Source organism: Lagenorhynchus albirostris, chromosome 2 (genome assembly GCF_949774975.1).
Source record: "Lagenorhynchus albirostris chromosome 2, mLagAlb1.1, whole genome shotgun sequence".
Taxonomy (NCBI): domain Eukaryota; kingdom Metazoa; phylum Chordata; class Mammalia; order Artiodactyla; family Delphinidae; genus Lagenorhynchus; species Lagenorhynchus albirostris.
In genome coordinates, this window is record NC_083096.1 from 72027715 (window position 1) to 72170866 (window position 143152).

General features: G+C 50.0%; 1 protein-coding gene across 2 annotated transcripts; it reads right to left on the reverse strand.

The window, feature by feature from the left end:
• Positions 1 to 6927: 6927 nt before the first annotated feature.
• Positions 6928 to 108305, reverse strand: KIRREL1 (kirre like nephrin family adhesion molecule 1). 2 transcript variants are annotated; one of them, XM_060135683.1, is made up of 15 exons: positions 108170 to 108305; positions 28926 to 29075; positions 26961 to 27110; positions 21903 to 22060; positions 19836 to 19986; positions 18688 to 18793; positions 18391 to 18539; positions 18073 to 18200; positions 17205 to 17331; positions 17014 to 17114; positions 15182 to 15380; positions 13782 to 13889; positions 13477 to 13616; positions 12814 to 12891; positions 6928 to 12562 (listed from the first exon to the last, which is right to left on the reverse strand). In XM_060135683.1, the coding sequence occupies exons 1-15, from the start codon at positions 108219 to 108221 to the stop codon at positions 12086 to 12088; spliced, it is 2274 nt and encodes a 757-aa protein (XP_059991666.1). In that variant the 5' UTR covers positions 108222 to 108305; the 3' UTR covers positions 6928 to 12085. The 2 variants fall into 2 exon arrangements, with proteins under 2 accessions (XP_059991666.1, XP_059991656.1); XM_060135673.1 differs by having other exon boundaries at positions 17205 to 17379.
• Positions 108306 to 143152: the final 34847 nt, after the last annotated feature.

A 143152-nucleotide genomic window follows, 5' to 3' on the forward strand; every position in this document is an offset into this window, starting at 1 on the left:
CGGACTAGTGGGGTGCAGTGGGGAAGGTTGTTTCCTACCAGTTGTTCAGAACTCACTCAGAAGGCAAGATGTGGAAGAGACAGGAAACCATATCATAAGAGAAAGGGTCTGAAGAATCATAAGTATTTAACTCAGAAAAGAGGCATCTCAGAAGAGACATGACATCATGATAACTATGTTTCAGTATCAAAAGGGTCGTTTGGGCAAAGGGGGTGGCGACTACAGACAGCATTGCCCTGAGGCAGAATTATAGCCATTGGGAGAAAATTGCAAGGAGACAGATTCATGCTCAGTAGAAGGAAGAAATGTCTTCCAATTAATCCTGCCAAAATAATAGAAAAGCCTGTTTTGGTTTTTTTTAAGTAGTAATAATAAATTAACAATACTGCATGTTTCCATCTATTAGGTTGAACCATATAACATTGCTAATGTTCGACCATTTCTGATCTACAAAAACAGCAATTTCATATGGCTTGACTTACTACATTTTCCCATCTCAGAATAATTTCCGAAGTCCTTTTAATGGCCTACAAGCCCTCACAGGATCTGTTCGAACCCACCTTTCTTTCTAATAGGATTTCCTACCACCTCTCTCTACTCTCCCTGGACAGACCCCTTGCTGGGCCTTGAACCCTCTAAACTCATTTCTTGCCTCAGGGCTTTGCAGCTGCTGTTCCCTTTGCCTAGAATATTCTTTTTCCAAGTTTACCTTTCCTTTTATCTTAGAGGCTTTCTCTGACCACCCAACCTAAAGTCCGTCCCCCACTGTCCCCTGTATTCCACTCTGAGTCTCTTCAGAGTACTTACCGTTATCTGACATACACCTATTTGTTTATTGTCTATCTCCCATCATTATAATATAAATGCTACAAGAGCAGGGACCTTGCATTGTTCTCTGCTGTACCCCCAGGGTTTGGAACAGTGCCAGACATATGGTGAATGTTCAATAAATATTTTTTGCATGAATGAAGGAATGATTTTTATCAAGGAGGAAACTGAGTCCCGAAGAGGTCAAATGATTTTCCCAAAGGCATAGAGCTGGTGCCTGGAAAAGCTGGAGGGAAGCCCAAACATTCAGATTCCAAAGCCCAGACTCCATAAAAAGCCACCCTGCTTTTCAGTCCCCTGATGGCCTTGACGCAGAACCCACTTGTCTCTGAGGCCGAATAGTGGCTCCTCCTTTGGGTCCATAGTTGCAGCAGATGGCCCCAGAGATGCCTTCAATTTCTGAGATTCTCTTCACCACAGGTAAGCATCTATTTTAGTGAGGGCTCTGAGAAGAGCAAGATTTTGGTCACCCCTCAGGCTATAGCATCACTGAGGATCCAGACTAGGAGGGTTGACACGACACTGTTTGCAAAGAAATCCTAACCTGTGTCTCTATTGGGGAGTTGGAACATTTATCTGAGCCTCAAAATATGAAATATTCCCCAGTTTGCAAATGAATGCAGGATGTGTTTGCATAGCGACCACCAAGAGAGCAGTATTATGTGGAGAGGAACAGAAAGACAAAGCCCCCTGGTTCAGTTCTGGAAACTGACAGGCTCTGCTCTCCCCGGGAGGTTGTCTCTGTGTAGCTAATTACAATGAGTAAAGAAGTGGGAGAGTAAGTGCCGATGAAGTGATCTTTCTCCTCCCCCAGGTTCCTGCTTTGCAAAGAGCTGGTCTTTTGGTTTTAGAACCCTGGGGACCATAAAGATGTTCTCTATTGTCCCAGCTGGATGGGCACATTCTTCCAATAGCAGGTCACTGTTAAAGCTGCCACTATCTTGTGTGCACGTGTAGGGGTGGGGGGTACGGTTGTAGGAGCAATGTGTGTGGCGTGGGATGCTGCAGAGTGGCGATGGTGTGGGGTGGGGGTGGGATGCTAGCGTGTTAATAGATCCAAGTAATCAACTCACATTTGAATAGCATTTAGCAATTTACAAAGGGCTTTTGTGTACCTCATCTCATTGTGTGTTCACAACATTTTACAGATAAAGAAAAGGCAGCTCAGAAAGATGTGCCTACCTGCCCTGAATCCGAGTTCCAGGAGGCACTGCTGGGATTTTTTTTTACAATTTATTTATTTATGGCTGCCTTGGGTCTTTGTCGCTGCGCCCGGGCCCTCGAGCGGGGGCCACTCCTCGTTGCAGTCCGCAGGCTTCTCATTGCGGTGGCTTCTCTTGTTGAGGAGCTCGTGCTCTAGGAGCACAGGCTCAGTAGTTGTGGTGCACGGGCCCAGTTGCTCCGCAGCATGTGGGATCCTCCTGGACCAGGGCTCAAACCCGTGTCCCCTGCATTGGCAGGTGGATTCCTAACCACTGCGCCACCGGGGGAGTCCCAAGCACTGCTGGGATTTTAACCTAAATCTTCTCATTCCAGATTCCATGCTCTTTTCATACCCCCTGGGCAATTGTTGACATCTTTAGCGATGTCTCTAAGGAGAGGGGCAAAGGGGAGGGAGGCAGATGCCCACTGTTCTTTCTCCAGGCTAACACAAGCTAACATTTACTGAGTACCCAGGTGCTGGGAACTTCGCTAAGCACGTTATATGGGATAGGAAGTCTTAGTCTCTTTCACAGGGAGACAGGTGCGACACAGAGAGATAAAGGAACTTACTGTAGGGGAACAGAATTTGCCACCCTAAAATATGTTTTTAGCCTATTGCTATTTTCTGTGAAACAGTAGACTTGGGAAGGGCTCTGAAAACCGAGTAGGCGTTGCCCTATTGTAAGAAATACATCTGTAAGGGAAATCTCCATTTGTCAGGATGTCTCCCTCCCTGTACCAGGAAGAGGAGGATGACCAAATCTCTAGAAGTTCTTACCAAAGAAGAAGGCAAAGACTTACATCTGCATCATAATCACCCTTGTTTGCTGGGTGATTATAACCTCCCATAACTGACTCTCCCCACCTTCAACCTCGGTTTGTCTTTAGCTGAGGATGGTATTTAAGGGAAGGGCTTTGGTCAATTTGGTGAGTTACTCAGTTTTCCTGGGTCTCTCTCCTGTGTACATGTTACTAAACTTTTGTTTGATTTTCTCCTGTTAATCTGTTGTTAATCTCCTGTTAATCATGTCAATTTAATTCTTAGACCAGACAGAAGAACCTAGAAGAAAATGTCTTCATCCCCAACATTATCCAAGGTCAAGCAGGAGCAAGAGGTGAAGCCGTGTATTAATCAGGATAGGACACACTATGTTGCAGTAACAAACAGGCCCCAAAGTTTCAACATCTTAACAAAGATTCAGTTCTCCCTCAAGCCACATGTTTATCATGGGTTGTCAGAGGAGCTCTGCTTCACATCATCACTCAGCGGCCCAGGCCGAGAGCGACTCCACTTTTATGAAGCCGCACCATCTGGAATAAATGAGCTCCTGTAGCTACGGCAGGTGAAGAAAGAGCTGGAGGGTCTCACACTAGCAATTAAATGCTTTGGTCTGGAAGTGACATGTCATTTTTGTTTATAGAACACTGGCCAAAACTAGGCAGGCTGGCCTTGTCCAATAGCCAGGGGACTCGGATAGAGGACTCAGTATTAGTGAGTACTGGTAACGTCTATCAGCTTGGCAGACTGACTTGAGAGCCCATGTTTTAATCACCATGCCATCCCACTTCATCAAGGATGGACTCCTCCAGGGTAAATTCCCTTTATGCGTTATGTTTGTGGGTTTGGTTCCCTTCCCTCCATCCCTGCATTCCTTTAGCACATATTGAGCAACTATATGCCAGGGACTCTGTTAGATGATGAGCCTTCCAGTGCCCTTATTTTAAGAGGAAAGTACTAATGTGTTATACACAAAACCCTGTGATCAAAGCAAACAGTTACAAATGAGATCGGTGAGAGGCAGCTCACCTGTCCTGAGACTTGCTAGGAGGGAGAGGAGGTAAGTACATAATGAACCAGGCAAGGCTTCCTGGAAGAGATGGCCTTTGAGCTGGGCCCTAAAGATATGCAAAATTTGGAAATAGGAAAGTAAAGGGACATGGGCATTCCAGGCAGAGAAAAGAGCTTAGACAAAAATCACAGAGGCAGCAAAGTGCAGGAGTATGCCAAATAAGGCATGATTCTGTCAGACTGTCTTGAGATGTTGGGTAAGTGAAAGGGAAGGCTGAACGGTCTGATCCTTTGGAAAGGTGATCTTGGGGTAGGTCTCGGAGGACTTTGAAGTTCACCCCTTTGGTGTGAAGGTACAGAGGAGCACATTTGGGCCAAGGGCAAGAGCTCCTGCTGCGAGGCAGGAGACCTCCCAAGGAGGGAGTAGTTTGTTAAACTCTGCAAAGAGTGGTGATAAAGGGCCTGTTGGTGTCATTACTGTTAGGGGAACAACTGACTGAAACCGCCCGCCCTGGCCAGGCACCGTAGTAACCACTTGCGTGAATTATCTTAAACAGGAGGTCCTGGTAAGGAATTCGGAACTAACAAACTACCACCAGCCAGAAGAATTCAGGAAAGGTCAAAAGGAGAGAGGAGACACCAGTCCTACCAACCTCCCAGAATCCTCCTCGCTGGAATCCATCTTGGCTGAGTGATGTGCACGCCACCAGGAAGGACCCTGAGTCACAACGATTGGCCAGAGACAGCCCAGAAACTAAGCCCATCACCATAAAACCCGAGACTGTAAGCCACGTGGCAGAGCAGTCCTCCTGGGTCCCCTTACCCTCCTGCTCTCCACCCAAGTGCCCCTTCCCAATAAAGTCTCCTGCTTTGTCAGCACGTGTGTCTCCTCCGATAATTCATTACAAGAGCCCACTCTAGGGACCTGGAAGGGATCCCCCTTCCCGCAACATTACTACTTGTCTTCAGGCTGGGGGTGACTTAAGGGAAGGGCTTGAGACCCTGTCACAGGAAGAGGCCTAATACATGAGACAGGCTCCTGCGGCCTATCTAGTGCCTAGATATGAGAGTGGGTTCCCCCTAAAACCAAGTCCCCATCGAGCTTATGACTAACCTCTCCATCTAAAACTTTATTCCGTTTCTTGTCCCACCCCTGTTCCCCTCAGGATTGGGGAATATCAAAGAAAAGTGGGAATTGAAACTGAGCAAGACCCTGCAGGACGCTCCTGGGTGCAGAAGCATTTCTGTGTCCCTCATTTCTTATGTGTGGAAAAAAGCTTTAGTCTCCTAGGTCTTCCCTGAGTTCCAAAGAGCAGACTCAAGCAGTTACCAATTAGGGAAGTGAGAGGATGCAGAAACAAAGGAAAAGCAGTTAAGAAACAATAGTTCAGTGATAGACAGAGTCCTAGTTCCTCCTCGAGGGGCACACCTAACAATTTGACACACATCTTTGAGTTGTTCTGTGGGAACGAAGATGCCCACCCAGGTGGAGGATGGTGACTACATGCTGACCACAAGTCCATAGACCCCAGACTGGTTGGAACCGGAAGGCTGATGATTAAGATTCCCAAAACACGACTCTGTTATCTCACCACCAACCAAAAAGAAAAAAAAGTCACGTTCCCTGCAACAGTCATCCGAAAATGCTGCCTTTCAAAACCTTACACCTTGGCCAGTCAGTAAGATGAATCCGAGAAACGTCTCCCATCTTCTTGGTCAGTGTCCTCTTAATCCATAAACCTTTCTCTGCCCCAAACTCCAATGTTTCAGTTTGTTTGGGCTCACTGTATGTAGGGCACATGAACTTGGGTTTGACAACAAGTATCGTGTGGTGCCCTGTACAGCTCACAGACTTGTCCCAAAGTACCTGCTGGCCTTGGGCTGGGCTCTGTGGATGCAGAGAGGAATACAATTCATCCCAAGCAGATACAAAGCACAGGAAACACCCCATCTAACACTACTTGGCCTAACAGAATTCACTTGGCCTCCATGTTTGCACTAACTTGCTTCTTCTCCTTTCTCTCTCTCTCTCTCTCTCTCTCTCTCTCTCTCTCTCTCTTTCTATCTCTCTCTCTTTAACTCTGTTTGCTTCTGGAGTCCAACTATCATGCCATATCTTACCTATGCCAGTTCAACTTACCTGGCTGTAGCCTTGAGATTCACCTTGCACGGAGGCCTCTTATTCTCATCCAGGTTGGACGCCCCTTGAGCTACCTACAGGCTCTGGTCTAGGACACACTCCACGAACAGCAGCCCCCACTGTGTCCTGCCCCCCCCCCCCGTAGTAGCTCTGGGTTGTGCCCTACAACATTCTTGGAAATGGGTTGCATTATTTCTAAAGTATTTTCTTTTCAGCTCTCTTACATCCCCAGCTCTGACTGTGTTCTGTGTCCCTTGTGTACAAAAAGGCTACTGTGGACCATCTTTAGTTTGCTGGGTTGTTAACTGGATGAGGGAAACAATAAACCCTTGTATTTCTTTAGTGATTTATAGCTTTCTAAAACATTATCTGAAAACAATTTTTTTCCCCCGGTTATCCTCAAACACTCCTGTGAAAAGAGTAAAGTAAAATCTTTGCAAATTCTACTAAACTCTGAGAATTTAGAATTTCTCAGCAGGATGGCCTCTGTGTGTGTGTACCGCTGCACCATCTGTTTTTTCATTCTGTTTCACTTCAAGTTCAAAGGGTAGGCGACCTGGTAACTTTGCTTTTTACCCAAAGCACTGCATTTTAAATGAGTGAACTCAGTCCTGTTCATCCCCACACTCCCAAATCCTTCGGGATTTGGATCCCCGATTCATTCTCCCCCCCATTTCCTATCCCCGTAATCAGATTTGGCACAGAGCATTTGGATGTTGTGTTCCCAAAGCAGAGCCTCTGGCTGTTTATCCCTGAACTGCCATAATTGGCCTCAGGCTTCTGCAACAGACACAAACTGGTGAATAAAATGTGTTTGCCCCACAGCCTGGAGGTGACACAAATATATCGTCTCTGCCATCTCAATCCAAAAATCTATCTTTTCCTCCAACTTAGATCATTTCACCCCGAATCAGGCAAGCTTTTAAGTAAGTAGAGTTGCTCGTGCATTAAACAACACAAAACATGGTACTTTTTAAAACATTTATATTTATATATATAAAAAAATTAAATATATATAATATATAGTGTGCTTGAGACTAAAAATATAGTACATAATATTTAAAAAAAAAGGAAAATGAAAAAAGGCAGAATAGGAAAAAGTGTGAGGGACACACAGATACACATTGCTAAAAATCTACGATGGTTTGTCCTAACAAAAATAATATTTTTTTTTCCTCTTCTCTTAATTATCATCATGGATCCGTTTATTATCAGGGTTTGGGTGGAGAAAATTGTACTGGAGCCAGAAGCGGTGGTTGTAATCCCAAGAAGAGTGGGGTAGAAAAGGGGACCACAGGGAGCCCTGGGCCTCATTCTGGTGTAATTGGAGGCAGCAGCTGGATCTCCTGGGTCACTATTGCTAGCAAGATTGCGTCGAGAATTTGATTGTATTGGCAACTTAGCTGCTCTCTCCCCAGAATTAGGGGTACTCCCAGGGGGAAGCATCTGATGATCCCCAGAAGTGAACAGAAGAACCCATGGCCCACCAACACTTGCAAAGGCCAGTGGTTGGGGACAGCAGAAAGCCAGGATCAGGGGACAGGAGATTGGTAGGAATGAGTGATAGCTCTAGGCAAACAGAGTTATTATTATCATTCTTGTTATTATTTTTAAGGGCAGGCTTGTACCAGAACCACCCAGTATGGCCTGTGACTTCTGCGCAGCAATTATTCCTCCAGGGACAGGGCCTGGAGCTCCCTCACAGTGATGCAAGAAAATGGGATTCTGCCCCGCCCCCCCCACCTCCCAAATTGAGGAGAGCCACTCATCTTTCCATCCTCTTCCAGCAGCACAGAAGTGGAAGGTCAGGACCCAGTTGATGAGTGAGGCCAGTGACTTACAGAAAGAGGCTGGCCTCCAGGAAAGGAGAGGTATCATGGGGGGATAAGGGGAGGCAGGGAGAAGGGGATGGGTTATTTAAATGCTAATTTTATAGCCTCTTCACAAAAATAAATGCCTTTCCAATTACATCCCTTGGTCTGTGCACGTCAATGTTCTATTAGCACCTCCTTACTGGTCCCACCGGGGTCAGAAGCTTCACTAGCGCCTTCCAGGGGATTCCCTCGACATGCAGAAGGGCCCGTAGGGGCACAGAGTGGTGACCTGACTCAGGACACACAGCACTAAGTCGGCAGAGAAGCCAGGTTTCCGAGGCTGGGCTGCTTGGGCGTGCAGCAGTGCGGAGAGAACCACCCTCACGGCAGAGTGAGGCAGTGACGGAGCCAGTTCAGTGCAACTGGGCTCTTGGATTTAACATGGTCTTCTCCAAACCCGAATGGCCCAACACTGCTATGTACATGGGTCAAGTACACTGAGAGACCATCTGATTCCATTTGAAGGAGTCCAGGACTTGTGGCTCCTGACAGAACACCACCCGTTTAACGGGAGGGCACCAGGGCGAAAGAGACTCCAGGGCTCCATCCTGTAAATCAGAAAAGGCTGCCCTCAAAGTTATAAGGGAAGCAGCACCTGCTGAGACAAGGAGAAGGTGCAGCGCCTGGAGACGGGGTGGGGATGGGGTGGAAATCAAACTAACCTCTTTCATCCCGTGCAGGACATCTGTGAGAGTATAGCGCCGCTCCCATCCCTGGCTGCTTTCCTTTCTGACTTATGGTGGGTTTTGCTTCATGCATACTTTCAGGCTAGACTTGGAGGGATCTGGGACTTAGGATGCAAGCGGGGCCCTCCACAAGGAGACTGTGGGTCATCCAGAATCACAAGAACCTCTTCAAGATCCAGAACTTAAGTCAAAAGCTGCCGGACTCCCTCTTCACTCTACCAGCTGCCCTTCCGAACTGCTCCTGCAGAGAGGCCAGCTGTTCTCACGCCTTGCCCTCTGGCTCAAGGCACCTTAGCCTGCAGGCTTCCCCTTGCTCAGATAAGTGAGGCTGGCTGTCCCCAGGCCGCGGGAGTGTTCCCGAGGACCGGGGTGGAGGGTGGCTGCTTTCATTTCTCCCTGCGGAGAAGGCTGCCTGAAACCTGGGTGCACAGCGAAGGATACTCACCATGCCCTGACCTAGCCAGAGACACCTTTGCAAAACCGTCAGGATTCTGAGTGGGGAGCAGCACAATGGCCAAAGGATAACCCCACATCAGTTTCACTGAGGTTTAGGATATGTTTTTTGTTGCTGTTTGGGATCAAGGGGTTTCTAGTGGAAATTCATTCACAACACTTCTGACAAGGTGATGAAGCCCATAGTGAAAGCTTCTTTCAAGATAGGAGAGACTTTCAATTCTCCCGTCCCTCCACTGCTCAGTCACCGTTCCCAAATCCTTGCTAGGGATGGCAGGCCCTTCCACCTCACCAAATGAATGCAGCAAGAGCAGGATAATTTGAGGTTCGTGCAACTCTCCCCGCCTCATCTTAAAGACCAGAAAATAGGGGACAATGAACCTAAAGAGGTTAGGCCAAGGTCACTCAGTAAATGGCAGCTTCAGAACTGGGTCCCACGTCTCCTGGCCCCTTGCTCTTCCCACCGAAACTAAAATGGCAAAGGCAGTCAGGATCACCAAAGTGACCACATCAAGTCCTGAGGCACCATGCTGGGGGACTCCAGCCTCAGATGGCAACCCTCCATGCTCAAGGGCACCTGCCACTCCCCAGAAAAGCAATTCTACTGGCTTAACAGGTCGGTCCCGATTCAGATTCTGGTCAGACCAGAGCGCAACTTGCAGAGGGCAGAGATGGCCTTGGTCGCTGACGTCTCCCTGTGCCTCGCGTGGTGCTTGCTTGATACCCAGGTACTGTAACGTGTTAAGGAACAGAGAACAGGGAAGTGGCTCTGTATCTGGCTTCCAAAACCCATGGTTCCTGCAGTGTCAGCTGAGTTACCGAGTGACCTCAGGGCCTCCTCCTCTCCATCAACGGAATGGACCCAGCACTAAAACCAAGAAGGAGTAAACAAGCGAATGTGGCCAAACCCCTAACAAAAGTAAATGTCTTTTGGAATATTCCTGTTTAAAAAGCCACCATCTTTAGATTTTAACTGTTTAGATTACCCATGGCTTCTGTGAAAATCATCAAAACATGCATGAATTTGCACAGGAACCTGCACCCTTAACAGACCTTGTCACTGAGCTCACAGAAAAGGAATCCGCAGGAAGGAGTCAGCTTCCAGGGATGAGGGTGGAATAGCGCTGGGAGCCTGTGTGATGCCTCTGGAAGGGCCTGTCCTGGGGACTTGCCCCCGGTGAAGTGGAGGAGGATGCAGAGGCAGTTTGAGAGGCTGGAACTGGAACTACTTTCTTCCTGGGTATGAGCGGGTCCTTACCAGCCAAGGGATGGCGAGGAATGTCACCCCACAGAGCCATCGGCAAAGGTGGCGATGGCCCGTGACTGATGGGCATGTAACTCATTAAAGCGAACATGACTAATGAACAGCGACCAAGAGAAAGGGCAAAGCGCATTCTGGGGATTGCAACAGAGGACCCGCCCGCTCAGGGCCCAGCAAGGGGAAGAGCAGACCCTGCTTCTTGGGAAGGGGAGGCCGGGGCAGGGGAGTGAGTTCTCTTTGGAGCGCCGGTTCTCTTTGGTCAGGAGGTGGCGGCTGAGAATGTGGAATGCATGTGCAGGCGTGCGTGCATGCACGTGTGTAGATGGAGGTGAGGGTGGGCGTGGGGGGCCACCTGGGCCGTGGCTGCCTGCAGCGCCCTTCCGCGTGACCTTACCAGGTCCGCCCTTCCTCTTACCAGGCCCCCTCACCTGTCTGTCCCCTAAACTCTGCAACACTTGGCAGTGAGTTTGCACTCACAATACCGGCTCCCTGCGCAGCCACCCACCCAGGGCCGGTCAACCAAAGCTGGACACTCAAGGCACTGAAACTGGAAGAAGGAATCTGATTGGTCCAAGAAAAAAACAGACGCTTAACAAACCAAAACCCGTCTAAAGAGAACATCTCCCATGGCCCCGGGAAGGTGGCCTCTCTAACCAGCTGGTTGGCCCTAGGGTAGGACAGCAGAGCATGACAGCCAGGCCCCCTCCCTGTCCTATCAGGGCCCATCGGATGACAGGTCTCACCGCCTGAATGTTTAAAAATGGATTCAAAGTGCTTCGAGATTGAAAGAGTAATGGAAGGTGTTGGGAATCTGGTGAAGAACAGATGCCCCCTTTCCTTTCCACTGGGACTTGTATTTGGGCGGGGAACTCCCTACAGCTTTTTTGCTTTTTTTCTCCAAATGAGGTGTTTATTGTTTTTTGTTGTCTTTGAAAAATAGCCTATAGCACTCCCACCCTCACCCCACCACTCCCCAGGCATGCTAGAGAGTTAAAGCCAGGAAGTGGGGCAGACTGGGGAGGGGAGGGGGCTTGGAGGGGGGCTCACTCTAGCGTGGGTTCTGGAAACTGCTATATAGCACCCTGCTGTCTGGCTAGTGACTCAGGACATGGTTCCTGACCTTTCCTTCTTCATCACGACCCCCTGGCTTATCTGGCCGGCCCAGCACAGAAGAGAAGCAGAAGGGGGCAGCACTACGGGACATACCTGGATCCCTCTGCAGGCAGACAGACAGGTGTCCCCATGGGCGGCCAGGACGACTGGCACTTTACTGCCAGCTGAAGGAGGGCTGGATCTGAACTCGGCGCCAGGACTAAAATAAATCCAAGGTCCTCTCTGCAGTCCCAAGGTGGGAGAGATGCATCCAAGGTATGAACGCAGACGACAGATGGACTGGCCAGGCTATCCCACTTCCACCTATCTGTACCACAGCCACCCACCCCTACACTTCATGCCCCCTGGGCCAAAGCCTGTTCATCTCCACATGACCCCCTGTCTACTCACGGGAGATCAGAGGGGTGGGATAGAAAGGGAATGCTAAAAAGTGCCCCCTCTGCTCTCCGCAACCTTCACTTTCCCCGTCCCCAGGCTGGGGCCAGGCGAGAGTGCAGGTCAGAAGAGACACATCCTCCCGAAGAAGAGGGAAGGGCAGGCCCAGGAGGCTGGGGCATGCACAGAGCACCATCCTTGGGACGGGGTGTTTCCGGGAGACCTGCTCCCCGCCTGCCACGGTGGGAGGAGGAAGGCTGGTCCAGGACGGGAGCAACAACGAGCAATGCCCCTGAATATCAGGGAACAGCTGTGAGAGCCTTCTCCTCTGCCCCGCAGAGATGCCCCGGCCAGGCTCTAGCCCTACACGTGCGTCTGCATGCGCTGCTGGAATCTCTGGCCGTAGTCCGAGTGCTGGGAGGTGTAGGAGAATCGCGTGGCAGTGGCGTACTTGCCAATGGGGTCATATGCCTCATACGGGGTCCGCTCCAGGCCGGACGGAGGGCCCTGGGGGTAGCCCAGTCGGTAGGTGGGGTACCCTGCTGCCCCGGGGAAGGGATGGGAATTGAACTTCTCATAGTTCTCGTAGGACAGCTGGCTGGTGGTGTCGGTGCCAGCTGGGGCAGCAGGACCTGGGGGTGTGGGCTCAGGGCCGTAGTCAGAGGCCGGGGCCCGGCTGTAGGTGTTGAGCTGGGCATAGCCGCTGGAGTGGGAGAGGCGGGAAGAGGGGCGGCCGTCGAAGCGGGCAGGGCCGGGGGCACGGTAGTCAGCATAGAGCACTGCCCTGGAAGACGGGCGGTCTTCATGGGCACGCACATTGTAGTAGCCATTGGTGGGATCCTGGGGGGCAATGAGAGAAGAGGATGGAGAAGGGGAGTCTCTCTTGCGGGAAGGGTGTCGTCTCGTCATGGCCCTCTGGGACTCCTTCTCTGGCTCTGCCCTGGGTTCTCAGCCAATAGCTCCCCACCTCCTGTTTCCTCAATAACCTCCTGACCGCTCCTCCCCAAACCTGCCCTCACCTCCACCCTGCAGGCCCTCAGAGCCCCCGTTCCCAGCAGCCCCCGTGCGCGGGCCCCTCCCCGCTTTCCCACCTTCATCTCATACTCCTCCCGGGTGTCGATGGTGTCACAGCGCAGGTCCTGCTTCAGGTCCACGTCATCCTTGAAGGACTGCAGAGCAGCAAGAGTGGGGCATCAGGAGACGGACACCTGCTCTTGTCCTCCCTTGCCTACCCTATCCCCACACCCAGAGGTCACCTATTAAGGAGAAGGGTCTGGGGTCATGGGCAGCCTTGAACTCTGTGTCCTCTCCCAGCAGAGGCTCTGGGAGGTGGCGGGAAGAGGCCAGAGACCTGGCTTCCAGCACCAATTTTGTCGCTAACATGCAATGCTTGGGTATGTCCCTGCCCCTTTCTGGGGCTCTTTCCTCATCTGAGCAATGAGGCAGTTGGGCCGGAAAACTTCTAGGGGTTTCCAATTCTGACACTCTGTAGGCGGAGACTGGGGTGAAGGAAGCCTGTGCAGGCCCCACCTGCCTGTCCTGTAATGGAGGGAAATTAGCCTGGGGAGCGTGGGCACGTGAATGTGGTCATGAATGTGCATGTGCACATATATGTATGTGTGTGAGCATATGGGGGAGGGAGCAGGGTCAAGGTAGGATGACTGAGGGAGGAGAGAGCGACAGTATTGGTGAGCTGGGCAGGAGCCGGTCCCAAGAGTGTGGGGAGAGCTGGGCCAGGGAGGAGGGACCCTTACGGAGTAGATGGCCTTCATGACACGGGTTGCCGTGGAGACGCTGGCAGCATCGTCCTCCCGGTCCGAATGCATGGTGAGTGGCTCCCGGTTCACTGTCTCCACCTTGATGTCCAGCTTTCTCAGGGTCACGTCTTTGCGACCTGGGACAGGAGGAGCAGCCTGGACGCTTTCTGCCAGCCTCTGCAGAGGCTGTTTCCGGACCCACCTGGCCTGGGGAGCGCCGCTGTCAACCCCCTCACCTCTCCCAGGCCCTGCCTGTTGGGGACCCCCAGGAGGGCCGCGGCCTGAGCAGGGCCCATACTCACTGCCTTTGCGGCGCCGGTAGAGGAAGAACACCAAGGCGATGAAGAAGAAGGTGAGCAGGGTGCCTGCGCCGATGGTGGCCCCGGCGATGATGCCCACAGGTAACACCTCTTCAGAGGAGGGAAGGAAGAGGGGGAGGGTGAGGATGGGGGCACACGGAGGAGCTGAGCTCAGTGCTGGCTGAAGGTGAGGACAGCCGAGCTCCGTGCGCCCCTGGATCGTGCCCAGGTTTTATGTTTCAGCTGAGCTGTGTTCAGTTAAAGTCAAGGTGGGATTTGAGAAGAAGTCGGCACTGTTTGGGTTTAGACCCGTGCTACAGCTTCATCAGAACTGGGATCAGCTTGACCCTGGCCTTGGTGGTCCATCTGGCCCTCTCTTGCAGCCCACCTGTCTGCGAGGCTGGTCTCTCCTTCCTGGGTTGGGCTCTTGTCTGAGATCAGCTGTCCCCACATTCTCCCATCTGCCATGTGTTCTGACCTCTTTCACTGCCTTCCCCACACACACCATTGTGACCGCTCCACCTGTACCTACCCTCCCAGGGCTCAAACGGTTCTGGTTGGTTCCCCCTGCTCCCCAGAGATGAGAAGGACCCAGGAATCCTGCCTCCAGCTTCTTCTCCCTTCCTGGCTGTCCTGGATGGATCAGATCCATGTAAGTCTCTTCTCCTCCAGAAAGCCTTCCCTGCAGAGTCCCGCCTCACTCTATTACTCTGTTCTTCTCCACCAACCCCTTGCTCTTGCTGGTGTCCTCAGCTAAGAAAGACTCGAGGGGACCTCCAGTTATTTTCCCCCATCTCCCATGTCAAATGGCTAGTTCTCATTAAAAAACAAAAGAGGAGCGGGGGAGCTCTTTCCTCATCAGAGTTGGGAGCTTCCAAAAACGTCAAAGGCGTGATGCCTCTTTCATCACGCTAGAAGTGCCTTAAGGGAGGGAATATGTGTCTCCTACCAGACTAAGGATTCGTGAAGGGGTAGGGGAACCGAAGCTTCCTGGGCACCTATTCTATGCCAGGTACTTCATGAATATCTTCTCATTTAATCCTCACACCAACCCAGTGAGGTAGGGAGTGTGACTCCCTTTCACAGATCATTTCATTTTTCTCCATCTGAAGTCATTTGCTACCACTCTGTAAGTTCTCCACTGCACTGAAAGTTCCCGGAGGGCAAGGACTGTGTTCGTTCACATCTGTCCCTGCAGTTCCTAGAGGGGGTGGCTGGCACATAGCAGATGCTCAATAAATGTTTAAAAATGCGAGTGGGTTTTCCAACTGAGCACCAAGGCCAGGCTCTGGTGGGCAGGCCCAGGAGGGAGCTGTCTCTCTGAGCCGTGCCCCCAGAGGGAAGAGGGAGCAGAGTCCCCAGGCTGCCCTGCGCCCTGGCTACACAGCCAGCACTGCTGTCACCTCGCTCTTCCAGCTGGATGATGGCTGTGCCTGGGCCGAAGCTGTTCCAGGCTGTGCAGTTGTAGTGGGTCTGAAAGTCGGCCTCCATGACGTTGTTGATGGTGAGCGTGGACAGGACCCCGCTGCCTGAGTTGGTCCTCTCCACCGTGTAGCGTTCCAGGGTCCCCACCTCCAGGAAGTTCTCCTTCCATGCCCATGCCTGGGGTGGGGAGGGCAGCACAGGATGAGGAAGAGGGAGGCAGGTGGCAGAAACACCTGACCCACCCTCCAGGCATCCTCACATCCTCACCCCATGTGCTCTTAAGTCCAGCCCCACGCTTGCCCTAAAACAAGCCCACGTCGCACCTGCTGCCTCAAACCCTGGCATCAAACCTCCAGTCTAGGAGAAGCAGCGGCTCCCAAACATGCCTGCGACATGTGCTGGGACCATTCAAATATGCTCAGAGACACTCTTTAACATGCAGATTCCCGGGGCTTATCTCCTTCATTTGACTCTCCGGGGGAGAGGCCCAGGAATCTCTATTTTGTTGCTGCTGTCTTTGGTGGGGCAAAGGAGAGCAATTTTATTCGGAAAGCCAGCAGGCCAAGAAGACGGTCGACTACTGTCCCAGAGACCCACCTTCTCCAAGTTGGAATTCAGGCTTCTTTCATTGGGAATCTCTATTTTTGTACCAACCCCAGCGGATCCAATGAAGCAACATGTGGGACCCCGGATGTGGTAAAACAAATCCTGGGTGGAGAGCCAGGAACCCTGGGCTCTAGGCCTGACTCTCCCCTCGAGCCCTGTGTAGCCCCCCCTTCCCTCTCTGGGTCTCAGTTTCCTAGAAAAGGAGAGGACCAGGCTAGAGGCAGACAGTGCTCCAGCTCTCCTCCAGCTCCGATAGTCTGAGCTTCTAACTAAACATAACTTAACCTTCAACCTCACCTTTAACCACTCCACAGCTGGCCCTACACAGCCCCCTGGCTCTGGAGACTCATCCACAGACCCTTATAACGAGTGGGAATTGGCACCGGAGAGCTGTCTCTCCCAGGCTCTTCCATCCCCGACCCCCTAGCCGGGGCATCCCCCCCTTTGTGTCCCCCTCCCTCAGAGTGGAACCCGAGGGAGGGAGAGCCACTGAGAACTGGCTCGTTTCCAGGCATCAGTCCTCCTAGCTCTGCAAGGAAAGCCCCCCCGGGAGCCAAGCCGCCCGCTGCCCAGGTGGCCATGGTAATGAAGTGTCTCTGGGCAGCCGTGGAGTTAGCCAAATGGTCATTAAATGTGATGAGGGGTTTGACGGTTAATGGTCACGGGAGGAATTAATGGTTCATGGTGTGGGGGAGAGGGAGGGGGGTGGAGAGCGGCATGGGGGCTGGTAGGAGGAGAAAGGCAGGAGAAGGGAGAGGAGGGGATGACAGAGTGGGACAGAACTGAGGGGGCAGGGCGGAGGGGCAGAAGGCAGAGGAGAGGGCAAGGAAGAGATCGGGAGGCTGAGGAAAGGGAAGGAGACGAGGGAGAGGAAAGAGCAGGCGGAACCAGCAGCATATCCAGGGAGGCTCCACCAGGCCTTTCACACGTGTTGTCACATCGCCTCTCATGGCAACACTGTTTGGTAGGGATCACTGCCCCTATTTTACGGATGAGGAAACTAAGGTTCCCAATAACAAGTAACTGGCTCAGGGTCACACAACAAGTAAGAGAGGAGATGGCATTTGAACAGGAAGACGGACAGAGGGACAGAGTCAGAGGATGAGAAGCACAGGGCGCAGGAAAGGCCTGGGGAAAGTGGGAGGAGGCTGAGACAAGCAGGGAAGCAAACGGCTGCCGGCCCGGGGCCGGGCCCAGCACTCACAATGCGGTCTGGGGGTGGCGTGCTCCCGATGAAACACTCCACCTTGCCACCATCACCCCTGACGGCGTACTGCACGGCCTCGCTGGAGATAATGGGGGGCCCTGCAAGTAAGAAGACATGGTCAGGGCCAGCTGGGACCTCCAGTGCCTGCCTCCCCCTCACAGGCCCCCCGCCCCCCTCAGGCCACTCACCATTCACATAAAGTGGCACCTCCCGCTCAGCCACTCCGATCCGAGGCACGATGGCCCGGCAGGTGTAGGTGCCGGCATCGGCCTGGGTCACCGACTTCAGCAGCAGCTGGTTGCTGTTACTCAGGACCTGGGCAGAGAGAGCAGCCTCGGGTGGGGAGCCAGGAGGCCTGGGCCCCTAGATCCGTGCGGGCCCCCGCATTGGAGGCATTGGAAAGAAAGCAGGAAGGGCCACAAGTGAATTCCCAGAAGGGAAACAGGGTCCCGAGTCTATCTGGTCCATCCCCTGACTCTAAACAGGTTGGCATTTAGACACATCATCTCTATATAAGAGCGGGCAGAAGTGGGTGGAGGCTCAGGAGTGCAGGCGAGGCTGCCATCGATCTGTACAGAGGATGCAGCCGCTTCTGGTCATCTGTTCTAATGCTTCTCTAGTGCCAAATGAGGTAGGAAGTTTCACTCTGAAATCCCTCTTTTTGCAACTGTGGCCCAAATTGTCCAAGGCAGGTCGCTGTAGAGCGGCACAATTCAGCCTTCTTTCCTCTAGTGAGTCATCCCAGCTTCTCCACCCTCCTATGCAGCATTCTTGTACCAGGTCTCTTGCCACTGCAGCAGTTCCACTCAGGGCCCCTGCCCCCCTCCCACCCCACAGGTCATCACGTCCCTCCCACTGCCACTGCAGCGGCCAGCTGTCTGCCGAGGAGGGTGGGGTTGACTGCAAGCACCGTCCTTCTCTTCCAAATCCTGAGAACTTGGAAATAGCCCAGGTTCAAATTGAAAAATAATGCTGCACCTCCTTTGCCCCCTCTCTCCCCAGCCTGTGGCCAGGCTCCTTCCTTCCAGCATCCCGGAGAGGCAGCAAACTTCTTACCATGTTTGAGTCCTTTTTGGTCCAGGTGAGGGTGAGGGGGGGATTCCCAACCCAGACACAGGTGAGGGTCACATCAGAGCCAATGTCTGTGGTCGTGGGTTTGGGGTCCACTACAATCCGGGGAGCAACTGAGGTAGAAAGGAACAGCCCGTGAGGGTCTGAGTCTCCCTGGGGGTCAGCTCCAATCTCTGTCCTCTTCCTTCTCCTGTCCGGCCTCCTCTCCACACCCCCTCAGCCTCATGGAGCCCCCCCAACCCCACCCCAGGCCCTTTAAAGCCCCGGCCCTCTGTCCCCACCCCCGCCCCTGCAGCTACTCACAGTGGACATTGACTAAAGTGCTGACATTGGTGCTTCCCACTTTGTTGTAAACCTCACAGGACACAGGCTCCGTGAAGAAGGAATAATCAACATTCGTCTCATAGCGACTCTCGTGGGCGTCTTCGATCAGAAAGCCCCCCTTGGCCCACCTGGGGGAACAGGCAACACAGAGCGGGGTCAGGCCTTGGGGCCCCCTCACTCACGTCCAGTGGCCTGTCCTCCTCAGCCCCCCACTCCTGGCCTCAAGGGCCGCCCAGTATCCTTCCCCAGAGTGTGCCCAGCCCCTGCCCCTCCCACCTGTAGCCCAGGATCTCAGGGTTGGCTGTGGCCTGGCACGTAAAGACGACGCGCTCGCCCTCCTGCACCGTCTGTGGCTCAATGGACAGGGTCACCGTAGGAGGGTCTGCAAAGCAGAGGACTGGAAGTCAGGGTCTTTTCTGTCCCTCAAATTTCTTTTTCTCTCTCTAGCACACACACTCAGACCTCACCCGCGTGGTGACCCGGGAATTTGACTTTGCAGTGTACCAGCTCCAATAAACAAGGCTTCTTCACCTTTATTCCAGGAGCCTCTAGGGGCCGGCTAGGGTGACCACCAAGGATGATACCAGAGGGACAAATGAGTCAGAAGGTGTATTGACGGATGTGACCACTAGGCGTCAGTGTGGGCTCGTTAGGCTCACTGACCGGGATGGGGGTGGGGCATCTCTCCAATCGCTGCCACTCTCCCACCCTTCCCTGGGGAGTGGGAGTTTATTGAGCACTTACCAAGTGGCATACTCCATGCTAGATGCCCTTACACTATATCTCACTTAATGCTCACAACCCTGAGAAGCAGGTACAGGTCCACAACCCCTTATCTGAACCCCCTGGAACTAGATGTGTTTCAGAATTTGGGATATTTCAAGGGTTAGAAAGGTAACGGTGGGCACAGACCGTTTACTGTGTAAGACCCCCAGCACAGTCTGGGCAATATCCCACAGACACACGCATTAATACATCTGCAGTGAAATGTATAGCTATTCCAATTAAGTGGGTTAAATAAAAGACTACGAAGAGCCTCGGTTCAGGTTTTGCCACCCAAGCGCTTTTGGTTTAGAATTTCCGATAAGGGATTGTAGGCCTGCATTTTATTTTCTGCACGTATACTGAATTAGAAACTGAGGCTCAGAGAGATTATGTCATTGCCCAAAGTCACACGGTTTAAACCCGGGAACTGCCTGGCTCACAGCTGATGCCTCTTCTACCAGCCCTCAGGGTTCAAACCAGGGAATCCAAGACGACGAAGAAATGGAGCATCTGTCCCAGGGCGCCTGGGGGATTCTTCTGTGCTTCTCAAAGGGTGCTGCCCCCACCCCGCCCTTCCCGGGCTCCTTCCCAGGACGCCACTCAAGGTGCACATTCCCCCCACCCCACGATCCCTGCCTCCACCCCAGGACCCTGCTCACGGTGCACGTCGAGCTCGATGGACGTCTCCTTGCCGCTCGGGATGGCCTCGTTCACGCTGCGGCAGGTGAAGACACGCCCAATATCCAGGTCTGTGGGGTTGATGAGCAGCTGGCTGATGGTGGTCTCCCTCTTCCCATCCTTCAGCAGTTCCTGGGGTGGCGGAAACAAGGGTGGGAGACACGGTTAAGCTAAAAGCCCCCTCCTCTGCTCTCAGGGTGACCCGCTCAGAGCTGGCTTGCTGGAGGGGTATTTAACCTGAAGCTCAACCCTCCCCCAGCCCCTACCGCCTCCCCAGGTTTGGGTTGGTTTAGTTTTTAATTAATAGACTTTATGATTTTTTTAAGAGAAGTTTTACGTTTACAGAAAAGTTGAATAGAAAATACAGAGAGTTCCTGTATACCCTCCTCTCTAGCCCCCCAGTTTCCCCTATTATTCATTAACATGATGCACTCGTGTGATACCTGTGTTACAACTGATGAACCAACATTGGTACCAATACTAATGAAAGCCCATAGTTTACATTAGAGTTCACTCTCTGTGTTGTACAGTTTTCCCCACGGTTTTGAGTCCCATTCCCGGAATCCCCTGAGTCCAGCCCAAGTCCTTCCTCTTCTGGAAAGTCTTCCTTTGCTATCCCAGCCCTCAGGATTCTCTCCCCAGCCTGAACTTGTGCCCCTTGCAGGCAGTCTGTCCTCCACACCGCTCTGGTCACATCCGGCCTTGCCTCTTAGGCACCGTGCATGTGTGTTTCAGCGCTGGGTCTCTCCTGCTAGACCGTAAACTCCTTGAGGGCAGGGAAGGGACTCACAGGCTCAAAATCTCATACCAGCTCAGTGATATCCAACCTGAGGTCCCTGGACATGATCATAGGAACACTTGGGCTGTTTTCCATATTGTACACTGCCTAAGGGAAACCATACTGTTAAGCAAAGTAGGGGCCCCACAGTTTGACAGCAATATATAGGCATCCTTGCTGGGCCCGATGTGGTACCGGAACAGCACCAGCCCAGTGCAGTAACACCAGCCCCCTCCTGCTGCTTCAAAGCTCCATCGTGTCTTTAAAGAGTATAAAAAAGGGGGGTGGATGACAAATGGCCGTTAACCAATCAGTCTGTTTGGTTGCCAAAATATTCAAAACATGAAGCTCTAGAGGAAAAAAATAACGGAGTTCTTGGTAGTGAAAAAGTTAAGCACCACTGAAGCCAAACTGCCACTTGTCAAAGGGTGAATCGAAGGCCAGAGACAAGTGACTTGTCCAAGGTCATACACTCACTCCCTGGGGCCACACATTCCGAGGCACACAGGTGAGCATTCTCTCTCCACTCAATGAGAATTGTCTCCTGAAGCATCTAGCAACGGGCTGGGTACATATGTGCTTGTCCCCAGCTGACAGGAGGAGCTCCAAACAGGATATCTGGATTCTAATTCCAGCTCCACCGTCAACTTTGCCGTGTGATCCCGGGCAAGTAACTTGATGTCTTTCTCTGCCACAGGTGCCTCATCTATAACATGTACACGTAATCCCTGCCTCCCCAAGCTCTTAGTTGCGCCGACTGGGAACACATACCAACTAGAGGCTGGGGGAAGAAAGTCGAGGGGCTCAGTAGCGAGAGGTCACGTTCTAACGCAGGCACAAACCCCAGCTCTGCAGCATGTCAGCTTTGTGACCCTGGCAAGTCACTCAGCCTCTCTGACCATCAGTTCACTCTTTGTGAGTTGGAAATATCACCTAATTTATGAAACTCCTGTGAGGTTTAAGAGAGACCGTCCATAAAGATCTTAGCATGCACAGTGCCTGGTACACAGTAGGGGCTTAATCAATGTAGCTATTGTCAGCATTATTCTTAGTCTCTGCTAACTGTTGACTGGCCCTGTGAACCTGGGAATTCACTTCTTTTCTCCGGACCTCAACTTTCTCAACTGTTTAATGGGAGGATTGGACCAGATGGTCTCTGAGGCCCCTGTTCACATCTGTCTCCCCGAGTCTGTGGTCAGATCCATGTGGGAAAGGAAAGGTGAACTGGGATGTGGCCCAGGAGGATCTGGGGGAACAGGTAGGGTCTCACCGTGCTGGCTACGGCGCCCTCCTGCTGCGTCCCATCCCGGAACCAGATGATGGTGGCAGCAGGCTTGGCGTTGAAGGCTCGGCACGTGAGGTTGTGGGGGGCGCCTGCCTGCAGCAGAATCACAGGACCGCCATCGATCCTGGTGTCCTCCGGGGGGACTGTGGAGAAGAGCAGAGCAGAGTCAGTCCAGGATGCAGCCAACGCTGTCCGTATGACCAAAACCCCTGCCCCTGGAGGCATCTCTCCCTCTGCATGTCCACCCCTTGGCAGTGCAGGGCCATCCTTACCCCCTAACTTATAATCACTGTATCTGTTGCTCCTGTGGCCTGGGGGGCCTGGCACAGAAAGGTGGCTACTTCCACGGAGTTCCTTATGTCCATTCCCTCCTGTGTGCGCCTCTGCCCTGGGGCAGCCAGATGAGGGGGTCTATCACGGCAACCTCCGAAATGGACTCCCCGCCTCCAGTCCCTGGTGGCCTTAAGCCATCTGTCATGCTGGCAGGTTATTTTCTCTAGAGAGCAGGTAAGACTGTGCCACTTCCCTGCTCAAACACATTCCATGTCTACCAGCTGCCATGGGCGTGAGTTGCAAGCCTCTCTGCCTGCCGTCCAGGGTTCCTCAGGCCAAGTCCTGCACTTTCGCATCTCCTCGTCTCGTTTTTGGTGTTCTTTCCCTCAGGGCTTCTCTTGAACTGCTGTCCATCCTGTTCACATCCCAGCTGCTGCACAGGGCCCTCCATGCCACATCCCCCACAATCACCACCTTAGTGGTTCCCAGCCTGTCACTTGGAGCTCCAAGCACTATCTACCTTGTGTTTGCGTTACTTAACATGATTATCCATGCCCCCTCCCCAACCCAAACCGTCATCCCTGAAAAAGCAGGAACTCCATCTCACTAATGTTTATACAGTCTCCAGTGCCTAGAACATGACCAAAGCAGGCTCTGGCTAAATGCTTAAGGAACTGAATCCACCAGATGTCTGATACTAGGAAGTAGGGGGGTCTCTCCCTGTCCTATTCCCATAGGCTTCTAAATGCTCAGGTGAACCAGACTGCAAGTTCCCTGGGAGCAGGGGCTGCCTCTTATTTTCTCTTAAAGCCCCAAGATCTAGTGCAGAGGCTGGTTGATAGCACATCCTGGGGGATATTAGCTGAATTAGTGGCTAAGTGATTGATGAAATAAAGGCAGAAGGGTTTGGATTATAATTTTGATTCCCGGTCCACCTCATGTTCATTGGCCAGCAATGTGAAAGGGTTTTGTTTGCTTTTTTGCTGGGAAAAACCAGAAAGACTCAGAGGGGCCTTTCCGAGGGAACCCTTGAGAGGAGACCCTGGGAGGCCCATGAGTCCAGTTGTGGGCAGGACGGTCCTGTAGTTTATGAAATGACAGTCTCCATGCTGGGATTTCTAAGAGAAAGGAAGCACTTGTAGCCCATCCCAGGACTCTGCTCAACTCATGCATGTAGAGTGGGAGGGTGTGAAAAGCATGGGTTGTAGAACCAGGCTGCCCCAGTTTCAAATCCTGGCATGTGTCACGTGATCTTGGGTGAAGCCCTCAAGTCACAGTTTCTTCAACAGAGACATACGGTGCTCATTCCCGGGGCCCTCATGAAGGCCAGATGAGGGCTGTACATGCACTGTCGTGTGCAGGGCACGCGCGCGTGATGTGTGCAGTGTGTTCACTTTACTGCTCGGACAAGAGGCAGCAGTGCCTCCAACTCCTGACTGGTGAATGATTGCTGAATCCCGGGCTCTTCCTCTTTGCTCACCAGCTGTACCTGGCTCCAATGCCAGATGGGCGCAGATTTGCAAACAGGGTGGAAAGGAGAGAAATGGATAAAGAGCCGCCACTCGGGGTCTCCTGGTCTGCGTGGGCCCCTCCAAGGTCACACCTTGCTGCCACACCCCAGGAGGACAGTTCTGGATGGGCAGAGGAGGGGAAGGCTTCTCCTTGCATCGGCTCTCCCTTCCCTTGTAAGGTTGACCCTCGCCCTTTGTTCAGGGAAGGCCGCCCACCTGTCACCTCTGCCACTAGCCCACCTTTCTCTTCGTATCTGGGGCAAAAAGGAAATTAAGGCTGTTGAGGTGTCTGCTTATCCATCACTATCATGCTCAGTTAGGCGTGTGTCCCTGTGTATGTTTACGAACACATTTTTAGGACTTGTGACTTAAATCTGTGTATCAATATGTACATGTGTCTGAGGCCTCAGCTTCCTTGTTTGTAAAATTCAAAAAGCACACTGACATCTGTCCCCCAGAGTCGTTACTGTGAAGGTGAAAGGAGACCAAGGATACGAAGCCGACTGTAAACTGTAACGTGATCGACGGCATCTCCACCATTCACTGGACGCCCACCCCATGTCAGCTCAAGCGCCTCACGTATATACGATTTCATTTCATCCTCACCACAAAGTGTTTTTCATTAATCCTTTCATGGTAAATACCATTAACCTCCATTTACAGACAAGGTACTGAGGCTCAGGGACAGGAGAGTGAGCTGAATGTCAGGGCTGGGTGTGGACCAGGCCCGCCGAAGCCATGCCCATCACCACTGCACTCGAGCGGTTCTTGCTGTGAGTAATGAGGGAGCCATGGGTCTGTAGATAAATATTATGCCTGCGTCCGCATCTGCGAGGGAGTGGGAGGCAGCTTCTCCGAGCCCTGAGGCAGGAAGAATGAAAGGCCATTCTGTGACCTGGGCTGGGCTGGGGTGGGCCACTGAGGGGCATGGCTACAGGGGAGGCGAGGTGACGAGGCTGGCCGTGTGCAGGGAGGCTGATTCCGAGCAGTGAACACAGCCCACTCTCGGCCCTGCCCCGTCTCTGAGCCCCAGGCTGCCATGAACGAAGGCTGTGCGTAAGCAGGTAAGCAGGGAGGATGCACAGACGTCTTGCCTTCTCAGTGCCTCCACGTGGCTGCAGGAGGCAGGGAGTGTGAGAATTCCAGACAGACAAGGAGGGGGAGGGAGGGGAAAGGAGTAGCCGGGTTCATCTTTCATCTCTTTTACTCTTGGGGCTTCCTCCTGTTCCCCTCATCCACCTAAATCACTCAGACACGCTACGAAGGCCCACACCCTGTGCCCTGCGGACAAGCCAGTTAGCTCCTCCCTCGCTGACTCGCAAGCTTTTGTAAACAAGGTACTCCTCCATCTAGGGTTCCCATCGATATTCTCCTCTGCCAGGAAGCCTTCCCTGATTGAACCAAGACACTGGATGCCATTATGAAGTTCCTGGGAAATCGGGGGGCTTGGTTGGCCTCTACTCATCTCTCTCTATTTCTCCGCCTCTGTGCTGGGGTAGGAGAGGGAAGGGAGAGTATCAAGGGCCCCTCATTAGAATGGGAGTTCTCCAGTCTAGGAGTAGCACCTTCCAGGATCCAAGCCAAAGCAGTTAGGGAGGGAAAAAGACAGAAGGTCTCCTAAGAATCTCACGTTCCCTTGGAATGCCTGGTCCGGTGTCGGGGCTCATACACTCTCCAACGAGGCATGGAAGTGGATGTCTTGGCATCCCATGCCTATAGCCCTGGTGGTTAGCTAACTCTTGCTTCCTAACCTCCATCCTGCTTCTTGTTAATTCTTCCCATTTGTCCTCACCGGAGAGGAAAAGCGAGTCATCCACCAGCCCTGAGTCCTAGTCCTTCAGGGTCTTTGCATCCAGAGAAACTGGCTGTCAGGTCCCTCCAGTCCTCACTTCTTCTGACACCTCACATCTGCCCAGACCTTCGGAGTTTACAACTCCCTGCTCAGGGAGAAGCAAAGCGGCAGTTGCTAAGAAAAAGCTGGCAGCCCATGTTACCGATGAGAAACTTGTCCAGAGGTTATGACCTCTTCCGGGTCATGGTGCCAAAATGGACCAGGTCTCCTGACTCCCATTCCAGGCCTCTTCCCACCACACTCAGATGACTTGTCATGTTCTCACCTTTCTCCCCCAGGTAAGAACATTCCTTGTGTCCACACTCACTCATCTCAGCTCCCCCCTCCTCTCCTTCCATCCCTCCTGGGGGCGTCCCCCACTTCAATGATTTCAGGGTTGGGGAGAGAAAATAGAGGGAGCAGGACAGATCAAGTGGAGGCAGGAAAAAAGAAAGGGACAGAGTGGATGACAAAGAGGAAGAAAGAGGGTCACAGGCAGACAGAGCCAGGCCGGAGACAAGCAGAGCAGAGGCAGAGGCCCAGCCCGAGCACCAGAGCTTGAGGGAGACAGAAAGACTGATGGAGCTGGAGGTACCGCCAGGGAGGGGAAGGCACGGAACAGAGGAGGCGAAGGCGTGTCAGAGCTGGCCTCGTTCAGTACTGCGTGCAGGAGAGAATCCCCTCATTATGCAAATGGCCCTGGGTGTTGCCATAGAGGGACATCTGTTCTGTATCCTGTGGGCAGCAGCCGGGGGGCGGGGGGCTCGGCTTCCGAGACAAGCCTTCCTCCAGCAGCTCCTGCAGACTCAGCCAGGACCCCTGCCCGCCCCGTCCCCGCACCCCGCCCTCAGCCCTCAAAGCCCCGTCCTGCTTCCCTGCTCCCTGAGGAGGGCTCTAGGTGAAGCAGAGAAGAAGGGGTGTGTGCTGAGCGGGGAAAGGAGGGAGCGAAGGGGCTGAGTTCAAGGAAAAGGAGCCGAGGGGGTAGTTTCTGGGGCTCCGAGGCAGCTGAGAGGGAGAGGAAGGGAGAAGCTTCCAACAAGCCCATCTGCCAGGAGAGGCCCGGTCCCCATGGTCAACATGCCCCCACTCTGGTGGGGAGAGCTTTGTATCCAGAAGGCTGAGCCCCATCCCTGCGTGGCCTGGGCACAGGCAGGGGCGGGGAGGATGCCAGAGCTCACACAGTCCACGTGTCCAGCAGTGGGTGCCCACATGCCCATTTTTTCCTCTTCTATCTGAACTTGGCTTTGGAAGAAGTTTAAAGGATTTGGGGAGGGAAAGCTAGGGAGACAGTGGGGGCAGACATGAGGCCAGGAATAGAGAGGGAGAAGCTGGGAAATAAAAGAGGAAATTGGAGAAGGGGGGACAGCCAGGATGCCAAGAGACAGAGACAGGAGGCTGGGGGCCCTGCAGGATGTCGGGGGTTATTACTGAGCACGGTGAGTTTCGCTCGCCGGGAGCGCAGGGCGGCCTCCGTGGCCTGGCACTCGTAAGAGGCGTCGTCAGAGAGCTCGGCATCTGTGATCTCCAGGTTGTACTGCCCGGCGTCTGCAGAGCCCACGACCCGGTACCGTGGCCAGGCTGCAGGAACAGAATGGGCGAGCCCAGGTGAGCCCAGCCCTAACCTGGGGATCGACCTGGACCACCCTGCCCCACAAGGGTGCCTCCTCTCCCCACGTCAGGGTCTGCATCCCATTCCAGGGCCAGCACTCCTCCCTCCACCCTCTCCTGGGACCCCCCCCAGGGGCCCTTGACGAGGAAGAGGTCCCCATGCAGACACTGTGACGTCACAACCTCCTACAGTGAGGATGGGAGCCACAAAGCAGAAGGAGTGATGGGGGAGAGCAGAAGGGGGAGATGAGCAGAAGCAGATGAAATCTCCGAAGCTGTTTGCAGACAAATGTCTCTCATAATAATAGGAAAGAGAGAGGGGAAAAAAAAAAAAAAAGGCAGACAGCAGGGAGAAAAGGAGAGAAAGAGGGGAGGGTGTGTGGGCGTTAAGAAATATAGGCCATCGCAGCTCAGACATGAGCTCACCAGGGCCAGAGGGAAGCCCAAGGCAGGCCAAGGTCTCACCATCACTCACCTAGGGAGGGATGCACGAGGCAGGGTCCTGCCAGCTCCCTGAAGGAGCCCCGAAACCAGGAGTCCCGTCCCCTGCAGAAGCCACGCCTCTGGCCTCTGCAATCCAGTCTTCCTCGCCCTCCGTCCTCCAGGCTCTTGCCCACCCCCTCACACTCTGTCCTCCTCTCTCGTGGTCCCCACCATCAGCTCCCTCCCACCATCTCCCTCTGTCCAGAGGCTATCGATTCTTTTCACTCCAGATCTATTGATCTCTCTCTCTCTCCCTGTTTCTTTCTCTTTCTGTCATCAATAGATCCGCCAGCCCCATCTCCTTCCTTCATACAGATGGCTCTATACAGACAAATTTCCCCTACCTGGTCTAATACACGGAACCCACAGCAAATAGTCTCAAGCCCTGGACGACAACAAGAATAAAAATACACCATCCCTCCCTACTTTCACCATTACACCGCTTTACAGTGGGCAATGTGTTTTCACAAAGCATATTCTCTCATTGGGTTCAAAACTCGCAAACGCATTTATAAGGCAGGCAGACCCACGGCTATTATGCCTGTTTGACCCAGTAGTAAACTAAGGCCCAGAGAGGGGAAGTGGCTTTCCTAAGGTCACCCAGCTGGAAGGAGGCAGAGGCAGGTCTTGACTCCCCATCCACTCCGCCAGGCGGCCTTTCCAAAAGTATCTTTACTTGTTTTGGAATATAGGAGGGTTTCCCCACCCCAGCACATTATGTTTGTTTCCGCAGGGGCTCCATAGTGCTTCATAAAGGCTTGATGAATGAATAAATACAGTGCTCAGGCTGATAGTAAAATGAATTTGTGACCACTGAGAGGACACTGCCTGGGCATGGGGCAGGAGAGAGGCTGGAGCAAAGCCAGCCTGGCATGGAACATAGGACATAGAAGTTACTGTGTCCTCCCCCTGCAAGAGCAGGGGGGCTCTGGAGTCTCCCAGCACCTCCTGCCTCACCTGGCTGCCTGCAGCTCCCCTTGTGGTGTCTGTCTGTCTGAAGCTTTCTTATGTAAAGGTCTCTTGGTTTCTCTTGATCTCTCAGGCTTCCCGTTGGCCTTTCACGAGCCAGTCCACAGCCAGGAGGAAAGGCAGAGTTGTGGGTTTTGGAAAGCAGTGGAGACAGAGCTCGAGAGGAGAGGGAGGGAGACTGACTCACACAGAAATGGGAGAGGGGAGGCTAGAGCACAGAGAAGAAATGTGGTGAGGAACGAAGGGATGTTGGGTCCAGGAGTCTCTGTTGGTGGGGGAGGGACGAAAAGATGGGGTAGTCTGGACGCTTGGCTGGCTGCATGGCCCACTCACCTTTGAGGCCCTGGCCCATGCCCAGCGCCAGCCCATCCTTGGTCCATTGCACGATCCCCGAGTAGTTGAGCAGCACGCAGGGGAGCACGGCCCGCTGTCCAGCCACCACAGTCTGGTCGGCTGGCTCCTGGCTGAAGCGGGTCTGGGTCCCTGGCAAGGCCAAAGAGGTACTGGGTGAGGAGATGAGTGAGGACAGAGGGCTCCACTAAGAGGCCGAGCCTCCCAGGCTTCCACTCCCACCCTGCACCGGGCCCGAGAGAGACAGCTGAAGGCTGGGAAGGTGGACCCTCCAGCCCCCGTCCCACTTCAGCCTTAACCCCTTCCCTCCAAGATGCCGTGTGCTCGCCCTGGATTGCTTCCTCCCTCCGTGGCCCATGGGAATGGGTTTCAGGAGCTGAAGTACTCAGCAAGCAGAGAAAGTGGTGCAGTGTTACGGAAAGGCCTTAGAGACCAGGCTAGTCCAACCCTCTCATTTTACAGACGAGGACACTGAGGCCCAGAGAGGACACTCACTTTCCCAAGGACGCCCAGTGAGTTAAGGACAGAGCAGGGATAACTCCTGAGCCTCGCTCCCCTGCCCCCAGCCCCCTGTCAATGGGTGGCACCTTCATAACACATGCTGTGGTGATGCCACGGTCCCCCACGATTCCTGAGACATGAATATACCACCGTACCCCTACTTGGACTTGTGTACCTGGCCAACGTGAGGTCGCGCATGTGTGTACAACTATGCCAGGTACAATTCCCCCTTGAACACATCAGGTACATAAAGGCAGGTTCTACGGGACAGGCACGTCCACATGTACGCGTATAAGCTTCCTGGATGACGGTGAATCCTAAACAAAGTAGCTCTGAACCCACTTCTTGCACACTTTCCCCATTCCGTGTGTTCATCCCTTGCTCCCAAGCTCCGAGGGCATGAGTGCATACACACGGATACACCTGCACACGCCCAGCCTCCCGCCCCGTGGGAGCTGACAGGCCATGTGACTTTGTTCCGCTCTCCCTCTGGCTGCGGGAGCTACACATGGCTGCCCACTGGCAGCTCGGCCGGGAGCATTTGATTAGAGAACTGCAGAGTAATTGCCTTTAATTGTGGAGCCTAAATGGAGCAGGGAATTGGATCGCGGGTTTCTTCTCCCCCCACTGCTCCCACCCACCCACTCCAGCCAACGCTGGTCAGCCCGGTGGTGGGGCAGTCCTGGCACCATGCTGTGACCATCAGCTTCCCGCGCTGGGCCCCAGGAAATGGAGGGGCTGAGGGACAGCACAGGGACAGGTCTGGGGCTTCCCATGCACGTCCCCAATCTGTCACACACTGTAACCCAAATCAGTTTTGCCCGGAACTCTGGGGACTCCTCCCCCTTCTTTCCCTCCCCAGCTCCCAAGTCTTTGTAGAGACCACAGTCCCCAGATCCAACTCTTCCCAAACCCAGCTTTGCAAAATCTGTCTGATCCTCCATCACTCCCGTGTGTAAGCAAACAGAACTGTCCCCCCGCCATGCCAAGACCTCCCTCTAAGACACCAAAATCAGGACCCTCGTCTTCTCATCGCCTCCCTTCTTCTTTTTCCTCCTCCAGCTCCATCTCTCCCCTTCTTTCCAAACCTGCCTCACATTCCCTTCACCCAGGAAGTCCTCCTAGGTTGATCTTTACCTCCAGCTTGTCCCATCTTTCAGCCCTGCTGTCACAGTTCTATCCATGGCATTTCCTGTCTCACGCTATCAGTCTATGCCCACGCTTTTGTTTGCCATGGGGTAGAGGGCAGCTGGTGGGTGACGGTGTTTGCCCTATCTGTTTCACTAGAATGGGAACCTCTCCTCAAGGCCAAGGGCCATGCTGGCTTTTCACTCTGAACCTCCCTGGACATTCGACAACGGGATTCGTAGTTGCACATAAAGAGGACTGAGAGAGGGGGCGCAGATAGGAGTGGACTGATGTCAGCATATGATTTAATACAAAGAGGCAGCCTCTCTTGGTTAAGTGTGCAAATCCAGCTCTTTGGGTTTGCAGGAGGTCAAGAAGTTAGAAACAGCAGCTCCCCAACTCTGCTGACCTGACGGCCCATCCATGTCTTCTAAAGGAAAGGAAAAGGCTCACCCGTATTTCCTGGGATTAGGGTGGCAGGAGCTGAGATCCTGGGGGAGGGGTGGGTCAGGTGAGTAAGCCGGCATTACTAATTCAGGCATTGCCCTCATTATTATTCAAATTTATTCATACCATTGCGCATTTCTCTAGTGCAGCTACAGGCTGCAAACTCTCCACACTCACGTTTCTCCTTCCCACAGCCCCCGGAGCCCAAGTCAAGGGCTTGCGAGTAGAGTGGCCTGTGAGCCCTGGCTCAGAGATGGAATTTATATTCACAGCTTTTCTGCGTGGGGCCTGGTCACCCTGGTGTCCTGTTGAAGTCTCCCGAGGACAGTGAGAAGCTGGTTCCATCCACTGGGAGCGAGGAGGCAGCTCATCCCGCAGCAGGATGGAGTCAGAGTCAGCGATGGGCATCTTGCCGGAGGAGTGGTGTGACCTTGGGCTGTCACTGTCCCATCCCAGCCTCCTCCGTGTGCTCGCCTGTACCTGTGACAAGTCTAGACTAAGTATTGCAAACTCCCTTTTGAGAGCAGAGGTTTAGGAAACAGACTTAGGTTTGCATAGTGCCTCTGCCACTTCCTACCAGTATGACCATGGCCGAGTTACTCTCTAAGCCTCTTTCTCCTTACTGGTAAACTGGGGGATGATGACGCTTACCTGGACTGCTGAAGAGTTAAATGGGATGAGCTGAATGACATGCCTGGTACATTCCCTTGCCTGTGCCCACTGAATGGTAGCTATGACCCTATTTATCCTGGGCAGTTAGATAATCAGAGGGACCGGTGGAAACATGAGCAATGACATGACAAAGAAGGCATCTGTCGTCCTGAGGATTTTGAAATAGGTGCCTCTTGGCATAGGCCTGGTTGAAGCAATTTGGAGAGGGGGAATGGAAGCAATAACCCAGAAGAGAGTCCAGAGAGGAGGGGAAACAAGGGGTCTCAGGAATTGAACTTGATGGAAAGGCCGGGTAGATCCTGAGCCTGCAAAAGTGGCAAGCAATGTTGTTGGCCCCAAAACAGCCCCTGCAGCCAAGACAGTATCCGAGAGAGAGGCCAGATGCCCACGGGTTGTCCTGACCTGGATCAAGATTAAGAGGAAGCCCCAAGCCTGCCATGGCCAAGTCCCACTCTCCCTACTTTGCCCACTCCAGTCTTTTCTCCTTGTCTCCAGGTCCCTACACAGGCCTTTCCTGGACAGAACACTGCTCCCTCCCTTTTCCTTGGGATTCAAATAGTCACCTCCTCTGTGAAGTCCTCCTTGCTTGCCTGCATGCCCTCAGAGCTCTCTGTACTCACTTCCCACCTCTACTATAGTAGGTCCACGCTGCATTGCCCACCCCTGCCCAGCCCAGGGGAAACTCCTTGCGTCTGGACTGTGTCACTCAGAGCACCAGTCCCATCACCCAGCACAGGGCCTGGCTGCCAGGCCCACAGCAGGTGTTGCGAATATGTCTGTGGATTGATGGAGTGAGAGTGAGCAAATGCTTCAGTGAACAGTCCTGCCTGCGCAACCCCATCGAGGGAAGGAGGCAAAACACCCCGTTCCCCCCAGGTCAGGCTCACAGACCGCGGTAAAGGCAGACAGGGCAGGAGAGTGGAGGGGCGGGAAAGGGCTCTCCCTGCTGGCGGGGGAGGAACGGTGCTGGGGGCAGTCCTGGGAGGCTCCCTGAAGGAGGGAGTGTGGAGCAGAGCTGGGACATGTAGGGGGGAAACAGAACTCTGGAAGTTTCTGGTGCAATGATGGGTATGGGTGAAGAGGGGATACGGGGATTGCTGAGAAAAAGAACCTAGAAAGTGAGCCATGAGTGCAGGCATCAGACAGGCACAACAGGAAGGGCAGAGGTGGCGTTACCAATGCAAAGGGTACATGTCAAGAAGGCACCAGGAACCATCATCAGTGATCTCACAAGAACACACACAAATCAGAGAACACACACATGCCCCAGAGGTCCCGGCGGCCTGGGCCTTCCACCGGCCTTGACGTCTGCGACACCTGTGAGACGGAGCAGAGTCTGCATTGGAACTGGGGGGTAGGGGTGGTGGTGAAATATCAGCCCCATCCCTGTGCCCACACCCTACTTCCAGGAAATAAAACCAGGGCAAACCAAAATGCAGGGGACTGGCTGGATGTGGGATGGGACACGGGAAGAGCCTGAACACAAACAGAATGGTGACAAAAGACCAGCCTCCAAAGCAGCAGCGGCAGCACTGAATCAGCAGCCTTGCCTCCCTGGCAGCTCCAGTCTGGGGCGAGTGCAAATCCGCGTGTGTGTTTTTAAGTGAATTCCCGCCTGCTTTCATCCTGCTGCCTCCCTGTCTTCAGACACCATCACAGATGTTAGTGAGCTCTCAAGCAGCCACTGTGAAGGCAGACAGAGAAGAAGTGTGCTGTACACAGCCGCATGGAGACTCACACACTTACAGACTGATGGGGAGGCTGGCAGAGGCGCCAATGACACCGGGAAGCGGAGACAAAGACAGACCACGCAGAGGGAGAGTGAAAGAGAGAAAGGAGACTGGAGGAGAAGCAGGAAGGGAAGAGGAGATCTCAGAAAGAGGCCAGGAAAGAAAAAGACACAGGCCCAGGGCAGAGAAACAGAGAGAAAAGCACTGGGAAAGGCCCGGTGATACAAAGACGCCCAGGCGCCACAGAGACCCAGGCCAAGGCAGGAAGGTGATGGTGAATGTGGCCACAGGGGGCCAGGACCTCATCTCCAGCTCGGTTCCGTCCTTCAGATGTGTTGCCAGAAGGCTGGGGGGTCTCAGACTCCAGATGGGTGCCATGGGGTGGGGCCTCTGGGCTCCTCCCCTATTTCCCACCAGCTTCCCCCCAGCCCTCCTTCCTTCTAGGTTAACCCTGGCCCTCACCATCCCACCCCAAAACACAAAGCTCCTCTGGCCTCCACCTTGGAATGGTTCCCTCCCCTCTTCTTATTCCGCATTGTTTGGGCTTCTGGTTATAGCACTGATCACAGCCTGCCTTGGATTAAAAGTTACTCATGTGTGTGCGTTTCTGTCTTTCCCAGTCTCCTGGGAGCCCCTGGAGAACAGAGTTGCTTGGATTTACCTTTCTTGTCCCTTCAGTCCCAGCAATGTTCCTTAATAATGCTAAGTCCCAATTAGAAGATGCTGACTATGTACTGGGCACCAGTGCAGATGTCTTAGAGACACCGTTTCCATCATTATAATCCAGGGCACAGTGGTGGTTATGGTCTCCATGTTACAGTGAAGGGAAATAAGACTCAGACAGGAAGTGGCAGAGATAGTGCTCTAGGCACTGTGCTGTGCTGTAGGAATATCCAAGAAGTATTTCCTAAATACACTGGACCCATGGCCTCCACCCCAGAGAACTTCTGGTGCCCCCAAGGTCTGCGCCCATCTGCTACTTCTGATCTCCACTCTATACTCAGACTTGCATCTTCACTGTGTTTACCTCCTGGGAGGGCGCTGCTCCCTCCTGAGATCTGGGGCCGGCCTGTACCCTACAGCCACGCAGGACTTGCCCCACACGCTGCAGCCAACCATCGGAGAAGGCTTGATGTAAATATTCCTACATGAAGGGAGAGTGGTTCCAAAGGCTGGCAGGACCATCAGTGGCACCTAAAGAGGTTTTCAGTCAATCGCAAATGTCACCCTTTGAGCCGCCAACGCCCACCAGTAGAAGTGGTAGCAATAATATAGCCTCTGCTTGTGAAGCGCCGGACATTGTGCCAAGTACCTCACGAAGACTAGTTCACTTAATGTACACAACAACATGATGAGGTAGGTACCATTAGTATCCCTAATAAGGACCTAAGGTTCAGAGAGATAAGCAGGTTCCTCCCAGGCACACAGCTGGTAAGTGTCGGGGCCTGTAAGCAAGGCGACGGGCCGGAACACCCGGCTCCCCTGGAATGCCATCTCGCCAGCGTGGCTACTTCTGCCTTCCACCTCTCACCACCCCCTGGGCCTCTTAGCTCAGACTCTGGCCATTGTGCAAACTGGGGCCTCTCTGTCTCCCCTCGACACTGTCCTCTCACTAGGACAGCCTCTCCTCGTCTCTCAGCATCACCCCCCTCTCCTTCCCAACGCTGATCTTCCTGGGGTGACACTGCCTTCCAGCTCTGCTTGCTCTCCTACTCCCTGCTCCATCCTCAGCACAGCACAGGTGAGGCCACCTATCCCCATCTCTGTGTGTGAACACATCTCCTGTTCCTGCTGGGCCTATCCCCGGGGTTGGGGACTAGGTTCCCACAAAGGCCTGATGAGGACAGAGAGGTTGAATCCCATTTTTGACTGAGAACTAGGAATTGACCTCTACATCTATCGTAGAGAGGCTGGGAATGCTTACAGATTCTCAGACACAGCTGTGGAGTTCTTGTGGACACATATGTACCACAGCACATAAGCACACGTTCACTGGTGCGCGTGTACGCGCGCGCACACACACACACACACACACACACACACACACACACACAGTCTTTTGCATCTTTGCATTCAAGTACAAGTTTCTGCACCCATGTCTTGGCACATGTACCTTGATGGTCGTGTTCCCGGAGCCTTGCCTGCTATGCCAGCTGGGAACAAGAGAGGGAGTGGAGGCAAACACAGGAGACGCCAAGGAAGCCAGGCTGCAGGAGACAGGGATGGTGGAGGCCGAGCCCTGTCTCCCCGGATTTATCAAATGAGAAGTAATGAACCCCCTGGGCCGGAGCAGTCCCCATGCTCTCCACTCCAGATCGGTGCGAAGACTTTGATTCGCACCGACAGCTTTCAGATGGAACTAAATCTCTCCACACTCTACTGTTCCTTCTTCCACTCTCCCTCCCTCTCTCTGCCCTCACATCTTCGCTCTCCCACCCTCCCCCAAGAGCTTCTCCCCCACTACCCCAGCCATCCCCTTCCTGCTCTATGAAAAATACAACAGCCAGAGAGGGCCCCTCCTATCCATTGGATTCTCTCACGGAGAAAAGAGGATTGCAATTCTCTGGGCTGGGCCAGCAAAGGGGAAAGGAGAGGAGGAAGGGAGATTTGCACTTTTGATAGAGGAGGCAGGGGAGAAGGGAGGAAGGGAGATTGGGGTGGGGTTGGGGGGGAGGAACGAACTGGCTGGGGCGGGCAGAATGAGGATGAGGACAGGAGAGAAAGGCAGAGACCCCGGCTGCCCACAGCAGAGACATAGAGGCAGAGAGAGAAGCAGGTTCAGAGCCCTTAGACCAGAAGCTGCCAGAAGGGAAGTACCACGCCTGCCCAGCCGACTGGTCATGAGGGGTGTGGGTCTGCTGACTCTGCCTTATACAGAGCCCAGCCCAGAATCCAAAAGTGTCCAAATGCGATGTGACCTAGAGACTATAAGCCCCTCCTCTGAGAGGTCAGGGGTCAGGGGTCAGAAAGCTGCACTGACTTGCTCCCAGCAGATAAGCTCAGGCTTGGCTGTGAGTAGAGGTCTGTGATATGGACATCAGATGAACACCCCAGAGACAAGTTCCTCAACATTCAAGGACTATTACGGCCCCCACTCTGCTGCCCACCAGCATTTACCACACCAAAGTATCTTACAGTGTGAAGTGAAAAAGACACAGTGGGCAGCAGGGGCCTCAGAAGCGGACCCCTCGGCTCCACTGGCCCACCTACCTTCACCCCCTTCCCACTTTTGGTCCTTTCTCATCCCAGGAGACCAAAGCCATAGGCAGGAGAAGCAGTCTCTCCTCCCTCCCCACAAACTGCTTGGCCAAGCCACCCCGATGTCTATCTCCAAGGCTGGGGTATGGTAGGGACAGCTGAAGGGGAACCTTTCCAGGGACCAGATGGGCTTTTACAAGTGGCCACAATCTGGCCTGGTTTCCTCGCATTGAACAGACCAGAGAGGCTGGCTGCAGAGGCTGGCCGTGGGGCTCTGGTATTCATAGTGACGGGGCACAGGAGTTCAGTGGTCTGCGCCAGTGCGTTACTCACCGAAAGAGGCAAGAACAGAACCCTGAAAGAGGCCAGGGGAACTGGCCCAGCACCACCTGGCAGCAGAGACAAGAGCACTCTGGGCCGGAAGTCAGGAGGCGTGGGCTTATCTGGTCCCGGCTCTGGCCCACCCAGCTGCGTGACTGTGGCGGGGCATCACTTCACTTCTCTGGGTCTCAGCTTCCTTAAACCGTAATGAGAGGGGGCTGAAGTACTAGGCACGGAAGGACCTTTCTGGCTCTGATGTTCTCACATTCTACTGCATCTCCTGCTTTCCTGGGGCCTCAGCCAGACCTTGCTGACACTCCCAAGAACTCAGCCCCGTACCGCAGACAGTGCGAGAGCTGGTGTACCTGGGGCCATCCTGGCATTTCCTTCCAGCAGGAGTGTAGAGGGAGGGCTGCAGGTTTATGACACTAAGACAGGAGCTGAGAGAACCCACAGGATGCATCCAGCAGCGGAAAGAAAGGCCATTCTTTGATTTCCTCTGTAAGGAACTCCCCATCAGAGTTCCTTGCATCCCCTTCCACTAGGTTCATGGTGGAAAAAAAGAGGATAGAGGGCAGGCAATCCTGAGTCTCCAAAGTGACCTGCCAGCCCAGACCCACTCACAAGGACGCTGAGCTCCTGGACTAAAAAAGACAGGCAGGTGCAGCTGGAAACGCTCCCTCCACCCTGCCCCATTTGGGCCTCCAGCCCCCTCTGCGCTGCCAGCCGGAGGCACCGGGGCCAGACCTGATCTGACAACTTTATGCAAATGTGCCCTGGCAGGGGACCCTGAGAGTGTTTTATGGGAAGGACGATGGCATTGTGAGACCAAGTGGGGTTGGCTGGAGCAGGTATGACAGGCAGGAGGAGAAAGGGGGGTGGCAGGGATGGTGGACAGTTCTGCTGAAAAACTGAATTTCCATCTGGCTTCAATGGGCAAGGGAAGGGCAGTGCGGGGAGAGGAGGCAGGTGGCCGGCAAGGACTTAGTTCAGATAAGAGACAGAGGATAAGAGGAAAGACAGCAAAAGATGAAGAGACAGAGGGAAGGAGAAGAGAGAGCAGGACAGTCACAAAGACAGAGAAGGCTGAAGGAGACAGAGCAAGGCCCCAGAGGGCTAGGGTCGGGAGGCAGGAAAGGAAGGAGACCAAATGGAGGAGGGGTCCAAATGCCTGGCTCTCCAGCAGTCCTCAAGTCCTAAAAGGCAGGACGCTGAAAGAGATGGCCCAACGTGCAAAGACAAAATGAGAATAGAGAAAAGGGTGGGGAGAGGGAGTCAGACAGAAAAAAAGAGAGCAAAGCAGACGATGAGAAAGCTGGTGGCAGGAAGAGTGACAAAGAGGCTGTCAAAGAGTGCTTTTTTTTTTTTTTTTTGCAATACGCGGGCCTCTCACTGTTGTGGCCTCTCCCGTTGCGGAGCACAGGCTCCGGACGCGCAGGCTCAGCGACCATGGCTCACGGGCCTAGCCGCTCCGCGGCATGTAGGATCTTCCCGGACCGGGGCACGAACCCGTGTCCCCTGCATCGGCAGGCGGACTCTCAACCACTGCGCCACCAGGGAAGCCCGCTGTAAAAGATTGCTTTAAGGGAAGGAGGGAAGGAAGAAAGGAAGGAAGGAAGGAAGGAAGGAAGGAAGGAAGGAAGGGCTGAAGTGACACTGGTATAAAAGGGACAGAGGGGGGGGATGGGGGTGGGGAGGAAGGAACAGCAAGAAAGAAGCTATGGAGAAGGCAGGGACGATGGATACAAATGGGGAGTGAGAGTCAGGAAAAGAAGTACTGGGACCATCTGGGAGCGGAAAGCGAGGATGAAGATAAGGACACAGGAGGAGGAGGAAAGAAATCGGAGAAGGGCAGGGGGCAGCACAGCTTTGGGGGCTGTGCAGGCGGGTGGGCGGGGAGATCTGGGGTGGATCATCTCCCTAGGGCCTCATCGGAAGGTCTTGAGCATTTAGGTCAAAGGAAAGGAGTGAAATCCTTGAGAAATGGAAGGGATTTTTGAAAGGATTAGCCAAGGCTGGGGAGGAGGAGAGGATGAGGTGGGCTGTATCTGAGGTAATTCCTAAGGCAGCCGAGGGCAAGGCCCTGGTGTCTCCCCACAAATGAAGTGGGGCCCAGGTAGCTGCTGCCCCTCGTCTCCTTCCCACAGGCGCCCCCGGGCGGCTAGTGCATCCTCGGCCCAGGCAGCAGTGTGCCCACCAGGAAGGTGACCAATGTGCCACTCCTCAGCCCCCCGCCACCCTGCCTTTCCCCAGGCAAACAAAAAGTTCATCCTGGGGTCTGACCACATTCCCCCTTCCTACAGTGCACCCCTCCCCTCTGGCTCCTCCTCAGGCAGATGGGCGCAGGCACCCTGCAAGTTCTGCTCTGAAAGCTCCCTCAGCTGGCTTTAACATTCTTAGTTACCATGCTATGAATATGGCTTCAGAGTACAATCTGAGAGTAGCGAGAACTGTACCCCTGAGAGCCCCCAGCAGGCCCAAAGCCCAGGAAGAAATGCAGGCTGGTCTCCAGACCCTGTCCATAGAGGTCTCCTGGCACTTTTAGGAACAGTCCGCAGAATAAAGAGCCTTAACTCTGAGAAATCCAGAAAGGTGTGGGCTGGGGCAGCAGAAAGGAGGGCATTCTCTCCTTTCCGCTGAAACCAAAAGAGCCGGCAGGAAATCCGGGTCTTCTGAGGCCTGACAGGAGCTCTGAGGAACACTCCTCCGTTTCAAAGTTTAATCAGCTTTGTTATATGTCTGCATCACCTCAGACCCCTGTTCACCTCAAAATTAAAGGGGAAAGAAAGGAAGGAAGGAAGCGAGGGAGGGAGGGAGGGAGGGAGGAAGGAAGGAAAGAAAGAAAGAGAAAAGGAAAGAAAAGAAAAGAAAAGAAGAGAAAGAAAGGAAGGAAGGAAGGAAGGAAGAAAGAAAGAAAGAAAGAAAGAAATAGCAGCAGATCAGATCCAGGTGTTAGATCTTAATCTCCTTCCAGAGTCAGGAACCCTTCATCACAGATGACTTTGCAGATTTCTCCAGGACTTCCAGATGGACCATCTGACTCTATGAGCCAGGTGAGCAACTAATTTGGGAAGGCACGGGGCTCTGATGAGTGCTCTCAACGTTGGCCCTGGCTCTGCACTAGTGCCTCTGAGAAAGTCTGCCTTGGCAGACATGCTCCACGACCCCAGGCCTCATCACTGAGCCCTCCTTACAAACCCCCAGAACAGACATTAATGGCTGTGACCCCTAGGGGAGCAGATTTTTTAATTCACATAAGAACTATCTCATAGCACCTGGCAGTGAGCTCCTGTCACTAAAAGTGTTGAAGATAAGGGTGGATGACCACCAGACAGCAATGTTCCAGAAGGCCCTGGGTGATACTGAAGATCCCTTTCAATTCTGGTGCTTTATGATTCTATTCACACACCTCATATATGTTCTTCTTACTTTGGACACACACCTAACAAATAATCAATTTATAACAGTTTGATCAAGGTGGACTGAAATGGTTTGCAGAACTAAAGTTTAAAGGAAGGAATTCTGAACAGAGCCATCTACAGGGAAAAGAACAGTTCAAAAAACTGTCTAGGCTGGCAGTCAAGGATATAAATAAGACTTTGGTCCCATGGCAATTAATCAGGAAACTTCAACGTTTCGTGTGGTTTGAGACCTGGAGTTTCCTCTGTGGCTATATACTGTATTTTATTCTGGCTTGTAAACTCCTTGAGGCAATAGATGTGATCTTAGCTGTGTGTCTCCCAAAGTGACTAGTACAGAAGTGCTTTGCACACAACAGGTGCTCAATAAATGTTTGTCATTTGATTCTCTGAATTAATGGATAAGGCACCTGCACTCAGAGAAAGTCAAGTCAATTCAACATTCATTCATTCATGTAACAAATATTTTTTGAGTGTCTACTACAAACCAGGCACTGTCCTGGGCTCTGGGATGTAAAGTGAATAAGACAGACCTGGTCCTGCCACCACCCAGCTTACAGTCTGGTGGACACACTCACATATCCGGGCAGTATGGCAGGATGAGAGTCCTGATGGAGTGATGTGGAGGAAAGGGCATTACATCAGTGGATAGACTGCATTTTTTTCACATGTCTGACTTCCACCCTGGTCTTCCCTTGGGCCGAGACCCCTATCTTGTTGGACTTTGTTAGCTCTCGGTCCTTTCTACATCATACAAGTTAAACACTGGACACCTTGCTTGGCACACAGTAGGTATCCGATAAATACACATTTACTGATTAGAACTGCCTTAAGCCTTGAAGACAAGAAGGATTTCAACAGCCAGAGAGCTGGGGGACAGGGCATTGGAGACAAAGGGAACTGCATGAACCAAGACACGGAGACATAAAAGACCAGCAAGCAGTTGGAAGTGGCTGGAATTCAGGCACATAAAGAAGTTAGAACCGAGGTCATACCTCTTTAAAAATTAAACACTTTCTCCTTCTGGGCATTCCTCAGTCTCTGCCCTCCAGAAACTTCTAGGCTGCTGACAAAGACTGGATATAGACATAGAAAGAGGTCCAGATTCAGAAGGACAAAAGTGGAAGTTGGGGCTGATCCAAGCTCCACAGAGCCACCACGTGTCCACCTGGTAAGGTTCGGGGATGGGCTTAGAAGAATCAGAAGGACTAAGGCGGCCATTTGGTGGTGTGAGGGTGTGTGTGTCCTTGTGTGCATTCCTGTGTCTAGTGAACTTGTGCGTGTGACTGCACATCTACATACAAGTGTTGGTACGTAGCCACCAAAAGCGAGAATGGGGCACTTTCTGCCTGTAACTAGGACATTCGAGGCTTTTCCAATTAATCTCCATTAAAAAGATTTCCCGCAAAGGCGCTTCTAGAGGCCCCAAGTTGGGGTCACCTGGATCAATCCTGCATAAAGTAGAAGCAGCTCCAACCGGTAGCTCCATCGATCCGTCTAACTCGGTTCATTCTACATGTGCAAGGGGCACGGAATGTTAATTTGCTGCACGGGGCTGAGGGAGCCTGGCAGTGGAGGCTCTGTAATTAACAGCCGGAGGGGCGAGGTCTCAGTATGGCAGCATTCAATCGGCAGCGGCCGGCATAGGGCAGGAAGCACCCAGAGGTAGGTCTTCAGGGCTAATGAACGCTGGTTTCACAGTTTGCTCCTCAACTTTCCTGTTCCACCTGACTCAGTTTGCTTGTCAGCCGAAACACAAATGCCCCAAGAACAGGGGAAGCACAGGGACACCAAAACCATTCATCTAACCACTGTTGGAAGTTTACAGGATATTGATGGCGGACATGGTGCTGATGACCAATTGGGAGTCCAGGGCAAGGGTCCATGGAGAGACCTTCTCTTCAAGGCCATGCAAACTGATGTCTGTTCCTAGGACCCCAAAGCATGTGAAAGCCAGGGCAGCTCTATGGTCTTATTTCCATGAATGAGGCAGGAATTTAGCAGAAAGGGGAGAGCACCCTACATGTATACATGCCAACCACCCAGTCATCTCCTAGCAGGTCTACACCTACAGCCATCCAGTGTCTGCTACACACCTACACCCATCCAGTGTCTGCTACGCAGGCTTCAAATCCCTCTCCTCCAGGCAGTCTTCCCAGAGGGGTTGTAAAGAAGGTATTGATTTTCTTCTCCCATCTCTTCCAAACCAGCCACTCTGGCCTGTGCCCGCATCAGCTTCTCCCACGTGCCCTTTTCAACTTTTCTACTACAAAATTTCTACAAAAATTTCACTGACCTGGGGACACCCAACCCTGCGCACTTGTCTCTTTGTACTGTGTTCTGTGTCAGCCTCAGGACGGCCCAGACACCAGAGGAGATGCCAGGAGCACATCACTGATGGAGGTATGGACATTCAGATATAGGAGAAACCTTGGAGAAAGCAGCCTGCCTCTCTGTATCTCTGATTCTTCCCTTCCCTTTCTGATCTCCCTGTGTTGCCCCCCAGGGAAATGGGGAGGTGAAAAGGGGAGTCCTCTCCTTCCCCCACTTCTGTTGTCCCTGGTCTCTGCAATAACCTAATGATTTCTCATTTAACTGCCCAGCCGTGGATGGGGAGAAGCTCCCTCTGATTGCTTGTGACACCAATCTCACAACAAATTTATCACCTCGTTTCCTGGACGAGCCAATATTCCTCCTCGATTATCTCCCTGTGAGGGGGACAGGGCGCCGTGCATTCCAACAAGCGGCTTATGCCTTCCCCGGGTATCAGAGTCAATCAAGCTCACAGCCCTGGGAAGGAAGGATGGAAGTGTGGGGTGGGAGAAGGTTCTCATGGGAGCACAGGAGGGCTCCAAGAGCAAGAAAAAGACAGGGAGGACAGTGGGGAACAGATAGAAGCCTCTGGAAACCCGGCCCTCATCAGGTTTATGTGCAGATTCTCTGAAATGGAAGCTGGTGATGGTAGTGGTGTGACCTTTGCTCAGATAATTCTGGAACTTCCTTCTCAAGCCACTCCTGAGATCCTGGCATTTCATCCAGCCACCCCCTAAATCTTGGCATGGGGCTAACGGAGAGAGGAGAGTGATGGCCCTGGAGTCCAGCTATTTCACCCTGGAATGAAACAAGGGAGGAAGAGCCACTTGCCTACCCCATGCCCCGACTCCAGCATTCCTCAGCCCCTTGCATCCCACGGAAATGACTTTTCCTAACAAAAATCACTTGCTCCTGGCTGGGCTGCCAGAAGGAGCAGGTGTCCTGTGAGGGAACGGCCCCACATGACTGATGAGGCAAGATGAAAAGAAATTTCTCCAGCCCAAGAGGCAGTGAGTTGGAGGGATGGGGCGGGAGGTTCTCTGAAGGGAATCAACAGAGAAGGAAGGGCAGAGTGAAATCAGAGCCACAGGGGACTGCTGACAGGACCCTGGAAAATGGATCAAAGGAGAAGGAGGGAGGGAGTCACGAGGAAATGTTGCTTAAGGGCAAGAAAGGAAACGAGAGGAGGCCAGAGAATCATGAGAACTCCACTGGAGACAGAGGGTCCCACATGTGTGAGCACAGAAGTGGGAGAGCCTGGGCCAGGTGGGCAGTGTACGGGGGAAGGAGGGTGGGGTGGGTGCCTATGTCAGGGAGATGGTGGAGGGGCGAGGGACAGAGACTCCCAGGACATGAGCCATGAGAGAGGACAGGAATATCAGCACCCCCCCCCCAGGAAGGCAGGATGCAGGACCCCCGCCAAGAAAGGCAGAAGGAGGAACAGAAGAGGAAAGGGTGGGGGGGCTTCCCTGGTGGCGCAGTGGTTGGGAGTCCGCCTGCCGATGCAGGGGACACGGGTTCGTGCCCCGGTCCGGAAAGATCCCACATGCCGCGGGGTGGCTGGGCCCGTGAGCCATGGCTGCTGAGCCTGCGCGTCCGGAGCCTGTGCTCCGCAACGGGAGAGGCCACAACAGTGAAAGGTCCGCGTACCGCAAAAAAAAAAGAGGAAAGGGGAAGGGGCTGATCACCAGGAGGGGTAGCAGATGGTTGCTGTCATTAAACGGATTCCAGTAAGTCCGGGATGTCTTAGACAGCAGGGACAGGCTTGGGTAAGCAGTGGGAGGGGGGAATTTAGGAGCAGAGCCTTGGAGGAAGGAACTGACACAGAAGCCACACATCAATCTGTATGATCACACAGCATGTAACCCTCAGTTCTTCTTCAACACTAGCGCCAAGAAGGAACCCCGAACCCAGCCACAACCCAACACTAATTCCGATCCAGACCTGTCCTAACAGTCATTCTAACCCCAAACCTCAACTAGAGCATGAGCTTTTTGAAGGCGACACATCTCCAATTTCCTCAGGGCTTGGTCAGCAGAAATGATCCACAGATGTTTATTGAATACGTGAACACAGAAACCAAACCTTAACCCTTGCCCTTAACAGTCACCCCTGTTTCCAGCCTGACCCCTACTGAGCACTGGTCAATCCCAAATCCCAGCTCTCACTATATCCCTATCCCAATCCTAAAGGCCACCATTCTTAACTACAATTTCACTTCATTAACTCTAATCTCCGTTTTTTCTGCCTCCACACCTCTGGATAGATGGTTCAAATTCATCTGGGCAAACAAAGGTAGAGACAGACGAAAGACATCAACTCAACCTGGAGGCCAAAACAAGGTGGGAACATCGCCCCTGAATTCTCAGGCTAATTCTGGATGCTTTCGGCTCTGGCCCAGCTGCCCAGAGCTTTCTGCCCCAGGGTCCGAGAAAGTGGGACGGAGCATGCCTATAAGGTTCGGGGCGAAAGGAACCTAATGCTTGAGACCCCAAGAAGAGTGATTGATTCAGATCTGAAGAGGCAAGAGTGAGCAGAGAGAAATGCGACAGAGAATAAGTGAATGGACTCCAGCTCAGGAGCCAGAGACCCGCTCACAGCTCGGACCTTGGGAATCCCTTGTCCAGACACAGGGTGCAGGAACCCTTCATAGGGTGCCTGTGGGAAGCCCTGCAGCAGGGAGGGTGCTGTGAAGGTGCAGAGCTGCTTCGGAGACTCTGCCTATTTGCCACCTGACTCTGGAACAGGGACAGCTCTCTCTGGGCTCTCCTTCCTCCACCGGGCAAGACTCTCCCCATCTCTCAGGACCTGTCGCTGTGGTGCCTGGGAGAGGAGCTGAGTATTCTGCTCTGTTCTCGCTGCAGCCAAGTCTGATTATCGGGACAGTGTGATGGGTGAGCTGGGTTCGAACCCACAGCTCAGGGAGTGAGATGATGGAGTTAGCCTGTCCCTCTTTCCCCAGAGGATGAAGCATCGGGTCCCCGATGTCATCTGGAATGTGCACACCTCTGAGATGTCTCTCTAACCAAGATCCTCGGGAGATTACTCTCCAACCATTTCTTGATATAAAGACTTCCGAGCACTGAAGCGCCTGCACAGGCTCCCCAGGTTCTGCCGAAAGCAGGATCGGAACCCCGGTGTGAGAATCCCCAGCCCTGGGTGAGACCTAGTGCCTCTGGCCAGCTGCTGCATCTGTGGGGGCCACTTTGAGGGAGGGAGCGGAAAAGCCTGCCTCTGCCTGGCTGGGGCCTCCAGGCATTTCTCAGTGACAGCCGTGGGCCTTGGAAGCCTGGGGCAGGGCAGGGAGGGAGGAGGGAGAGCGACAGTACAGAATAATAATGAAGGATTTTTAATAACTCATCAGCTACGGTGTCAGCTCAACAGCAGCGGCAGCGCAACCTGTTGGGAAAACTTTGTGAGGAATTGTCTTCCTGATAAGTGAGAGGAGTCAGAAGGGCTGAGGGCAAGGGGAAGCGTCCTCCTCATCCCCGGCCGCTCAAAGCTTTGAGTTAGCATCCAGCCAGTGGTGCAGGATGAAGTGCAAACAAGGTCACAAAGCCCCAGGCCTGGCTCTCTGGGAGATTCCACTCCGGATCAGACCCACGGGTCACAGACAGGACTGAGAACAGGAGCAATCTATGAAGTCACTGCAGACAGAGCACAGGCAAGCCACCCTCCAGGAAAACACAGCCCCCCAACTTGCTCTCTGAAGGCAATTAGCTGCAAGGCAATTACACACTTCCCGAAGGGCTCCTTCTCTTGACCTAATAATTCACCAAGGAATTGTTTGAAGTAGGGGTGTCATCAAAGACACTGTTATAGAAAGCCCTTCCCAATGGCCTCATTTTCCTGATGAGGACACTGAGGTCCAAAGATGTTACAAAGACAGCTGATGGCAGAGCAGGACTCCTAGAAACGAGAAATCCAGGTCTCCAAAAAATAAATATGATTTTATAAAAACAAGTTCCATATACTTTTCAAGGGCCAGCTGCTACAGAGAGGGCAGTACCCTGGGACTCCAGTGTGTCAAGGGCAGCTATCTTTTAGGTGAGAGCCATGAGGGAACTTGGGGTAACAATCATAACCATTATATGCCTTCTCTTTTCCTCAGATCACTCTAGGAAAGCTTCCTGAAAGCAGTGGCTATGGATGTGGCCTGGGAAATGGAGAGATTTCCCAAACCCTTGGAGTGATAAGTGCAAAAGGGTTCAGTGACATGGATAGAGGGGAATATTCTAGGTCTATGAAATGCCTTGGAAAGGAATGAAAAGATAAGGCTATTTATCAAACACATATGTGAAAGGCACGGGGGCTGATGTGTGTGGGCTCAGAAACGTTCCAGTTCTTGGGAGGTCAAGGACCCTAAAAGCTTAGTGGCTCTGAGCAGACCACCAAAGACAAAGCAGGGTCTCCCCTCCAAGTCCATAGCAGTGAGTTAGCTACTGGAGGCCTGGCAGCCTGCAGAGAGCATCCCACACCCCCCCATATCCCCAAAATAGAGCAGAGGGGAGGGTGGGTGTCAATCCCTCAGTTGCTTTCACTTTAGGCTGCAGTGCTGGGGGGGTGGGGACTTACACCTCTATCCCATCCAATCCCAAGAGCCCCCATAGACAGTAACATCTCTGCATCCCCAGCCCTGGCACAAAACAGTCCTTTAACCAGCATTTGATGAATGAAAAAAGAAATGTTGGGGGCTTTCTAGGAGGCGATAAATGAAGGAGAAATGCAGGTCTGGAAGCAGGGGGTGGGGTGTGACAAGGGGAGGCACCTCCATACCTGGCAGAAGGCCAAGACTGTCTCAGAAAGAGAAACGAAGGCACCAGGGAGTAGGCACGTGCTCCAGAGGAGAAGTACCGAAATGTAACTCGGCACCCAGCCCCACGCCCGGGCTGCCAGCCGCCCCCCTACTCAGCCAGCCATTCTGCAAGATGTAAAGTGCCGTCTACACGTGATGCATTATTAACACTTCAGAAATCATATTTCACAGTCTCCTGGCTGAAGCTGGGAAATGAATTCTTCCTCCTGCTCTCCAGCAGGGGAATGATTGTTGGAACCAAATGTGACAGCAGTGACATGTGACTGGGGGCCAAAAGAGGGCATTGAGGGTGGAGGTCCCAGGTGCTCCTCCTGTGCCTGGGGCCTTGAATCAAACACTCTGGCTCCGCCCAGGCAAGGCAGCCAAGCTGACCCCTGCCTTTCTCACCTGATCAACCTTCACGAGTCCCTGGCAGAAGGCAGACAGAGGCTGTGACCCAGCCCCTCAGCCTGGGACACCGCTGAGCACCTCCTCAGGTGCAGGAGGAGTTACAGAGGGTGGAGGATACTGCAGTCTGATGAGAGAGGCAAGTTCTCAGGATGGACACACAGGGGCAGATCTAGAAGGACGACGGGCCCTAAGTCACTACTGCAGGGGCTACGCGGAAGAGGATGGCAATGGAGCACGTTGAGAAAGGAGAGCAATGAGGACCTGGGACGAGTGTTCTGGGTCGGATGAGAGGCCTCCAGGCAGGTCCAGATATGGAGAAGAGAACCATGTTGACAAACAGGGAGGTGTTTTGCCTGACTGGGCTGGAAGGAAAGGAGCAGGCAGGATGGGGGCAGTGGGAGGAGTATGTCCTCGGCAGAAGGGAGGAAGCAGGCGGTGAGCTGCATCCTGTCCTCACTGGGAATCACCAGCCATGAAACAGGGAGGGAAGAGGGAGGTGAGGGAGAGTCCTGCCTGCAAAGACCAGTGTCTACTCATCAGTAAGAAATCAGAGGGCCTCATGTGGCAGATGTGGAAGAGGAGAAGCTGCCAGAGTCACTGCCATCCCCATCCCAGGACCCAGCCTGGTCTTCCTGGAGGGTGCTGGGCTTGTGTCCGTGTGCTCCGTTAGCAGTGCAGGTGGCTTGTAATTGGGCATGGGGAACAGACGAACCGATTTTCAATTAAAACCTTATCTACAGGGTGCAAAGATATAAAGGCGGGTGGGTTTGATTCTTTTCTAAGCCAGCCTTCAATATTTGCAGTAACTGGAAGGAGACGGAAGGAAGGCGCCCAGGCAGCCCTGGCGACATATAAATTCTGGTCATAATTACATGACTTTCAACACCACGAGATGCCAATAACGTATTTGCAAGGCACACAAATTAATGGCGTGTTGGCATTCCCTAGGTGGTGCTTGGATGGCCAGGGCACCGGGAGGGGCTGCCGCTCTGGCCAAGAGGTTGGAGGAGCCCAGGTTGCTGACGCAGACTCCTCCTCGGTTCTTCCTCAAAGCTGTCTACTCTTCAGGTCCCCCAGACCAGCCAGTTTCTCTCTCTTGGAACCCCCAACTCTGTTAGGGTCACAGACGTAAAGGAAAAGAAACAAAACTTAAAGCTGTGTTTCTTCCAGAAGGAAGTGGACGAGGGCCTAAGGGTAGCAAGGCACACGGAGCTGCAGAGCTGTGAACAGCTGCTGGGGACGACAGCAAATGTCAGGCTCTTGGACCTCAGGAAAGGCTCCCTCCCCTCCCTGAGTGTGGTCCCTTCCCTAGCTCCCACCTTTTTCAGGTGGGCCAGCGATAGGCTAGGCAGCCCCAAGCTCCCTCCTTCTTTTTCATCTAGAGGGGAAGGCAGATGGCGCCATGGCAAGTTCTTGGGGCTTCAGTTCCATCGAGTGGCAGCTCTGCCTCCCGGAGCCCGTTTCATCAGTGGTCAAACAGGGATACTGGATGGGCCGGGAAAGGGGGCAGCAAGACAGCCCAAAGAAATGAGTCTGACGATGCAACATGAAGTCCTCTAGGAAAGGAAGGTCCCCTTGTGTGCCCCCCATCGCACCCCACCCCCACCCACAGTTTAGGCAGTAAACTTGTCAGGATGAGGAACTTCATCTTCCCCATCTCTCTCTCTCTCTTGTTTCAATATTCCCCAGCACAGGCTGCTCTGCAGGAGTGGATACTCCATAAAATAAATATTTATTGAATTGAACAGAACGGAGGAAGATAAGACGACGAGGGACTCTCACAGCAATTTGGTGGGGGCAGGTTTTAGTAGAGGGAGTAGCAAAAAGTGCATCAGCTGGAAATCAGAAGAATTGGCTTGAACTCCAGCTCTGCCATTTACAACCAGGGAGAGGGTGGTGGGGCCAGCACTCCTCTCCAGGCCCCTGATCCCTCATAGAAAGAGCACAGGCTGGACAGAAGATCTGTAAGAAGCCTTCCAACCCCCGAGATGGTAGGAGGATGGGGAATGGGTTCCAAGAACCACCGTGAGAAAATGTCACGAGGAGCTCCTGGCACGGGCTTAGGTTGGCCATGGGCACGTTGCTCAGCACTCAGCGTGTTGTTTGGGAGCGTCAAAAATGACATAATAGCAATAATCATGCTTCCATAAGCAGCCACAGGCGACTCGTTGGCGAGAAATCCTATTGCTAACTTCTGGGGAAGAGTTTCTGTCAAGTTGAAGCAGTCTGCCCCTGGTCCCACCCTCACTCACCCTCAGCTCCAACCCATTCCTGCCACTTTGATCCCCTTCTGCCCGTGATTCCAGCCAAAACTGGAAGAATCCTGAAACCTAAGCAGTGGATCCAGTTCAATTCTATTCTATTCTAATCAGCAACAAGTACTGGGGACCTACGATGTGCCGGAGTTTTACCATAGAGCTAAGAGGACTAACAAGGCATCGCCTTGCTCTTGAGGCACTTACAATAAACGGCTTTTAGTTAAATCTAAGGCGCAGGCCAATCAGCAGCTTTGGTGTTTAGGAGAGAAGTGATTCATTCCAACGGCAGGAAAAGAGGAGGGAGTGCAAAGGGTAAAATGAAGTCCCGAACCAGCAGGTATGGAAGGAAAGAGATTCTGGGCACAAAGCACACTGAGGACAATGGCAGGGAAGAGTATGGTGTGTCTGGGGAATATTCTGGCGTGGCTGGAGCTCTGGGTACTTGTCGAAGGGCAGAGCTGTGAGGATTAAAAGTGATAATCCCCTTAAATGCACTCGCAAGCTACATGTGCATGGCAGTTATAAGGGGCCACATTTTTACTGTTTATGGAACATAAGAAAGAATAGGCAGACTGGCATCAGATTGTGGCAGGTCTTGAATGTCATTTGTTCACTGATCCACTCACCATTTAATGCTCATTTATCCTATTAGGTGTCAGGCATGGTGCAGGGGGCTGGAGACAGCAAGTAGAACCCCACGTGCCTCCAGCTCTCAAGGAATTTGCAGGGGAGTCAGACTTCAACATATGAATGCAGCATGGGGTTATAGGTGCAATGATGAAAGAATGGAAGGGATATAACGGCTGCACAGAGAAAGAGTCAATTTGGCCTGGGCAAGGGGGGTGGGGAGTGGCGATCAGGAAGGCTTTACAGAGGTGATATGACTTAGACTAAGATTTGAAAAATGGGCCCTAGTGAGGGTCAAGGAATTCGTCCAGGCAGAATGCAAATGTGAGCAAGGGCTCAGAGGCAAGGATTTTTGGTGGACTGTGGTATCTGCAAGAGGTTCGTTTTTTTTTTTTTGGCCGTCACCAGGGATCGAACCCGTGCCCCCCCTGCAATGGAAGCGCGGAGTCCTAACCACTGGACCACCAGGGAATTCCCTCTGCAACTGATGGTTCTGATGAGGGAGGGAGGGAGAGAGAGAGAAACAGAAATGGGGCAAGGGAGGTAGGCTGGGGCCAGATCATATGGAGTTTTACACACGGGATCGAGAGTTTGGATTTTAACACAGTGGCTGAGAGGAGTAAATGAAGAATTACAAAAAATTCTCTGCCAGTTGTTAGGGAGGGTGGACCCAGCAGAGAACTGCATCACTGCTCCCGTAGAGAAATTATAAGGATGTAAAACGAAGACAGTGGATAAACTGAAATGGAATAGATATGAAATAGGTAGAAACAGCAGGATTTAATGGTTGGGAGAATGCGGAAGCTGAGGGGAAGGGAAACCATGTTGGGTTTGGGGAACCAGAGAGTGGGTGAAGGCAATTATGGGAATCCTGGAGAAGGAGGGTGGGGAGGTGTGGATGGCCGGGCAGCCATGCAAGGTCATTCTAAGAAGAATGGACTTTATCCTCTTGATGATGGGGAGCCACTGAAGGGTGGCGTTTAGAAAAAAATGACTCTTGCACCCACCCCAGGGAAAGAGTAAGCAAGAGAGGAGAATGAGTTAGGAGGAGGGAGGGAGAAGACAGTGGGCCTCCACTGAGCGTGTCCCTCCAAAGAAGAGATAACCGGAAGTCAAGGGTAGTGACAGTTACCCTAGTGTTGGCATTACTGTGGCTATGATTTGGTTATTGGTAGTGTCAACAGTTGTGAGGATTAAATGAGGTATACACAGAGTAAATAAAAATATTAGCCATTGTTATTATTTCATTAACATCAACTGTGTCATCTATAGGTATTTGTTGTGTGGCCATGAACCAATAATAATAGAAGCTTGTCACCTGTGACTGTAGATGACTGGAGCTGGGAGTCAGGGTTCTCATGTCTCCCCTTGCTTCAGGAAAGGCCATGGGAAGGAGCGGGAAGAGCATGAACACAGGCACAGAGGCGGAAGGACCGTGAAGGTACTGAGTGTGAGTGTGAGCGAACTTTACAGCTGCCGTGTGCTCCTTGCTCTCTGCTCGCCAGGGCCCTCCCCATGTCCACCCTCAGAATAGATAAGGACACTCTTTAGCCAACAATGAAGGCCGAGAGGAGGGAGCCTTTGTTCTGAGAAACGGTGAGCAGATGTTCATCCTCCCCAACAAGTGTTATGCTGAAGCAGGAGAAACAGAGGGTAGACATGAAGAAGGACTTCCTGCTCTCAAGTTTTCAAGAATCAAGAAAACATAAGATTTTGAAAAAGCGTAGATAGTGCGACCAGGAAAGGATCAAATGGGCGGCAGTTATCTGACTGCATTCTTTAGGATCACGGAATTTTAGAGCTGGAAGAAACCCATATGAGATGATCTAATCCAATCCTCTTATTTCACAGATGAAAAACCTGAGACCCAAAGAGGCGAAGTGAATTCTCCAAAGTCAACAGCAAAGCCAGGAGCATAACTCTGGTCTCTCTGGACTCCTAAGAATCAGGTGCCTTCTCCATCCCCCTCCCCATCCCAGCTCCCTGTCACCATAAAGATTTCTTGAGAACTGAACCCTCTGTACTGCAGTGCTGAGTAGCCTCTCAAATTTAAGTGATTCCTTGCTTTAATAAGCAATATTCTCCTATATTACTGTGAGCCTCCAAGCGCTCTATCTGATATCCCTGACCTCTCGCAGAACCCTGGGATGGAGGGAATTGGGATTGATCCTCTTCTCACCAGGAGGCTGCCGGTGCCATGAGTGTGTGCGGGGCAGTGCTGCTGCCTGAGGTGTAAAAAAACATCAGAGGTGCAGGGGTCCTTGAATCTCAGGAATTCCTGGCCAAATGTTCTAGATACTCTCTCCAACCAGGCACACACACACAATCTTCTCCCCGCCCACCAACATCCACCTCCAGACGCTGATTTTTGGCTTTAAACCTGAAATACTGCCAAGCCCTTGGTCTTCATCCAAGGATTTCTAGGAATTGTTCACCAGCACTGGAGACCAGCTCAGTCCACAAAAGCTGTGGACTCCGACTCTGGCTGACGAGCGGGCGGTGGCTGCTGTGGTCTCCGCATCTTCAGCCTCAGCTCTTTAAGCCTTCTGCTCCCCGACCCTGCGATCTTCCCACCCTCACCTAAACCAGGCACGCATCCCAGATGTCTTCTTCTCTCTTACCTCGTACCAGGTACCACTCAACACCCCTCCTACACAGGTCTCAATCCTCTCCCTCCCTCTCCCACGCCGACTCCCTTGGTTGAAGTCTTCGCCTTTGATCCCCTGGACTATTGCAATAACCTCCGAATGGGTTCCCCTCCCCCAGCTCGCTCCCCTTAAATCCATTCTACACACAGTTGCTAGAATGAGCTTTCCGAAAGGCAAATCTGATATCATCGCCCTGTGTAAAACCCTTCAGTGGCTCCCCAGTGACTTCAGACGAAGTTCTAAAATTAGGTTAGGTCCTGTCCGACCTGGCTATTTACCTCTGTAGCCTCATCTGCTCTCTCCAATGTGCTCTTTACTTTCTAGAAATCCCAGATGTCAGAGGTTTCCGAGCTGCATCCCGCCTCAGCCCTCCACCTTTGCGCGCTCCCCTCCCCCGCCATATGCCTCACTCTTCTCCAGCCTTCAAGACACAGTTACGGCGTGGTGCCCCAGGAGCCTCCCCTAAACCCACAGCCTGGGCCAAGACCCCACCCCGAGCTCCCATGGTGCTTGTGCACCCTACGACTCTGAAGCACTAAACTATATAAGCTCCTTGAGGATAGATGCTACGTTTTTAATTCATCCTTATTCTTATCAAGGATGCCTGGCTTGCTCAACTAACAGCTGTTGAATTGAACTGAACTCAGAAAGGTAACTTTCTCCTCCATTTCCACCTCCCACACCACCTTGTCCTACAAATATTTTATTGGGACTTCCCTGGTGGCACAGTGGTTAAGAATCCGCCTGCCAATGCAGGGGACACAGGTTCGAGCCCTGGTTCCAGCCCTGGCCCCACATGCCGGGGAGCAACTAAGTCCGTGCACCACAACTACTGAGGCTGTGCGCCTAGAGCCTGTGCTCCGCAATAAGAGAAGCCACAGCAATGAGAGGTCCGCGCACCGCAACGAAGAGTAGCCCCCGCTCGCGGCAGCTGGAGAAAGCCTGCGCGCAGCAGAAGACCCAATGCAGCCAAAAATAAATTAATTATAAAAAATAAAAAATATATATATTTTATTCATTCTACCTCCTCACTTGCTAATCCAAGTGTTTCTTCTTCTCAAGTGCAACACAAAGGTCCCCTCTTCCAGGAAGCCTTTCCTGAGGAGTCCTACCCGTCTGCTTCTCTTGATATCACCGAGCTCAGTTTGGGCCGCATCACTTAGCATCGCTACCTTACCTTTCACTTCTCTTTTAAAAGTAAGCTCTACTCCTACCAAACTGGACTGCTCGTTCTTTCTCAAAGCTTTCATAAGCGCTTTACACTCTCTCGGTCAATGTCATACTATTTCCTATCCTTGCAATTCCCCTCCAGCTGAGGGTGGCAAGGACTTTGCCTGCCGCCTGTGGCAGCACCCAGCACCCAGATTCCCTACCACAGGTGCTTGGCTGCGATTGGTAAGGGCCTGCGTTGAACTGCCGACTTGTATGCTTAATGTTATTTTTGTATGTGGGCAAAGGTGTGTGTTCCCTTTTCCATCGTAGGTGTTTTGCTTCACCCGCCCCCCACCCCATGTCCCAATTTGGACATCTCTGAGATCCTTCCCACTTTGATGTTCTGTGGTGCTGGAGCTGTGAGTTCACGGAAGGCAGGAACTAGATCTATTTCTTCCCCCGTAGCTTCAGCACCACGAAGCCTCAAAAAAATCATGCTGAATGAAAGCCTTCCCGAGTCTTTGTTTCTCTCCTCCTTTTTCCTCTTAAGCGAGGCAGTAGAGAACAGCAGCTTAACATGTCGACCGAGTAACCAGCTCTGCTACTCAACCTGGGGCCGTGGGCTTTACTTCTCTACAAAAGGTTCCCCATTTGTAAAAAGGAGATGATATTAGTATTTCCTCACAGGTAGTAAGCCCGAGGTAAGTTGTTGTTATTACTATTGCCCTATCTTTCCTTCCATCCTTCTTATTTACAGTTTTTGGCTATCTCAGCCTCTTTGTTTGGACTCAATAGGTCTCATCAACATCAGAGGAACCCAAGGACTGCTGGTCTAGGAAGTCGAAAGAATCCCATTTTAAGCCACTCTTGGTTTCCAGAGATCTCCTGGAAGTAAGAGAATGATAAAGTAAGATCGAGAAAAGGGGAAGGAAGTAAGAGAATGATAAAGTAAGATCGAGAAAAGGAGAAGGGTCAGGGCCAGAGGGGAGAAGCAGGAGAGAAAGTCCTGGGCCGAGGACAGGAAACTGTCTGGTATAATCAGAGCACATTATTTTTGTGGGAAGCAGACTGGGGAAAGCTCCAGGGAATCAGGGGAGGGGGCTTGTGTTATGAAACATTTCACAAGAGACCCAAACCCTGGCCCCAAAGTACTTCTGTGCATGGGTCAGAGCAGGTTGTAATCAGCGTGGCTGAGCATTTGGCAGCCCTGGGAAGGGTGTGCACATTGGACTCATGAACTTGGTTCTGGCCCCAGCTCCATCTTTGTGATAATTATGTGACCTGAGGCAAGGCTCACTACTCTGAGCCTCAGTTCGCCCAACGATAAAACAGGGATGGATGACAGAACGATGTTGGCAGAGCCGTTGTGAGGGTTAAATGTGCTCTTTAAATGATAAAGCACACCCACCTACCAGCCATCATTTTTATTAGGGCTGTATCTGTATGGCCTAGTCATCCAGAAAATGGACCTGATGACGGAGGCTCAAGTACCTTTTTAAGCCTCATTTATTTAGGCCAATAGGTTCTCAGTTATCAGAAGGTGGAAGATCCTCTGCGAACACTTATGACTCTCCCGCCCGGCCTGACCTTTCCCTGAACCCCCATTCCCCACCCTGTGCCCATCCCCAGTCAGACACAGCGGCCCTTGTCAGTACTTTCCACGTGTATTACAACTGTCTGCCCGTGTCATTCTCATCCGCTAGCCAGAAGACACTGAGTCTCCCCATGACTCTCTCCCTGGTGCCCAGGCCAGTGCCTGTCACAAAGCAGGCGTTCCACATTGATTTCTTGAATGAGTAAATAAATGGGGCACGGAATCCTTATTTAGGCTACGCCACAATCCTCTTCTTTGCAGCTTCTAACCCTCCCAGCTCTTCTCTCTGGAGTCACATTAAATGAATCTCATTCTCTTCCATATGACAGTCCTTTAAGCACGTGAGGAGTTATGACATGCCCCCAGAGTCTCCTCTTCTTATGACCAAACATAGTTTCTTAAACTGCTGTTTCCTCTCCACGGGCAACCACATACAAACTTCTCTGGTCAAGGTCACCAGCAGCCTCCAAGTTGCGAAGTCCAGCATTAATCTTCCTTAGTCCTTATGTTGCTCGATGGATCAGAAGCAATTGTTACAGTTGACCAATGCCTCCCTGGGCTTGTAGGACCCTGTGCTCTCCTGGTTCCCTTCCAGCTCCCCTGCCCCATCCACAGTCTCCTCTGCTGGTTCCTCCTCATCTTCCAATGGGAGTGATCCAAGGTCCCAGGGGCTCTCTTCTCTCTCCCCATTCACTCCCTCAGTGAATTCATCCAGTTATATAGTTTAAAATGTTTGCTCGCGTCAAACGTTTTACCTCTACACTAATGTTCCAGCAGTTCTGCCCAGCTCTGATCTCTCCCTCACACTCCAGCCACACCTGTCAAACTGCTTATTTAACATCTCCAACTGGATGTCTCATTGGCATCTCAGACTTAACATATCCAAGACTGAGCTCCTGAGATCTTCCACTCCCGAACCTGGTCCTCTCGGTAAATGACAACTTCATTCCTCCAGGTCCTCAAGACAAACTTCAAAGTCACCCTCCACTCTGCTCTTTCTCTCTTACCCTGCATCCAGTCCAGCAGTGAATCCTGCTAATTCCAGAGATGGACCACTCCACACGGCCTCCATTGGTACCATTGTTGCCCAAGCCATCATCTTGTGTCTGGATTACCGAAGGAGCCTGTGAGACTGTTTAGTCTCCCTGCCTCCACCTTTTCCTCACAGTCCATTCTTACCATAGCAGCCAGAGTGACTCTGTTAAAAAAGACATTATGGGCTTCGCTGGTGGTTGAGAGTCCGCCTGCCGATGCAGGGGACACGGGTTCGCGCCCCGGTCCGGGAAGATCCCACATGCCGCGGAGCGGCTGGGCCCGTGAGCCACGGCCGCTGAGCCTGCGCGTCCGGAGCCTGTGCTCCGCGACGGGAGAGGCCACAACAGTGAGAGGCCCGCGTACAGCAAAAAAAAAAAAAAAAAAAAAAAGACATTATATCTTGTCACTTCTGCCCAAAGCCTGTCACTGACTTTCCATCTCATTCAAAGTAAAAACTCAAGTCCTTGGGATTCCTTCAAGGTCCTAGTCCTGTAATAATCTCTCAGGTCCTTGTCTTGGGTTCCTAGGATAGGATTCTAAACCCTTGGAATTTCCTAAATGATAAGAGAGTCTTTGTTATTCATGGTGGGCATTTGGATCCCACCTGGCTTTAAGCTGATAAAGTGACTCTGGATGGGGCTGGTCTTGCTGGAAAGACCAACCTATTAGAGGGTTGGGGCTTTGGGACACTGATATCAGCCAGACATGACCTGCTCACTTCCAGGGAGAGGGTAGGGCTGGAGACTGAGTTCAATCACACGCCCAGTGACTCAATAGTAAAAAGAAAAACAAAAAACTCTGGGCACTGGGGAGCTTCCTGGTTGGGGACTATCTGGATGCTGGCTTTTTTCCACAGGTAGAGGACACAGAAGTGCTGCACCTGGGACCCTCTCAGACCCTGCCCTATGTGCCTGTTCATTTGGTTGGTCCTGATTTGTATCCTTTAAAAGTAAAACTGTAACTAAGTATGGCACTGTCCTGAATTCTGTGAGTTCCATCAAATTATTGAAATTGAAGGGGCTGTGGGAACCCTGGAATTTGTAGCCAGTTGGTCAAAAGTATGGGTGGCCTGGAATGCCTTCTCCCCTTAATATGTCTGCTCCCTTGCCTCCTTTAGATCCTTTCTCAATGATCACCTTCTGAGTAAGTTTTTCCCTAAACACACTACTTAAGATGCACCACTGCCCCAGCACATTCTGGATTCCCTTTCTGTTACTTTATTATCCCCATAGCACACATCAATATCTAACTTACCATATATTTTACGTACTAACTTATGTATTGTCTCTTTCCCTGACATGAGCCTTATGAAGTCTATGAGGGTAGGAATTTTTCCCACTGCTTTGCTCATGGCTGTATCCTCACCATTTAGAAAAAAGTGCCTGGTACTTTAAAAGTACTGAATGGATAAATGAATCTGTGTGACTTCTAGAAGCTTTACCACTGTCCCTTAGGGAAGCCCAGTTTGTCCGCTTCCCATTAAAGTTGGTGTCCAGAAAGGATGGAAGCTCTCCTGGCATGGACCTTCCAGTGCAGTTCAGAGGACCGTCCCCTCCTCCAGGGAGAAAGTTACAGTAAGCTCTGAAGCAGTAGTTTTGGGTGTTACCTCCCTGCCTTTGGAGGCAGATAGAAGTGGGTTCACCTCCTGCTCTGCCACTTTTTTTTTATAGCTGCCTTTTACATCATGCTTCCTATACATAGCACTGATCACACCTTGCAGACATTTCTCATTCTCAAAAAGGCAGGGTCCATAGCCACTTTGCTCACTTTTGTAAGTCGAGCATGTAGCACAGTCCTTGGCATCAAACTGGCACTCAGTTCACATCTGCTAAATGAATGAATGAATATTCAAAACATCAAGCTTGTCATTTTGCATGGATTATGTCACTGAATCCTCAACAGCTACCTTTGTGATACATATTATTAACCCCATTTTACTGACAGAAATGTGGAGTCTAAGAGAAATTAAGGAATTTGCCTAATGTCACAAAGCTAGGAATTTGCAGTTCTAGGGTGAAAAAATAGGATTAAACACTGGCTCTTTTTGGCATCAAAGAGAAAGAGCCTAACCTCCGTGCTGCACTGCCTAATTGGTAATGTACTGGTGGACAAGTGAAGTTACCCCTCTGAGCCTCAGTTTCTTTCATCTGCAAAATACGACTGCAAAGATTAGAGGAACTAAAGTATGTAAAGTGCTTAGCCATACAAATCCTAGGTAAATGGTAGCTATTAGTAACAATTAAGACTGTAAAGTGACAAGTTGCCTTAGCCCTACCGTCACCCACACCATGGCTCTCCATGCACCTTAGGCTAGTCATGGGCGCCTTCCCTTCCCTGGGAGGAAGTACTTGTACTCACAGGAGGGTGCCCTCACAGGAAGCCCCTGGCCAACAAGCCTGGGCTGCCAGAAGCCCCAGCCTCTAGGCACCTGCAGCGCTGGTCTGGGAGGGGCCAGGGGAGGGGAGTGAGGGAAGAGGCCTCATCTCCATACCTCCCAGCTCCCAGGCCCCGCCTCCTCAGTGCTCTACAGAAGGCACATTTTCTGCTCTGTTTCCTCCTCTCCCCCTAAGCAGGGACCCAGGGAAGCCTCCTCCACAGCCCCTGGAACCTAACCTGACTGTCATGGGGTACCCAGGCCAGGGGAAGGGGATGAGGAGAAGTGGCAGTGGGTGGAGAGAGACAGCGTTTATTTGGGGAACCCCGTCTGACTTCCCAAAGCTGCCCCTTGGGCTCCTCTGAACTATCAGTGTTCCCAGACACAGAGGCCCTGAAAGGGAGCAGCCAGGCAGAAAGACAAAGGCCATATCTGATCCCGGCTGGGGTGGAGGCCACAGGTCGGGGGAAGGGAGGAGTGCAGAAGGGGCCAAGCAAAAGGTGGAGGAAAACAGGAGCAGGGAGCGGGGACGGGTGGCCGGACACAGGATTCTTTCTTCTTTTTTTTTTTTAAATTAATTAATTTATTTATTTTTGGCCACGTTGAGTCTTCATCGCTGCGCACGGGCTTTCTCTAGTTGTGGAGAGCGGGAGCTACTCTTTGTTGAGCTGCGTGGGCTTCTCATTGCGGTGGCTTCTCTTGCTGCAGAGCACAGGCTCTAGGCACGCGGGCTTCAGTAGTTGTGGCTCGCGGGCTCAGTAGTTGTGGCTCGCGGGCTCTAGAGTGCAGGCTCAGTAGTTGTGGCACACGGGCTTAGTTGCTCCACGGCATGTGGGATCTTCCCGGACCAGGGCTCGAAGCCGTGTCCCCTGCATTGGCAGGCGGATTCCTAACCACTGCGCCACCAGAGAAGTCCTGGAGACAGGAGTCTTATTCCTCCCACCATAAGAGGGGAGATGAGATGCCAGCTGGTCACCGGGATACCTTGCACTTGTGTTGCCATTTTTATTTTTGAGGACTTTTCCATCCACTCTCTTTTCCCAATGTGGACCTCAAGGCTCACTCTGCATAGAGCTTCTCCCCGTCTCCCCACCATCAACCTCCTTACAGCAGGTGTTGGAGGGCCCCACCATAAGTAACAATTCTTTACATGACATACAATAATATTCCACACAGAGACAGGGCAGCTGATGGTTAAGAGCACAGGCCAGAGCCAGACTGCCCGGCCCGCTGCACAACCTGTCTGCATCTGTGTTCTCACCTACACAACTGGGGAGGATACCTGCTCCCACCTCAGGTTCATGTGGCAGTGGGCACACAGAACAGCGCCTGGCACTTAAGTAAGCACTCCGCAAACACTAGCTGTGGTTAAAGCAATATAGAGCCTTGCAGATTATCAAGTGCTTTCATTTCCAGAGTCTCACCTCATCTCAACAGCCCTGTGAGGGAGGGACGAGCATCCCACATTACACATGTGGAAACTGAGCCTCAGGTAACAGGCAACGGCATAACCAAGGATGCAAATGCTTCTGGGCCCATGTTAAAGAATCCTTTGGAATAGGCTAGCTGCCTCTCAATGAACCAGGAAGTGGTTGGAGGACACAAGGGTCAGCCACCCCACCCCCTGCCCTGAACATCCAGGCTGGGGCCCCTCTTACCTGCATGCTCACTGGAAGCTTTGCTCAGTTACCAATTCTCTCAAGTTCACACACACACACACACACACACACACACACACACGTCCCCTGGGGAAGGGCCATACCATCACACAGCTGACAGCTCTGGGAATGCTGGGCAGTGCAGCAAATCCTCTGAGCTTCTGTGAAGGCCCTTGAACTTTGTTCTCACCTCCTTCCCCAGAAAGAAGCTCTGAAACTGACCAGCTGTCTTAACAGTCCCGTCTCCAGCTCTCCAAACTCATTTCCTCTGCCCATCCAACCAACCTGCCGCCCACAATGATGACGGCCAAAATCCCATACCAGCCGAGGGTTTCACAACGTACAGAAGCGCTTTCCCCTATTATCCCACAGCACAAATAGGAGGTGGATTTGTTCACTGTCCTGCACGCATCAGGTAATGGGGCTGAAGCTGGAATCTGGTTCTTCTGGGAGGGGATTAACTCAAGGAATCTGAAGAGGCAGGAGAGGGAGGTGAGGAGAAATCATCCCCTCCTTGGGGTTAGGGTCTAAAACGATGAGAAGAGACATGTCAGCCAGCAGACGGAAGAGCCCAAACCACAGTCCCTGCTCAAGGCGAGTCTCCCCCAGCAGAGATGCTGAGACGTCTAGCCACTCCCACCAGGGGCTCTACCACCATTCCTGTCCCGTATATCAGAGCCTCAGTACCTTCCTGAGGGGACTGTTCCGTAGAGGGGCACGACCTCCTCCCCTTCCTCAATCCTTACCTCAAAGCAGTTGTCGATTCCAACTCCAGATTACTTTTTGGAGTTAAATGCCTCCTCTCCTGAGTTGTTGCTCCCTTGGTTCTAACTCGTATTCTCGTTCTCGTGGATAAGTTCAATATCAGGACAACCGGGTGTAGTTGTCTGTGTGCATGACGCCTCTGGGCGCTGTGTCACGTGTGCACATCCATGCGGATGAATGAGGGGCCTTGTCCGCAGCCTTTTGGATTAGCTGTCTCTCCACTCAGGCCTCCACAGGACCTGTGCTGCTCTCTAGCAAAACCCTTACCACAACTTGGTGTGTTCCTCATTTATCTGTCACCCTCAGGAACCTCTTTATGTTTGTATCCCAACGCTCAGCAGAGTGCCTGGCACACAACAGCTGCTCAATAAACGTTTGTTGAATGACTGTCTATATTCTCTCCCAGGCCCACACTCACCCTGCTATCTCTCCCCTACTCCGCTCCTACTTCCATGCTGCCCCCCGAAATTATTACCCTAGAACACAAAGTCGATTCATACTACTTACTGCTTAAATACCTCCATTACACCCCTGCTGTTTGCAGTAAAATTCAAAATCTTTAGCTGGACACCCAGGGCCCTCCATCACCAGATGCCTGTCTTCCTCCCCATCTTTTTTTTTTTTTTTTTTTTGTGGTACACGGGCCTCTCACTGTTGAGGCCTCTCCCATTGCGGAGCACAGGCTCCGGACGTGCAGGCTCAGCAGCCATGGCTCACGGGGCCCAGCCGCTCCGCGGCATGTGGGATCTTCCCGGACCGGGGCACGAACCCGCGTCCCCTGCATCGGCAGGCGGACTCTCAACCACTGGGCCACCAGGGAAGCCCCCTCCTCCCCATCTTATCTCCTGCCACGACCCCACAGCACACACTCTAGCCCTCCTTCTCTGAAGAGGCCAGGCCTTTTCCTTACTAGTGTTAAGGAAATGGCTCTTCCCACTTCCTGGAATGTTCTTTTCCCCTCCATCTCCACCTGGACAACTGCTGTCTGTGCTATAAGATCAAGCTCAACAACCACCTCCACTGGGAAGCACTCCTAACTTCCCCAGGCAAAGTGAGTTACTCCTTTTATATTCTCCCAGGTGTGGAAAAGAGGGGTCCATATTTACACGGCTCTGACAATGTACTATCCAGCTTAATTCTCCTTTACAGCAACCTCAGAAGATAGACACTGTCACTGCACTGAACGTGGGCTCAAGAAGGTCACAAAACCAGTAAAAGCTAGAGTCAAGATTTGAGCCCCAGTCTCTGGTCTTCTCCACCTCACCACCTCTTACTTCTGTTATGGGGCCTCCTTCCTATGCTTTATGGCATATATCGGTCTACATTTCCGTTTCCCCTTTTAGACGTATGGCTAGAGGTTGGTTCTTATATTTACATTCCCAGAAGCCAAGCCCAGGAGTAGTTTCATAGAAGACCCTCAATAAATGTGGTTAATGGAACAAATAAATACATGAATGAATGAACTGAGGATTGCATCACTCCCCCAGGCGTGAGCAGCAATGGAGGAATGGCCCGGAGGAAAATAAACACAAGGGACACCCAGTCTCACGCTCTGAGCAGAAGAACCCCTTGAGCATCAACTATCTCCTCTCTTCGGAACTCCGCTCTACAAGCAAATCATCAGCCCTCAAGGAGATAGCATGGTTCCCGAAAAACAAAACACCAAACACGTCAAAACAAACCAGAAAACATAACAACACCCAAAGGTGACAAGCGCAACTCCCTATAAAGAACAAGACAGACACATCCCTGGCCTTTTGGGACCTCCCTCTGAGACCGACACACCAACACAGGTAGCAACATCTAGGCCATTTGGAAAGAAGGCCTAGAAGTAGAAAATCAATACGTGGCCAGACTGTATTTACATCACCGGCCCATTCAGAGACGTGAAGGAGTGGGGAGGCCAGGGGAACCCTGCGCTCAGGCACAACTCTGCAAGGTAGGGGACTCAGGAACAATCGGAGTGGTTGGAGGAGAAGCAGCTTGATGACTTGGTGTGGGCATGGGATGGGAGGTTGTAGGCATATGGCGATGTGAGCGCCCGCTTGTCCTGGCCCTCACCACCCCAGCCTGCCCGGCTTCCGCAGCCCGCTCGCTCAGCACTGCCTGCTCTCCTGTCCTCCAGACCACGTCTCAGGCCAATGCTGCTAATTGTTTTCTCCACTGGCCAACTGGTGGGAATGAGGGGCCATAAAGGAAGCAAACAGCACAGGCCGTGTGTCCAGCAATTTTACTCTTGGCAATTTGATGCAGAAAAATAAAAGAGGGACAGAGTTGCAGGGTCAGGGAAGGGAAGTCTATTTCCAAGTGATTTTTCCCTTGCAATGCAGAGCAGTCAGGGCTCCTGTTCACGGGCAATACTGTTGCAAGCAAGACACAGGCATTGTCAGCAAAGTCCTAACATTCATGATGCGACACCGGGCAGGCTGGGCCTGGGAAGAGGTGGTGACAGAATGGCAGAGCCTCACTGTAGGAAGGGACGATGGAGGTCACCTTGCCCAACCTCGCCTCCCAATCAGAAGTCCGCAGTCTGGTGTGCCCAGCATGTGATCATCCTGGCTCCTTTTGAACCCTCCTGGGCTGTGGGGTTCACTGCCTCCTGAAGCAGCCCTTTTGTTTGCTGGACAGCTCTGGCTATTAAGAAGCATTTTTTTTTTTTTTGAATAGTCTATGAAGCCCTTTCTCTGTGTAATGTCCACTTCCATTCATCTCAGCTCAGCCCACTGGAGCCAGCCAATCTTTACTGAGGACCTACTATGCCCCACTATTCTAGATTCCGAAGTTAAGGTGATGAACGAAACAAAGTCCCTTGGAGTGTTTAAATCTACTGGGCCAGTCCACTGTTTCCTCCACATGACACGGGATTTTCCCTTTCTCCCCAGACTCTTTGGAGTCCTATTCGTGTTCAGTTTTCAGTTTGTGGGGTCTCTGAGGGCTAAGTGAAGTTTCTCCTTGGAATTCTCTGGTGGTCCAGTGGTTAGGACTCCGCGCTTCCACTGCAGGGGGCGCAGGTTCCATCCCTGGTCAGGGAAGATCCTGCAAGCCGCGCGGCACAGCCAAAAAAAACCAAACAAAAAAGAGAACGTTTTCTCCTATTATACACCAAGAAGCACCACTTGAAAGAGGAAAGTTTGAAAAGGATTGGAAGATGTCAGCCTTTTTCATGTCACCCTGTTTATTTTCACCATAATAACATTTATTCTTCGTTGATATATTCTTTTTTTTTTTTTTTTGCGGTACGCGGGCCTCTCACTGTTGTGGCCTCTCCCGTTGCGGAGCGCAGGCTCAGCAGCCATGGCTCACGGGCCCAGCCGCTCCGCGGCATGTGGGATCTTCCCGGACCGGGGCACGAACCCGCGTCCCCTGCATCGGCAGGCGGACTCTCAACCACTGTGCCACCAGGGAAGTCCCGTTGATATATTCTTGTTGATTTACTTATTGGACCGCCATGAACCAGCTCGTTCCCGCTACACCAGGGCAGAGTCTCGTTTTCCTCATCACTGCTGATCACCAGGGCCTAGGACAGTGCCTGGCGCACAGCAGAGACTCATGCACAAACCTCTATCCCTCGGGCAGCATCACCTTCCTGAGTAAGAAACAGCTGGCCTCCCACCCCGCCAGCCAGGCAAGAGGGGTGGCCGCCCCAGGAGAGCCTCCCAGGAAGGCCTGCAGGCACAGAGCCAGCCCCCAACTCAAGCAGAGCTGCTGAGCAGCTGACTTGCTGGTCCGGCCTGGTGTCTGGCTAACACAGAGCCTGGGAGACTGTTTCCTGATAAGGAAATGGGAGTGAGTCACAGGGGGTCAATCAGTCAGGCACCCCCGGGCTTAGCCCCATGTGCCACAGGCAGGGATCTGCTCTGGGCCCCGAGGAGAGACGTGGGGAGAAGAGGAGCTGGGCCATTGCTCTGGAGACCATGTTTCTAGGACACTCAGGACAAGAAGCCAACAGCTACCCGGGAACCCAAAGTGAGGCCACAGGAGCCCAGGTTCAGCATGCAAGAGCGGAGTCCTATAAGCTTCGCCAGAGAGTGCTTCCTGGAGGAGGGGAATTGAAAATAAGGTTTGGAAGGAGAGAAGTGGCTTGACAGCTAGCAATTTAAAATAATGTTCATTTCTGGGAATTCCCTGGCGGTCCAGCAGTTAAGACTCTGCGCTTCCACTGCAGGGAGTGTGAGTTCAATCCCTGGTTGGGGAACTAAGGTCCCGCATGTTGTGTGGTGCGGCCCCCAAAAATAAAACAGTGTTCATTTTAACACTTAAGTATGCCGGGCACTCTGCTAACCACTTTATAGACACCGATTCATTTAATGCTCTCAACCTCCAGAGAAGAAGATATTTACTCCTTTCACAAGTGGAGAATCAGAGCTTAGAAAAATGAGGTAACTTGGCTAAGGGCCAACTGAAATTTGAACCCATGTGTCAAGGACTTCAAACGTGACTTATTGCTGCATGTCATCAGAGGGCCTCATGTCATCAGTGCACATCATGGCATAAGTGGGTCCCATGGCATCCTCTGGGATTTCTCTATCATAGGAAAGCCAACACTCAAGGGCAAAACTGAGACTGTACCTGACCTAGACCCCATCGAAGTACAAAGGTCACAGAGGTTCACTGCAGACCTGCCAAGGCTCCTCAGACCTGTGGCGGATCAAAGCCACACTGTCTAGCCCGCTAACCTTCACCACCCTCATCCCCAGCCTCCTTGCTTGTGTTTGACTGCCCTTGAGGGTCTGCTCTCCTGGTCTTTCCTGTCCAGCCAGCCTGCTTTCCACCTCAAATCGCCTTCTCTCCTCCCCTGTCAGCCTTAGACCAAGGCATATGAAAGCCATCAGGAGGCCTCGGCAACATACAGCCCAAAGCCCTCACTTTACAGTGGAGGACATCCGCCCCAGCGGGCTGACTAAGGTCGCGCCAGGCTCCACGGTCAGCGGGATGTCTGTCCCCTCCATCAGGCTGCCTCCTTCACACGGGCTGTGCTTCATGTGGGAGAACTTACCGTCTCCTGCTCCAGGCACCCTCTTACTCTCCTTCTTATAGGTTCCCATTCTCTGTGTCCCTATTATGGGCTGAATTGTATCCCCCTCCAAATTTCTTCTGTTGAAGCCCTAACCCTCAGGACCTCAGAATATGACTGTTGTTGAAGATAGGGCCTTTAAAGAGGTAATTAAGTTAAAATGAGGCCATGAAGGTGGGTCCTCATCCAATCTGACCAGCGTCCCTATGAGAAGAGGAAATTTGGACACGCAAAAGATATGCCAGGGATGCGCCCACAGAGGAAGGACCACGTGAGGACACAGCGAGGAGGCAGCCTTCAGCAAGTGAAGCAGAGAAAACCCACCCTGCTGACACCTTGATCTTGGACTCCCAGTCTCCACAGCTGTGAGAAAATGAATTTCTGATGTTTAAGCCACCCGGTCTGTGATATTTTGTTACAGCAGCCCTAGCACACTATTATACCCCTTCACCATTTGTAAGTACAGGTAACCCAACAGATGGTCTTGTTACCTGAGCATGAAGCATGTTTCATTGTGCCCAGGTCTGCGAGGGAGCTGTGCGTTTTTCACCCTGACACAGCTTCCTAAACCACCTAAACTATCTGCCACGGCCCCCGAACACCTCCAGCTGATATGTACACTCAGCACTACAAGTTCAGCGCAGTATCCATCTCAATGAGTCAAACCAGAAAATAAGTCCGGAACAATGACTCAGAAATGAATGAATAAATACACATTTTGAAATTCCACACTCTGATTCTGTGCTCCAGGGGGCGCCCTGTGCATTGCGGTCTGTGTTATTGATGCCCCTTGTCTTGCAAGTGTCAAGGCCCCCAAGGTTCCTTCTCTATCGAAAAACAACTTGGAAAACGATCTGAAAATGAATATATATATATATATATATATATATATATATATATATATCTGAATCACTTTGATGCATACCCGAAACCAATACATTGTAAATCGACTATACTTTAATAAAAACAAACAATCCACAACACTTTGGGATTATCCCAGCATCCCTTGGTTTTCATGGAAGTATCTCCTGACACTTTGGGTCTTCGAAATTTTTGAGGATTGCAGGCTGACAGTACACACTGTCAAAGCATAAACCTGCCCCCGGAAACACCAGATCCCCTTGGCTTTGTATGGTTCTGTAGGACTCTGTAGATTTCTGGGACTCTGGGGTAGTAAAATGTCTTTTTAAGGGGTAAAGGAATGTTCTTCCCAAGTTACTGGCACTACTGCTACAGGATATAGATTATGGTTCTGTCACCCAAACGTCCAGTTACGGTTATCAGCCACTTAGTCCCCATCTAGCAGGGACAGGGCCTGTCTCCTTTACCAGAGTGGTTTTCTGAGGCCCTGAAAGATGGTGGACTGGCCAAAAGAGCTAGGAATCTGGGGTCAGACAGGTCTTGGCTTAAATCCCAGCTCCACTGTCACCTAACTGAGCCGTAACACCTCACCCAGAAAATAAGGTTACTTAATAGGGTTCCGTGAGAATTAAATGTAATGGGTCAACAATAAGTAGAATATTTAGCAGAGTGTCTAGTGCAGAGTAGGTACTCATTGTGCATTAATTCTCTCCTCCTGATTTCCCTCCTTCCTCTGTATCTACCCTCCTAGTGTGAAGGTCAGGGTCTTCTCGTCTCCCTCCTGATACCCTTGCCCCCTCCACTGGTGGATGGGGGATGCCAGAGACGGGGGCAGAACTCTCTGCAGTCCTTGCTGTCGGCATGTGTGCATGCAATCACAATGGTACATCAGCAACACAGACTTCCCTTCTCTGTGACACTCACTGCCCGGGGCTCCAGTCCCAAGGGGGCTGTTCTAAACAGGTTTCCTTCCAAAAGAAAAAAAGAAACTGACGGATGCTAAGTAATTGATCCCTTACAAGAGGTAGGGAGGGTGCCTGAATAGCTACCTAGCCAGGAGGCAGGGGGTATGGCTCCTACCAGTTCCTGCTTCAATTTGCAGATTCCAAGATGCGATGCATACCAAAAGAGGTGGAAGAAAAGGATGTAAGAAAAGCAAAACAAGGGCAAAAATAAATACAAACATACACACGGCTCAACTTCAATGTTTGTTAGGTAGAAAATACAGAGAGAATCTAACGTTGGCTTTCCCTAGAAATTTCATACATTTCTTCAATGCAAAACTATACTCATCTATACCTGGTGGGATGAAAAACAAATGGGTGATCTGCAGTAATAACTATGCAGCCCCACATTATCTAAAATATGTCTACTCTAACTCTCCAACTTGTGGATTATCCATAAAAGCCTCCAGTCCCTTGACCCCTATGGACTGGATAAGGGACAACAGGACTAACATAAAATTAGCAAGAAATAAAAACGCCTTCCTTTTGATGAACAGCTTTATAATTCACAAATCATTTTCATTTTACTTTTGAATCACAAAAACTCAGCCCTGGGAAGCTGAAGCTCAGAGAAGTGACCTTACAGCCCACTTACCGCCCCAAGTTCTTACAGCTAGTAAAAGGAGACTATGAATTGGAACCCACATCTCCTGACTCCTAACACAAGCACTCAGGTCCCTAGGGAGAAACATAACATCACGTACCTGTGGCTTACACGCATGTGCACGCACTCCACAAAGTAAAACATCCAGGTAACTAGAAAACAAAGATTTGACAACGACCCCCTTCTATTTTAGGCATTGCTCAGGATCCTATTAGAGCTTGGGGTTCATGGACACGAAGAACGCCAAGCACTTGGCTACGAAATAGAATGGAAATTGGGAGAGGCCAATCTATGAGAATCTGAGGCTCCTAGAAGCAGAGAGAAGGATGAAGAAAAACTTCATATTCTGTCTCTGCAGTGTTAGCTCTACAGCCCTAGTGACCATTTGTTCAGGGCCAAACAAGAGAAAACGGACTCATTCTGTGACAGTAGGCTTTGAGACAACGATCAAACAACTTCCTGATTGGGGTTATGGTGGGGACCAGCAATAAAACGAGCTGCAAAGCAAGGGAGAAAAGGTACCATGGAGTAATGAGATCAAAAAGCTCACCATCTGGCCTGGAACTGGGAGGAGGTCTGTGAGAGGGAAGGTGGCCACTCAGGGAAAGCCATGAAGTTTCCTATTAAGGGGAGTGATAGGGATAGTGATGGGGTCCTCTTAGAAGGGAGCAGGGACCCCACCCCCACCCCCCATCCTTGGCTGGGATGATCTGTAAAGAGATTGGGGACGACTAGTGAAAGGGTGCTTGGTGCGGGGCGAGGGGCCCTTGTGCTTAGTAGAGCAGGCGGATCTGGAGTTAAAGAAAGGGATATCCAGAGCTCACCCCTCCTCAGACATGCTGGGAAGACTCTGAATGGAATTCCTTTTCCACACTCTACCCTCTGCATCCCATTCCTAAGGAAAATAATTTTACAAATCTGTCTTCAATACCCTTTTGACTCCTACTGACCCCAGAGACAGTGAATGAGGTCCCAATTCCCTGACAGCTCACCACATCACACCCAACTTTATACATTCATTCCAGCACCTAGGATGCTCCAGGCACTGAGGTGCTAAGATAAAGTCAGTGGTGCCCTCAGGGAGCCCCCCCAACACACAATCTGCCCGCTAGCTACACCAACCTCATCTCCCTGCTCCGGGTCCACACTTCCTGCTCCAGCCACATGGACCCAGCCTCCACCCCATCCTCTTCAGGCCTCTGTTAAGGGGCTTCCTTCCCATGGCAAGAAAAACGTCCCCCCTCCCCCCAACTTCTCCTTCCTGCTCTAGTCTCCACAGAGGACACCCGTCCCCCAGCTCCCATCACAGGCCAAGTATTTAATACCTACTTTTATCCCATCTTGTTCACATTTGCATGTTTTTAAGACCTTTCAGGCTTCTCTAATCTCTCCTCCAATCAAATGGGAGGCCCTCAAAATGGGACTCTTTTCCCTCTGGTTCTTTCCTCTCTGCCCACAGGGGGCGACCAGTAACCAGGAATTCACTGCCAGGCCACAAAGTGTTTCCAGATGTTGGGTCCTTTAGACTCAATAGATTATCTATTGAGTACCTACTGCATACCGATGGGACTCAAGTATTATATACTATATCTTCTGATGAGAAAACTAATGTCTCTAAAAGATTCACTGACTCATCCACATTGAAACATGATGAGTGAAAGAAAGGATTGGAATTGGGGTCAGGTAGAGTCTCTTTCTATCCCCACCCTGGCCCCAAGCTTAAGGACCAGGCTACATGGGAAGTACCAAGGTCCACTAGGCAGTCCAGGACTCTGTGTGTGTGTGTGTGTGTGTGTGTGTGTGTGTGTGTGTGTGTGTGTGTGTGTGTGTGTGTGTGTGTGTGTGTGTGTGTGTGTGTGTGTGTGTGTGTGTGTGTGTGTGTGTATGCACATGCAGCAGAGGAGAAAGAAAGGAATAAAGAGAAAGGAAAATGAAGACAAAGGAGGCAGGAAGACAAAGGTATCTTCCTTCAAAAAAGTGGTGCTGGAACCAAAGGGAACCTTCCTACTTATTATTGTATATTAGGGAAGACATCCTACCGTTCATTTCCCATTACTGCCTTCAATTCCCTTCTTGTTCAGGGGACCTGAAGCACAGAGCTGGCTTGTTGATTGGTTTGAGTTTAATTCATTTGTGTAATATCCCTGTTCAGAACAATGTCTAATTAACACTTTTGTTGGGGGGAATAAAACCTCCCATAATCATTAATGAACGGGGGTGGGGGGGTAGAGGGTGGAGGGGAAGCTTTCCCAGGCAGGAGGCTCGAGTCTACCTGCTGTTTGCTGGCTCCATTCTTCAGGATGTCTTAATGAGACCTGTCTTAATAACGGGGTTATCACTCACTGTGGACCAGGACAATCAGATGGCGCTGAGATTGATGACGGGATGCTCAAGGCTACGTGAGTAAGCACTCATACCTAGTACTGAGGACCTCGATTCTAGTGTCAACTCTAGAGAGGGCAGCATGGCTGGACAGCCTCCACCGAGCAGGACGGGTACTCTCCCTGCCAGTGGATAAACTTGCAAGTATGAGTTTACTTTCTGTTTGCTGCACTCCCTCCGGGCTTTGCAGGGAGAAATAATACCTTAGATCTGTTTATAATTTCACAGTTTGCAAGATGACTATACATGTGAGTAGCCAACTCTTTGGGAGCAGAGAATATCAATCCCATTTAACAGATGAGGAAAGTGAAGCTCAGAGAAATTAAGGGACTTGTCTAAGGTCACAAAGGTAAGACGTGAATGGTAGGAGTAGAACCTAGATCTTCCGACTCCAGAGCCCTGGACTTCTTGGGGAGCAGTCTCTGTTTGCAGGTCACTGGGCAATGTGCCATTGCTCTCCAGAGAAGTCCCATAAAGCTAAAACCCTGTTGAGGATATAAAGAAGGTGCTGGGATGGGTAGGGTTTCTACACAAACCATATAAAATTATATGTCAGAATGTGAATAGCATTGGGGTGGGGGGAGGGATCAACGGCTTTCATAAGATTCTTGAAAGAGTCTATGACCTCAAAATCACAAGGTTCAGCAACTTGGGGCCCATCTCTGACCATGCCTTCTAGTGTGAAATGTGGAGTACAACAAGCTGGGTTACTAATAGGAGGACCTGGGTTTTAATCCCACCATTTTCAAACTGTTTAACCTCTCTGGGCTTCAGTTTTCATTCCTAAAAAACAGGGATAATAAACTCTGCCCTGCCTGCTACACAGAGATTTTGAGGATCAAAATACACAAGGAGAAGAGAAATGGTGGCTAGAAGACAACAATGGGAAAGAGATTTTCAGTTTACCCTTTTGCGTTAAAAAAATTTTGTACCATGTGCATTACCTACAGAAAATACGTTAAAAAATTTAACAAAAATACATTTGATCATCAGGTTATAGAGTGCTTTATACACACAATCTCACTTAATTCTCTCCACAGCCCTGCAAGGCAGAGATAATTTTCCCAGTTGCACACGAGGCAACTGAGGCTCAGCCAGATCAGATAACTTGCCCGATGCCGTGAATGTGACTAAATGTTCGCAGGTCTAGGATTAAAATTCCTATTTTTCTGATCTCAGAGTTGCTCTCCCTCTCTCTCTCCCTCCCCCCGGCCCCATAGTACAGGTGCTCAGTCCATCTCATAAAAGCTCAGTGTTAAGAGATAAATTTGATGTATATGGGAGGAGAGTAAAATTTTACGATATTGCTACAAGAGGGCTAAAAGTTTCCCCATCATCATCTAAATATAGGACTCCCATAACTACTTGCCTTACAATCAACCCAATTGTTCACTGGCAGTCTGAAGAATTATACATGTGCATGCACGCACTCACACACACACACACACACACACACACACACACACACACGCTTTTGTTATAGCAAGAGGAGAAGGAATTAGGATGGATATTAAAAAGGCACCCCTGTGGTCAGGCACTGGGGAGAACTGCCCAGGAAGCTTGGCATGAGTTGTTCATCCTGTCCCACCCCTAAAATGTACTCATCCTTGCCTTGCACAGACAGTCTTTAAATACTTTGCTGCCGATTCACGTTAGGTTATTGTTTTCATTCTGCTACCTACATGCCCTGTACAGGTTTATCCATGTCAGTGCCTTGGCTTAGACTATAGCCCCCAGAGGGCAGGGCTTGGGCCATACGGCTCTCTTTATACTGCATCTACTCTGAGCCAGACACAATTATGCGGTTAATAAGGGTTTGAGCAGATGACCACACAGATAAAGGTTGTTTATTCCAACTTAAAGAGAAATGAAGCCTCCAGGTAGGGTAATTTTCATTAGACAGTGCTGTGCAGTGGAACATGCACTAGTACCTGGAGAAAGAGCACAACCTTCCTCCTGGCTCTACCTGGTTCTACCCGGCTCCAGAACAAGGGAATTATCCTCTCTTGGTAATAGTTCGTCCACCTATAAAATGGAGATAATAGCTACTTCGTGGGTCTGTAATGAAAATTAAAAGAAGGGATTGTGAAATGCTTAGTAAACTGGAAAGTGCTATATATCTGCTACTTAGGAAGAAAGACAGAAAAAAGTAACGAAAAAAAATGACATCTGAGGGACTTCCCTGGTGGTGCAGTGGTTAAGAATCCGCCTGCCAATGCAGGGAAACGGGTTCGATCCCTGGTCCAGGAAGATCCCACATGCCGCAGAGCAACTAAGCCCGTGTGCCACAACTACTGAGCCCGCGCACCACAACGAAGAGTAGCCCCGCTCGCTGCAACTAGAGAAAGCCCGCGCACTGCAATGAAGACCCAACGTAGCCAAAAAGAAATTAAATAAATTAAATAAATTTTAAAAAAAAGGACCTCTGAGCAAATCCCAAGGTTTATCAGGGGAAAATGCCTCCTGTGCTTTCCACTCCCCAGCGACGGAAACTGTCTTGTTCACAGCTCCCCTGTGCCTGGCTTAAGGCCTGGCACACCACTAGCACATGGAATGAATATTCCAGAGATCTTTGCAATTGCTGGTTGCTACAATGAAAACTTGGATTTTCAACCACCTTTGGAAACAGCTAACGAGAGAAGCAGTAGCCAATTCTCCCTAAATTTCATTTAAGTTGTATTAACCCATCTCTAGCTATTCTGGATGGGATACACACACAGCTACACATTCCTCAAAGTTAGGGAGGGATTGTTCAAGCAATAAAGCAACTAGTGCAGATGACCACGCAGTTCACTCTGATGGCCCGGGGTCAGGGAGGAGACCCTGAGCAGCAGAAAAGGCAGATCGAGTCACAGTCCCCACTGGAGTGCTGAGGCTGGTTTTGCAGGAGGTGAAGGTCAAGGGTAGGCAGCGGAGTGAGAGAGGGCGTTCCAGGTAGTAACAACAGTGGCTTGTTCCAAGCCTGGAGGCAAGAGTGAGCTGGCCTTCTGTTAGGGACTTGGCAGTAGTTGCGGGGGTGGGCTGGTGCGGGAGGGGCCGTGTAGGGGAGAAGGAGAAACGGAATTAGAAAAACCAATGTGTGGGTGGAGTGGGGAGGCAGGAGTGTTGGTCCTTTCTTAAGTGGTCTCTGGATTATCATTCCCTCCCTGGGGGCACCCTTGCCCTATCCCTAAGACTGAGCTCCTATTAATTCTCCTTGACGGTCAAGCCTTCCCAGGACACCCTAATAAAGAAGTGAGTTGTCTATCATATTATATTGCTTATATGTGGAATCAAAAAAAAGGGTACAAGTGAAATTATTTACAAAACAAAAGTCGAGTCACAGATGTAGAAAACACACTTACGGTTACCAGTGGGTAAGGTGGGGAGGGATAAATTGGGAGAATGGGATTGACATAGACACACTACTATATATAAAATAGATAACCAGTTAGGACCTACTCTATAGCACAGGGAACTCTACACAATACTCTGTAATGGCCTGTATGGGAAAAGAACCTAAAAAAAGAGTGGATAGATGTGTATGTATAACTAACTGATTGACTTTGCTGTACACCGGAAACTAACACAACATCGTAAATCAACTATACTTCAATAAAAATTAAAAAAAAAAAAAAAAAGACGTGAGTTGTCCTTGCTGTGAGCTTCCTGGCTATGCCACTCACAGGGCAATTTAGCATCTACTGCCTTGGTCCGAGAGGACACAAAGGTATTGAGGACCTGGTGGGTGCTTAATGCTTTCAACTGAGCTACTCCTCCCACAGCCCTGCACTCAGTTACATTATCCCCATTTCAGAGAAAGGCCTTAGAGCATGGTAGTTAGCAGCAGGATCTCCAGGCCAGCTCAACTGAAATCTCAGCTACTCTGTCATGTCTTAGCTGTGAGACTTCAGACAAGTCACTTACCTTCTCTGTGCCTCAGATTCCTCTTCCGTCCAATAGGGATGACAAGATACGTATCTCACAGGACCACAGAAGACCATTAATGCATAATGCATAAATCCACTAATATCACTCAGAAAGGTGCCTGGCACATGGTAAATACACAAGGAAACTGACGCTTGGAAATCTGTCCAAGACCTTATAAGCTATACAGCTGGGATTATAACCAAGTGTGTTTGACTTCAAAATCCATGCTCTTTCCACTTTTCCCTACAGTCTCCCTCCCTTGGATTTCTCTAAGTATACTGTCCCCCATCTCTCACAAGTCCCCGTTACATTGTAAACCACTCATAGGACACTGGTGGTCTCCCACTCGCCCCTCTGTCCTCCACGGCACCTAGAGGGTGTATGATCCCTGTGAGAAGCAGATAAGTGAGTCCAGGTGTTAGTATATGAAACTCAGCTCCTATGATACCCAGCAGGACAGGAGTAGGGGGGAAGCTGGAGTGGCCTGAGGCTAGAATTTCACCTGCCCCTGGTTTACTTTCGGTGCCTTTGAGATTAGAGGTGAAGCATCAGTACCAGGCAGTAATACTGGGCAGGGGAAAACGCCCAATGGAGGTGCTGGGGAGAAGAAAGCCCTAGCTGCAGCTCCTTCCTTTCCTTCCCCCTTCTCATGAGGTCTTTGGCTTTCTTAGGATGTCCCCAAGAGGACAACGGTGCCACAGGGCCAATGGAGATAGGTGTGCCTCCTCCCACCACCCATCCTGGGCTGGCAGCGTGCCCACCACCAGTCCACGGGAGGCCCGATTAATCAGGGGCAGGGGCCCCATCTGCCATCCTGCTGGCTCAGCACTCCTTCCTGCCCCTAGCCCCAGCCCTGCCTTCTCCCACCCCTTACTCCCCCTGCCATTCAGCTGGGCGAGGGCATTTCTTCAGTCCTCCTGACTGGGAGGATGGAGGCATAATTAGCACGCTTCTGGGGAGTGGGAGAGGCAGAGTGGCTCATTAAACCGGCCATGCATGCCTCTTCTGCGGCTCCCTCCCTTTCTGCCTGTTTTCGCCTGCCCTCTCCTATCTCCTTTTCTCCCATCCCCTCATCCTTCTGGCCTCCCCTCCTTATTACCTTGTTCGCTCCTTTTTCTCTTCTGTACCACTCTTGGCTGTATATCTCCCTCCTCATCTCACTGTTTCTCCCCTTCTTTCTCTGGCTATTTTGCCCCCTGGCCTTTCCTTCCTCCCATTTCCCAAGATCATCTTTTCTTGATTCCTGCCCCCCCACCCCAACCAGATTTCCCAGCCCTCCAGTTTCAGGTCTTAGCCGCTTTCTCTGGGCCACTTGCTCTCCCTGCTGCATCCTCAGAATCCTTATTTCCTTGCCTCTCTTGTTCTTTTGCTCCATTTCTCTCTTCTGCTTTCTTTATTTTCTCGCTCCCCTTCCTTGGTCCATTTCTCCTGTTTCTCTCTTTCCCCTTTTCTTACTGTGTTCCCTTCTTTCTGGCTCTTACTCTCTCCCCCTCTCCCACTCGGTACCTCCACCACACTGAAAGAAATGTGTAGTTTGAGGAAATTTGTATACGTTCTGTTCCTTTCCTGGTGGGAGGAGAGAATGCGGGGAAACTTGGGGGAGGACATTTGTGACTTGTCTCATCCTAAGTGCCTCGCTGCATTCACAATCCACTAGTTAATTCCCAACATGAAACCCAGTGACAGAGAATAGCTTGTGGAGGAGCAGGGCCAAGGAGAAGAAATTAGACAACGGCTTCTCTACACAGAGGAGTTACAAAAGGGACACACTTTCTGGAGGAGTTACCATGGGTCACCTTGGTGACATTGTGCCTGCCAGCCACACCTGGGCGGCCCACAGATGCTGGGAGGACCTCTTTTTGGTCTTATTTCCTCAGCTGAGGGTAAGCAGTTCCAACCTTTGAGGAATTACTGACTTGGTTTTGCCACACCGCCTCTCTCCTTCTAAAAATGCAGCTGGTGGTGAGCTGCCTTTAATTCTGGGGTCAGGGTGGATCCTGAAGAGCCATGAGGGGACGCTCACCTTAGGGAAAATATCGGATTCCCTCTGCCAGGTCTGTTTCAAGTTCCTCTCTATAAACCGTTATGATCTTCTACGCACTGGATCCAAAGGCCATTCCACACTCACCCTCCAGACCTGCCAATTCCTATACTACTTGTTCACAATATCTTCAAAACCCTTTGTCTCCGCTTTCTGCCTCTCTCCACCCTTTCCCACCTCTATTTTTCCCAGATGATACTACACAGCAAGGATGCCTTTCCCAGCACAGTAACTTAATTCCCTCCCCCCACCCCCCCCATTTTTCAAACACTGAAGTTGTACTTCTTCCAGGAAGCCTTCCTGGATTGATTCCATCTTAAAGATGGAAGTGATCTAAGAAATTATTTAATTGCCCCTCAATTTAGAAGTAGGATACTGAATGCCTGAGCAATTAAGTGATTTGCCTGGTGCATATAGAGTATTAATGGCAATGCTGGGAGAAGACACCCAAGTTTCCTAACTCCTCTTGTGCTCTTTCCATTGTCCTGAAGCTGCCATCTCCTCAGAGAAGGGAGAATAGTTGGCCTGGTCTGCTGGTTGGGGATTTCCATAACTGTTCCTTGTTCTCTATCCCAAAATACCTTTCCCTGTAGTCAGTCTCTTTGCTATGTCTGAGATAGGTGTTGTTGGTCTTAAATAAAAGTTTACTCAACTGTGTGCTCCTGGAAGGCAAGCAACCATATTGTATTCATCTCTGTTTCCTCAACACCGAACAGTGCCTGGTACTCAATAATTGCTTGACAAATTGAAACTAACTGAAATGAAAACATACCGTGGACCCTCTGAAACTGCAGAGCCCTCACCCTCAATAAGATAATGGAGGTTTTTGTTGACAAGGATGGTAACGCATAGCCCTGTCCATCTGGGGCCAGCTCTCTCCTCTCACTCTGTACCACTTACAAAGGACAATGAGGATGTAAAACTATCACTTAGGGGCACAGCTTGCACCTTTTGGCCTTTCCAAAGCCAAAAGGGAAAGGCATAGGCTTCTAGGCCAGGAACTTTGCAATTTATTGGCCCACTTCATGGCTGCAGGCCAAACGTGTAGAGAGGAGATTGTAGGGGCTACACAGGGCTCCAAAAAGAACTCCAGAAAACACCTGTGGACCCTAACATCTTCTAGGGGGGTCACTCCTGGCTCCTCCTCACTCCTCCTGGACCAAATCCTAGGTCTCTCCTCACTTGCACCCGCACTGGGTATACGCAGGTAAGAGTCCATGGGAGGAAGAAGCAGGCTGGAAACAGGGCCTGTGGAGCTGTAGCAGAAGGCCTGCAGATGTTCTCACGCTGTTCAAAGGAATACAGATGTGGAGGGGCGAGAGAGGAGCCCAGCAGAGCAGTACTTGCCTGCACACTTGGATCCCCTCCTCCCTCCCTTCCGATTAAGCTATTGGGCAATCTGTGCTGGAAGCTGTGTGGGGAGTTTACATCTCAGGGCCTGGGATTCTGGCAGCTGGCAAAAGATCTGGGGCAAGTCCTGACTTTTGCCTGTTGGGCACAGCCCATCGCTTGCAGAGCTCCTGGGATGTGTTAAGGTCACTCTATATCCAGTGGAGCTCCTCAGGCACTACCTGCAAATTTAATAGGGAAACTGAGGTCAAGGAATATGGGTGGTACTTAGCTGTTGTAGAAAAGACCACTGGAATGAGAAACAGGAGTCGAGGTTTACAGCCCTGGTTCCACCAGAATCAGCTGTGTGGAACTGGACTGGTCCCATCCCTTATCTGATCTTTAGTTTCCTAATTCATGGAATAGGTCACCTCCAGAACCGACAGCCCAGAACACAGGAGGTGTTTAGCGTAAGTTAAATGACTGAATAGATATAATTCTGAGACTCCCTTCCTCCAGATATTTACAATGTTTTCCATACCACTCACATCCCACTGATCTCATTTGGATGATAATGGCCCCTTCAGCATCCTCCCTGCTTCTTGCTTTCCCCACTTCCAATTGCCCAGAAATCTGAATGCAGCCTCTCAAACTGCATTATGTTGACCCACTTCTCAAGAAGCCACAATAACTGTCTACTGAGAGTCCAGGTGCACAAGGCCTTAACAGCTGTCCACCAAAGCCCCACCCACAACCACACCGGCCCACACACCTGGACTGGATTTCTTTCTTCCCTTGCAATCCATGCCATGTCGCCTCCTTCTGAGCCCTGTTCCAGACTTACCTCTTTAAGGAAGTCTGGCAAAACTAGCACCATCTATAACCACACCCGGTATTATTTCCCGTCCCTTCAGTATTTAACGCCTCGGGTTGCGTTATATTTATCCGTAGTTTCTTTTATATATATCCTGGTAAGTAAAGGCATAATTTACCCCTGAAACCTGACAAGTGAACAGAAGGCACTAAGGAAAACCCCTTTCATAAAACCCACCACAGCCTGCATGCTCAACATCCGCGGCCCTCTCTCTCAGTCTTCCTCCAGGTAAGGGAAGAAGGTTAAGAACATAATAACTTCATATATAAACACAAAAGCTACCGTTGAAAAGAGCCTCTGCTTTTTTTTTTTTTTTTTGTGGTACGCGGGCCTCTCACTGCTGTGGCCTCTCCCGTTGTGGAGCACAGGCTCCGGACGCGCAGGCTCAGCGGCCATGGCTCACGGGCCCAGCCGCTCCGCGGCATGTGGGATCTTCCCGGACCGGGGCACGAACCTGTGTCCCCTGCATCGGCAGGCGGACTCTCAACCACTGCGCCACCAGGGAAGCCCGAGCCTCTGCTTTTACCTATCCCAACTTCCTCATGTTAGGGGAGACTGAGACCCAGAGAGGTTAAGCAACTTGTTCAAAGTCACACAGCTCATTTAGTAGTCAGGAAGGAAACCAAGATGGGGTAATGCCTCATGCCCCATGATCCTTTCACCAGCTGACTGAATTAGCCAAACCAAGGAGTCATTTTGACATCATACAGCCAGCTGAATTGTTTTTTTGGTGGGGAATCCACATTCAAGTGCAGTGAAAAACCTGCACTTGCCACCCAGTAACAATATCTGACAACAAAAGGGGACACAAAGGTCTGAAGGAGAACCAAAAAGGTTTTATAATCCTATCCCAAGAAAGAATTTCACAGCCCTAGAATGAAATCCAGGATATGGCATTTTTGAATGTGAATTTTTGAGGTTTTGGTGGAGCAACTTCCTTGACACCAGCCCACAGTGGCCATTTTTAGGCTGCTGCTGAGGGCGGGACCACCAGCGCTAAGTGCTCTGGACAAATCCCAGGATGCACAACCACTGAGAAGAAAGAATTACAGAGGCCGAGGGCCACTGCCCCTTCCTCTTCCAACCCAGTGAAACCAACTGCCCTCTACAGTGGTCCCCTCATCAACGATGATGCAGACATTCACATCTCAGTTCTTCGTACCGCTGAGGAAGACTGGTGGTGTAGATAATGCAAAAGTCATTTCTTCTTGGCTTTGGAAAGCATGATAATGGATTTTTAGTGGCACCTAGTTATGTTCTACTGAAGATAATGTTAAAAAAGTGTTTGTATTCTCGGAGCACATATTAAGTGATAGGGAGGAACAAAAGTGGTTAGCTGGAAGAGGAACCAGACTTCGAATTAAAATTTCATTATGGGGACCTGCCAATGACCAGAATATTCAGTCAATGAGCATGTGTGTGTGTGTGGACTTACTGTGTGGCAGGCACTCTGCTGCGTGCTGGGGAGAAGAGGAAAGAGAGGGAAATTACAAATAGGAACAAGACACACTCTTATCCTCCAGGAGTGTTACAGTCTGGTGAGAGAGGCAGAGGTAAACAACTCGCTATGATTAAGACAGAATATAAGTGCCATATCGAAATTCAAGCCATTTGCTTTGGAAGCTCAAAGGAAAGAATAGTGTTTTGGAGGGAGTAGAGGAGACTACCTTGAGAGGCACTAGAAGTGCAACTTGGAGGCAAATCCTGATTTCAGAGGGCATGGGATGGGAAGAGGGGTCACCAGTCTGAACGAGCACGGAGGTGAGAAGATGTTTGGGCCGTTCAAGGAACAGTGTGAGGAACAGCATCGGCTCTCCCTTCCACGCCCAATGCTGCAGGAGGCGACCTGATTGGCCTCCCCCTTTGAGCAAAAGGAAATTCTGTAAACCCCCAAGACGCCTTTTAATGTACTCGCTGCTCCACCATCCTTTATTTCAACAAGATAGTTCTTGCTTAGGTCCTACTGAAGGAAGTTCCCTTCCACCAGTTATTCCTCAGAGCTTTTAAAAAAAAAAAATCACCCTGGGAAAAATTCCTGTCCCGGTCCACAGCAGTCTATTTTCAACCTCAAACTTACTTAATCCAGGGCCAGTTTCTCTGGGATTCCCAGACCTGGAACTTTTCTTACATGAGACTGTTATGTTTGGGGCCTCTCTCTTAGCCATCAGCCCCGCTAAACCCTTCTAATTTGCTGCTGCTTTAAAACCGTGAAGGAAAAAAGATGGAGAGGAGGCAACCCTCTCCGCCTCTCGGCCTCTTTCCCTTGCTCTGCGGTTACGCTCAGCAGTGATCCTACAAGCCTGGAATTTGAGGAATTTCCTGCCCTGTGCTCCCTGGAAGAGCTGAGAGAGACCTAGCAATTAGGCCTGGAGTTTCCACTCCTGCCTCCCTCCACCCAGATGAAGTGCCCCGAGTGAACAGCTTGCTCTAAGGGGGGCCACTTGGAGCTCAGCCTGGGACGCCTGTGGCCTTAACATTCTACACGAATGTCACCCCTGCTGCCACCCACTCCCTCACTCCTCCCCCACCACCCAAAAAGCCTCTGCCAAAAAGCTCCACAGCCTCTCCTTTGCCCACCTTAGATCGTAGCCGTGATAATACAGGACATTCACAGAGTTAATTCCTTCCTGAATCCATCTCGTTCGTCTGCAACTGCCCCAGGATAATGCCGTACTTTTTTTTCTTTCCTTTTTTTGCTTTCCACCATCAGAGGAGCCACACTTTGCCTCAGCTCTTTATTCCCGCCCCCTCCAGTCTGCCCCTCCCTCTCTTGCTGTCTTCTGCCCCTTCTCCCTTTGCTTGTATTGCATTATGCACTGATCTATTTGACTTGTGCCCTTGTTCAGTGTCCTTCTACAGGCTGAAGGTCTTAGATCTGCTCCCAGGCAGTGTGTCTGTCTCTGGGACTTCCGGAAGGCAGGTGCGGAGGCTCTGGGCCTCTACTACTTTGTTCAAGTCAGAGACCTGGGGACGGGAATGGGGAAGATGGTCCCAAGTCATTTGAATGAACCTTATGTAACTGCTTTGCTGCAGCAGCCAGAGCTGCAGAAGCAAATTTCTCTTCCTAATTATGTTTTGTTCAGGCTAATATTAAAAACTGGTTCATAGTCCCTCGTCACACATCAATTGATGGCTGGATACCAGGTGCTAGGGCAAAAGCAGCCTGGGGTTTAAACACTTGCCACAAACAGTTCTCACTCAAGCTGGCCCATGTACCGCCCCCAGCATGGCCTCCAGGGAAGGTCGGCATTTAGATGCGCTCAATGAATGATTGGTTCCTGTCTTCTCTTTGCACGTCCCTCTGGTCCAGGTGTCCAGCTTTGTGTTTCCTTCCTCATTCTAGTCTTTTCATTCTTGACACTCCTTCAGTAATGCCCCATGTTACCCTGCTTGCACTGCTCCTCGATTCAAAGGACATTTCTGAATCTTTTCTGCCCAAAGTCCTAGAGAAGTTATGACCAGGTGGAACTTTGTTTCCCCGCCTTCCTTCTCTGTCCACATCACACACACCCTCTTAGATTCCGTTCCTAGGTGGGCAGCTATCTCTCTCCATCCTGCTTCCATGACAACACTGCCACGTGGCTGCCCACCTGCCCACAGGTCGCTCCTAAGGTTTCGCAGTGTATCAGTCCCCCTGGGCCTCTCACCATGCCTCCACTCTGCTTACTCTCCTCTTGTTCCCGCTCTCAGAAAGTACTAAGGCTGGGCAGCCCACTGGGGTCTGAGGTTTCGAGGCCTAGGCTTTCTTTTCAATCATCCCGACTCTGACTCTTGACAATTCTGACCCAGGGTGAAATTAAAACAGTAGTTTCCTGCTTCCCTTTCCTTCCCACGCCCCAATCCTTCTCTGCATATCCTACGAGCCTCAAAAGGAGAAGACTCTGGTTAAAAAGGAAATCAAAGCTATTCCAATACTTCAATGGGAATGCTCACTATCTCTAGCTTCCCTTCAAATCTCAAGATATTTTTTGCCTTTTGAGGTTGAGAGTTGCTAGTTGCCAATTCCCCCCTCCTCCCCCTTCACATGCCCTTCAAACAAAGCTTTTCTGTCAGGTTTTTGACCCTGATGAAGATTTTTTAACTGGAATCCTTTTTTTTTTTTTTTTTTTCCTTTTCCCCCTTCCTCTGTAATTCTGAAGGATCTTTTGTCTTCTGAGCAAAAGAATTGAGAGATTGGGAGAGCTGCTGAGGTTTTTTTTTTCTTTCCCTTGTAAGTAATTGGGAAAGAGTTTAAAAAAAAAAACCCTGAAGGAGAGAAGATAGAAGAAAACCCAATATAAAACTATTTGCTCTCTTAAAAAGTTATTTTAATAGAAAAAAAGAGAAAGGTCTTGAAAATATGAAAAGAAAAGAAGGACTTTGAAGAGGAGAGGACCTTGGAGAGGTAACAGAGAAAATGAGGGAGCGCTGGAGAGAAAGACCTTGAGGAAACAAGAGAGAAGAGCTTATGGAAGATGGACCTTGAGAAATGCATGAGCAGAAGGGGAAAGAAGGGATATTATGGAGATGCCCGTTCCCCAGGCTGTGTATCCACTGGACAGTTTCTCCAACTTAGAGGTAACAGAAAGAACTAGAAGTCCTCCCTGAGGTCATAAAGAGAGCTCTCTTCTCCTCGCACACCCACGGCACTTAACAGTGCCCAGTATAGAGTAAATGCTCAATAAATGCAGGGTGGAACAAAACAAGGCGGTTATGGGTGATTGCGTTTTTTGTTTCTGTTTTTTCTTCTTCCTCCAGGACCCAATGAAAGGTTGGTTGGAAAATAGATAAGGCAGAAACAAAGAACTCAGGCCAACCTCACCTGATGGAGATCAGGTTGTCCCAGGCTCACAGAGGCCACACTCTGTCAACCTCTTCCTGTCTCACCCTACCAACTTCCCTGGGCTTAGTTCTCACCCTCGTCTGGCTGGGCATCACTCATCCAACAAAACGCTATCCGCGCTCAATTACTCGCACGTAGGTTTCTCACTTTGGAGATTATCCATGGAAAAATCTTAATCCCAAGCAGGTTGATTCCCTTTGCCACCCAGAACGTCTCGGTTGTCAGTCTTGGTGTGAGCAGGGAATTAGAAACTCATTTAAATAGCAGTCCAAGTCAATTCTAATAAGCAAGGCAAATCTGATTATTATCATCATTATTGCCACCATGATGCATTCCGAAGTTAAAAAAACAAAAGATTAAAAAAAAAATCAGTGGCTTTCCCCCTCTACTGGGTCAGTTGGGAGTTAACTGTATTTACAGATGGCCTTTAATCTGGGGGACTCAGCTCTCCACAGCCTCTGGTCCATCTTTACAGTACCCCTAAAAGGAAGATTACAGACAATTTATATTATCTGTTACTTAAAATAAGAGCTGACATTTTAGTAGCTGCTGGCCTACTATGTGCCAGGCACTATGCTCTATGTTTTATATATTTCAACTCATTTAATTTATTACAAAAAAGACTTGAGGCAGCATACACAGAGTCAATGATATAAACAATAAATTAAGAGATAACCCGAGACATTGTGTGGGGATGGTGGTGATTAGGCCAGCAGGGAAAGAGAATAAGCCCAGGAGAAATAAACTGAGGGTGGGGTAAAGTCCTAATACTAAATATATGCCACACGATCCTGGGTGCCTCATCAGAGATGAATGGCAAGGTTAGCCTTGAGCTCCCAAGCAGCACGTGGAAAGAGGAAAAATTCATAATTAGTGATGCAATTTACAGTACCCATAAAATAAAACCTAACTGGTGCCTTAGGAAAAGTACCCCTACAGAACTTTCTTCTGAGGCTCCTCATACAAAGTCGCTGTGATGTGTTGAGCCCTGTCCTGGGCAACACCCCTAACCATAAATACAATAAGGAGATTCACAGTGCTGCCCCTCAGAACATTCCTCGGTGCAGGCTGATGGCACAGTGCCAAAGGCTCAGCTCAGTAAAAGCAATTCTTCGAGGGGCCAAAACCGTTCAGTCTCAGTTTGCCACTCTCTGATGGTCTGGCTTAGTCTAAGGATAAAATTTAGAGTATCTGGAGGAATGGACTGGAGGTGGGTGATAAGAGTGGAGAGAGAGGGGTTGGGAAGCTGCAGATGTAAAACGACTTAGCTATTCTGGCCTTCGGTTCAGAACTGCATCCTGAGATGAGAGGAAGAAAGAACATCACAGCCTTCTTTGATATCCAGGATTTCTTGGGAGGCATCTGAAGGCAGGGGAAGGCGGAACTCAAAAGATTATTTCCCTGAGGACACCGGGCAAGGGGCCAGCCAGCTGTTGTGATGTCTGGGGTGGGAGAGAGGTGACTCATTTAAAATATGAAAAAGAACTTTGGCGTTTTCTTTCTTTTTTATTTCTGCAGAGTATACCTAACCCCCAAACTATCAGCTTAGCTTCTGGCCATCGTGAAGCTTGGGAAGATTAAGCCTGCTGGAAAAAAATCCTAAGGAGAATTCAAAGAGGAATCAGAGGTAGAATTAAACACGGTGAAGCAGCCCCAGCAAAGCTCCCAGACTAGACTGTACCTCCCCAGTGAAGGAAGAGCCCAGGTGCCCCAGCACTTCAGAGACCCAGAGGGCGACCGTCAACACAGAGGTCAGCCTGCCTGTGACATCTGCAGCTCTTACCCTCGAGATGGTCCAAAGGAAGAAAGTCCACAACTTAATTGTCCATCTAGTAATTTAGCATCCACAAGTTCTTCTATCTATCTGACCAAAGCCTTTTTTGTTGTTTTTCCCTACCAAGACTGTATTTTTCCTAATAGTGCAGGAGAGAAAGCTTGTCCAGCCTTGGTCTGCGGAGCTGGCCCTGGAGTGAGGGGGCCAGTCCTCGGTTAAAGGGAAGAAGATTGGAGGGAGGGTTGGGGCTCCCTGGCTGCTTCTTTGAAATCCTCTTGGTGAGTGAGGACAAGGATAAAGGCGGGGGAGAAGGAGAGGTAGAGCAGGCTGGCATCTCAGGCCAAGTCCCCTGACAATGGGCAGGAGTCTGGAACCTGCAGCCTGTTACTTAATTATCTCTGAATGGTTTTTGTTCCTGGCTTTAAACATTTACCCCTATTGGGTTTTCACGGCTTCACAAGCTCTCTATCTCCTTTTCTTTGCCGTTGCCATGGCAACGACTCCAGGCATACAACTGCTCTCCGATTTTAAATAAAAGTTGAGGTTTCTCTCTCTCTCTTCCCTCCCAGCTCCTCCCTCCTTTTCTCTCCTAGGACGGATGAGTTTTCTCTCATCCTCTCCCTTCCTTTCACCTTCCTCTCTGCCCCGCTCTCCCCCCAACCCAGCTCCGTTTCCTTATCATCACCTCATTCTCTCATTTCCTCCTTCCACCTGCCTCCGCTCTAAGCCCTCTCCCCTACCGTTAGGCTTCCTAGCTGGCCCTAATCCCCTGGTTGCCATGACAGCAAGAGTAGGCCCTTTAGGAGGGATGGGGGCAGAGGTTGAAGGATAAGGGCACGTCTGGGGAAGGTGGGGGGATCTGCCTGCAGTCCCAGGAGCACTGTTACTCAAGCTTCTCTGGGGACCACCACCTTCCTCTCTGGGCCTCAGTTCCTCTAGCAATTAATGGAAAATAGATTCCTTATCTCACCATTTCCCCTCCACTCCCAACCAAGGAAGGACTTTTCGATCTGTGCAGTCAGGAATGGGGAGGAGAGGCAGGGAGGTTTGTGGAGGTGAAGCAGTGGTTTTCCAAACTGCTGAAGGTGGAACTTCTAGCGTCTGCTCTGGGGCACTGAGTCACTTACACTCTTGAGTCTTGGTTTTCATTGGTATCTATCTTTTCAGGGGTTGGATTAAATCTGTGATTTTTCTGTACTCTGAGGTGCCCTAGGCCGTCAGAGCCGTCTCAGCAGCTATAGCTGGGGGGAAGGGGGGTGAGGGGAGGGGAGGGAGGTGTAGCAGGTGCCTGAGACCCAAAACAGTTAGTCCCGGTGTCTGGGGGACTTTTATCTGCTTAAGGCAGAGAGTGGGTAGATCTCCCAGCAATCCTCATCCCAAACTTCGTTTCTAAAGGAACTCGGGGCCTCCATTCACTCCCCACTGGTGGATTGTCCAGGTGGCTGTCTTTGCCACCTGTCTGCTCCTTCCCTGGTCCCCCTGTCAGTAAGTTATGGTTTAGGTGGAAGCCTAATCATTTCTAAAATGGGCTAGAGATTGAAATACTCTACTCACTCCTCCATGACATAAACATCTCTCTCTTAATTTTATGATATGGGTCAAGGTTAAATACTTGGGTAAAGGGAGAAATAAACAACAATCTGACATTTTAGAGAAAGCTATGGATTGGGAGTCAGAAGACTCTATTTCTAGGTCTAGCTCTTCCTCTCGTTGGTTCTGTGGTTCTCAATCAGTGTGATTTTATCCCAGGGGACACTTGGAAATGTCCAGAGACATTTTTTATTGTCACACCAGTGGGTGGGGTGTGCTACTGGTTTCTAGTGAGCAGAGGCCAGGGAAGCTGCTAAACGTCCTACAGTCCACAGCAGCCCCCCGCGCCCCAGCCCCGCACGCAACAAAGGTTAGCTGTGTCCATCTTGAGCAATTCATTTTCCCATTCAGAGCCTCAATTTCCTTGTTCATAGATTAGTACCTTATACTCAATCATTCATGTAACACACACTTCCTGAGTGCCTAGGCCAGGCACCGTTCTAGGCATGAACGGTGGGATAGATGCAAGACCAAGAGAGAAGATCCCCTTGTCCCCAAAGACTTATCATTAACATATTCACAACTTGAAACGAAATTGTACAAGGTCACACAGAGAGTCAGGGAGGAAGCTGGAACCTGAATCCAGGTCTTCTGACCACAAATCCAGGGCTCTTCTCATTACTTCATACCATAAAATGTTAGGGTTCAGCTTAGCAATAAGAGCTAACACGTACCGCATACTTAAAGCATCTCAGATACGTTTGCCAAGCATTCTACACAGATTATTTAATGCAATCTTTATCACCACCCTACGAAGCAGATGCCACTGTTCTTCTATACCAAGGTGAAGGGACTTGCACAACAGGGTCATGAACCCAAGCAGTCTGAACTCCAGGTCCTGCTCTTTCACCCAGAAAGCAAAGAGTACTTCCGGGACCTCAGGCATCACCTAGTGAGCTCCTTGTTTTATGGCTGAATAAACCGAGGCCCCGAAAGAGCATGTGACTTGCCCAAGAAGAAACAGCCCAAGAAGAGTCAAGGCGAAAATCCAGGTCACCGGACTCCCAGTCTAATATCAGATCTAATATAGCCTCGAGCTCTCAATGTTTGTAATCTTACTGGGGGAAGGAAGTGGGAAGCGCATTATAAGAAACAAAGTCTGAACATCCCAGCATCGAAGTTTGAGGGCAAGAGGGTTTGGGAAACTGGGAGAAACAGCTAGTGGTCAGTAGAATGGAAAAAGCTGCCTCCAGATGGAGAAGGAGAAAGAGAGTCGGGGAGCGGGAGGCTGAGGGAGGAAGCTCAGAAAGAAGAGGGGTTTCCCTGGTGGCGCAGTGGTTGAGAGTCCGCCTGCCGATGCAGGGGACACGGGTTTGAGCCCTGGTCTGGGAGGATCCCACATGCCGCAGAGCAGCTGGGCCCCTGAGCCACAACTACTGAGCCTGCGCGTCTGGAGCCTGTGCTCCGCAACAAGAGAGGCGCAATAGTGAGAGGCCCGCGCACCGCGATGAAGAGTGGCTCCCGCTTGCCGAAACTAGAGAAAGCCCTCGCACAGAGACGAAGACCCAACACAGCCAAAAATAAATAAATAAATCCTTAAAAAAAAAAAAGAAAGAAAGAAAGAAGAAAGATGCTGAGCACACAGGGAGGGGCCAGACTAAAAAAGGAGGAGGCTTCTGAGCATGGCAGGTGACAGGGTCTTCCCTGCCCTCCTCCTGCTTCTTTTCAGGCTAACCTCAGGCTCTGCTTCACTCTGTGCCTCACCACCCATCACCTGGCCAGGCTGATGAGATTTCCTGATTCACTCCCTCACCTAAAACCCACTCTTGCCCCCCTGGCCAGGGAAAGAGCCTGGAATCCCCCCACCCACCAGTGTCCAGGGGCTTCGCCTGCTGCTTTTCCGGACAACGAGCCCCGACACTGAGGGAGGGGGCAAGAAGACAGGACAGCCCTTGAGAGAATCCTAAAGCAGCCAACACAGAACACTGCACAGAGGAGGCACCCGGGACCTGCCAGGCTCCCTCCCAGCTTCCCAGTTCCTTCAGGAGTTTCTTCCAGGCTCAGCTCATCTCTTCAAATCCATGTTACAAAGGAGGAAAACAGGCCCAGAAGTTTCTCTGGGGGCCCTGACCCTCACCGAGGAGACCCAGGCATGACTTATGAAAGAGGCCGAGGTTTGTTGTTTGTTATTTTTGTTTTGTTTTTAACAAAGCATAATCCAGGGCCTTGGGGAACTTGCAATCTGGTCGAAAACTGAAAGGTCAGTGCTTGAAAACTGAGTATAAACTGAGCCTGTGAAATGAGATAAAGGGAGGGTTAGTCAGGAAAGGCCCTTGGAGGAGGTAACCCTTCTGAGGATCAGAGGCAGGAGGTGGAGGGCGCAGACCGAAATTCCTGGGCTCTGGCTCCTAGGAGAGGGCCCTGGTTTTCATTTTTTCCCTTCCCCCACGGCTCAGCTCTGGTCGGCCTCTGAGATGATTAAAACCAAAAGAATTTTAAATGCCTGGAATTCACTTTTCACCACTGATGCCATTTGCTTATTTTCCCTCTCTTTCTCTCTCCTCCCTTCTTATAATTTCTCCTCTTGGGAGAGCTATCTGTTTGCCTCACTCCTTTCTTCTGGCCCGGTTTGCTCTCGATGATTCCCAGTACCCACCAATTCACTTTGTTTTCATCGCGGGGAGGAGGAGAGAGGGGGTTGGGTGTCTCAGGCAAAGGGGAGGGAGGATGGGAGGGTGGAGGGGCCTTGGTCTTGCTGGCTAAAGTTCCCAGAAAAAGAAAGGAGAAGAAATAGCTTTCAGGGAAAGAAATCTACCAAATGTTTATGTTCCCACAAGACTGCGAAACCTTTTCACAGACCAAAGCTAAAGTTCAGGGTGAAGCCGGAGCACGTTGCTTAAGGAACAAACTCTTATCAACATGGAGACACAAGAACCCACATGCTTGATCCAGGGTCTCCCACCTTCCCAGAGCGGACAGCAGACTGTGTGTGTGTGTGTGTGTGTGTGTGTGTGTGTGTGTGTGTGTGTGTGTGTGTGTGTGTGTGTGTGTGTGTGTGTGTGTGTGTGTGTGTGTGTGTGTGTGTGTGTGTGTGTGTGTGTGTGTGTGTGTGTGTGTAGAAGGGCACTCCAGTTGTCCTCACCTAGAGTCCAGACCAGATCTGAAAAATGTAGAAAACGTTTGCTTCCACCCTGGTTCCTGAGCAAATAATGCTTCTCCTGGAGCACCCCAGCTCTGGCCCTCTGAAATCAGTACCTCCGGCCTTGGCTGAAAAACCAAATCAGAGAGATCCAGGGCCTCATTCAGGAAGAACAAGTCCTTTTTTTGAACTCCCACCGGATGGCAAAGAGTCGGAAAATGGCACAGCCAGAAAGAATCTTGGAGATTAACCTTCTCGTTTTATGATAAGAAAACAGGCCCAGGTCAGTGCATGAGGCCACTCCCTGACAGGCACAAACGGGGCTAAAATCCACAGTGCTCCTTCCATATTACCTCCTGAATATAGACTTTCCTATTGTAGTGCCTGGGAAACCAGAAGTTGCACGTTTCAAGCCACGCGAGACTGGACACATTTAACCCTTTGGCACAGGGGCTCTGCTGCAGGCGGCAGGAGCAGTGTGCAGTCTGAGGCCTGGAGGTCAGCAAAGGGACGACCAACCCTGCCTGGAGCTGGAAGCCAATAAGCTCTGAGCTGGAAGCAGCCCCAGCCAGAACAGACAACTTATTTGTGGAGAGAAAAACTGCACTGGGACAGAGTGACCTGGGTTGTCAAGGCTCAATAGCACATCCCAGAAGGAACACAGGGTAGAAATTTTGTGCCCTCCCTTACTGAGGAAGTCGAACAAAAGGACCCTCTTTTCGTCACCAGCTTTTAAAACAATTAACTTGTTTTATGTGGTTTCTAAGGGCATGGGCTAGGTGCTTTCATGCGTAGTGGTAATGACAATAGGAGTAGTAACAGCTACCATTTGTTAAGCACCTGTCATATGCCAGGTTTAAGCATACCATCTGCGGTCTTTTCAAGATTCCCATTTACCAATGAAGAAACAGACTCAGGTTATAGGACGATTCCAAGGTCTCACAGCTAGTTAACAGCAAAAGTTAGTAGGATCCAATTTCTTTCTTTCTCGAGATCAAGCACATTGTTCTAGGGTCATGAAAGAAAATTCAATATAGAGAGGGGAAAAAATGGATGTTCCCTCATTCTCCACCACTTCCTGTGGACCAGAAGCCCAGGCCACAGAGACATGATGAAGAACAGTGGTGGGGACGTGAGTACATTCTAGAGTTTTGGGTCCGAGTCCAGCTCTGTGTCTAACTCTCGGTAAACTCTGCTGTTTCTCGAGCCTCTCAAATCCATCATCTGGACATCTTCCTCTCTGTTTATTTTGGAGTTGGAAGCCCAAGGAAAGCCCCGAGGTCTGTGGTGATGCCAGGGCTGACGGCCCAGTGGGAACGGTGCTTTCTCTCTGCCTCACCTCTTCTTCCTGAGCCACAGTTTTCCTCATCTCTGAAATGGGTATGATGAGCATATCGTCAGACCCCTGGCACAGCACCTACAAGGCGCAGGTGTGAGGAAGTGCTAGGCTTTCCCCTCTTCATCCAGTCACATTATTGAGTGGCCATTCCCTAGTCATGGCCATGGGATTCAGCCCCAGGGTGTGTGCCCTGCTCTCCTCAAAGAAGAAAAGTTCCCAGACCAAGACCTGGGTCCCAGCTGGATGGTGGTCCTGTCCTTCCTTTTCCTGTCACCATTCTCACCCCAGCTTGCCTCACTTCCCAGCACATGGTTGAATGAACTTCACTTGGGACCATCTCTTGCTCCTCATTCAGCTTTCTGGCCACCAACCTATGCACATCTCCTGATGTACCCCACCCCACCCCCGGGGAGGCCAAGGGAGCCAGCGAGTACAGCTCAGGCTGCGCCAGCACTGGTGGACCAGGTGGGGCCTTCCCCAGGGAGCAGGGCCATACTCCCTGCCCACTGGCAGAGCCTCCTTGGGCCTGCTGGGTTGACCAGGGGTTCTGGTCCCCATGCCCACGCTCAGCACTCCTTGTTCCTGCACTGCCCCCCCCACCCCCGCCCCGTGCTGCTGCCCAAAGTCCTTTTCTTCTCCTCCCTTGTTCTCAGGTACCCGCTACCTGCTGCCCGCACCTCCCTCCAGCATCTCTCTTCCCACTCTCCCCTTCTCTCCCGCTTCCTCCTCCCCTCCCCCACTCTGCTGCTGGCTTGGAGCAGGAGGTTATGAAAATGAGCTTCGTGCCCAGGAGACTGTAATTATCTGCTAAGTGTGAAAGCCAGAGTGATTAATTAAGAGATAATAAAAAGAAAAGGAGGGCGAGAGGGGGGCCTCACGGCTTTGCTTTGATGATAGAACCTGAGGTGAGCCAAGCAATTAGGGGAATCTTTATCGAGAGTTAGCTATAATCCACAAATTATCAAGCACCAAATGCTCCAAGAGCAGGGCACATTTCACTCCTGCCGAGTGACAGACCGACAGACAGGGGAGGACAGCAGGAGGAAGAGGCCTGGGGATCATCGGCTGGGGGGCAGGGAGAAGCCCAGCGCAGCGGAGCATGTGTCTGTGCTGGTGGACAGATTGTCCCGTGCCAGGCCACCGGGCAGCACTTCCAGGACCCCGGGCCATGGCTACCCTTGAAAAAGGGTAGCAACCTCCCCCCGACAAAGACACTCTGCCCCACAGGCAGGCTCCACGCTGCAGCCGACTTGGAACAGCCCCGCTGTCTCCTGTAGGCGGACCAGAGGGCCAAGCTCCTGTCTCCCCACCACACACATCAGCTCCTCCTGTTCGAGGACTTACATTCCGCCCCGTCCTCCAGGAAGGAGGAGCTGCTTTACCACCACTCCTCTCCCGGCCTGTGCGTGTGGGAGTGTGTCACACGGCCAGCGTGAACGTTGCAGGGGCCACGACTTGACAAGGCGACACCACAGCTCTCAGCTCCCGGAGGCTGCAGCCCACACTGCTCTAGCTGGGTAGCCCTACCCCCGGCCCCCACTATTCTCCCACCCAGCCCTCCAGTAAGAGCCGTCTCTTCTACCTTCTTTTACACCGGGTCCTGCCCTACCAGTCCTTCCCACTGGGTTCCATTTTCCCCTCTTGCCCCTTCCTGGAAACCTTCCATAACTGATCCCGCAGCTCCAGTACCTCCTTTTCCATCTTCTCCTGTGCTGATGTACAACAGGGTTCAAAATCCTCCCCTTATTTATTTTTTTATTTTTATTATTATTATTTTTTTTGCGGTACGCGGGCCTCTCACTGTTGTGGCCTCTCCCGTTGCGGAGCACAGGCTCCGGACGTGCAGGCTCAGCGGCCATGGCTCACGGGCCCAGCCGCTCCGCGGCATGTGGGATCTTCCCGGACCGGGGCACGAACCTGTGTCCCCTGCATCGGCAGGCGGACTCTCAACCACTGCGCCACCAGGGAAGCCCCTCCCCTTATTTAGATGATCTTTCTGTGTGTGTAGACCCTGAGGAAGATGGAGAACCTATCTCCTCTGTTATAATTAGCTATCCGATAGCAGAAATCAAGTCTCCACCCTCAAGTTCAAGCTTAGAGCTAAAAGTCTGCACTGATCTAATACAGTCCAGGATCCTCATCCGTACTCCAACAGATTAGCAGATCTCCAAAGGCAGACACCCTATCCTCTCCTTTCTCTGCCCACACTGATGGCACTTGGGATCCACCCTGTCCACCCAGGCATGGTTGAGGACATCCCTGTGTGATTCCAAAAGGAAAATATTCCTGCTCTGAAGCTAGAACGGGGCCTGACTGTGGCATAGGCCTACCTCTGCCACCTCCCCTGCAGGCCCCGCTTTCCTACAGGTACCAGGTGTAGCAGCAGATGCCAGGGCCTCTCTCAGCCATGGAGGGAGGAGGAGAGGCCCTCAGGCCATCAGCCAGAGACAGCGGCCCAGAGCCCTCCAGCCTCCAGCTGCTCCGAGCCGCTGAGAAGGGGAAACTGAACAAGTAAGGGCATGGTGACTCAGCCAGGTTCCTGGGAACACTATCCTTCTAGCCCTGACTGGGGACACTGGGAAGATAGCCTTGGCAGTTTGGTGGAAAGCAGATCTGACCCCTAAAGAGACAAGCGGCTCTGCCTCAACTGGGGCCTCAGAGACAGTCTCACTTATGACCTCTCTGGGCTTGCTTCTCTATCACAGGGAGCTTTGCCTTGCAGTGAGAGAAAAATGAACCTATTGGGGAAAATGTTATTTTTCCAGACAAAAAGAATACCGGACACTTATTCAGTTACAGTCTCAAGACAGTTTTTTTTTTCATGCAGGAGCAAGAAGGGTTCAGGTTAGACACAAAGAAGAACTTCCTGCTTGCCAGGGATTATTAGATATGAAAGTGAGCAGTCAGAGAGAGCGAATGAAATTCCTTTCTCTTCAGAAGAAGGGCAAACACTGACGTGTCCAGGTTGATTCAAGTTAGTCTTACCTGACTAAAGAGAGAGATCTTGAGAGTCCAAAGATGTTAGGATTCTTCCAGAATCATCTCTCCATCTTCATTCCTGACCCCAGGCTCTATGTTCTAGGAAGCCCAATCTGATTGATCCCACCTCCTTCTTTATTTACTCTGAAACCCCTCAGGATGGATGCGTGCAGTTTGCATATGTCCCCATTTGCACTTGGAGATGGCTGAATGTGCAGTCAGTTTTCTGGGGGAGGGGGGGATAAGGGGAAGTAATGAGAGTTCCTGTTTCCCCTAGTGGACAGGATTCCCTAGATTTAAGAACCAAGCTTCCCCCACTGAATCAGAACTCTGAAGGCAGAAGCTCTCTCTTCCCAGGCCTGGGGATCTTCCTCTACAGCCTGAGGCTCTGCACACAGACAGAGAAGGTAGGGAGAGAATGAGTTAGCTCATCACGTTGCCTGAACAACCAGTAGGTCTATGTGAGTGTGAGAAAATGACCTGCCCAGGGATGGTCCTCCATTGCTCCCCCAAACCATGCCCTCGGTTAGGCCTATGACCCACCTTCCTTCCCAAACCTCAATTTGCTCCTGACCAAATTTTCAAGCCAAAGCCAACAAGGTCTAGGCCCTGGCTAGCAGCTCTGCCAAAATATTTTCCCCCAAAACTCGTGAGGACTCTTTTCATTAAAAAAAAAAAAATTGAGTGGAAGTGACTGACTGGGTCGTGCATGGAGGCGTTTCCACCAACATACTAGCTAGTTGCTTTTCAACTTTGTAGCCGGCAGCTGTTGGCCTGAGTGAAGACTTGGTGGGGTGGAGTAGGGGCGACTGGGAGCTTGGGAGGTGGCAAGAAGGAGGCTGGTCAGGTCAGGCTTGGGCCCGAAGATGGACACGCTGGCACCCACTGCCCCCTCTTCCGTCCCACAACCTGCTTCCCTAAAACAAACATATCGACGCTCCTGAATCAACGATCCATCCGGGCTCTGTTACACAACTAAGCTGGCTGAAAAGCGAATTCAGGTAAACAAATTCTATTTTCTCTTGCTTCCCATTAGAATGTTGAAGATCTATTTCCCTAGAAGAACACATCCTCTAACGCTTCAGAGTGCGGTCCAGGAAGCAGCAGCACTGGCGTCCCCTGGGAACTTGGTGCCAAGGCATAAACTCCACCTGAGGACTTCCCTGGTGGTACAGTGATTAATAATCTGCCTGCCAATGCAGGGGACCTGGGTTCGAGCCCTGGTCGGGGAAGATCCCACATACCACGGAGCAGCTAAGCCCGTGCACCACAACTACTGAGCCTGTGCCCTAGAGCCCGTGAGCCACAACTACTGAGCCCGCATGCCACAACTACTGAAGCCCGCGCACGCCTAGAGCCCATGCTCCGCAACAAGAGAAGCCACCGCAATGAGAAGCCTGCGCACTGCAACAAAGAGCAGCCCCCGCTCCCCGAATCACGAGGAAGCCAGTGCGCAGCAACAGAGACCCAACGCAGCCCAAAATAAGATACATAAACAAATACATTTAAAAAAATAAATAAAATTGCAAACAAATTTTAAAAAATACATTTAAAAAAATAAATAAATAAAATTGCAAACAAATTAAAAAAAACTCCACCTGACCCCAGATCTTCCGCATCAGAATCTGCACTTTTTAACTAGATCCCCAGGTGCTCCATAAGCTTGTTAAAGTTTGAGAATCATTGTTCTAACACACTGAGTTGAAATCTTGTGGCGCGACAAACCTTCTGGTCATGCTTACTGTGCATTGCCAGATGCTTTCCCAGGGCTTCAAGTAAGAGGTAAGTGGCTGTGGCTGCTATCACTCCATTTAACGCTGAGGGGACTAAGGCTCACGAAGACGAAGAGACCACTGAACCTTCAGAGCCAGGACTCAGACCTAACTCTAAAGCAGGGAGCTTTCCATTAGGTTTTGCTGCCATCTCAAAAGTCCCACCGCACTGCATTCCAGAAACCGTAAATTCAGGGATTACCACCATCACTGGCACAGTTCACAGAGACTCACCTGTCTTTGCACCATTATTTGTTCTTCACTCATCCTACCGTCTGCTCTCCTCAGATCTGCCTTGGACTATGAGTTATAAAAAGCCGGCACTGTGCAATAGGATTTACTGAATACCAGCTGTGTTCCAAATCCCATTTCTTAACATAGATTCCTTCATTCAGTCCTCATAGCAACCCTCTGAGGTAGGTATTACTGTCTCCATTTTATAGATGAGAAAACTGAGGCTCTAGTGAAATGACTTGGTCTTGATCACACGGGCAGCGGCCCCTCTGGGCAAGTCTGGCTTTCCCATAGGCCCTCTGGTAAGGAGGTCCCGGGGCACTTGAGGGGTTATCCCACTCCAAAGGTGTGTTAAAAGAGACTAGTCTTATGACATGACCCTGGTATGAAACCAAAGGCAACGTGCACACACCAGACCCCTTACATACAGGCTTTACAGGCTCCCCTCTCAATTTTCTGCACAAATGGAGAGCAGCAGCAGTGCCGATAATACAGAAGTCGTTTTAACTTAGCTTTGCAATGCATTCGATTTTTTTTTTTTTTGCCAAGTCAGATTTTCCTTTCTAATTATATTTGGCTCAAACAGACATTAAAATGATTTTGTATTCTCACTTCACCCACGGCCTAGTAAGGGAAGAATTCCCAGATGTGTGCAGGGTGATAGGCACATTAGTCTAGGATCAAACATCATCCAGGCAGTAGCTGACTTGGGGGTGGAGGCTGGAGAGTTGATAGCACTGGTAGCAGGAGTATGTGTGTGGGAGAGGTGGGCAAAGAGGGAGCGGGCTGCAGGGGCCTCTGGGAGTCCCCCCATCCCATCTCACAGTGAGGTCAAGCTAGTAGATTTCCAGGGAGGTAGGGACTGAGGCATAGAGCAAGCAGCATGTCAATCGCTCAGGGTTTGGGATTAAAATCCAGGAGTCCACTCGATGACTAGGGAATCAAGATGAAGAAAACCCCAACTCCTCTCTGGGGCTTCACCCTGTCAGCCTGCCTTCTCCCTCTCCCTTGTGTGTGTCTCTCTCTCTGCCCCCATCTGCCCATCTCAGCTTCCTTCCTTTTAATAACCTCCCAGTTAAGAGAGTCGAATGGTAAGAGCAGTTAAAAGCACCTCATGGCTTGACAATGCTGGGTAATGGAGCGAGCAGGGCCCCAGGCTGTTCCTGGGAGAATTCAGGAAGGAGGGAAAAAAGAAAAGAAAAGAAAAGAAAAAAAACTCAGCTAAGCAGATTACAAGGACAAAGTTAATTTAGAAATCAGCTCAATTGGGTGGGAGCTGGGGTGGGGAAGAGGGAACTGGACACATGAGGTTGGAGATTTGGGGAAAGGGCGCTTTATATAAACTGCCTTTGTTCCTGGAAATCATAATCCTTGGGAGGGACCTTGCTCACTCCTTCGGATTCCTCAGCTCCTTCCATCCGGAGCAGGGGGCACAATCAGGGATTGTCCAGAGCCGGGATATCTTGAGTGGCGCTGCATTCCAGAGGCTCCAGCGCAGCCCCAGAGCCTCACATCTGTGGCTGTGCCCTCCCCCTGCCAGGCTGCCTCCTCCACTCCCCCCTCTCCGACAGCTAGACTTCAGCATTTTTCACATACCTCTCTCCCAACGTTTATCTTATAGTATTGTCAATATGTGTTTATACATCCTTCTCCCACACCCGCCCCAGAGTGTCTTAAGGACAGGGACCAAATCTCACTTACCTTTGTACCTCCAGTGCCTAGTTGAGTGCCTGGCCCAGCCCAGCCATTAAAAGCACACTGGCTTAGCTGGACACAGGCACTCACCACCCTAGCAGGAATCTTCTTCAAAGGTTTCCATTTGAAAAACCAGACCTGGCTTCTTGCAGAGGTTTTAAGAATCTCTAGGCTCAACCCCCAAGTGCACACACATCTCTGGCCACTGACCAGAGGAAATGGCCCAGGACTGACCCTGCAGGGACTAAATCCAGATTGGCCCTCTGATGGAACCAGGTGGATCTCCTAGACTCTGGGCAGTGCAGACCCAGCCTAAGCTCCCAGGGAACATGTGACAAAGAGCCTAGGTATCCACCAAGCTGCAGGGCTCTCCACTGAACTCTGTCTCCGGGCATCTTTATCATATACCTGAGGATTCACAGAGAAAAAGAGATCTCAACATTCCAAAGCCTCCCCAACTCAGGTCACAGATCTGAAACTTCCCAAGGCAGAACTGATTTTCTCTAAGGTTTTCTGCTCACTTCTGCCTGGTCACACTCTGATCATCTGCCCATTTCACCTTTTTTTTTTTTCCCCAATTGAATGGGCTGCAGATCTCTATAGCAGCGGAAGGGGAGTTTAAGAGGAGAGGAGGGTTTGGTGAGGAATGAGGTAGGGATCACACGGGTTTTTAACACTTCCTGTGCTTCAGAAACAGAAATCCCTGGCTCCCCACTTCTTATAGGACAGTCTCTGGCCTGGCTTTTCAAGGCCTTCTTGGGTCAGGCCACAGTCTACTGTTCTGGATCACCTCCATTATTTTGCCCTGACCCAAATCCTGAGCTGCCACCAGCCTCAATGGACCCTGCACATTCCGGTAGCCACACCTTGACTCGGGAAGTTCAGTCGGTCTGGTAATGCTCTCCCTCTTCCTGCCACAGCCACATCCTGTCCATCCTTAGACCCACTTCCTCCATGGAGCCTTTCCTGGCCTCTTCAGCCCACAGCAAACTCCCCAGCTCTGATTGCGCACACTGCTATCCTGACACCAACTACACCCAGCCTGGCACTACCTGGAATCTCTGCATACGTATGCGCATCTTAGCTTCTTGGAGGGAAGGGACCATACAATTTTGTGGGTTTTTTTTTTATTCCTCATAATGCCTACCAGTATGTTTCATATATAGAAATATCCATTTGCTGATTTGAAAAAAAAAATTAATTCTCCCCATTTTATGGAAGAGTAAACTGAGACCTACCGAAGCTAAGCAATGTTTGCACCTAAATCACAAAGTGAGACCCTTAAAGGCAAGGACAGTATTTTATTCTTTTTGCAGCACTGCTGCCTGGCACATAGTATAAGTACACAACACATTTCTGTGGGATGAAGGGACTGAGTCCTTACTCTCTTCCCACACATCTTCCTGTGAGGATGGACTCCTCATATTGCTTCAGAAGGAAATAAGAGGCAGAGAAGAAAAGCATCAAAGGGCCAGTCTGGAAGAGGAATGTATGATTCCTAATCTGGCCTGGAGTGGGGCAGCCTCCAGGGACTACCCTCCAGGCACAGAGCGCTCAGGTCCCTGCTGTCCCTTCCCTACCTCAAAACCCATGGCCTTCTGGGAGATTCTCCCATCACCTTCCCAGAGCCAGACCTCCAGAGGAATGAAGCAGCAGCAGCATCTCCTGGGAAACTAATGGAATTTGCTAGGGAGTACTAGAGAATTCCACCCTGGATTTAAGACCCTTAATCCTGAGGAGGCTGGCTGGCTACAAGGCACATTTATTTCAATATGATCCCAATTTTGTTAAATGGACTCAAGGAGGGCAGAGAGGAATGAGGCTTCAGCTCCCAGAGGCTACGGAGGTTAATAAAAGTTGCCGGAGAAATTAAATGTGGAGGGGGAGAAACTGGGAGTTTGGAGAGAGCTGATGGGGGGTGTGGGAGAGTGGGATGGAAAAAGAAAGAAAAATGTGATCTTTGGCAATGTCTGGGAGCTAGAACAGCTTTCATTCTGGGAGCTCAAAGAACTCTATCAGGTTGCATTGTCTGTGAATCAGTAGTGGGAAAGTGTAAGAGCTGGGGTTGCAGGATGGAGAGAGACCAGAGTCACAGAATGAGGAACCCAAGCGTTCTAACTTTCTTAACCTTGTAGTGTGTATATCTTCAGAGCACGTGAGACAAGCCAAAAATTAGTGCCTTCAAAGACTCTTCAAAGGATGGCTGCCATAGCTGGAAGGGGAATGGTACACAGAAACATGGCAGTGTTGTTCTGGTGAATGGAAGGACCAGGGGAAAGCCAGAGATATCTGTCCATAGGTATGTGGGGATGAGAAATAGCTGCGTGTGCGAGTGCACAGGAGGCCACGTGGGAACCTATGCGCGTGCATGTGGGCACACACACTGTGCAGTGAGACTTGCATGCAGCAGCAATGTGGAAGAGGTGGATATGACCATCTTCAGGGGCTTCCTTCTGGGAATCATGCCGCCCCCCCCCCTCCAACTTCCCTGCTTGGGATCTAGTCCTGGCTCTGTCACTTCTAAGATGTATCACGTTGGCCGATCTGCTTAACATCTTTGAGTCTCTCTTTGTCCACCACAAAATGGGGATAATGACTCCTGCATTTAACAGATTATTGTTAGTATTAAATGAGTTACTAATGCACATAAAACACAAAGCACGTCCTCCACAAAAGTGAACAGCCTTCTCTCTCACTTGGAATGAACTCATTCTGTTTCCTGACTCCTGAGACAGCCTCCCCTTGATGCTGCATTTCAGCATCAAGGACCAAGGACGTGGCAGCCTCTTTCTCCCCCACTGCTGACCACTGCCTCCTCCAACCCCCTACACCAGCCCTTTCCAGGTCAAAGCATCCTCCAGGACATGGCCAAGTAAAGTGGTCTGGAGGCCTTGAAAAGAAACCAGGCAGGAGGTGGTAGGTGGGGAAGGGGCACAGCTTTCTCAGCCCTGGGCACATGAGAGGAATTTCCCCACCCTTAGCTGGAAACAGTCCCCCAAAATTGGGGTGACGGAGGGATTTGCCCCCTATCCCTTCCCTCCAGCCCAACCTCCCCCTTAGCAAGTCATTTCAACTCTCTAGGACTCTGTTTTCTCATCTGTTAAATGGAGCAGTAATAACTACCCTGTCTGTATCACAGGACAATCACAGTATCTCTATTAAATGAGATTGTACGTGTGAAAAAGTTGCTAAAATTGTAAAGTACTATACAAGTACAAAGTTAAAAAGACTCTACAGGTGGGAAGAAAGGGGGCTTTACTAACCTCCTTCTCCTGACAGACAAGGAGTTCCCATCCCCACTGAATAAAACAGATGACCCTGAGAGCAAAGCAGCAAGATGGATATGCGCTGGGTGTGATGGGCTGAGCCCTGGGGGAGAAGGCTGAGCAAGGTACCAGGAGAAGCCTGGCCGTCGCCGTGGGGAAGAGGAGAAGGAAGAAGGCCCCTTCTCCCCTCCACAGCCGCCTCAGCTGAAAGGAGGCACTTGCACAGGTGGCTCAGACGTGGAGGCAGCCTGGCTTTGTAGTAAGACAAAGAGTTGAAATCGGGGATCTAATACCCCAGGGATGGCCTTAAGCAAGTTAATTAAACTCAGCTTTTGTCTCCTCATCTATAAAATAGGGGTAATGTTATCTTCACAAGGTCGTTGTTAAAAGGAATAAAGAATGATGAATGAATAAAGAATGAATAAAGATAAATAAAGAATGAAGAGCACACAGTAGGGATTCAAGAGGAAGTAATTTTGACGCTTTGGTAGCGAGCCCACCTCCTACAGTCACTCTGCCCCACTCTAGGGCAGGCAGGGCTTCCCAAAGCAGATGGAAACACCAGATCCCAGCCTCTGTGTCTGCCAGGGACTGCGCTGAATTGGAAGCTGACTGTCCTGGTTTTCTCCCCAGGCCCCCACTCAGCACTCCACCTCTTGCCTCGCCACGATTCTCCAGGAGTCAGCCTTGCATGGTACAGGGGTAGTGCCCAAGTTTGTAGCTCATGGACCTGTAACCCTGTGTCTAATCTTAGAAACAAACACAGGTTGCAAACCTTTAGATTTGCCAAGTAAAGGGCTTTTAAAAAAAGTCATTTATGGGCACTGTCATATCATCAAAGAAAAACCATTCAACACCCAAAAATGTAGAAGGACAGAATCTCAGAATAAAGGATGAGTTTTAAAATTTGAGTGAGTTTCCATTTACGAGCACTCATTCCCTTTTCCTCTTAGTTCTCCTTTGGCTCTGGATCGGGAAAGACCCTGTCCTAGCCCAGCATCTGTCCCGGCTGGCATGTGGGATCCCAGGCAAAGGGGAGGGGCGCAGGATTTGAGGTGGGTTGGTTCCCCCAGCTACCATCGAGATACCTAACCTGTCTAAACCTCGATTTCTCATCCATGAAATGGGGATAATTACAGAGCCAATCTCAGGGGGCTGTGGTACAGATTAAATTAGATAATGCATATCAAGTAGTTAGCACAAGGGCTCAATAAATGATCTGTATTATTTCCAGACTCTGAAATGCTGCCACCTCGGGGCTAGCGTTCCTCATCTCTCCCAAGAGCTCTAGCTCCTTCTCACTAGAATGCCGACCTCTTCCACTTGGTCCTCTCCTTCTCCAGAGCTTTCCCGAGGTCTCCAACCAGGGGAAGGCTGGTCAGCTTCCCCTTCTGGATCCTCTACAACCCAGTTCTCTCCGTGAGAGATACAGAGCAGAGGTACTGAAGCCCAGGACAAAACATCTGGGCAGCTGGAGCAAGAAAACAAAAAGAGAATCATAAGGAGAGCTGGAAAGGAAGCAAACAACTCGGCTTCCTATGTCCAGCCACAAAGTCATAACAGAAGCACTTACTGAGCACATCTCTCTGTGCCAGACACTGTTCCATGCACCTTACACGGATTAACATATTTAACTATGAAATGTTATTCCTAACCTTACTTTCCAGATGAGCAAACTGAGGCACAGAGAAGGCACATACCTTGTTGAAAAGCCAACACAACTACCCAGTGGTCAAGGGGGAGGGGGTTTAGCCAGGGAGCTGGACAGGAGTCTGTGATTTAAGCACCCTTTAATACTGCCTTCTTCCAACATCGTAGCACTCTCATCAAATCAATCAATTGATCCGATATTTAAGGGCACTTACCAAGCGAGTGTGTAGCACTGTGTCAGAAACTGAAAGGATAAAAGAGAAATTAAGATTTGGTCCCCGAGGATATAAAGAGGGTCTACAAGAGCTTCCATCAGAGCACTTGGTTCTCAAGTCAAGGGGGTAAGAGCCGGGGACAAGGCTGGGCTTCCTCATCCTCACCCCATCAGAGAACCAAAGGCAGAGCAAGACAGCCAACCATACAGCCAGCAGAAGGTGGGAGGACCTAGATGCCTCCGCCTCCTGATCCAGGGTCTTCTGGGGTCCAGAGCTTAGCCAGAGGTAATTCCAGGCACTAAATACTGGGTTCACACCCTCCCTTTGGGCCTGAGCCGAAGTCCCATCAGGAAAGTCAAGAAGGGCTTCCTTGGTGGCGCAGTGGTTAAAAACCTGCCTGCCAACCCAGGGGACACGGGTTCGAGCCCTGGTACAAGATCCCACATGCCGCGGAGCAACTAAGCCCGTGCGCAACAACTACTGAGCCTGTGCTCTGTAGCCCGCGAGCCACAACTGCTGAAGCCCGCACACCTAGAGCCTGTGCTCCGCAACAAGAGAAGCCACCGCAATAAGAAGCCCACGCACTGCAATGAAGAGTAGCCCCCGCTCGCCCGCGCACAACAACGAAGACCCAACGCAGCCAAAGATAAATAAATAAAATAAATAAATTTATATATAAAAAAAAAAGAAGGTCAACGAGAGGGACCTCGTATCCTGATTTCTGCCATGTCGCTCCCTGCCTCTTCCCCAACCTCAAGATCCTGCTTTGGGCTAGAAGGGTGGGACATCTGTGGGGGGTGGGGGTGGCACAGGGAGGAGAGAGTCCATTCCCAGCTACTCTTTTTTTCCAGACTCTTGTTCTCTGGCAGGATGTAGCTGTACTCGGCAGCTGAATACTGGGAATTTAGGAGGCCCTCTTCCCTTCACTCCTCACCGCCCTGCCAAGCGGTGGCAGGGATGCCCAGGGGACTCTGGGGGCTGAGGGGACAGATTTTCCCCCTACCTTCACCTCCACCTTCCCTTGGGCAGCTCCCACCCTGGGCCAGCCTGTCATCCCACATTGCTCTGATTAGCTATAATCTTTCTTTTTCAATTTCTCCTCCCTGAGACTGGGGAGTGAGAAAATCTCCCAGAAAATGAATAAATATTTCAATTTTCGGTGCAATCAGTCTGAGGAGCCAGCGCATGCTGGAAACAGGGGGAAGGATAATGGTTTTCATTTAGATAAGATACAGAAAATTATTTAGTGAAAAATGAAGATTGATGAAGCCCATTGAAATTCTTTAAAACGTGATTTTTATTTCTCTGCCTAGGCTGAACGTCCCCTTCCCCTCTCCTCTCCACTCCCCTCAATTCAACTGCCTTCTCCTCCCACCTTCTCTCCACCCTCCCTCAAGCCCCTGGCAATCCCCCCCTTGGTTTCCCCTACCACTGGCCCAGTCCCTGCCTACAACTCTTTCTTTCTAAGGATGGGGGCTGAGGAGAGAGGTCCTGCCGCCTTCCCCCACCCTGAAGAGCCCCAGATCCCCACTCCTTCCCGCCCTGCCTCCTCCCCAGTCCTTGCTCAGCTTCCCAGGAACACTCAGGAGTGACTTCCTCTCCCCTCCGTTCTATCCTCTCCCTTTTATTTCCCTTTGGTAACCCCTCCCCCATCCCAAATACTTTTGCACACTTTCATCAGGTCTTGCTTTCACCCACGCTGGAGGATGGGCGATGGGAGCTCAGCTAACCCCTAACCCCTCCCCCCCTTTCCAAAGGGAGAAAGGCACACAACACACTTCTCTCGGACCGTTTCTGTCCCAATTCAATCCACATGCCTCTCCTGTTTGCTAACTGCAGCTTTTGTTCCTTGAAGCTCGTTTGTATCCACGTTGCTGACACATGAGGGCTGTGGGGAAAGGGGCAGACAGAAGCTTGCGCCAAACGCATATCAGTACAGACCCAGCTGACCCCTCCCCCACCACCGTGGGCCCTCCCCCATCTCCCCCTTCTCTAGCAGCCCGGCTGAACAAAGTCAGAACTTAAGTCATCTTCCCAACTTTCTGCCAAGTGGCTGGCTTGGCCTGCCAACCCCAGGGCCAGGCCTCCTTTCCCCCAGCACCACTTCTCACACCACGGATGTGCGCCCTTCCCAAATCCTAAGTGTGTGTGTGCGAGGGGGGGCATGGATTCCCTATGGGGAATGATGGATCGACAGACCCGCCCCCAGCAACTCAGCCTGGCTTTGGCTTGGGAGCCAGGGAGGCGCCTGGCCAGGATTGGAGGGGAGGGGTCCAGCATAACACCCCACCCCTAAACACACACCCACCAGGCCTGGAAGGGAACTGAGAGCAGGGCAATGCCTGAGGGTGCTCAGTCCAAGCTAACTTCCCCCTTCCCAGATCCCACCCCCCACCAAAAAAAGGAGACCACCTCCTCCATTTTGTCTGTACATCTCCATAAGTGTCTGCCTATATGAATATCTGTTCAAGTTTCTTTGTTTGCTGGAGGGTTGGTATCCCTGGAAGGGTTTCAGTGTGTGTGTGTGTGTGTGTGTGTGTGTGTGCGCGCGCGTGTTGTGTCCTTGTAAATGCCCGCCTCATACATGTACTGTGTCTGTGAGTTTTGTTATGTTTGGGTGCATGAACGTGCACGCATGTGCCGATCCGGGGGAGGAATCTGTCTTCCTCAGATGTGTCAGTGTCTTTGTGTATATGTGTCTGTCTCCGTGTGGGGGATGCTCGCGGGTGTGTCTGTCTCAGTAGGTGAATAGTCTGTCTCCGTGTCTATGGCTGGTTTTTGGTGTTTGTATGTCAACATCTGTGTGTCAGCTCCATTTTGGGGGGGTGGGGGGAGCTTGCTCAGCAGGATTAAATCTTCCTTAGAGTCCGACCCAGGAGACAAGAATCCACGCCCACAGACCCCAGTCGGGGCTGAAGTCCAGGCCCTTGGTTTCTTCAGTTCCCCCGCCGCCCCCCAGCCCAGCCTCAGGATACACTAACATCCTCATCTCTCTCTCAGCCTCTCCCTCATCTCCCAGCCTCTCCCCTGCCAGTCCCAAATAGGCCCCGACATCAACACTTTCCTGACCCGCCGTGGGTGTGAGCCCCGCCCGCAAGTGGCCCCTTCCATATCTAGCGGGCCCGGAGATGCCTTTGGAACTCCACTCCCGACCCGGAGCCTCCGCGGGCAGGGGTTCGAATCCCCACCAGAGGCCCCGAGGCACCGCTCCCTGCCTTTGAAGGGGGCAGCCCCAGGCAGTCCGGAGCCGCCGCTCAGACTCAGCCCTCCCAGGGGCTGGGCTGGAAGGAGGACGAGGATTCCCTTAGCTGCATCTTCCGGAGCCTGGGCCCCCAGCTCTCCGCGCACCTCCCACCCCCGAATCTGAAATCCCACTCTCTTCCCAGCCTTCCCCCGGCCAGGACCCGGGCGTCCTGACTCCCGGCCTCGGAGGGTGGAGGTAGGTAGGGCTGCCAGAGGCTCCGGAAAAGACTTTGAGCGTTCGGATCCCTTTTTCACTCCGACCCCCGGCCCTCGCGGCCCCGATTCACCGGTCTCCCGCGCAGCCGGAGGAAACAACTTGGGCAAATCAACGGCAAACTCCTCCTCGCCAGCCCCCGTTACTCCGCGCCCCCTCCCCCAGGGCTCCGCGCCGGGACCCAGCCCCCGCCTCGTGGCGTCCAGACCCCGGGGGACCGGCCGCGGGCCGCCGAGCCCCCCAGTGTTCCCCGGGCTGCCGGGGGTCGGGGCGGGTTGGGGGGCCCTTACCTTGGGAGAAAGTATCGGAGAGAGTGAGGATCCAAACGAGGAGGCTCAGCATGCTGTCCGCCCGCCGTCCGCCCGCCCGCGGCTGGGGCCCGGAGTTGGCGAGCGAGCGAGACGAGCGGGCTGGGGAGGAGGGGAGCCCGGGAGCCCGCCCCCCGCCCGCCCGCGCCCGCCCCTGCACACTCACACGCACACGCACACTCACTCACGCGCGCAAACTCACTTCCCTTCCCTCCGCTCCTCTTTATTTCTCTTTCCTCCCGGTCCCGTCGCTCGCTCGCTCTCTCTCTCACTCTCCCTTTCCCTCTTCTCCACCCCTCCTTCCTCCCCCCTCCCCCCTCCCCCCGCCTTTTACTATTTCTCGCCTCAAGCTTTATCTTTCTGGGTCTCTTTCGATCTCTGCTCTCCCTTTCTCCCCCCTTCTCTTCCTTCCCTCTCTCTCCCTCCTCAGTCCCTCCTCCTGACGTTTACTCTCCCTCCGACGGCGCCTCCCTCCACAGCCCTCCTCCTGCCCCCCCACTGCGCGCGCACACGCACGCACGCACACACACACACACACACGCACTCACACCCCTCGCTGGAACTGAGATGGACGGAGCGCCAAGAGAGAAAGCGGTGGAGGGCAAAGGGGGTGACTAACGTGACAGAAGCGGGCGCTGGAGCTGGGACGGCTGGACCCCTGCCCCCGCACCTCCCTCTCATTTATATATACAGCCCTGGTCCCGGGCTACGGAACTAGGCAGTAGATTGGGGAGGCCGGGGCATGGGCTGAGGACAAGCCTCTAGCCCAGGGGATGACTGGTGGGGAAGGGTGTGTGAGTGTTTGGGTGTGTTTGGGTGTGTGTAAGCGTGTGTGGGAGAGGAGGGGGTGGGCAGTTGGCTGTTCATGGAATCAAAAAGGATAAAATCCTTTTTTTTTTCTTGTAAATTCCACACCCAGAATCTAACCCCTACATCCCCCAAATTGGGAATTCTCAATTGACTGATGAATGCTGGAGGTGAGGACGGATACACTTCTCTTCCCACCTACAAAACCCAAAGCTGAAGAATTCCAGCTGCTTCCTGGACCGGACTGAGGCCCCTGCCAGGGGGGCCTCACCCAGCACACAATGACACCAGGCTGTGTTGGAGTCCTCAGCTGGTGGGGGAGAGGCGCAGTTGACTCCTTCCTTTGTTCATCTTGGGCATCTATCTACCCATCCAGAAAGTAGTCAACTAGAGGACTTCCAAAGGCCCAGGAGAGGGCAGCCACAGGAGGATCTCCAAGCACAGAGTTTCAGATCCTTTGAGGTTGAGGGATCTGGGTACTGGGAGGGGAAGGAATTCCTGGAGATTGACGAGGTTCTTCTCTTTTCTTCTCTTTCTTAAAGAGCCCAGCTTGACAACCAGCCTCTCTCCCAGCCCCTAACCGGATGCTTCTGCTCACAGGATTGGGGGAGCCTCGACCTCTGGGTTCTCGGGAATGAGTTGAGGAGAAATATCAGAAACTGCACAGAAATTGCACAACTTTACAGCACTGTATTGGTCCAGAGAGGTCTCCACTTCTTTCCTCCCGGATCCTAAGTCTCCTGGGTCCCTAACTACCCGCCAAGATTTCTGGATTTCGGGCCCTGAGCAAAGGCACGTGGCTCTTTGGTGCCCTCTGCTGGTGAGAGGCAGTTACAACGCCTCTTCCTTCCACAGATCCTGACACCAGGCTGAAGGGTCCAGACACATCCACCTACAGAAGACACAGAAACACAGGCAGAAACACACACAAACTCACATTCAGAAGCACACCATGCATAGACCCAGAGAGTCCTCCATATGTTCAAAAACACATGCGCACGGGCAAACGCACAGTTTAAAAATAAGGAGCATACCTAACCCAGAGAAATAGGAATATAATCACAAATACACACAAACAGCCACACACCAACGTGCAGACACACAAGGGCTTTTCATTCACTCATCCACTAATCTTGCATCCCACAGATATTTATTCAGTGTCTGCTTATGTTCCAGTCAAAATTCTAGGTCTTAGAGATATAACAATGAAAAAAAAATTTTTTTAACAAAGCCCCTCCTTCAGAGTGTTCCATTCTGCAGAGCAGGAAAAGGCAGTAGAAAAATCATAGAATACACCAGGTTGTGGAAAATACTACGAGAGACAAATAAAGCAGGATACAATGAATAGGGAGTGGGAGGGAAGGAGAAATTGCTACTCTTACTGGGAAAGCTGCTCTGCTAAAGTAACATTTAAGCAGAAACCTGAAGGAACTGAGAGATTCAGATGTTCGGGCATCTGAGAGGAGAATATATCAGGTAGGTGGAAACAGCAAGTACAAGGGTCCTGAGGTAGGGATGTTCTTGCACTATCAGTGAGACAGCCTTTTCCCCTTTTCATTCTGCATGGACAGGAGGCCCATGGTGAGATGATGTAGGAAAATGTTTAGAAGAAAAAGGCCAGAGAGAGGGAAGAGAATATTCTTAGCTTAGTGAGTGCTTCTTGCCCACCTTCCAGCTTCTGCTATTCAGGTTTGACGGTGATTCTCAGTGTGAGTAGGGACCGGCTTATCAAAGGTTTTCCTTCCCCTTGGCCTCTTATCTCACCTAGAAACCCTAGCAACAGAGAAGCCAAATTTCTCCAGATCCTTAACATCCAAAGCAGTCACCTCCCTTCCCTCTCGTGGTCCCTTAACTTCCCTTTCCCCCTCCCTGCCTTTAATCTCCAGTTCCTACCAGCTCTGTTCATAGCAAACACAATTCTCCAGAATCCCCTCCACAAAAGCCAATATCCCAGATGCCAGAGCTTGAGACCCTAACTCCAGCTAGGGGTCCCCAACACCAGCTGTGTATTAGGATCTCCTGAGGGGCTTTTAAAAATCACCAGTGCCTTGGCCTCACTCCCAAAGATTAATTGTTCTTGGGTGAAGCCCCAAGCATCGGGATTTTAAAACACCTCCCCAGGTAATTCTGATGGGCAGCCAGGGTTGAGAATCACCGAGCTAAGCAAACGCCTGCTTTCCAGGCATCACCCTCAGCAAAGGCGCACACCATGAGGTGCCTGCCGTGCCCTCTTCCCTCTACCAGCAGTTCCGTTTATTGCCAATCCTGCTTTGCCCTCCCCTCCTTCTGGGGAGAACCCCAATGAAGCTCTCTTAACTTTCCTCCATTCTCATCTCTCTCACGAATGTTCACAATTCTAATTGGATTAACTGAGTCTACTCGAGTTTAATCACATAGCTCTTATCAAACTGGGGGCATCCTGGGGCTGAGTCCCCAGTATCCGATGGATGCCCCCAGAAACAAAGTCTGTCAGACTGGACATATCTCCCCAGGACAGGATATCTGCCTCCCCATCTAACTTGGGGCTCCTTTGGGGCAAGAGCTATGCATGTTCTTTCAGTCTGGAGCTCCCCGAGGGCAAGGAAGAAGCTGGGCACCCTCTCCCCATCAGAGAAGCAGCAGACTAGTGGAAAGCAAGGTACATGAGCATGGAAACCAGCCCGAGGGGTTCCTAATCCAGGTTCTGTCCCTTACTTTCTGTGTGACCTTGGGCAGCCTATTTACCTCCCCTCTCTCATCCTTGATTTCTTCATCTGAAAATGGAGATAATAATAGTACTTGCTTTATGGGGTGGTTGTGAGGATTAAATGGGTCAGTATCCATACAGCTCTTAGAACAGTGCTGAACATCCAATAAGCTAGACGGGTCTGGCTGCTGGATCAGTCTCCATCCCCATGCGCAGGGCCCTGCCCAGGGAGAAGTGTGCGGGGCGTGGAGGTAGAGGGAGTAATCCCTAAGGATGCTACGTCACCCTGAAGGAAGGAGAGAAGAAGCCAAAGGTTGTATATGGAGTTAAGAGAAATATGAATAATTTTTTGAGCACAAAAGCAAAGAGATCAGGAGGTCAGGGGATCAGCAGTGAGGCAATTTATGACCACCAGCAGGAGAAGCCACCCTGAGAGACGGAAATGAATTCTTTGTCTCAATGAGGGCTGAGAACAGCAGAACAATTCGATAAATTGTCCTTTTTCCCCCTAGAGGGGGCGGAGGATTGTGTTCCTGCTGCTTACCAGAGACACAAAAGGGAAAGGCCAAATCCTGATCTTCAGCCTGGAAAATAATCCTGACCATAAAGGAAACCCTGAGTGCCCGAGAGCGAGGGGCTGCCAGAGGTCACCCTGTCCCTCCCCCTGCTGCAGAGACTGCAGTCCAGAGCCGTGAGAGAGGCACCCTTTCTTCTAAAGTCCTCCCAGCAAAGGGGCTTGTCCTCATTCCTCCTCCACGTTTGTGTCTTCCAGCCCAGGTGGCTGTGTAAGTCCTTCCACATATCAGGCCTTGGGCTTTCCCGCTGCTACACCAGTCTGTTTTCTCTTGTTCTTCTCTTCCTTAAGATGCCCAGCTTTTGACATGTATGAGGATCAGAGTAGAGACAGAGTTTTTTAATGGCTATGGGGAGAGATTCAAATCTGTACTGCGAGGGGTGGGAGTGGGGGCAGAAAGAAGAGCAGCAGGCCCCTTGGGGGATGGTGGACCAAGGAATCAGCCTCCTTGGATGGGGCTTGGGTGTCAGAGGATGTCTGAGGGAGCTGACAGGCTTTGCTATTGAAGCAAAGGACTAAAGGCCAGACCTCAGAAGGAACTATCTACTGAGGATGAGTGTCCAAAATATCTGGGGAGAGGTTGGGATAGGCTGAAGCTGCTCCGAGGCAGGGGAGTAGAAAGAATGACCTTGGCAAAGGCAGACTCCCAGGGTGTGTTTACCACTCACCAGCCTTGCCTTCGAGCAGCTGTGGTCCATTCTTTCCCACCCATTTCATCCCCCTCTTTCTCAGTGCTTCACATCCCAGCATGGGGAGACAATGTGTGCTAAACGGACCAGTTACCTCTTATTAGGTTTAATGAGGATTTCATTGCCTCAGCTCACAGGGATTGGAAGATTCCTGCTTCAAATGAGCAGCCCAGTTGAGGAGATCAGCTCAGAGAAAGAGAGGAGAGAGTCAGCACTCAGGGGCCCTGGACAGGGGCAGGGAGGTGGGGAGTGGGTATGGAGGAGGAGAGAGTGGGGAATAGACTTAATCAGGAAAAATTGGAAAGTAATGTCAACTAATGACTCAAACATCAAGCTCCAGAACTAGGGGGAGCCTCAGACAACATGAGGTCCATTCCCCCTTGAGATGGTGAAATGATCTGTCACAAAGTAAGTCATAGTCAGAGTAAGACTAGCACCAGAACCCAGGGAGGCCTCTTGTGTCTTAGGCCAGGATCCTTGCTAACTCCTACTTTCCCACCCCTGCACCCCAGGCCCATTCCAAGTGCTTTTATCAGCAAAGGCACCCCTTATGTCCAAACAGCTCTGATCATTATGTAGCTCTGGTCTCCTGTAGGTATCTGAGAATCAGAGACTATAGTGAGCAGAAGGTGGGGATGCAACGAGAAAGAGAGAGTCTCTCATCTTCCTTCGGCCCTTGGTTTTGGTTCCCTTGGATCCTACTCCCAAGTCTACAGTCTGCTGATCTTTAGCATTCCCTAGCGCTTCTTCGAAGACCTAAAACCACTCATCGTTAGATCTATTTAGTATCAGGTCTGGCTGTGAGAATTGTGGTTTATGTTTGCATTCAAGCTGGCAGCTAAGATTATGGGCTGAAGTTGTATTAAGGTTATTGAACATCATAGTAGGTTTAAGGGTGAAGTTGCATAAAGTTCACATGAATGGAAATATAGAGCTAGGCTTACTTAACCCTTATTATAAGGGGGACCATTACCTTAAAGCACAACCCTTAGCAATGTCACTCCAGAAGGGAAGGATTGGGAGTTTGGGATTAGCAGAAACAAACTATTAGATATAGAATGGATAAGCAACTTTCCCACCCCTGCACCCCAGGCCCATTCCTACTGTATAGCACAGGAAACTATATTCAATAACCTGTAATAAATCATAATGGAAAAGATATGAAAAAGAGTATATCTATCTATCTATCTATCTATATATCTATCTATATATATGTATAACTTTATCACTTTGCTGTACACCAGAAACTAAGAAACTAACACAACATTGTAAATCAACTATATTTCAATTAAAAACAAAATTACAGGATATAGCCAAAGCTGTGCTTAAAGGGAAAATTAATAGTGTTAAATGATTTAAACTTAAAAACTAATAAAATTTTTAAAACACTCAAAAAAAAAAAAGTCACTCCTGTCCTAATAACCCCAACAGAGGCTTGCTAAGGGTTTGGGTTAAGATTAATTAATTAGCTTGTTCACCCATTCATCCATTTCATCATCTCACAAACATGTATTGAAAGCTTACTCTATGCCCAGGCACTAGGCTAAGCACTTAGGACACAAAGATGAATAAAACACACCCCTTGCTCTCCTGGAGCCGCAGTCTAGTGGGAAAGATTGACAGATAGCTACAACTGAGTTGGGAAGTACAGAGATAGAAACATACCCATTTCTTTAAGAGTGCAGAACACTAGTTACTGAACTTAGCTTGGAGACATCAAGGAAAGTTTCCTAGAACTGGGTATTGAGAATTAGGATCTTCAAAGTCTGAAATATGGCCTTAAATAAGACAGCTCCCCTCTCTGGGCCTCAGTTTCCTCTAGCTCTAACAGCCCCATGGGATTGTCATCATATGTTTGTTTCTGCTAAGGAGGCAGAGGCCGTTCCCTAGAGATGCCTGCTGAGGGGTTCCATCAGGACATATATAGGGGTGTTCTATAAATGCTCCCTGTTTAAGAACTGCTTCTATTCCTCCGGAGAGCCAGGGTCAGGGACCAATTTCCTTACTCCCTGCACATGACATGGTGGGTCTTCCTACATGAGACAGCCATGCTCCAGGCCACAGTATTCCTCCCTGCACGCACTGGCTTCCCGGCTTCTGGGCCAGGGAACAGGCCTAGCAGTGGCTGACAGGCAGGGTCTGGCTGCTGGTTTCGGTGGCATTTCCTAACTGGACAGAGGAGAATGTTGATTTAATGTCCCTCCAGTACCTCTATTCCAGCCTCTGAGACACAGCCAGCAGTAAGGCACTGGCACCTACTCCTCTTCTGACAGGCATGGCAGTTCCCCTCCTCCACCAGCCTTCATGCCTGAGCCTCCAGCTTCCTCCAGCCCCATCCCCAAGTCCTCCCCACGTAAAGCCCGAGTCTAGGCTCTGGGACTAGGTCTAGGGGAAAGTAAATCCCGAGGAAAAATTTGCCCCCGATGAAAAAGAACACAACAGCAGAAACCTGGCTCCTTCTCTGGGGGTCCTTCAAGAGGCTCTACCTGAGAGCAGGATGGTGTTTGCCAGGGGACGGGGAGGGGGAAAGGGGAGGTATTAGTCAAACGGTACAAAGTTTCAGTTATACAAGAGGAGTCAATCCAAGAGAGCTACTGTGCAGATTAGTGCCTGTAGTCAACAATGCTCTACTGTACTCAAATATTTGCTATGAGAGTAAATCTTATGTCAAAATAAAATAATAATATATAAAAAGAGGCAGAAGGAAACTTTTGGAGGTGATGGATATGTTTATGGCACAGATATTGGCAATGGTTTCATGGATGAATACTTACCTCCAAACTCATCAGGTTCTATACATGAAATAGGTGCGGCATTTTGTACATCAATCATCCCTCAGTCATGCGATTTAAAAAAATAAAATAAAAGACTGGCACCAGCCTCCATCCTGTTGTTTAAACCAAACACCTGCTGTACTTGACTGCTCTTTCTTCCTCCGCATTCAGCGCTAACCGGTCTCCAGTTCCTGTTGGTGGTTATTAGTTATGTCCATTTCCTTCCGTCTCCACTGCCAACACCTTGGTCTGTATGCTATGGCCTCTCCTGCCTGGACCACCAGCAACAGCCTGCCAGTGTCTGTTCAGCTCTGTTCTCTGCAGTTCTGTGTGTCTGCAGCCCCAGTGGTCTTCCTCAAGCTCAAATGTAACCACCTAATTCCCCTACTTAAAACTCACTGGCGACTCCGTTGCCCTATGGATCACACTCAGAATCTTCCCATTAGCTACAAGAGCCTGCCTGGGATGGCTCTGTCTTGCCTTCCAGCCTCCTGCTTCCCACACTGCCTCTTGCCCTGTATACTCCAGCTCTGACAGGCTTCTCCGAGTTTTTGGAACTGGCCACATATCTGTCTTCACTGAGGCCTCCACATGCCCTGTTCCCTTGCCTGCAATGTTCTTTTCCACCCTGGCCCCGAATCGCCCCCCTCATCCCCTACTTATCCCTTAGACCTCACACTGAATGTCACTTCTCCATGGAAGCCTCTCTAATTCCTCCAAACAGGTGAGATCACCTCGTTATTGCCCTCAAGCACCCTCTATTTTCACCAGCAGCGTTAATCACACTTGTAATTAGGTATTCAGTGTCTGTTTTCCCTGCTGGATGGTAAACCCTGTATAGGTAGAGACTGCCACTACTGTTCACTGCTGTCACCATACTGCCTGACACACAGGAGGCTCTTAGGACTGAGAAAAAGAGAGAGATCTTCCCCATTCTGAATTCTACAAAGGATTTCTTGGAGTAGAGAAGGGGGGGCTAGGTTCCTTGTAACAAAGTACAGATCCAGAGGGGGATCTGGTTCCTTGTAACAAAGTACAGATCCAGTTAGACGCAGGAGGAACTTCTCCACTAAGTAGTGGGGAAGTTCCAGGAAATCATCCTTCAGGCACCAGAATAAGAGTAGAAATGGCATGTAAGTGCAAAAAAAAAAAAAAAAAAAAAAATCCCAAGGAACAGTGAACAAAGCTATAAATACAGCCAAGCATCGGGTGACATCACCTGAGCACAGTGCAGCGATTTATGGCCAGGTCACACGGCCCTAAAGTGTATTTATAACGGTGTAACTCACTAGTACTTCTCCCTGCCTGCTTGCCCTCCCTCCTTCTCCTGTTTGATGGTGGCCACAGTCCTGCTCTTCTCACGAAAACAGGATGGCTGGGCCAGGCCCCTGCTTTGGGAGTACCAGGATGCTCTGAGGAGTGGGGCTGTCTCTCCAAAACTCTGCATTCAAAAACCTGCCCCTGTTCCCCGTTTCCTAGTGAGTTGTGGACATTTAAGGCATGCAAAGCCCCCGTGGCCTTCACTTACCTTTGGGCTCCATGGACAGCTTTATCAGCTTCTAGCTTTATTCACATACGCTATGTGGTTCCTAGAATCCGGTGAGTTTCCCCAAAGAGTCCCTAGGGGTTCACCCCTTCATCCTTTGCTCGTGCTTTCCCCTCCATGTGGTGTATTTTCTACCATAAATCTCCAGTCAAAACTGCTCCTTCAAGACCCAACTCAGATGCAGCATTTTCACTGAGCTGCCTGGTGGGATGATGTACCTTTTGGTTCTCTCCTCACAACGCCACTGACTCTGCACTCTCTGCAACTTGAGGTCACTTGTTTACTATGATAAACTTGCACACAGACATGTCTTGTTTCCACCTCGAACTGTGAGTCCCTTCCCCATACATCTTAGTGCTTCCCTCAGGGTCTTCTCAGGACCTGCCACATGGCAGAAGCTCAGAGAATGTTTGTTCAATCAAATATCTCTTCCTTCTGTGACCCTAGTCCCCCCTGAGCATCTACAACATGTCCAGCATGGTGTTAGAAGCTGTACTGGCATGATTTTCAATCCCCACAATGACTAGAAGGGCGTCAACATCTCCACTTCTGTGTAGGGGGATTGAGGCAGAGAGAGGTTAAGTAGCTTGCCCAAAGGTACAGAGCAAGTATCAATAAATGTGACCATAGGACTCTCAACAAGTATGTCAAAGTCTACCATGTTTCTTCTATTCCCGGAGACCTTGCGCTAAGTGCTGTATAGCCTGGTTTCTATCTAATATCCCAGGATTTGCATTCTCTTCTCAAAGACACTGCACACAGCCAGCTGACAGCCTGCCTCTTCACAACTGGTTCCAGGGTGGCTTGCTCAGGTGCTGGGGTTATCAAAGTGGAGTTTTCTGAGGAGGCTTGTGAGAGAATCACTGCTTTGAAAGAAGAAGCCCCAGGCCCTTTCTGTGTTCTGGGGACCTCCCCCTCTCCTACCTCATTTACATGGGGGAAAGAAAGCTCAGAGCCAGTGAGAGAGACTGAGATAAACAGTCACCTGGCAGTCACCCACTGCTCAGGACACCGGCTTTCCTCTCCATCTCTCCTCCTCTGCTTCTGGATCTCCTTGGGTGACTTTACCACCACCTCTATTTAGAGTCTTAAATGGAAAGAGAAGCAACGATGAACTGAGATTCTCTTTCTCACCAACAAACCATCAGATGCTTACCTCTGGGAAAGTGGGAACTAGAAATTACCCAAGGTGGGTGGGGAGTAGGGTGTTGGTGGTGTAATTCAGTTAGGCTGGGACCTGAGTCATGGTCTCGGGCAAGCAGAGTTCGGGAAGCAGAGATTGGGAAGTGGGGGCAGAGTGACCATGCAGGAAGCAAGCCAGAGCAAATCAGAACAATTATGTGTCTTCCCAACTCACCCTCAGCTGGGCCACCAGCATGTGGCTTAAGGCACTGAATAAAATCCAAAATATTTAACAAGCCAAGTGATTTCGTTAAAGAATTGCTATTAATATTATAAGGGATGCTTATCTCTTCTACTATTGCTCAGAGTTGAAAAGTGACTAAAAATGATGCTGAGTTCCTAGAGGTGTTCCCCACAACTCCACCTTCTCACATAGGCCGCTTGCAACCCCCAGTTAGGCTGCAGAATCCAGCACGTTCATTCCCCGTGCAAAGTGTGAATTGAAAGAAGTTTGCCTTTGGTGATACAGTCTCTTTCTTAAAGTGTTATTCCACAATCTTGAGAGCTCTCTTACTGCTCTAAACTTTCACTGTCAAATGAGTTTATACTAAAATGTGAAAGACTCCAATTCCTCCCCCACCAGATATATAATATATATATTTTATATATATATATATATATATATTTGGCTGTGCCGCATGGCTTGTGGGATCTTAGTTCCCTGACCAGGGACTGAACCTGGGCCTCTGGCAGTGAAAGTCCTAACCACTGGAGCACCAGGGAATTCTCAGATACATTTTAAAAGAGAGTAGCACTGGGGCAATATTTTAACCAAAGAAATATATGTCTGACAGTGTAGTTATAGACATCTTTATACTTGATAAGGAGGCATTTTGGGGGTACTATAGAGAAACCTTCTAGAGCCCATAAAATTATACCTGGCCCAAGAGTCTACAAGCAGAGGCAAACTTATCGTGAAGTTAATGAAGCTCACTTGCTCCTTCTAAGGTCCTGGGTTGTACCCTGCCAGTGCGTTCATGTGGTTCTGCATAAAATTGCAGGAGTGAGTTTCCCTGGTGGTGTAGTGGTTGAGAGTCCACCTACCGATGTAGGGGACACGGGTTCGTGCCTCGGTCCAGGAAGATCCCACATGCTGCGGAGCAGCTGGGCCCTTGAGCCATGGTCGCTGAGCCTGCGCGTCCGGAGCCTGTGCTCCGCAACGGGAGAGGCCGCAACAGTGAGAGGCCCGCGTACCGCAAACAAACAACAACAAAAAAAAAAATTGCAAGAGTAAGATATTGTAATCACAACTGATTGTGTCTGTAGTTTCTTTTCATTATAACTTCCCCTCCACCTGCACCTCGCCTCTTGTCAGGTGGTAGAGAAGCCACGGGCATTCTGGGAGTCCAGCTAAGGGGAAATTTAGTTGGGAGTACATTTAGGTTGGATTAAAGGGTTATGTGGTATAGCTCACAATCACTTGCATGTATGGTTATGCTAACTCTCTGGTGTTGGGATGGCTTCCGGGAATGCTCCTACGGTCACCAAGCTGACTCATGCAGCATCGGGACATGTAGATGCAGAGCCAGAGGGTCGTGGTGCCAAGAACGTGTCCTCTAGCACCCGGACCTGGAGGCACGGAAAGCGGAATCTAGTCCGTGGAAGATTCTTCTAATCACCTGATGTGTAATATGGCAAGTGTTGGGTTTGGTTCTCACTGATGCTTTGTCAAAATGGAAGTTCTTTCCTGTCAGGAATATGCCTAATGATGTAGCATATAAATTATAAATATATCACACAAAAATGATTCCTGTGTATTTTTATATGAGATGATTAGGTAGAAATTATTCCGACATTAGGACGGGAATTGTAACACAAAACTCAGATTACCCCCAAAGAGACACTGCATTAAGAGGAAGAGATAGTGGGAATTCCCTGGCGGTCCAGTGGTAAGGACTCCGTGCTTCCACTTTAGAGGGCGTGGGTTCCATCCCTGGTTGGAAACTATGATCTCGGATGCCATGCAGCATGGCCAAAAAAAATAAAAGGGAAGAGCTAGTTTTCTAACAGGCTCTGGGATTCTTTAATAATCCAATTAATGAAGAGGGTAACACATACAATTACAGTGGGAAAAGTTTTAAATTTCTTAGTGATCTGATAAAGATAACATAAAACTCATGATAGACCACTACAATGAGGACAAACTGGTTAATAATAACTGGTGTCCTTTATAACAAGTATTTAAGATTAGTTACAACATAAGAAAACTCGAACTGTCCTGATATCTTACAGCTCAATTATTTTTTTAAAAAGTGTGTAGGTTTGGGCTTCCCCGTTGGCGCAGTGGTTAAGAATCCACCTACCAATGCAGGGGACACGGGTTCGAGCCCTGGTCTGGGAAGACCCCACAGGCTGCGGAGCAACTAATCCCATGTGCCACAACTATGGAGACTGCGCTCTAGAGCTCACGAGCCACAACTACTGAGCCCGTGTGCCGCAACTACTGAAGCCCTCGCACCTAGAGCCCGTGCTCCGCAACAAGAGAAGCCATGGCAATGAGAAGCCCGTGCACCACAAGGAAGAGTAGCCCCTGCTCGCCACAGCTAGAGAAAAGCCCGCGCGCAGCAATGAAGACCCAACACAGACAAAAATAAATAAATAAACAATTTAAAAAAGTGTAGAGGTTTTTCTTTTTCCAAAAATGACAAAAATCCTAAAATTATAGATGGTATTACCAATAGCAATTTTAAAGTTGAAAGACACTTTTAAAGACTATGAGTAATAAAAAGATAAATTTTGATCAACCATTCCAGAGGAAAGCTGAATTACGCTTCTGCTCTCTCTATTAAAAACATTATAGAATCATTATGAGGAATCAGTCAAAGGGGACACAGCCAAAAATGCAGAGAAAAATATTATATGGGTGCGTCAGGCAGTTAATTAATAAAAATGATTCTTTCACTTTTCTGGATTTTTAATGATTTTTGATTTGTCAACTTTTTAAAACCTGTAGCTTGTTATGAATCCTTTCTTCATTTTTAAAATAAATGGTCACTTCTTACCTACTTTTGCGTTTATAATTTTGCATGTTCCTTTCCTTTATTAAGGACCCTCCCCACCACCTCCCCAACAAAAAACCAAAATGGTATAAGCTTCAGGGCCCGTAAAGTAGGGTTGATCTCTGCCCACAGCATTGGTATTTTATTAAGGTAATGCTGAATAATAATAATTATAATGGCCGCACTTTTTATTATGAGCCCACGTTATTATAAATGCTTAACTGTGAATTATCTCAGTTACCCCCTCAATAACTACTTGTTTGCCCCATTGGCAACTACTTGTTTCCTCCATTTGACAGATGAAGGAAATAAGTCCCCGAGATGTTAGGTCACCTGCTCCAGGTTGCTCAGCTGGGAGGCTGCAAAGCCTGGATAAACACAGAAGCTTGTTTCCTCTCTGTTTCTGGCGACCTAGGCCCTGTTTCCCTCACCTCCCTTGACTCCAAAGAGAAGAGCTAAGTTCCCAGACTCCACTGCTCAGTCTTACACTCAGAGAGGCTGAGTGACTTGCTGGAAGACACACAGCCGGCAAACGGCAGAAGGAGAGTTAGGCCTCGGCTGCAGGGTTTTCCTTTCCTCCCTCACACCACCCTAGGACGCCTGCTTTGGCCTTGGTCCCGGGCTGGCGGAGTGAGGCCCCAGGCGGCAGACGCTCTGGCAGGTGGGACCCGCAGGCCGCCTGGGGCAGGGGCGGGAGAGGAAGGGGCCGAGGGCGCAGGCTGCAGCCTCCGGGAGGAGATGCCTTCAGAACTTCAGCGTTTCCAGGGGCAGCAGCCAGGACGCAGCCTCCCCGCACTTCATTAACTGGAAAATAACCTGGAGCCACAAAAGCCTGGGGGAAGGAGAGGGCGCGGGCCCAGCTGCCGCAGGGCCGAGGGGCGGAGGTGGCAGGAGACCCCGCCAGCTGAGGCCGCAGTCATTCCTGGCTGCCCATCCCCCACCTGCAGCCCCCTCCGCAGCATGGGAGCCGGCCCCCTCTGCTCCCGATTGCACCGGGGAGCCCTGGGAGCCAGAGATTTTCCTGGAGCCGAGGGAATGTGCCCCTCAGAATCACCCCTCCAAGCTCTGAGGGCACAATGGGCCGTCAGATGGTGGGGAGGGGCGGCACGGCTCTACAGAGGCCCCTCCTAAGAGCCAAACCTTCTGCTGCCGAAGCAGAACAGAGGGACATTGAGAGTGTAGCCCTGGGGAAGGGCTGGCTCTGGGGAAAATGGGATTTTAAGAGAGAGAAATGAGAGACTTGCTGCCTTCTGCTCACTGCCCTCCACCCCCCCCACACACGTTTCTCCTTCCTCTCTTCGATGCTCTCCCTCTCTTCCTTTTCTCCCAGGATCCCCCAAAGCTGTGACTCCCTCAGTATCACCGCCACCCCCATCTCACCCCTGCTTCTCTCCTGGGCTCACCCCTTTCTTAGCAAAGCTGTTCTCCTTGCCCTCCAGTCCCCTTCTGTATTAGTTTGCTGTGGCTGCCATGACAAAGTACCACAGACTGGGTGGTGTAAATATTTTCTCATAGTTCTGAAGGCTAGAAGTCTCAGATCAATGTGTCAGCAAGAGCGGTCTCTTCTGAGGCCTCTCTCCTTGGCTTGCAAATGGCCGTCTTCTCCCAGTGCTTTCCTGTGGTTTCCCTTAGTGCATGTGTGTGTCCTAATCTCCTCTTCATATAAGGACACCAGTCATGTTGGAGTAAGGCCAACCCTAATGACCTTATTTTGACTTAATTACCTCTTTAAAGACAGAATTTCCATATACAGTCATATTCTGAGGTCCTGGCGTTACGACCTCAACAAATGAATTTGAGGGAACACAATTCAGTGCTTAACACCTTCCTTGTCCAGACCAGTCTACCACCAAATCTTGCAGCTAACACGGTCATCTAGGGTTGCCCTAGTCTGGACACTGTGACATCCCCGCACACAGCCCCACAAACACAATCTAACACCTCCCTCACTTTACCCTCACACATTCGGGACCTCTCAGAAGTACCGGGTCACACAGACCCAAGTTACCTGGCAAATGTAACCTAGCACACAGGGATATCACCTTCTTGGTTGCAAAATCAACTCTGGCCTCTGTCTTCTTTCTCTGAGATTTGGGGGCTTGCCTAATGCAGGATCATAGCTCTTCAGTTCGTTTGGTCATTTAAGAATCTCTTCCCCTCAAAATGTTTCAGTACCTTTCTTTATTTATCTTACAGTTTTATTGAGATGTAACTGACGTATAGCACTGTATAAGTTTAAGGTGTACAGCATAATGATTTGATTTATGTACATCATGAAACGATTACCACAAAAAGTTTAGTGAACATCCATCATCTCGTATAGATGCAACATTAAAGAAGTAGAAAAAATTTTTTTCCTTGCTCAGTACCTTTAAATAATTTGAGTAGGTTCAAAGGTTTAAAAAATGATATAAAAAGGAATGTATTAGATTGGTTCAAGATGACAGAGTAGAAGGACGTGCGCTCCATTCCCTCTTGAGTGACCACCGGAATCACACCTAACTGCTGAACAATCATCAACAGGAATACACTAGAACTTGCCAAAAAAGATACCCCACATCCAAAGACAAAGGAGAATCTGCAATGAGATGGTAGGAGGGGTGCAATCACAATAAAATCAAATCCCATAACGGCTGGGTGGGTGACTCACAAACTGGAGAACACTTATACCACAGAAGTCCACCCACTGGAGTGAAGGTTCTGAGCCCCACGTCAGGCTTCCCAACCTGGGGGTCTGGCAACGGGAGGAGGAATTCCTAGAGAATCAGACTTTGAAGGCTAGTGGGATTTGATTGCAGGACTTCGACAGGACTGGGGGAAACAGACTCTACTCTTGGAGGGCACACACAAAGTAGTGTGTGCATCAGGACCCAGGTGAAGGAGCAGTGACCCCATAGGAGACTGAAACAGACCGACCTGCTACTGTTGGAGGGTCTACTGCAGAGGCAGGGGGTGGCTATGGCTCACCTTGGGGACAAGGACTCTGGCAGCAGAAGTTTGGGGAAGTACTCCTTGGCGTGAGCCCTCACAGAGTCTGCCATTAGCCCAAACCAAAGAGCCAGGTAGGCTCCAGTGTTGGGTCGCCTCACGCCAAACAACCAACAGGGAGGGAACCCAGCCCCACCCACCAGCAGACAAGTGGATTAAAGTTTTACTGAGCTCTGTCCACCAGAGCAACAGCCAGCTCTACCCACCACCAGTCCCTCCCATGAGGAAACTTACACAAGCCTCTTAGATAACCTCACCCACCAGAGGGCAGATAGATGAAGCAAGAAGTACTACAGTTCTGCAGCCTGTGGAAGGAAAAGCACATTCACAGAAACATAGACAAAATGTAAAGGCAGAGGACTTTGTACCAGATGAAGGAACAAGAGAAACCCCAAAAAAACAACTAAGTGAAGTGGAGATATGCAACATTCCAGAAAAAGAATTCAGAACAATGATAGTGAAAATGATCCAGGACCTCGGAAAAAGAATGGAGGCAAAGAGCAAGAAGATGCAAGAAATGTTTAACAAAGACCTAGAAGGATTAAAGAACAAACAAACAGAGATGAACAATACAATAACTGAAATGAAAAATACACTAGAAGGTATCAATAGCAGAATAACTGAGGCAGAAGAACAGATAAGTGACCTGGAAGACAGAATGGTAGAATTCATTGCTGCGGAACAGAATAAAGGAAAAAGAATGAAAAGAAATGAAGACAGCCTAAGAGACCTCTGAGACAACATTAAATGCAACAACATTCACATTATAGGGGTCCCAGAGGAGAAGAGAGAGAGGAAGGACCAGAGAAAATATTTGAAGAGATTATAGTCGAAAATTTCCCTAACATGGCAAAGGAAATAGCCACCCAAGTCCAGGAAGCGCTGAGAGTCCTAGGCAGGACAAACCCAAAAAGAAACATGCCAAGACACATAGTAATCAAATTGACAAAAATTAATAACAAAGAAAAATTATTGAAAGCAGCAAGGGAAAAATGACAAATAACTTACAAGGGAATTCCCAAAAGGTTAACAGCTGATTTCTCAGCAGAAACTTTACAAGCCAGAAGGGAGTGGCATGATACATTTAAAGTGATGAAAGGGAAGAACCTACAACCAAGATTACTCTACCCGGCAAGGATTTCATTCAGGTTCCATGGAGAAATCAAAAGCTTTACAGACAAGCAAGAGCTAAGAGAATTCATCACCACCAACCCAGCTCTACAGCAAATGCTAAAGGAACTTCTCTAAGTGGGAAACACAAAAGAAGAAAAGGACCTACAAAAACAAACCCATAACCATTAAGAAAATGGTAATAGGAACATACATATCATTAATTACCTTAAACATGAATGGATTAAATGCTCCAACCAAAAGGTACAGGCTTGCTGAATGGATACAAAAGCAAGACCCATATATATGCTGTCTGCAAGAGACCCACTTCAGACCTAGGCACACATACAGACTGAAAGTGAGGAGATGGAAAAAGATATTCCATGCAAATTGAAATCAAAAGAAAGCTGGAGTAGCAATACTCATATCAGATAAAATAGACTTTAAAATAAACAATGTTACAAGAGACAAGGAAGGACACTACATAATGATCAAGGGATCAATCCAAGAAGAAGATATAACAATTATAAATATATATGCACCCAACATAGGAGCACCTCAATACATAAGGCAACTGCTAACAGCTATAAAAGAGGAAATCGACAGTAACACAGTAATAGTGGGGAAATTTAACACCACACTTACACCAATGGACAGATCATCCAAACAGAAAATTAATAAGGAAACACAAGCTTTAACTGACACAATACACCGGATAGATTTAATTGATATTTATAGGACATTCCATCCAAAAACAGCAGATTATACTTTCTTCTCGATTGCGCACGGAACATTCTCCAGGATAGATCACATCTTGGGTCACAAATCAAGTCTCAGTAAATTTAAGAAAACTGAAATCCTATGAAGCATCTTTTCTGACCACAACACTATGAGATTAGAAATCAATTACAGGGGAAAAAAACGTAAAAAACACAAACACATGAGGCTAAACAATACGTTATTAAAGAACCAAGAGATCATTGAAGAAATCAAAGTGGAAATTTAAAAATATCTAGAGACAAATAAAAATGAATACACAGTGATCCAAAACCTATGAGATGCAGCAAAAGCAGTTCTAAGAGGGAAGTTTATAGCTATACAAGCTTACCTCAAGAAACAAGAAACATCTCAAATAAACAATCTAACCTTACACCTAATGTAACTAGAGAAAGAAGAACAAACAAAACCCAAAGTTAGCAGAAGGAAAGAAATCATAAATATCAGAGCAGAAATAAATGAAATAGAAACAAAGAAAACAATAGCAAAGATCAATAAAACTAAAAGCTTTTTCTTTGAGAAGATAAACAAAATTGATAAACCATTAGCCAGACTCATGAAGAAAAAGAGGGAGAGGACTCAAATCAGTAAAATTAGAAATGAAAAAGGTGAAGTTACAACAGACACCGCAGAAATACAAAGCATCCTAAGAGACTACTACAAGCAACTCTATGCCAATAAAATGGACAACCTGGAAGAAATGGACAAATTCTTAGAAAGGGATAACCTTCCAATACTGAACCAGGAAAAAATAGAAAATATGAACAGACCAATCACAAGTAATGAAATTGAAACTGTGATTAAAAATCTTCCAACAGGGCTTCCCTGGTGGCGCAGTGGTTGAGAGTCCGCCTGCCGATGCAGGGGACACGGGTTCGTGCCCCGGTCCGGGAAGATCCCACATGCCGCGGAGCAGCTGGGCCCGTGAGCCATGGCCGCTGAGCCTGTGCGTCCGGAGCCTGTGCTCCGCAACGGGAGAGGCCACAACAGTGAGAGGCCCGCGTACCGCAAAAAAAAAAAAAAAAAAAAAAAAAATCTTCCAACAAACAAAAGTCCAGGACCAGATGGCTTCACAGGTGAATTCTATCAAATATTTAGAGAAGAGCTAACACCCATCCTTCTCAAACTCTTCCAAAAAACTGCAGAGGAAGGGACACTCCCAAACTCATTCTATGAGGCCACCATCACCCTGATACCGAAACAAGACAAAGATACTACAAAAAAAGAAAATTACAGACCAATATCACTGACGAATATAGATGCAAAAATCCTCAACAAAATACTAGCAAACAGAACACAACACATTAAAAGGCTCATACACCATGATCAAGTGGGATTTATCCCAGGGATGCAAGGATTCTTCAATATACGCAAAGGAATCAATGTGATACACCACATTAACAAACTGAAGAATAAAAACCATATGATCATCTCAATAGATGCAGAATAAACTTTTGACAAAATTCAACACCCATTTATGATAAAAAGTCGCCAGAAAGTGGGCATAGAGGAAACCTACCTCAACATAATAAAGGCCATGTATGACAAACACACAGCAAACATCATTCTCAGTGGTGAAAAACTGAAAGCATTTCCTCTAAGATCAGGAACAAGACAAAGTTGTCCACTCTCACCACTATTATTCAACATAGTTTTGAAAGTCCTAGCCATGGCAATCAGAGAAGAAAAAGAAATAAAAGGAATACAAATTGGAAAAGAAGAAGTAAAACTGTCACTGTTTGCAGATGAAATGTACTATGCATAGAGAATCCTAAAGATGCCACCATAAAACTACTAGAGCTAATCAATGAATTTGGTAAAGTTGCAGGGTACAAAATCAATGCACAGAAATCTCTTGCATTCCTATACACTAATGATGAAAAATATGAACGAGAAATTAAGGAAGCACTCCCACTTACCATTACAACAAAAAGAATAAAATACCTAGGAATAAACCTACATAGGGAGACAAAAGACCTGTATGCAGATAACTATAAGACACTGATAAAAGAAATTAAAGATGGTACCAACAGATGGAGAGATATACCATGTTCTTGGATTGGAAGAATCAATATTGTGAAAATGACTATACTACCCAAAGCAATCTACCAATTCAATGAAATCCCTATCAAATTACTAATGGCATTTTTCACAGAATTAGAAAAAAAAATCTTAAAATTTGTATGGAGACACAAAAGACCCCAAATAGCCAAAGCAGTCTTGAGGGAAAAAAACCAAATGCTGGAGAAGGTGTGGAGAAAAGTGAGCCCTCTTGCACTGTTGGTGGGAATGTAAATTGATACAGCCACTATGGAGAACAGTATGGAGGTTCCTTAAAAAACTAAAAATAGAACTCCCATACGACCCAGCAATCCCACTACTGGGCATGTACCCAGAGGAAACCATAATTCAAAAAGACACATGCACCACAATGTTCATTGCAGCACTATTTACAATAGCCAGGTCATGGAAGCAACCTAAATGCCCTACGACAGGTGAATGGATAAAGAAGATGTGGCACATATATACAATGGAATATTACTCAGCTGTAAAAAAGAATGAAATTGGATCATTTGTAGAGACATGGATGGACGTAGAGACTATCATACAGAGTGAAGTAAGTCAGAAAGAGAAGAACAAATACCATATATTAACACATATATGTGGGACCTAGAAAAATGGTACAGATGAACTGGTTTGCAGGGCAGAAAGTGAGACACAGATGTAGAGAACAAACGCATGGACACCAAGTGGGGAAAGTGGTGGGGGGGGTGGTGGTGGGATGAATTGGGAGATTGGGATTGACCTATATACACTAATATGTATAAAATGGATAACTAATAAGAACCTGCTGTATAAAAAAATTAAATTAAGTTAAAAAAAACCCCACAAAAACAACCTTAGGGCAAAGGCATTGTTTGGGAGCCTCAGAAATTTGTATTGTTGAGGGCTTCCTAACTCTCTGTAATTAGTGTCTGCCCCTTGTCCAGAGTCCCTGCCTGCTTCCAAGTTACTGGTCCCCAAATGCACTCAATTTCTTCATTATTCCACCAGGTATAATATTCATTAACATCAGTAGAATTTATTTAAATGTGAGACTTGCTAGACTGGAGAAGGAAGTAGGAGGTACACCAAATTAATAAGGTCATCCAGATCAACTTTTTTCCAGATAAATTAATATCATGAAGTGAAAAGGCAGTGTAACTCTTTACAACTGGTCTTTGCTCAGTGGACCCCTCTGATCTTTAGGCTTCTTCCTCCAGTTTAGCTACTTTGAAGTTATTCACTTATAAATCCCTACACTTTCCTCCATGTGATCTCATCCTTGTTTAACTTTCAACTTTTTTTTTGCTTTTATTTATATCACTTACTTACTTTATAAGGATTTTTATTATTATAAAATTAATAGAATTTATTGACTATATTTTATGGTCTTGTCATTGAACTAGGGTCTAGGGATATGCAAATATGAATAAAACCTAATCTCCACTCTAAGGGAATTTGTACACTAATGAATAAGATACCAAAAGTGTTCAGAATGAGCTCCCCCAAATGGGCCACACTTGCACATTGATTATTTTGAGGTAAAGGCAATTGAGATCCTGCAATCTCAAGATAAACTTCTGCCCCTCCCTTAACTACCTAAAAGGATTTAAATTGGGGGTCCTTCCCAGAATGAGAATTATTACCAGAGAAAAATTTTATCTGAGTGAGCCAGTTGCATGGTGGAGCAAACTAACTACCCAATATTTGGTTTCCCTCTTATTGTCCATGTGAATTATCCTCTTGTGCTTGGAAGCCACTAAGCCATCCCTTAGCTCAGGATGGCATATATACCTCATTTTACCTTCCTGTTTTTGAACTTCTTACGTATGTGGTGTTTCTGTAGGTATGAAATTAAATTCGATTTTCTCCTGTTTAAAAAAAAAAAAAGGAATGTATTGAGGACTCTCGTTTTTACCATCTTCATTCACCCTGCTTCAACCCCATTCCACCTCTTATAGGGAACTGGATTAATTTGCTTTTGCTTTATCTTCCCAGCGCCTCCAGGAGCCCATACAAATGAATGTGTTTATAGTCCTCCTTTCTTAGACAAAAGGTGGTATGTTCATTGTTCTACCCCTTGCTTTTTTCACTTAACAGTATATCCAGGAGATTTTCCCCATAGCTCTACAGATGGCTTGTGTTTTTACTTTAACAGCTTCGTAGTATTTCATTATATGGACGTAACATGATTTATTTAACAAAGCCCCTAAAGAGGGACCCTTGGGTCGTTTCCAATGCCTGTTCTCTTGAGAGGAGAGCCTTGAAAACCTTAACCAATTAAGGTTTCCTAATACCTGAGAAATGTAAGGGCCTGGAGGGAAGGCAGGAGGGTGGGCAGAAAGGATCCACATGTAGCAGGAAATGTGGTCTCTGGCCTTGGGGATGTTTCGAACTAGTGGGGGAGCTGTAGCTCTTCTTCTCTGTGGAGTCTTCTTCATGAAAAAGACCCTACAGAAGCTCACACTGGATGTATTTCTTTGATACTTTGCTGACTCAAGATCTCTTAGATTAGTGATGTCCTTGAGAAAGGGGTTAAGATTAGAAGTAAACCTTATAGGTCAAATTTTTTTTCCTCCCTGTATTAGTTATCTATTGCTGTGTAACCAAATACCATAAATTTAGCAGTTTTAAACAACACACATTTATTTGCTCGCAGTTCTGTAGGTCAGAAGTCTGGGCAGAAAGAAAGGCATGAAGCAGGAGTAGGGTAATGGGGTAAGGGGTGGAATTACTAGCCCAGTGGGTCTAAAGCCCAGGATATAGGGAGAGCATCCTGGAAGTCTGTAGAGCTGTGGTATGGAGACTGTGAAAGGGTTCTCTGCTCTGTTCCTTGTAGTTGTGGGACTGAGGCCCTCAGCTCCTAGAAGCCCACCCTCTCTATAGGTGCTCACACTATGAATGTTTACTTTTTTAAGGCCAGCAGAAGACTGTTTCTGTTGCTTTGAGTCTCTTCCTTCAGTGAGGGCCCAGCTCCTCTATTAAGGGTTTTCATCTGATTAAGCAGGCTCACTCAGGATAATCTCCCTTTTAATTAACTCAGAATCAACTGATTTGGGGCCTTAATTACATCTGCAATATCCCTGCACCAAGTTTGTGTCTGACCTGCCCTCATCACTGCCAATAGACTCCTACCTGGTACCAGCCAAGTTTCTTCTCCAGACACCCTTCTGGCACCCAGGGCAGGCACCCAGGTCCCATCTCTTCCCTCCTTGGAATAAATGTCTCAGAATACCATCACCTTGTCAGACCTACATTTTTTTCTTTTTTTTTTTTTGGTTGTGTTGGGTCTTCGTTGCTTCGTGAGGGCTTTCTCTAGTTGCAGTAAGCGGGGTCTACTCTTCATTGAGGTGCACGTGCTTCTCACTGCAGTGGCTTCTCTTGTTGCAGTGCGTTCGGGCTCTAGGGCATGCAGGCTTCACTAGTTGTGGCTCATGGGCTCTAGAGCACAGGCTCAGTAGTTGTGGTGCATGGGCTTAGCTGCTCTGTGGCATGTGGGATCTTCCCGGACCAGGGATCAAACCTGTGTCCCCTGCATTGGCAGGTGGATTCTTAACCACTGTGCCACCAGGGAAGTCCCCAGACACACATTATACTATTTCCTATGGGATCAGGTCCAGCATTTACAGCCTCCGTGACCGGCACTACCAAGCCTCCCAGTCCTATTTCCTAGTTATCCCTTACAGCAGAGGCTCTGGACCCACTGGCCTGCTTATTACTCTTCCACCCCACCACCATCAACTTATTCCAACTTCCATGCCTTTATTTGTCCTGACTACACTCCCTGGAATGCCTTTTTCATTTCTCTCCACTGATTCTGCTCTCTTCCATTGCTTATATCTTCATTTAGCAATTATTTTTTGAGAGACCTCTGGGTGTTCTGAGGACGCAGAGGTGCAAGGCACTTTCCAGGTCCTCAAGAACTTTGCAGACTGGAGGAACAGATGAGCAAGCGATAACAAAGCGCTGTGTTAAGTGCTGAGCTAGAGATAGACGTTGGCGAAGGGCACAGTGGGTTAACAGAGGGGAGTACAAAACCCAATGTGGGGGTCAGGGAAGGCTTCCTGGAGGAGGTGGTTCTTGAGCCATGTCTTGAAGATTGACTACATGTGAGATGGGTGAATAGAGGAGTTGGCTGGGCTTTATCTGGAGAGAAGAGCATGTTCACACCTAGGTCTATGAGCAAGAGGAATCTTGAGAAAGGCAGAATGCAAGGTGTGAGGACGGCCTTGGCAGGACCTGAGATTGGAGAAGATTTCCCAGCACCACAGAAGTCATTAGAGGTGTTTGGATTTTATCTTGAAGGCAAAGGGGAGTTTAAAGGTTAGAATCAGGGGAGCGATCTGTGTTGTAGTAAGGATATTAAACAGCGGACTTGCGGCTAGAGAGCTCACTGGCTGCAGTGGGCAGAGATCAGGCTGTAGATAGGAATGGTTAGGATGAGATGGCAACAGCCCAGGCTCCAAGTTCTACCTCCCCCAGGAAGCCTTCCTGGGGAACTCACACTGGCCTCTCCCTTCCCAGAATAATGATTGTGTCTAGTAGCAGCAGCAGTTGTACTAGAAGCAATAGCAATTTAAATAACAACACGTTCATTCTTGTAAATGATAGCCCTGTGAAGTAGGCAGGAGAGTTATTATTTCTATTTTACAGATGAGGAAAACAAGGAAACTTACCCATAGCATAGAAGCAGCAGTGATGGACCATGAACTCAGACTGTCAGAATCCCAATGATATGTTATTGCCACTATAGCCAACTGCCTCTTGGTTTGCTTTGCATTTAAAGCCTTTTCTTAGTATTCAGTCTGTTTAATAAGTATATACATTGTGTCTGCTGACTTGTACACAGTGCCTGGCTCAGGGGCTGCACTCAGTCAAATGTGAGTTAATGAAGAATATGGTGGTTCTTGAGGGATCCAATGATACAGTTTCTCCAATTCTGATGAATGAAGTGATGGTACACTCATTCTGTCTTCATACCCTCTCCCAGTACCTAGTTCAGCTGCAGGGTGAAAAACAGGCATTAGTAAATTTGTGTGGAATTTAAATGGCTGATGAGGAACATCAACCATTTAAAAGAGAAGTCAGGACTGTCTGTAGCAATTCTGGAAGGGAGGAGGGGTCGGGAGCCAGGCTGGGCCCATGGGGATTGGCTAGTGGGACAGAGAGCCACCCACCGAAGGTCCCCCAGCCTGAGCAGCCTTGGAAGCCAAGTTGAGTCTAAGTAGCACTTTTCTGTTAAGTGCCCTGTGGGGAGGTGTATGGTGTCTCTATTTAAAATTAATTTTTCAGAACTGGAAGCCCTATTCTGAAAGGCAGTGCTCCCTGGGTAGCTTCTGGCAGGATTGGAAAGCCATAACTTTGTAGAGAAACACAATAAACCAGAAATTTCCTCCCAGGTGAGCAAGAAACTGCCTCTTTCTTTTTGAAGAGAGCATTTTCCAGAACTTTACTCACCAAGTAGCTGGTTTTCAAGTCATTTCTTCTATTTGTAAGTGAACTACATTCCTGTCGACTGTCTGATAGAGGGAATAGAGGCGTAGGCAATCCGCACAAACAGGAGAACAAACAAGTAATTTCTCTTTGGCTTGGGGCTATGTTTCTGTATTTACATGTGAATGGAGTGACATCTGATGCTTTGAAAATGTGCAGTGCTTGCTGCCAATGGAGAAACACCACTGTCACTGTACAGTGGATTTTGGAGGACTTGTTCAGTTCCACAAATGCTCGTCTAGATGCTAGGGTTACAAAGGTTCATTCATTCATTCATCCAATATTTATTGAGTGCCTACTATGTGCTAAGTATTGCACTAGGCATTGGAGAAACAGCAGTAATTAAAGCAAACCAACCAACCAAATAAAAACTTCTACCTTTATGGAGGGGAAATAGACAATATTATAAGTAAGCTTATAATTATAATCTTATAAGTTTATGTAAGACAATATTATAAATAAGATAGATAGATAATTAGATATAACTAAGGAGATAAATAAAGCAAAAAGAGGGAATAGAAAATGTTAGGAGAGGGTTGCCAGGGAAAGGTTCATGGAAAAGGTGACATATAATGAAGAACCGTAGGAGGTGAGGGAGTTAGACATGCAGAAATCTGGGGAGAGCATTCCAGAGAGGGCACAGCAAATGCAAAGGCCATAAGCGGGGAGCACATCTAATGTGACTGAGAAACAGCAAAGAGAGGAGAGTGTAACTTGAGCACAGAGGGTGAGGAGAACAATAAAGGGACAGAAAGGGAGAGGTCAGAAAGGCCTTAGAGATCATTGCAAAGACGCTGACTTCTAATATCGGTATGATGTGCTGTGCTGCCAGTGGAAGGTTTAGAGCAGAGGAATGATAATGATACAGCCTGACATGTTTTCACAGGAACGTTTTGGCAGCCATGGGAAACAGGCAGAAGCAGACGGGCTGGGTTGGGGGTGAGGGGGTGGGGAGGCGTGGCTCAACCATCATGTAAGAGTGACTTGGACCAGGGTGAGAGCTGTGAGAGGGGTGAGAAGGGGATGGAGTCTGGTTTTGCTTTGAAGGTGGAATGGACATGATTCATTGACAGATTAGACGTGAGGTGTGAGAGAAACGGCAGAGTCAAGAATGACTCTCAGGGTCTGAGTGCAAGGAGGAGCCACGGTCATTTCCTGAGACAGGGAAGAACGCAGAAGGTGCAGGTCTTGATGGGAGAGGCTGGAGGGCACAAGGGAAGGTCAGGAGCTTGGTGTTAAATATGCTAAGATTGAGGTGTGTATCAGACATGCAAGTGGAGCTAGCCAGTAAATAGTTAGGTAATGGAATCTAGAATTCAGAAGAGGATATTCTGAGCAGGTAATATAAATTGGGGAGTTGTTAGCATATAGATGGTATTTAAAGCTACGAGACAGGATGAGATCACCTAAGATGTGAGTGTAGATAAGAAAAGAGAAAAGGTCCAAGGATGGAACTTGGGGACACTCCAATGTGTAGAGGTCAGGGAGATGAGAGGGAACCAGCAAAGGAGACTTGGAAGGTAAGTGAAAAGAAACACAAGGAAGTGCGTGTGGTGTCCTGGAAGCAAGGGAAGAGGGAATTTCTAGCAGGAACGAGGGGTCAGCTGTGTCAAAGGCTGCTGGTAGGTCAAGATAACAATGAAAATAAGGAAGTCCTGGGTGACCTTGACGTAAACCTTCTTGGTGGAGTGATGAGGGCTGAGGCCTGGCTGAAGGGGGTTCCAGAAAGAATGTGAGGAGAGACGTTAGAAACAGTGAGTACAGACAACTGTTTGAGAAGTTATGTTGTAAAGAGAAGGGAAAATACGGTGGTATCTGGAGGGGGAAGTAGGGTCGAGCTTTTTCCTTCAGTTTGGAGAAATAAAAGTGAATATGGTAGAGTCTGTCCTCAAGTTCCTTTCATTCTAAAAGGAGAGACAGACACATCAGCAGAAGTCGTCACATAGAGATACTCACCTGGTTCCAAAGCAACACACTCTAGAAAAATCCAAAAACTCTAACCTAATTTAGGGGAAAAAAGATACTTTGAAAAGAAGTCCTATACCAGGACCTAAAAGATAAGTGATCTTTATCCAGGGGAAGAAAGAAGGAAATGATATTTTAGATAAAAGGAAGAATATAAGTCAAATCATGGAAGCCTGAAGCAGCTGGTTGGGTGTGGGGATCGCAAAGAGATCAGCATTTCTGTTCTAGAAGTCGACTTCCTGGGTGTGACTCCCAGACTCTGCAAGATAATGTGACCTTGGGCAAATTACTAACCCACGCTGTGAATCTGTTTCCTTACCCATAAAGTGGGGATACAGCAGTATCTGTCTCATAGGGTTGTCATGAGGAAGAAACAAACAATACATGTGAAATGCTTATAACAGTGTCTGGTACATAGAAGATGCTCCATAAATACTAGTTCTTCCAATTACTGGGTGCAGACAATGATACAGGGATTGATAGGATGTAAGATTGAAGACATCGCTAGCCAGACATAGAGGGACTTGTATGTCATACTAAGGGTTTTGACTTCATTCTGGGGATGGGAGCCGTTGAAGGGTTTTAGGCTGAGGAACAACACAATTTGATGAGTGTTTTAAGAGGTTCACTGTGGCCGCCTATAGGATGTTTGTAAGGGGGATCGCAAAATCCTGGAAGCAGGATTCCAAAGACCTGATTGTGTGTCCTGGCTCATCACACTCATCAATGTGTGAGCCGGTTCTTTCCTGGAGCCTCGTTTTGTTGGGAAGCAGGGTGTACAAAACGCAAGCAAAGGGCTGCTGTGAGGAGTAAATTAAATCATAGAATGAAAGTGTCTAACCCAGTTCATGAAACATAGTAGATATGCAACAAATATTTGTTTTTTAATTAATTAATTAACTAATTAATTTTTTATTGCATTGGGTCTTTGCTGCTGCGTGTGGGCTTTTCCCTAAGTTGCAGCGAGCAGAGGCTATTCTTCGTTGTGGTGCACAGGCTTCTCATTGCGGTGGCTTCTCTTGTTGCGGAGCACAGGCTCTAGGCCGCGGGCTTCAGTAGCTGTGGCACGCGGGCTCAGTAGTTGTGGCTCATGGGCTCTAGAGCGCACAGGCTCAGTTGTTGTGGTGCTCGGGCTTAGTTGCTCCACGACATGTGGGCTCTTCCCGGACTAGGGCTCGCACCCGTGTCCCCTGCATGGCAGGCGGATTCTTAACCACTGCGCCACCAGGGAAGTCCTAAACATTTGTTTTGATTTTATTATGAGAAGCATTACATGTGAGGAGCAAAAATTTGTAAGTTTCCCCGTCTTCTTTTTTTCTTTTCTGGCTGCACCACGCAGCATGCGGGATCTTAATTCCCTGACCAGGGATCGAACCCTCGTCCCCTCCACTGGAAGCGTGGAGTCTTACCTTAACCACCGGACCGCCAGGGAAGTCCCAGTTTCCCCATCTTTATGCCCCATCCCACCAGGCCCAGATCTCCCTTGCTTCTGGAAACAAGAGAGGGGCCCCCCGACCTACACAGCGTCATTCTCGCTCATCTCCTGTCCCACTTTTCTCACCTCTGTAGCTGTCTGGTTCCCTCTGCTCAGTGGTCAGACCCTGATAGCCCTAATGTGCCTGCCTTCTCCAAGGCCAGGACCATGTCCACAGGACTGGAAAGTGGGTAAGGAGAGCTTCTGAGGTCACAGCCTTTCCTTTACCAGCTGCTTATTATCAGAGGGCTCTTGTTCTTCCACTGACCCTTTACACCTGTAACACCTTTTGCTTTAAGTCATTTCCCAACACACGTGTCATTCTCCCCAGTAGCTGGCACATGTCCAGGAGGCCCAGACAGCGCCGTAGAGATGCCTGAGGCCCCACCTCTCCCAGCACAGCACCTCGCTCAGGGTAGGGACCTGGTGTGGAATGAACTGAATAAAGAGTTGACTGACGCTCCTGCAGCACCGATAGCCTGCCAGGCTGTGAGTGTGAGTTGGTTGGACTGTGAAAGATGGGAAAGCACGTCTTCAGTTTTAGAGTGGAAATAAAACCTCGCAGCCGCCCCAGGCCTACTTAGACAGAGTGGGCAGGGCTATGACCTGTGGGCCCAGAATGGTACCTTTGATAAGCTAAGCAACAGGCAGCTCATTAAGCCTTGTGGTCCCCATGAAAGTTGAAGAAGGCACGGAGCCTCGATGGTCAACGACAGTTCAGGGCCCTCCTCCCAGCAATGGGTTTGTGTCTCTACCAGTCAGCTTGAAACACTCAGAGCTAAACAAGCTGATTTACAAGATCTTTTCCTCCTGTTCCCTTGGCACACGGTTTAGGCTGCCGTGAGAGCCACAGGAACAGATGCCCCTCTGGCCTCTGGGAAGGCAGAGGAAGCCCATGCCACATCTGATGTTTCTCCTCTTCTTCCCAGGCCACTGGGAACTTAGGCCTGAGTCATGCAGGACCAGTGCAGGGAGGTGGGCCAGAGAGCGGCAAGGCTTGAGGGTGATGACAGTTGGAAGGGAGAATCAAAGGCCTGGGAATGGAAGGGGAATTCAAGAGATCATCTGGTCCAGCTCTCAGGTCTTTAGGTGATATTGTTGCTCTGGATTTGCAGTGAAGTAGGTACCTGAGGCCTGGCGTGGGGGAGTGACCTGTACGAGGCAAATGCTTAGCGTGTGTGCAAAGAAGATGGAAGATGGTGGCACAGCTGCTCAGGCCTGCTGCCCTGCCGTCACTGCCATCTGCTTCTGATTGAAGATGGTGCTGGTGGTGATGGAGAGCAGATGCTGGGAGGATGGTTCACCCAAGAATAAGTTCACCAGTGAAAGTCAGTGTGCATATACGTGTTTGTGCATGTGTGTTTGTGGGTGTGACCCATTCACTCTTCAATGTTCAGCTTCTGCTAGGATACTACTACGACGACGACGACGACGACTACTACTCCTACTGATAATGAGAACTGTAATAACAAGAGCCAACCAAGCTACTGAGCATTTACCGTGTACCAGGCACAGTGCTAAGTGTATAACATGGGTGATCTCACTTAATGCTCTAAAAAATAGTACTTATTATTATTACCCCTATTTCACAGCTGAAGAAATGAAAAGATAAAGAAGTTCAGGAGTTTGCTGACAGCTGTATAGCTAACACATTCCTAGAGTCAGAATTTGCACTTGGGGTAAGCCTTCGGGCTGTTCACAAATATTTCTCCCTCTCAATCTGTCTCTGTCCCTGTCCCTGTCTCTTTCTGTCTTTCTTTCTCCAGGTTGTCTCCGTTGAACTGGAGCACAGCTATATGACTCCTCTGGCCAGTGAAATGGGAGTAGAAGTGACCCTTCCGGACAGCAGCTCTAGGATCTGGGGTGTGCTTTGCCACATTCTCTTTTTCCTCGGCTGCAACGACTAGCAGTGTCCCAGGTGGCGCTGTACCATCAGCCTGGGTCCTGGTGGGAGGATGGTGGTGGGGTGGAGTAGAGCCCTCAGCTGAGCTGCAGTAAGTCTTTGTGGTTGTTCGACACTGAGATTGTAGGGCTGTTTGTTATCACAGCGACACAGTGCAGCCCATCTCGATTGAGTTGGAACCAGGCCTCTCTAGACAGTGAGCACTCTTAAATCCCACACGCAGGTGTCTTCCCCAATTTCTCCAGGTGAGTTCGCTATTTCCCCAATGGGCTCGAGTAGCACTCTAGCGTGGCTTTGATCACATTGTATGTCCATTCTTGTCTCCATCATTAGACTGAACTTGCAGGGCACACTCCTGTGTTTTTGTTCACTGGCACAGAGCCTGGAACACGGGAGGTGTTAAGAGCATGCTCACTGGGTGAATGTCTGTAGGAAAAGAACCCTGGGCACTGCAGTTACCCTGCATATGATGAACCTCCAGGTGGCCAAGAAGGCCAGTCTACCTCTGGCCTCACATTCTTGTGAGGTGACACGGGAAGATGTCCTCATCCCTGGGGACTCTGCCAGGTGGCCTAGCACCTGGAAATCTACCCAGCTGGCTAGCAGAATTTGTCCCGTCTTGTCCAGACTGCAGCGGTAAATCAGCAGGTGTGAGGAATTTACCCCAGAGAGTGATTCAGCAATGGCACGAATGAGTAATTTACAAAGCCCATTAAGGCAGCACAGAACTACTTATTTATGAGAACTTTCTGACAGATCTGTGGCTTAATCATTTATCCCTCTGAACATTTAGCCAGGGTCACTAGTAAATAATTCACTTATTACACACTCTGGAGTGGTTTATGGTACTGTGACTTATGATCTCACACAAGTACACAGCCAGGGGAACCGGAATGGGAAGGCCAGGGAAGGGAAGGGGAGCTGAGGGTCCTCCCCCCAGAGCTATGCTGAGCCTTCTGAATCCAGGAGGAAGATGTGCAGGCCCCAGTGATTTGCTCTAAGTCAAATCGATGTTACGGGGAGAAGGATGTGAGTCCCTAGTCTAATCTTTGGGGAGACAGTGAAGGGAGGAAATAAATGTGTAGAGACTGGTCTAGAAATGTTAGGTCTTACCTCTAGGTGGAGGGGAGACACACCCCAGCTTCAGGAGCTCTCCAGGGCCTCATGTGGAAATCTAAATGCCCACCTGACATTCAAGACCCTCCAAGAACTGTCCCCAGTTTGTTCCCAGTCTTATCGTTCCTCCTCTTCTTATCCCTGCACTAGCCATTGGAGCCCCCAGACAAGGTGTGTCTCGTCCTTTCTCTACGCATTGGCTTGCAGCATCCCTCCTGCTTGCATTGCCCTTCTATTCTCTTGTCTAACTGCTACTTTTTTGTTCAGTCTTCAGCTCAAAGCCACCTCCTGCATGAAGTCTTCCCAGGCTACCTGAACTAGGCTTACTGCTCAAAGCCACCTCCTGCATGAAGTCTTCCCAGGCTACCTGAACTAGGCTTACTGCCTCCGTGAAGTTCTTGAAAACCTACGAAGTGCCAGGCATACATTAAATACATTACACATGCCATTGATTGGCCTGTCTCCCCGGCTATACTGGGTGTCTCCTTAAACAAGGTGACTCAGCATTAACTGAACATGCCCCCTGCTCTAGCTAGCCCAGAGCCTGCCCCGCCCAGGGAGTTAAAAAATGTGGGCTGTTGTTGATGATGATACTAATGAGGATGATAATAAAAACAATTGTGATGTTGACCTCCTCATCCTCCCACCTCTGCTTCCCTTCTCTCTCTCATATCTTCCCCAGTCCCCAAAGGCAGTGGAAGCACATGGCCAATCTTTAAGGTTCTTTGAGTTTCTAACTGGCACCATAAATGGAGAGAGGAGCCCCTGTTGGGCTGGAGAAGCGTGTTTGGGTGGAGTCACTGGAAAGGAAGCAAGTGGACGCAGATCCACGTGCAAGTGTCGTGCTCTACACTTTTATCGAAGATCCCTTCCAAGCCACACCTATCCCACCCATAACCTTCCAGCAAGAGCCTACAGATTCCAAATGTGCTTCCCAGTGTCCTGACGTTGAGGGGGTTAGCTGTTTCCCCGAGGTTGAGGCCACCTGAATGAGGTCTCTTTCCTTTGTATCAATACCATCTTGCCTGGATAGACGACAAAGACTTCAGTTTTCCCTATTTATAGATCTCCAGTGGGAAGAGAAAGGAGATAATTTATCCTCTCTCACCTTCTGCCTAATGCCTCTTGCCCACCAGCAAGTCCTTTCTAAAGTCTAGTCTTAGGCAGTCTTGCTATGACGTTCAAGAAGGAAGTGTAGGATATTAAACAGCTCATCTTTCAGGGAGGGAAAGCCTGGACTTGCCTGAGATGAGGTAGGAGAAAAGAAAGGACACCATCATTCTCCTTCCTTCCTTAGGGAATTTTAAACAGGTCTCTAGTCACTGCCTAGAGTGGACAGAATGATACGGTTTGTTATGCATTTATTTTGATGGATTCCCATAACATCCATGTCAAATAGGTATTCTTGTTAGCTTCTGTTACGGACCGAACTGTGTTCTTCCCAGATCTGTATGTTGGAACCCTAACTGCCCAACGTGACTGTGTTTAGAGATAGGGCCTATAACGAAGTAAGTAACGTTGAATGAATTTGCAAGGATGAGGTCCTAATCTGATAAGACTGGTGTCCTTGTAAGTGCAAGAGACATGAGAGAGATTTCCTCTCCTTCTCCAGCCAGTCCCCCCACCCCCCATCCCAGAGGACACGTGAGGACAAAGCAAAACGCCAGGAAAAGAGGTCTCATCAGAAACTAACTCTGAGGGCACCTCCGTCGTGGATTATCCAGCCTTTGGGACTGTGAGAGAATAAATGTCTGCTGTTTCAGCCGCCCAGTTTGCGGTATATTGTTATGGCTGCCTGAGTGGACTATGACAGCTTCCTTTTACAGGTTGAGAGAAGTGAAATGGCTTTGCCTAAAGTCACCCAAAGGGTCGATGACAGAGTGAGGTCTTAAAATTAGGACTGGGTCCCATTGGATGTACCAGATCCTGCTGACTCCATCCTGGGAGTGAAACTCCGGAGCTGAGGCTCAGCATCTAGCAGTCTCCCTACTGACCCTCCCGCTGTGGGTTCTGGTCACAGCTTCTGCGTCTTCTCTCTGCTCCCTACTCCAAACCCATCCCACGCTTCCTGTCGTTCCTCCCAGTCTTCTTGTTCGGGACACTTTGGTGTCCCTTTAGCAGGGTCACATCAGATTCTGTGGTGCAGTGCTGCCATCTGCTGGCCGGAGCCACCAGCCAATCCAGCTGCCAGGGCAGTCGTTTTTCTGTTTATTTTTCTTGTGGCAAGAACACTTGACACGAGGTCTACCATCTTTAAAAAATTTCAAGTGCACAATACAATGTTGTACAGCAGAGCTCTAGAACTTATCTTGTGTAACTGACACTTTCTTTACCACTCTCTATTTCTCTTACCCCAAGATCCCACCCACCTCTCCCTCGTAATTCCAATCCCTCTAATCTTCTCCTGCAGGTAGGTAACTAACATGATAGGTCCCTGTTCAAAAAAATAGGAAAAGAAAAGAAGGCAGACACAGAAAACTGTCCTCTTGGGTCTGAGGGGAAAACTGACTGCAAAAGGGAAAACACAGTTAATTCCCAAGGGTGAGGTCCCCACACTGTCAAGCAAGCCCCTCCCAAGTCCAGGCCAAGGAGCTGGCGGAGGCCTGAGGCTGTGGCTGTGGTGCCCCTTGACAGGAGCACTGAAGGCCTCCCTGTGTATCCTGAGGAGGTGAAGGGGGCAGGTGCTTCTGGAAAGGCTGTAGGAAGAGGCTGTCAGGAATCCAACACCCTCCCTTTCTTCCAGGAAAGGAGTTGTGTCTTTTGCTATACGCGGGCCTCTCACTGTTGTGGCCTCTCCCGTTGCGGAGCACAGGCTCTGGACGCACAGGCTCAGCGGCCA

Bases quoted from the DNA above. Each gene is read 5' to 3' on its own strand.
- KIRREL1 (XM_060135673.1), bottom strand. From the start codon at position 108,221: ATGCTGAGCCTCCTCGTTTGGATCCTCACTCTCTCCGATACTTTCTCC. The intron at 29,076-108,169 runs GTAAGGGCCCCC...TGGCCTTGCCAG, and splicing joins CTCCGATACTTTCTCCCAAG to GGACCCAGACCCGCTTCAGC. The intron at 12,892-13,476 runs GTAAGGGTCCCT...GCTGCTCTGCAG, and splicing joins TCATGAAGGCCATCTACTCC to TCCTTCAAGGATGACGTGGA.